The 142,484-nt window shown below is 52.5% G+C and overlaps 1 protein-coding gene and 1 pseudogene across 1 annotated transcript; one reads left to right on the top strand and one right to left on the bottom strand.

The window, feature by feature from the left end:
• Positions 1 to 20,571: 20,571 nt before the first annotated feature.
• On the bottom strand, positions 20,572 to 21,579 carry LOC136996042 (olfactory receptor 14A16-like; annotated as a pseudogene).
• Positions 21,580 to 51,169: 29,590 nt separating this feature from the next.
• On the top strand, positions 51,170 to 100,534 carry LOC136996041 (olfactory receptor 14A16-like; the record flags this gene model as incomplete). Its single annotated transcript, XM_067317038.1, has 3 exons — positions 51,170 to 51,339; positions 56,860 to 57,001; positions 100,049 to 100,534. Coding segments are annotated over exons 1-3 (798 nt in total), but the record flags the coding sequence as incomplete, so codon positions are not given.
• Positions 100,535 to 142,484: the final 41,950 nt, after the last annotated feature.

The following is a 142,484-nucleotide window of genomic DNA, read 5'->3' as shown; positions in this document are numbered from 1 at the left end:
GGAACGATTGGCCCTCCCGAAAAGGCAAAAGTCGAGAGAAAATGGTACATTACTGCATGCAAGTATGGGGTGGGAAGCAGATTAGAAGAGACCCCCTTTATTGGCCAGTATACGGGTCTTTTGAAAATTGGATATGTCAGGCCCTAAATATATATGTGAATTCAAAGGAGCCCTTTAGTTTAGAAGAAAGTGAGTATGCTAGTTTATGGATAAGACCAGATACTCGGACCATGATATTTACCCTGAAAGAGAAGGGTTCGAGGAAGAAAAGCAAAATATTGGAGGAACTTCCCGTTTCTCCTCCCCCCTATATTCCCTCAGCTCCAGCTCAAAACCCAATACCAGCCCCTCCTCATAGCCCCCCCCCCAACGACCCCGGACTGGGATCTAGACCCTCCTAGTTCCCCAGAAGAAACCCGAAGGGTCACGAGGAGTCAAACGAGGGGAGGTGGACGACCTGATCAGCTGTACCCCTTGCGAGAACTCCCCATGGGAGGACCACAACCAGGGATGGGTTTTGTGTCCATGCCCCTGAGTTCAGGGGACGTACGGGATTTCAAGAAAGAAATGGGGAATTTATTAGAAGACCCTTTAGGGGTAGCTGAAAAATTAGATCAGTTCTTAGGTCCTAGCCTTTATACATGGGAGGAATTACAATCCATCCTGAGCATATTATTTACAGTGGAAGAAAGGGAAATGATCCGTAGGGCCGGGATGCGGATTTGGGATCAACAGCACCAACAAGGTCCCACAGCAGATATCAAATGGCCCACCCAACGGCCGGACTGGGACAATCAGAATGCTGAGCATCGGACACATATGTCCGATCTAAGAACCGTAATAGTTCAGGGAATCAGGGAATCTGTTCCCAGGGGGCAAATTATTAATAAGGCCTTCATGGAACAACAAAAAAGGGACGAGACACCAACAGAATGGCTCGAGAGACTTAGGAAAAACCTGCAACTTTATTCCAGGGTAGACCCCAGTACCCCTGTGGGACAGGCTCTATTGAAAACACAGTTTGTAGCAAAGGCCTTTCCAGATATCAGAAGGAAGTTAGAGAAGTTAGATGATTGGCAAGATAGAGGACTGGATGAATTGCTGAGGGAAGCTCAGAAAGTGCATGTGCGAAGGGAAGAGGAAACTCATCGGCGACAGGCAAAGATTCTGGTGGCAGCAGTCCGAGAAGGACAGAGAGAGATCCAGGCGCAACCTCCTAGGTCGTATAACGGACCTAAAAGAAAGCCACCTCACCAAGAAGGACAATCCAGAGAAGTCGTGATGAGGGACTTGAGGCAGGTTGAGTGTTTTATTGCCAGAAGAAAGGGCATCTGAAGAGGAATTGCAGGAAGCGAATGCAGGATGAGCAAATGTTCCAAGAAGATTAGGGGGGTCAGGGGCTCTATCTGCTGGGGACTCATAAAGGAACCGAGCCCTTGATAAAATTGAAATTGGGTCCCCAGTGACAAGAAGTAGAATTCCTTGTGGATTCTGGGGCAGAAAGATCTACTGTCCAAACGGTACCCTGGGGGTGTAAACCATCCCCAGAGAAACTACAAGTGATAGGAGCTAAGGGAGAACCCTTTAAGGTCCCAGTAATTAAAAATGTGAAAATAGAATCAGACTCTCGATTAAGTGTGGGATCCTTTTTATTAGTTCCCGAAGCTGAATATAATTTACTGGGCCGAGATATGATGGTTAGTTAATAGAATCAGGGCCCCTAGACAAAACTTGGTCGGCCCAGGCTTGTGAATTGTATGCGGTTTTTAGAGCCTTAGAAAATTTAAAAGGCAAAATAGGGACTATATACACCGACTCTAAATACGCTTATGGAGTAGTACATACATTTGGGAAAATATGGGAAGAAAGAGGACTGATTAATTCGCAAGGGAAGAATTTAGTGCACGAAAAATTAATTAGAAAAACTTTAGAAGCTCTGCGGGGACCTCGGAGAATAGCGGTAGTACACGTTAGGGGCCATCAAAAGGGCACATCTTACCACATAAGGGGAAATAATCTGGCAGATGAAGAGGCAAGAAAGGCAGCTTTACACCTATTGTCTGAAGGAAAAGAGGGCCACGATAAGCTAGATACCAGAATGAGTTTTACTAAACAGGAAATAGATAAATTACGACAGATAGGAGCCCTAGAAAGAGAAGGTAAATGGGTGCTGCCCAATGATAGAGAAATTGTATCCAAAGGCGTAGCTCGGAGAATCATGAAAGAATTCCACCAACAGACTCATTGGGGAGTGCAAGCATTAGTAGACCAGTTTGGGACCAAGTATATGTGCATTGGAATATATGACATAGCAAAAAGACTAGTGGGAGAATGTTTGACCTGTCAGAAGGTTAACAAGCAGCATCTCAGAGAAAAGGTCCCAGGGGGACGATCCATAGCCAGGAGGCCGTTTGAGAAAATACAGGGTGACTTTACAGAACTCCCAAAAGTGGGCAGGTATAAACACCTATTAGTTATAGTAGATCATTTAACTTGCTTTGTAGAAGCCTTTCCCGTAGCCCGAGCAACTGCGAAATCGGTAGCCAAGATATTGTTAGAAAATATCATACCCCGGTATGGGAATGTATTGGTCATAGACTCAGACAGGGGGCCACATTTTACATCCAAAGTCATTAAAGAAACATTAGATCCTTTAGGAATCAGGTGGGAGTATCACACTCCTTGGCATCCTCAAAGTTTGGGAAAGGTAGAAAGGATGAATGGGGAAATAAAAAAACAGTTAATGAAGCTAATGATGGAAACCCAGATGAATTGGATCAAGTGTTTACCCTTAGCTTTGTTGAATATACGAACTCAGCCCAGAACTGACACAGGAGTCTCCCCTTTTGAAATGTTATATGGGATGCCATATGATTTAGAAATACCAAAAGAACATCCTAAAGTAGAAGAGAGATTATTACAGAAATATATTACAGAGCTTATGAAGAGAAGACAAGAACTGATAAAGAAAGGACTAATAGTACAGAGACCTCCACTAGATGTAGCTATTCACCGAGTTAACCCTGGAGACAAGGTTTTAATTAAAACCTGGAAAGACTCGTCCTTGACTCCCCACTGGGAGGGACCTTTTCTTGTCTTGCTTACCACAGACACTGCTATTCGCACCGCAGAGCGAGGATGGACACATGCCAGCAGAATTAAAGGACCGATTTCAGAATCATCGTGGGAAGCCTTTGGAAACCCGGACAATTTAAAAGTAACCTTTAAGAAGAAACCTGGAATCCTCGGTAAGTGAGACCACCTTTTGTAAAACCTAACATAGTATTTGTTATAACCCCACATTGTATTTGTTATCCCTTTGTGTGTTATGCATGTAGGGTTTGTAAAGGGAAGTAGTGGACTCATTGTTAGTACGGGTATCTCCCTGGCGGCATTTGCCGCCCTTGTTATGACAAAATTGACTTATTGGACATTAAAAGATCTTAAGAAAAGATCGGTAGAATGGTGGGAAGCCTTTGTTAAAGGAGTACAACCTGAGAAAGGTTGTACCCATGCCAACCACCCCGATCACATAAGGCTAAAATTAAAAACACCAATTGTAGCTGGACTGTGCCGTATGTTGGGTGTCTCTCTCGAAAAACTGGGAAGCCCTTCAAATCAGAAAGGCACATAAAGGAGGTTCCCCTGAAGAATACGGCTGCTGTCAAGAAGACGGTACACCCTGCTGCTCTGAGCAAAAGAGTAGGCAGAGGAGACAGAGACGTATAGAAACTGTGGGGATCGAGGCCGACAAGCCACCTCCTAAGCAGGAATACCTAAAGTTATAAGACCCAGACTCTTTAAAGTCCCAGAGACACCTGGCATCACGGATCGCCCCTCCAAGGCATTAAGGGTTTGTAAAGTATCCATTAACCAAGCCATGGGTCCACTACTCCTCTGGAAGATGATTGTGCTGGGCTTATTAGGAAGACGAATCAAAGGGGAACATAACGTACACCAACCCTTTGAATGGTAGAAAAATCCATCACCTCCTTAGAAAAGTCGTTAACATCGCTATCAGAAGTAGGGTTACAGAACAGAAGAGGGATGGACCTCTTATTTTTGCAACAGGGAGGATTGTGTGCAGCCCTAGGAGAAGAATGTTGCTTTTATGCAGATCATACAGGAGTTGTCAGGGATACTATGGTGAAATTGAGAGAAGGCCTTGAAAAACGTAAAAAGGAAAGAGAAGCCCAGCAAGGGTGGTATGAATCATGGTTCAGTCGTTCTCCCTGGCTAACAACCTTATTGTCTACAATAGCGGGTCCATTAGCTTTACTAGTACTTGTGTTGACCTTTGGGCCGTGTATAGTAAATAAAATAATTAACTTAGCAAAAAGCAGACTCGAAGCTGCCCACCTACTGTTGATAAGAAGTCAATATGAACAACTGAATGAAGATGAGAGTAAGCATAACCCTATGCTCTCCCTGGCACAGGAGGCTGTTGTTCGATCTGATGAACAAATTAGAAGGGACCAAAACAAAAAGGGGGGTATTGTGATATGTGCTAATTTGTTGCATCAAAGTGAGAAACAGCCTTGGGAACATCTTGTATTGTGGTATGTACTAATTTGTTACATCAGCGAGAAACAGCCTTGGGAACATCTGTGGGAACATCCTACAGCCTGTGGTGGGGGGCATGTACCCCGCCTGGGAAAATTGAGCTGAGCTAGCGAAGCGGCAATGTTAGTTTAGATAGCCTAATATGGCACACAATGCAGAGGAAGACTCCAGCCTTCATCCCCACGACCACCAGAGGGCTGAAGAAGACCCCCTAGCAACAGCCGTCGCAACCGCAGAAGTTACAGGAGGTGCCCCGTATACCCGGAACTGGAATCGCATATAAGGAGACTGTGAGGGGGGGGTGGTGCGCGCCATTGGTGGAGCAGGAGACTCCCCCCAGCTGCCCAGCGCTGTTTTGCTTACTTGTGACTTGCTCAATTATTTTATAAATTGGAATTTATGCAACCCGGCCCGAGTGGTTGTCAATTTGTCACGTTTACCTATAACAGCAGGGCAGGGCCCTGTTGCCCCTGGGGCCCCAGCCCCCTGCCCACGGCAGCCCTCACACTGCGTCCGGCAGGGCTGGGCCACGGCCAGGCAGAGGCTGCTCTCTGCGGGCTGGGCTGGGTCCCAGCGCATCGAGGCAGAGGGCTGAGGAGCCCCAGGGGCACAGGGCAGCCAGGGGCAGAGCAGCTCTGGGCCTGCTGGTGCTGGGCAGCAGAGGTGTGTGTCCGGGAGCGAGCTGGGGCAGATGGCCCTGCTGGACTGCCCCCAGCACTGCCCCCCATGGCTCAGAGAAAAATGCTTGGTGTCAGCAGGGACTTGTGGGGTGGCCATGGCACCCCCACCTGTTTGCAAGCTGCTCTCCCCAACAGGCTGTCTTTTGGGTGCAGAGGTCTGACCCCCATGTGCAGGAGGACAGGCCCAAAACATGCTCTGCCAAGTTGGAAGCATAAAAGGATCCGGGGGGAAGGAGCAGAGGTTCTCCCAAAGGAGCAGACACCTTGGGGTTATCACAAGGTGAAGGATCCATTTCTTCTGTGGGCCTTTCCAGCAGGCTCTTGAGAGCCCCACGGGAGCTGCAGGACACCCCAGGTGCAGGATGCAGGATCCCTTTTGTGCCAGAGCCAGATGCCAAAGAGGGACCCACTCCCAGGGCAACCTGGCCATGGATTGCCCCCACCCTCCACAAGGGGATGGAGGCAGCCCCACAGGATCCTTGGTGCTCAGGGCATCCCCATCGCCAGGATTCAGGAGTCCTGGCTGCCACCTTGTCCCCCGACCCAGATGGGACCCTCAGGCAGGGTTCTAGTGGCAGCTCCCAGCCCTGTCCAGCCACCTTCACAGCCTGGGATCCACAGTAATTTTTGCACTCAACAGTCGCTGTGCGACACCTCAGCAAGGAGCTCCTAAAGCCCTTACCTCAGGAGAGAACTGCAGGAGTGCTGGGAAAAAGCAACTGCAGTGCAGGCTGATGGTCTTGGTCTGGCAGGTCTCGCTTGGCCTTTTGCTATCGGATTGTCTCTCCAGCAGGGGAGGAGGGATGGTCTTCCCGTCTCATCACCCAAAAGACCTTATCAATGTGCCCCTTCCTCTCTGCCTGTTGGTGAGGGGCCCCAACGTGGCCGTGATGCCTCCTGTCCCCCATCCTTGCCATGCAGCAGCTCTGAAGAGCAGCAGCGGGGAGCTCGTGAACAGTGCTCAGCAGCTCCCGGGCCTCCCAGGGAAGTGAGGGCACTGCCACAGCACTGGGGAGACCTCCCTGTGATGTGGCACATCCCACTGTGACCTCAGCTGGTGTCAACTGAGGGCCCAGTAGGTCACCGCCATGGAGATGGCACAGCCAGGGAGAGAGCTGAGAGATTTCCCCTCATGTTCTGGAAAGCAGTCACCTCCCGTCACCCCAGTTATTTACCAAAACTTGCTGACAAATCCTTCAGGAACATCTCCAGATGGTGCCAAAGGCTGTGAGATATGAAAAAGGGAGCCCTGAAGAGGACACGTCTGCGCCCCTGCACTGTCAGGTCTCTGCACTGGGCAGACCTGTGTGGGAATGTAGGGCTTTGGGGTTGCTTTGGGGTTTGGCGTTTTTCAAAGAGAGGATCAAAGTCATGTGGGATGAAACAGCACAAAGTGTGGCCACAGGCTGAGATCCTTTGGTGAGTCTCAAAACTGGTTTCTCCTGTGGGTCGCTCTTTTTGTAGAAGCAGGATGTAGGACAATCTGGGACAGGACGCAGCCTTCCTCCTTGAGGCACCAAAGCAGGCTCTTTGTTGACAGAAGTCCTCAGCAAGGTTTCTCGGTCTGTGGTGCTTAAGATAGAGATGATAGGCCAGAAAAGAGCAAATGTGCCCTTAACACACATCATCCAGAGGGCTTTATCTGGGACCCTGGTCCCTGCCATGCTTCATAGCCATGGTTACTGTAGTGCATGAACATGGTGCTGCCAATTATTAAGAAAGAAAACATATTTGGCAATGGTAAAAACTGTGTGAAGTTTTGGAAAGGAGGATTTTTGTCAATTATTGCATTGAGTTATTTTTTGAGAAGATTTCAGCTTATGACTAGAATCTGCTTTTGGGGCTTGATTCATTTGAGCACACAGAGAGGCTGTTGCTGCCTGAGATGTCCCGGGGTGCCTGTGTTCCCATGTGGTGCTGTAAATTTTGGAGGTGGCTCCTATGGGACCTTAGCTTGTCATTAGGAAATGTATCTGAAAACAACTCAGTTGAGGGAACCTATTTCTCTCCATTGACTAGAAAATGAAGCCCAGAGAGCTGGGTTAGCCAGAGACATCTGCACTGATGGGGTCTGGCATGGGATGAGATCAGCCTTGTCCCTGTTGTCCCCGAAAATAAAGTTGCACTTCATTGACTGTGGAGGGAATGAAAAGGGAGTGTGGCTAGATGTTTTAGGGACTCCTTTAAAATGTCGTGGTAACAGAGGTATGTTGAGATTTGTGCAAATTTGGCCACCCAAATACAGACGAAGCTGGTCACCCTGCTTTCCTCACCAGTCGAGAGATCCTGACACCTCAGAGTGCGACATGCTCTGTGCAAAGAGTGAGGAGGGGCATGGACAGCCCTGGGCTGCGGGTGGTCTTCTGACACCAGGCTCTGTGTGAGACACAGCAATATCCTGTTTAGTGGTGTAGCCCTGATTATAACAGAAAAGTTTAGAAAAGGACATTAAAAAATGAAACAAAAAAGAAATTAAGACAAAGGTTGAAAGCAAAGAAATGTTTTGTTATACCTTCCAGATTTTCATTTTCTTTGTTTGTTCTTATTGTCTTTCCTGTTTTGTTCTGTTTCAGTACACTGGTCTTATGGGGAGATTATGCATTATCTTTCTGTCTGAAAAGGAAAGTGATTTTCAGAAGTGGGGTGGGATGCAGTCACAGGGTCATGGAGGGCTGGTGCCATTGCAGGTGCCCTGGTCCCCTCTGCCCAGCCTCCCTCTGCAGCTCCGAGGGGCTCTGGTCTCCCGCAGGTCCCCTGTGAGAGCTGCCAGGCCCAGGCAGGTGCCTCAGAGACACCGGGGCCTCTCCAAGTGCCACTGGATGTTTATGGTTAGATACGTGAGCTCTGCCTGGAAAGGTGAAGAGCTGTTTTCAACATTAAAGAAAATATGAGCCCACTTTCATCAGCTGAAAGGACTGAATAATTCTAATAAAATGCCAGTGTTTTCCCATGATGACATAATGAAAATTTTGAGGAAGGGATGAATCTCAGCAGAAGAAATCTTGATCTGCCCCTTGTGTTAGCACTGCTCTGTCTGTTACGCTGTGGATTTAACCTCACTAATCTCTCACATATTTCCACATGCCCTGATTAAACTGAACATTTCTAACGTGAACTTTGTATCAGACGGTGTGGACATATGCACTTTCCATAATTTTCCAGTCTTCCTCCTCTCCTTACTCTTTACAGTTCAGATATTCTCAACTCTCTAGTTGCTGCTTTGAGCTTCAGGGAGTCTGAAGCTTGCCTCATCTTTCAGTAGTCTAATTCTCTCTTCAACCAATTTCTTTACTGTGTGTTTATCCAGCCTTTCCTATCTATTTCTGAAGAACATTTCAAGGAAGGTTATTCCTTGTAGACCATGGACCTCACTGGTGGCACCTTGGACTTGACATACAGTTGAGGAGTGTATTTTATTTCTTATGACACTGGATCAAGCTTATTTTTGTTTGATCGCAATTAAGACAAATCCTTCTGTGCCTGTTTGCAGCTAGTTCTTTAAGGAAAGCAGGTGGGAATTGGTGCACATGAGCTGTAACATTCAGCTGCAGCGTTGAGTGGAAAAAGGTTCGATTTGAACAAGAGTGATCTAAGTCCCTAGAGGGCTGGAGAGGTGGGGAGGAAGGTTGTCCATACAATCTCTGACCTCCAGGATGGTGCTTTTCCTCCATGTCCAGACTTCATTAGGAGACACAGTTGATCAATATCATTTGGAGAAGGTGGATATCACTCTAGTTTGTAAGCTGAAAAATAAGGAAAACTTTGAAAGCAGAAATCCCCCCCCCTTTTTTTTTGATGCTCATTGAAATCTTCTTCTTGTAAATACACTACTGAAACCTCTCCAATTAGCCACAGCACAAGAATTGAAGAGATGAAGAAAATTATGGAGAGAGGCATGGCTCCTTAGGGGTTTTTGCATTTTAATGTCCCCTTGGGTGTCTTTGGTTCTGAGCCCATGAACCTCAGATGCTGAGAGGAGACTGAAGCAACCTCTCAAGATGTTTACATCAGAAGCAAATCCCCAAGTTTCTTGGAGCGTTAACGGGTCCCACTGAGGGCCATTATCAACAAAAGCTCCCTGGTGGCTGATTAGAGCAGAAAGTTGGAGGCCCTGATTGCAGGTAGGCAAAGGCAATGTGAGGGTGGCTCTGACGCCAAGTCAACCCTTGATGTGTGTTATCAAGCAGAATGGCCAAGACCCACAGCCAACCCCTGGGTAGGGTGATCCTTTCCCTCACATGTTGCTCAGGTCTCTTCCTGGGGGCAGTGTCAGGGTGGGGGTGTGTGCGATGTTCCCTGGATGTGAGGAGGCAGCAAGACCACAGTGCTGTAAGGAAACCTCATCTTCTTGTAGGCCTTGATAGCAGAGACACCAGCTATAGCAAAAGGGACAAAGACCTCAGTTCTGTTGGAGGCTTTCAGCCTTGGCATTGCCCTCGGTCATCTCCACCACAGGCTGTCCTATGCTGTCCCAAAGCTGCACCTGTTTCCCTGCAGCCTGTAGACACCCAACCTGCTTCCCCACCTTGCTCTCACTGCAGGATCTCCCCACCTTTACTGACATCCCGCTGTCCTTCCTGGCTGCTCCTTGAATCACAAAGCTAGGGGTTGATCACGGAGTCCCTCTGGGTGTCCTGTTGCACCACAGCACTACCCTACAAGTGACATTCTTGTTACGTGAAGTCCACTCTGAACCTCTGAAGATGCTCTTTGTGGCTCTTTCCCCTTCTCATGCTGCTTCCCACTACAAAGAAAAGCTTCACCATCTCTGAAACCACCCTCTCACAGGTTACTACTGTATTGGCCTTAGCTTCCACTTCGCCAGGCTAAAGAAGCCCCGGTCTCTCAGCAACTCCATACATGCCATGTGCTTCAGGCCCCCAACCCCATCTTGGCAGACCTCCTCTGGACCCTCTCCAGTTGTTTCCCATTCCTCCAGCACTGGGCGTACCATACTGGCACACACTGTTGCAGACATGTGGCCACAGCAGTGCTGAGTGGAGGGGGATAAGAACTGCCCTTGCCTGGGTGGCCACGCTCTTCCTAATGCAGTCCTGTATTTGGCTGGCCTCATTTGTGGTGAGCATGCACCACTGGCTCATATGGCACCCTTCATAATGTCCAGGGCCTTCTTCCTGGGGTCACTCCTCTACCAGTCAGGTCTCTGCCTGTCCTGATGCACGTGTTGTTCTGCCCTGCTGAGGAGCCTTTCAAAGAGGACAGGATGCGGGGTATACCCCTGCATACCCCACCTTTCCCTGGCTTCCTGGTCAAGCATGACCCATTCATGAAACACCTCTGAGCTCCATCATCCAGCTATCTTTTTGCCCATTTGGATGTCTCCTGGATATCCACTACTCTCCTCTCCTCCACAAGTACAGCTCTTTCATCACTGAAGGCAATCAGGTGGGTCAGGAATGATTTACCTTCAGTAACTCCATGTTGACTGTTCCCAGGCACATTCTTCATGATGTGCCCAGAAAGGTGATCTGAGAGGACTGGCTCCATGACACACCCCTCAGCAACATGAGGCTGAATGGCCTGCAGCTCCCCAGGTTGTCCTTGTGGCCCTTTTTGAAGATGAGCACAACATATTTCTTCTTCTGGTCATTGGGACCTCCCCTGATCTCCACAACATTTCAAAGATGGAAGAGAGCAGCCTTGCTGTCACAGCAGCCAGCTCTCTGCATGTCCATGAATGCCAGCCATCCAGGCCCATAGATTTGTATGGGTTGGGTTCTAGAGACTTAGGCACCATGGACTGTTTTTCTCCTCAGGAGTCCTGCCTCTAGGCACAACAGCTGAGGAGACCTTGTGGGTGAAGACTGAAGCCAGGAAGGACTTGACTTCCCCAGACCTATCTACATCCACTTTTGCTAGAATCCCTTCCCCATTCACCCATTCAGCAGTGAGCCCACATTTCCTTGTTTATTCCTTTACTGTCACTGAAGCAGTAGCAGCTCTTATTCCTGTCCTTCATATCCCCTGCAAGTGTCTCTATGCCAGGGGAGCTTTGGCTTCCTTAACACCATCCTGACTTTGCTGGACAATATTTCTAAATTCCTCCTTTGCAGCCTCGGCCTTCTTCCCCTTTCCATGTCCTGCCTGATTGCCCTGGAGCTTACGTGGGAGTTCCCTGTTTAGCCAAGTTGGGGTCCAGAGATGGCTACTGATTTTGCACACTGTTCTTTACGGAGCATTCTTGTGCTTGATGGGTGCTATCCTTAATGACCTGCGGGCTTTCCTGAGCTCCTCTGCCCTTCAGAGCTGCCTCCCTTGGTCCATGCCATGGAAGAGCTCCATACATGCAAGCTACCCCTTCACACATAGGACATCCCCCTCCTCATCTTGCCTGATGGTCTCTCCTGAAGAACTTGTACCCTGCCATTGAAGGACTCCATCGTGTGACTGATCCCAGCAAATGTCAGTTATTCCAACCATGTGGCACTCCTGCATATGTTTGCATATATTTTGGCTTCAGCATCTCAGCTGTGGCGCCGACCGAAGACTTGTCCCAGGGAAACATGTTACGAAGGACCTCATGTATGCACAGGCTTTGATTGCAAGTGATGATGTGCTGGCATGGATAGCAGGTGGCAATGTGATGGTGAAAGGAGGTTCCCACTAAGAGAGCAAACTCTGCAGTGCCCAAGGCCAGGGAGAAACAGAGCTGGGCCTTGCAGGAATGGCAGGAGAGGGGTTGGTGGCCCGAGCTGACTCTGCAGCTCCTTGGGGTCTGTGACAGATGTGAGCCGAACTCCAGGCAGGACAAGGCGTCACTGAAGAAGTCCCTGGGCCTGGGCAGCCTATGATCCGACCACCCTGAGGTCATCATTAGCCTAGTCCCTGTTCATATCATCTGCCAGGGTGAGAAGAGGTTCAGAGGGTGAAGAGCTAAGAAGGGTTTGAGAATACTGAGACTAGAGTGGAGACCTTGGTGTGATGTGCCTCCCATTTATGCAGCACACATAGATGTAGACAGGATGGACTTTCCCTAAAGGCAGTGGTGGGATTCATTTGTTTGGGCACAGGTAGGAAACCCAAGATGTCCTGCAGCACTTGCACAGTGCCACTGCAAAGGGCGATTGTTTTCCTGTAGGTTCCATGCTGTATCTACAAGACACATGTGGTTTTGCTGGACACCCCAGGCACGTGAAAAGGCCCTGCCAGCCTATTTTATGTCATTAAATCAAGTGTCTGCACTGAATTGCATTAGCTCTTTGTAACATTGGGATCTTCATCTGTCTCAGCTTCCGCGTGAGTGGAACGTTAGTTGTAGTAGGCATCTAGTGTCATTTCAGATGGCCAAAGAAATTCTCCGCCTGGCCCCTAGCTGGTGCTCCATAAAGATGTGTGTCTCCCAGTTGCTCCATCAGAGCAAGCAGACACTGGCACATGCCTGGGACCACTGCTGTCTCTTCAAATGTCCCCAGGTGTTTGCATGTGAGCAACTGACTCCCACCCTCCAGCTCCAGGGATTATAACCAGAGCTTAGACAAGGAGCTCGAGTGCAGACATCTCTGTTGTGCCCACTTCAGCTTGGGCAAGGGGAATCCCACCTCCTGTGTGTATGTGGAGTTCATGAGAGTTAGCTGAATCCCACTGCATGCCAGGGGCTTCTAAATGGGCATGAGATGCCCAAACTGACCCATCTGAATCAGCATCCAAACCATGGGAAAATGAGATTCCTTCTTGGCCCTTTCTAGGTGTCCTGCCTAGTTAAGATGTGTGAATATGGATTTCCAAAGTGAGACGTTTCCACCTCTTGTAGATAACCATCCTCTGATGAAACAAGTGACAATGCTGTAATTGGTCTCTCTGCGTTATTTAGAGAGGGAGCAAAAGTGATTATTTTGGTATACCGCAGTGAACATTTCCCAGGAGGATGGAGCGCATGGGACAGAAAAATTCATGCCTTCAGCTGAGCCACTGTTGCCGAGCGGGGCCAGGCTCCTGGGATGGTAGGAGCTCATGGCAACCTGGCAGCACTGCCCAGAGACAGCTGTGTGCAGGAGCAGCTCCTCTGCAAAGAGCAGCAGGGCTCCGGGCACTGCCTGCTGCTGCTGACATGAGATGAGACACGACAGCAAGAAGTGAAAGGCAGTGTGGAGTGGGAGGACGGCTGACAGTGCATTGTGGGAGAAATCATGACAGCCCTTGTCACGGTAAATCTCTGGCTGCAGGGCAATTCTACCGAGGTTCCTGGAGGGGTCTGCTAAAGCCAACACATCCCATTCCACATCTGTTTTTTAAGGTTGTCTCTCCCAGTTTTTCCTTTGCAGAGGAGAAAGGGGTGCATCAGAGCAGGGATCTGCCTCCACACTGTCACAGGGACAGGGCATCCTGCTCCTTTTTCTTGGGGACAGCTGCAGGGGTGTGGAACCGGGGTTTGCACACTTGTCTGCATGGACTGTACCTCAGAGCAGTGTCGCTGCGACCCAGGGTGCTGTGTGCCCGGGGCAGTGACTCTGCTGCCTGCAAGGGTCAGCACTCAGCCTGCCTGGGGAGCTCCCCACAGCACTGCGGGGAGAAGCTCTGGGTGGAAGCAGAGACCCCCATCAGGGCAAGTTCATTCTGCTGCTGAAAGGGTGCAGCATGGGTCAGGGCTGCCCAGATCTGCAGCTCACTCCCAGAACATTTCTGGAGGGGCCTTTCCAAAAAGAAAGGTCAAGGTAGGGGATACATGAAAGGGAAGGAGCTGTCATGAGCCTGTGCTTTCGGTTATTTTCTGTTTGGGTGGGGTGAAATGGGATTGGATCTGTCAGGTTTAGACAGGGGACTGAGACATTGACACTGAGAGAGGAGCAGTTCTGGGAGCGACCTAGCAAATGCCTCCATCCACCCCTCAGCCTAAGGACAGAGCCAGCATCACCTTTCCAGCCTCAGCAAGGTTTCTCTCACCTGCTCTGTAGCACCTGCAAACACGGAGGTGCCCTGGGCAGAGCCCTTCACCCAGGAGGTTTCTGCAGGGCAGAGCTGAGCACCCGGCGGGTGGGATGGGGTCTGTGAGCACTGAGAGGGGAGAGACGTAGGGAGAGAGAAACAGCTCCCTGCAGGGACGGCTCCAGGCAGCAGAGTCATGCTCAAAGTGTGAGAGGAAACTATCAGCTCCAACGCCTCCTCTCCTCTCCCAGCCAGCACAGCCCTCTGCTCTCAAGGCTGTGGGGTGCAGGGCAGGAGTCGTTTCCTCAGCAGCCAGACATGCAGGAGAGGAGACACTCCTGAGTGCCCCTCTGTCCCTCCCTGTCCCTGCCTCCCTCACCACAAATATCATGGTATTGCTCCATGTTTCCCACCTGCCCATGCTGCCCTTGTGCTTCCCCTTGGACTCTCTGGGCAGGGGGGGTTTCTGATGCAGTTCAGACACCGACCCTGCAGCTCCTGCCATGCAGACATGTCCTTGACAGTGAAGTGCCCCTCTAACCTGTGGGGCTCTGGGCAATGAAGTGTGGGGTGTGGGAATGAGCCAACTCTCCTGTCAGGACACTCCATCCTTAGGACATTCAGCTGTTTCCCTGGGGTGTCTGGCTGGGCTGCAAGCTGCCCTCCACAAGGACACAGCTCTCCCGTTGCAGTTGTGTGTTATCTAGGTGCCCCAAGGAGAAGCCACCTAGATACTGAGGCCACGCTGAGACTTGCTGCTGGGTAGCTGGATGTGGGCAGCTGGAAGGAGCCTGATGTGTTCCTGGCTAGAAGGGGAGGGCTGAGACCTGCCTCCCATCCCCTCAGAAAGAGTGCTGATGGGCACTTTGCAAGTGCATTCCTCTGCTCTCTGCAGTGTTGTTTCTTTTTCGGGTAACACAAGTGCAACTGTCCTTTCACCTCCGCAGTGCGAGCACAGGGCAGCTGGGAACAAGGCAGATGGACAGGCCAGCTCTGCTCCCTCTGCACTCAAGCCAGAGTGAATCCTTTTGCCTCTGCAGAATCACAGCTGCTCGCTCTGAGTGCAGCAGCAATGCTGGGGATTTCTACCTCCAGGAATCCTCCTCAGGGGTGACAGGGTCAACTAAAGAAAACCAAAGAAGCCTTAAAATTATTCATGAACCCACATTATTTAAAGTGGGTGTGAAGATGCTGAAAATGCCTTCAGCATGATGAGTGGATGAAATCTGACTGGAACTGGGAATATAACAGTGTAGTCACCTCTGTTCCCATGTCTGCAGTGCTGTAGGTCAGGGCTGACTCCTCCGGAGCCCACGGGCAGAGGTCCCTGCTCCTCACAGCAAACTCAGCCAGCACAAACCAGAGGTCAAGCCACAGAGCTCAATGACAGTGCTGCTGAGATGGGGAGAAGTAGTGTGTGTGTTTGGGGGGAGCCTAAGAGAAATTTTTGCTCAGAGAAGTCTGTCCTAACTTGTCAGTGTCTCCTCTTCCTTGACAGTTCCCTGTGTGCCGCAAAGGAGCAAATGTCCAACATCAGCTCCCTCAATGAGTTCCTCCTCCTGCCGTTTGCGGACACATGGGAGCTGCAGCTCTTGTACTTCTCGCTATTCCTGGGCATCTACCTGGCTGCCCTCCTGGGCAACGGCCTCATCATCACAGCTGTAGCCTCTGACCACCACCTCCACACCCCCATGTACTTCTTCCTCCTCAACCTCTCCCTCCTCGACCTTGGCACCATCTCTGTCATTGTCCCCAAATCCATGGCCAATTCCCTGAGGGACACCAGGGCCATTTCCTACTCAGGATGTGCTGCCCAGGTCTTCCTCATTTCCTTCTTGTTAGGAGGAGAGTATTATCTCCTCACAGTCATGTCCTATGACCGCTTTGTTGCCATCTCCAAGCCGCTGCACTATGGGACCATCATGGGCACAAGAGCTTGTGCCAAAATGGCAGCAGCTGCCTGGGCCAGTGGTTTTCTCAATGCTGTGCTGCACACTGGGAACACATTTTCACTACCACTCTGCAAAGGCAATGTTGTGGAGCAGTTCTTCTGTGATGTTCCCGAGATCCTCAAGCTCTCCTGCTCAGACTCCTACCTCAGGGTGGTTTGGGCACTTGTGATTACGCTTTGTTTAGCCTTTGGGTGCTTTGTTTTCATTGTGCTGTCCTATGTGCAGATCTTCACTGCTGTGCTGAGGATCCCCTCTGAGCAGGGATGGCACAAAGCCTTTTCCATGTGCCTGCCTCACCTGGCCGTGGTCTCCCTGTTTCTCAGTACTGGCATCTTTGCCTGCCTGAAGCCCCCTTCCCTCTCCTTCCCAGCTCTGGATCTGGTCGTGGCTGTTCTGTACGCAGTGGTGCCTCCAGCAATGAACCCCCTCATCTACAGCATGAGGAACAAGGAGCTCAAATGATGCACTGAGGAAACTGGTTCAGTAGGTACAATGTCAGCACCAGTAACTCTCCCATGTGCATCTACTCCTCATTCCCAGAGTATTTGGCAACATAGCTAGGTGTTGCTCATGTCTGTCTTTCTTACTTACTTTTCTCTGTCACATTCTCCTAAAAGAAATAAATATTTTGCTTCGTGCCACTTGTCCTCGGGAATCTCTCATTTGAATCTGATCGAGAGACCGTGTTGAAGCAGGAAGCCAGGCTTCCGCCTTCATCAGCAGAGATGGGAGAACCTCCGAGCCCGCTAGTCTGAGCTCCTTGGATGCCTTCAGTGCAATGAGGAGAGTTTCCCTTTGCAGTGTGTCTTTTGGTGCAGACACCAAGGGAGCTCAGGGGCACAGAGTCAGGCTCCGACGAGTACAGGCGTGACCTAGACCATGGGTCCCGTGTCCCTTAAGAGAGCTCAGCTCCTGTGGCCACAGTCAGGGTATGATCTCACACCCCTCTCCTGTGAGGGTGGCAGCCGGCTGTCACCATGGCCTGATGCCTTCCCTCTACAGCGTTCCAACACTCCAAGCAGAGCAACAGTGGAAAGAAGGAGAGTCTGGATGAAGTCTGTGGGGACAGATCCTCTGCTCCTCAGGACCATTCCCCCACTGCCACAGCAGGCATTTCCTCACTGCAGCCTTTGCGTGGGACCTTCAGCTTTCTTGGAGACACGTCCACCAACAGCAGCAGGACTTTTTTTTCCAGGGATTTTCTCCTTATTTCCACACTGTCCTCTGTGGTCTGATATGTGTATATGGCCCCAGTGCTCTTGTAACGTGCTGGTGGTAGGTTTGTGCTTCCCTGTGCATTCCTGTGAGCTCAGGCAGGACCAGGCATTGGGTGCATTTAGGCCAGACCTGGCCTGCACAAGAACACTGCTATAATAAAAGGGGATCCCCTCCATTACGTGCCTGAAGTCTGGCCTTTCTTCAGAAGCCAGAGTCAAAAATACGCCCAAAGACATTGCACGATAGAAGGGCCTGCTGCTCTGCTTGTGACCTCCATGGGATGTGGGGGAGGACAAGCTCAGAGTCTCCGTGTGATGTGTTAGGGACTGAGGACTGGATCCTGGGTTCATCTGTTGGTGACCAGTGTCAGTGAAGCTGGTGAATGGTCTCTGAATTTCCTGCCTGAGGCTGTCCCACAGGTGACAGTGCTGATGAGAGATGCCCATCCTTCTGGAGGGGAATCTGAGCCCCCAGGAAAGCTCAGGGGATCTCCAGGGACAGCATGTGCCCGGTGTGGGCAGTGAGTGGAGCCTCACAAAGTGAGGGACGGTCTCGGGTGCAGTAACGAGAAGGTAGAGCACTAAATGCAGGTATGCATGGGGAAACGAGGGCTCTGCAGTCTCAGGAAAGGCAGTGGGGAGCTGGGAGGCGCAGGGAAGGGGCACTGGAGAGTGATTGCTGCACCCTCAGGGAAGAATCACAGGCTGGAGCCTTGCCTGAGTTATGCTGAGGACATGCCTGTGCCTGGCCCTGCACCTCTCACGTACGGACCTGTTCCTGTCCCCATCCTGCTGAACTGACTCCCATCTGGACCTCAAATCTGCCTCCACACTACAGTCAAGAAAGCCTTAGAAAGGGATGCTGGGACCTGAGCAGCACCCAGAGAGGGTTTTAGGTGCAGAAGATGACCATATATCCATAGCAATGCTTGCCTGACAGCCAATGTAAAGGTGTAAGGAGAGCTTCAGATCTGGACCCCTACTCAGCTAACACTGTATGCAGAATCTTAGCTGGACGAAAAAGTGAGGGCAGCCACTTGGGTCAGATTTTATGGTGCACAGTTAGGAGAGGCAGCTCCAGCTCCCTTGAGAGCTGCACTGGAGCCTTTCAGGAGTGGGCTGAGGTGGGGCTGTCACTGCCAGGGTGAGTGGGGGGAGGGCAGCTCTGCTCTGCCACGCTGGGTCTGGGTCTGAGGCTGGGTCCGGGCATAGCTTTTCCCTGGGGAACTCCCTGAGGAGCCACTCTGGGTTATCCTCCACCTCTGCCCTGGCAGCAGCACCAGCAATCAAGGTGCCAGGCAGGGAGTGCACAAGGGTGGAAGGGGGACGGACTGCACGGGGGAGCGTTGAGACCTTTTCCGTGCACGCAGGGATGGAGTGAGGAAAGGCAGAGCTCAGCTGGAGCTGGCATCAGAGACCTTGGATATGAAAAGGGCTGGGGTATTAAATGTCTTCTTTGCCTCAGCTTTCCAGGGGAAGCTCTGCCTAAGGCCTCCCAGTTACGGGGGTGTTAGCAGACATCCGTGCTGTGGGATGTGCTGGGGTGTGGTGCAGAAGAGAGACCGTGCAAGGCTGGCATTTTCTCCTGTGTCCGGATATGGAGACCTGCAGGAGAATGGAGCTGGCCATGGACAACCCCACAGCTGGGGTGAGCAGCCAGTGCTGGAAAGGGGTGATGTGAGGGGCTGGTCTGGAACGATGGCCCTGGGGCAGCTTCCCCAGTGTCTCCATGCAACACAGGGAACAACCTGGGCTCTTCTCTCCTGCACCCGCCATGTCCTGGTGCCTTTCCCAGGAAACCTGCATTTGACATGCAAGCACACAGCCATGTGCTCCCACACTGCCGTTCACACGCAGGAGCTGCCTGCTGGCATTTTTCCTCTCCTGGGTCCTTTCCAGCCCAGCCCAGACCCTCCCTGCATCACCCCACCTCCCCTGCCCTCTCCCCACACCACCCAGCAGAGCAGCCCAGGGTGGCGCTGGCCCCGCAGCAGTGCCCACCGCAGGGGGCTGCAGAGCTCTGGGCACTCACCCCACAGCCCCAGCACCTCTGAAGGGCACAGCAGGTCGTGGGGTGCAGAGAGGGGTGTCAGCCTCCCCATCAGCCCCCGGGGGGCTGGGGGCCAGCAATGGCACAAGGAAATGGAGACCACTCACTCCGTGTCTCCACTGCTCTCATGACCAGGACATCCTTAACCCTGGCTGCCTGCAGCCCCTCTGGGCAGCCCCTCTGCCCAGCACAGAACACGAGTCCTGGCCCCGGGGATCCTCAGACAGCTCCAGTGACCCAGCAGCCTGCCCCGAGCTGACACACACAGAAACAGGTTTTCATTTATTCCCCCCACAAGCACACAGTTGCTCCTTTGCTCTTCTCTGGAGGTGTCCCTGCTCCCCAGAGAGACTTTTCCAAGGTCGGTGTGTCTGTGCTGGCCTCTCTGGCCGTTCCTGCACCTCTTCTGCACCTGTGCTCCCCACAGGGTCCCAAGCTGGCGGTGCTGCTCTGCAGGGCGAGCGGGCTGTGGGGCCCCAGGGTGACTCGGCACTGGCCCTGCTGTCAGGGCAGGCCCAGCTGGACCAGCATTATTGCACCTGACAACGCCCTCCCCAGGGTCTGTGGCTGTGGAGGATGCTTGGAGCAATCACAGGGCATTTCCAAAGGCTCAGGGGTGTCACAGACCCAGCCCACTGCCTCTCCTGAGACTGCAGAGCCCTGATTTGGTGCATTCCTTGGTTTAGCCCTTTGCTTTGGGTGACTCCACTTGGTTTTGGGACACTCCACTCACTGCCCGTCCCAGGGATGTGCTGTCCCTGGAGATCCCCTCTGCTCTTCTGGTGGCTCAGTACTCCTTTCCAGAAGGATGGGCACCCATCACTAGCCCTCTAATAGGTGGGACAGTCCCTGGCAGAGACCTCTTGACCACTCACCCTCTCCAGGGGCACTGGACACCCACAAGTGACAGCTGAATCCAGCCCTCATTCCCTCACACATCCCCCAAAAGAGCTGATGCCCCTTAGCCCATGGAAATCCCAGGCACGGCAACAGGGCCTTTTGGGGGGCAATTCCCTGAGCTCTTTCTTGGCTCCAGCTCAGGAAGAAGAGCCCAACCTTCAGGCACAGTACTAAGAAGATCCCCTTTTATTACAGCGGTGCTACTTGGGAGGTCAGCTCTGACACAGTGATCAGCAGCTTTACAGAAGGTCTCTGGTTCAGACGGATGGGCTTTGTGCCTCTGGAGAAGTGGGAGGAATTCAAACATTTGTGTACAAACATGACTTTCACAGACAGAATGCGCAACGCACGAGAGGTGCCTGAGATAACCTGGGAGTTGCTTGTGAGGAGAGATGGGCAGCTCCTTGCTGCTGAACTAGTACTGGCTGAATCAGCTTCCTCACTGCCTCCTGGAGCTCCTTGTTCCTCATGCTGTAGATGAGAGGGTTCACTGTTGGGGGCACCACCGAATACAGAACGGACAGCACAAGATCCAGAGCTGTGGAGATGGAAGGGGGCTTCAGGTAGGCAAACATGACAGTGCTGACAAGCAAGGAAACTACAGGCAGGTGAGGGAGGCACATGGAAAAGGCTTTGTGCCTGCCCTACTCAGAGGGGATCCTCATCACAGCCATGAAGATCTGCACATAGGACATCACAACGAAAACAAAGCACCTGGAGACTAAACAGGCAGCAACCACAGTAACCCCAACTTCCCTGAGGTAGGATTCTGAGCAGGAGAGCTTGAGGATCTGGGGAATTTCACAGAAGAACTGGTCCACGACATTACCTTGGCAGAGAGGTATTGAAAAGGTGTTATCAGTGTGCAGGAGAGCATAGAGAAAACCACTGGCCCAGGCAGCTGCTGCCATTTTGGCACAAGCTCTGCTGCCCATGATGGTCCCGTAGTGCAGGGGTTTGCAGATGGCAACGTAGTGATCGTAGGCCGTGACTGTGAGAAGAGCATATTCTGCTGAAAATGAGACGAGAAGCAGAAAGATATGGGCAGCACATCCTGAGTAGGAAATGGCCCTGGTGTTCCAGAGGGAATTGGCCATGGATCTGGGGACAATGACAGAGATGGTGCCAAGGTCAAGGAGGGAGAGGTTGAGGAGGAAGAAGTACATGGGGGTGTGCAGGCGGTGGTCACAGGCTATGGCTGTGATGATGAGGCCGTTGCCCAGGAGGGCAGCCAGGTAGATGCCCAGGAAGAGCGAGAAGTGCAAGAATTGGAGCTCCTGTGTGTCCGCAAATGCCAGGAGGAGGAACTCGGTGAAGGAGCTACCGCTGGACATTTGCTCCCTCTCGGCTTTGGGGGAACAACAGTGGCTAGTTACAGCAGTCTTCTCTGAGCCAAACCCATTGCACTTGTAATAGAAATCCCCACATCTCTCTGTGCTTTACATTCATTCAGCGCTCTGTCTGGAGCTCTGGTGCATGCTGACTGAACGTGACATGCAGCGCAGGCGCCCCTGCCCATGGTCTCCAGAGGAGTCAGTTTTGCTCTGTCAGAGGGTGTAAATGGAGGTGTCAATCAGCCCCACGTATTTGGTGGGATACCAGAAAATGGTCGCCATGATGTGCAGAAAGGGGTCTTGTGTCCAATGACACAATGGGAATATTCTCTATTTACCAGAATGACAGATGAATACAGCACTCATGTCAGCTCTCTCTGAAAGAGAAGACCCTTGAGAGGGAGTCATCTCTCCCAGCCTTGCCCTCTTGAACAGAGGTGTCTGTATCTGGATCAGTCATGCCAGATCCTGATCGAGCAAGGCAGAGAAACAGTCAAGTGAAGGCAGGGGCTGACCTGACCCTTTCTAGATGTCTCTGTCCCAATGAGATGGACCCTCTCCTCACATCAATTCACCATCTGTGCTCTATCTCCAGGAGCTGTAGTGGGAGTGGGAAGTGACTGCCTCTGATGCACACATCCTGCAGCAGATTATGTCCACCCCTTATGTGGAAGGGCTGTTCCACTTTTAGACACCTATTTTTTTTACAAAAAAATGACCTGCAGCAGAGATCTGGTCATTGATTTCGTTTTTAGATACCTCCATCACACCGTGGGAGCATTCTTGGACAGGGTAGGAATCTTTGGCATTTCAATTGCTCTCAGCATGAGCACTTGTGCATCCCAAGGGGAAAAAAGGGCTCGCTGTGACTTTGTACAGAGTCAGGGGATCTGGTCTGTCAATGAGTCTTGCCCCTCACTGACCTGTGCTTGCACCTCTCTCAACCAAATGACAATCACACTCAGACGTTCCCCTCAGAAAGAAACTGGACTGAGCTGAGAGTGGAGGACTTCAGGTTTTAAGGGAAGATTTTCAATTTCTTGTCTCTCAGGCCAGATATGGAGACCATGATGAAGAGCATGGTAAGATTAGCTCATTTCCCAGCCCCACAGGGTGCGTTTGCTGGAGCTGCACAGGTTTCAAGGTGGCTGGGGACAGCTCACTCCCATGCAGACCCCTCTGTTGCACAACTCGCAGGGTAGGTGTCTGAACTGCAGCTGAAACCCCCCAACCCCAGATGGCCTGAGAGAGGAAGGGGAGCATCCTGGACAGGAGGGGAAACAAGGAGCAATGCCATGATCCTGCTGCCAAGGGAGGCAAGGAGAGAGAGACAGAGGGGCACTCAGGAAAGCCTTCCCCTTGCCCAGCTGGGCATGCCGCCTTGCAGACGGCAACATCACAAGGCAGTTGCTCTAGGCCCCTTTGTCGGGCACCATGAAATGGGCCCATGGCAGGAGAGATGCCCCTCTCCTCTTCCAGAGGTCTGGCTGCAGAGGAGGTGGCTCAAGCCCTGGGCTCCATGCCTTTCAGGATAGAGGCTCTGCTGGACTTCCCTGCCCATCTCTGCTGCCTGGAGCTGTCCCTGCCAGCAGCTCTGTCACAAGATCCCGTCCTGCTCTGTGTGTGCTCAGTTCTGCCTTACAGAATCCTCCCAGGCCAGGGGCATGGCTGTGCTCAAAAGTCCCAAGGAGCAGGTCACATAAATGCTGATAATGCCATAAAGGTGATGCTGATGCTGTTTGTAGGCTGGGTGAGGATGAAGGTGCTTGCTGAGCTTTTTCACAGACCTATTGATCTTTGAGAGTGAAGGTTTAGGAGTCCCAGTTCTTTGTCAGACCAGAAAACTCTTTCCTCTTGTCTCCCTGCCAAAATTAGGGAACTGAAAGCACCTAGCCTAAAAGGAAAGCTCCTTCCATTTCAAGGAGCCCTTGTCCTGAGCTCCCTCTTGAAAAGTCCCCTCAGGAATGTGCTCAGGGTGAGCTGGAGCTGTGAGCAACCGTGACCCTGACCCACACAGCACCTTCTCTATGGGAGAATGAACCTGTCCTGCTGAGGGTCTCTCCTCTCACCCAGAGCTTCCCCCGACAGGGAGAAACTCTGCTTCCTCTCAGGCAGCAGAGTCACTGCCCCAGGCACGCGGCGCCCTTGGCCACAGGGACACTACTCTGAATTACAGCTCTGGGCAGCCCTGGGTGCATTCCCTGGCTTCACAACCCCAGAAGCCATCCCCGGGATAAGGTAGCAGCATGCCCTGTCCCTATGATGGTGTAGCAGGAATCCTGCTCTGAAGCATCTTCTCCTGCTCTGCACAGGAGAATTCAGGAGAGTGATCCTTAAGAATCCAATCATGGGATGGGCTGGGTTCAGGAGACCCCCTCCAGGAACCTCAGTAGCATTGCCTGGCAGCCAGAGACTTACCGTGTTGTGAAGATTCCTCCCACAATGAGCTCTCCTCTGTCATCCCACTCCACACTGCCTTTCACTTCTCATCTCCTGTCAGCAGCAGCAGGCAGGGCCCGGAGCCCTGCTGCTCTTTGCAGAGGAGCTGCTCCTGCACACAGCTGTCTCTGGGCAGTGCTACCAGGTTGCCAGGAGCTTCCTCTGTCCCAGGAGTCTGGCCCAGTTCAGGAGCAGAGGCCCAGCTGAAGGTGTGAATTTTTCTATCCCTTGTGCTCCCTCCTCCTGTGAAATGTTAATTGAAAGAGACTAAAATAGTCACCAGTGGTCCCTCTCTAAGCACTGAAGGAAGACTGATTCCAGCATTTCAATTTGTCTCATCAGAGAATGGTTATCTGCAAGAGGCGGAAATGTCCCACTCTGGAAGCCCCTATTCCCATCTCTTAACTAGGCAGGACACCTGGAAAGGGGCAAGAAGGGAGTTCATTACTCATGATTCATGTTTTGATTCAGGTGAGTCACTCTGGGCATCACATGCCTGCTGGAGTGGGATTCAGATCCCTCCCATGAACTCCACAAACATAAAGTCGGGGGATTCCCCTCCGCCTAAGGTGAAGTGAGCACAGCAGAGGTGTCTGCATGGGAACTCTTTGTCTAAGCTCCCATTGTAATCACCTGAGATGGACGGTGGGAGTCAGTTGCCTGCTGACACCTGGTGACATTTGAAGAGACAGAGGTGGTCCAAGGCATGTGCCAGCTTCTGCTTGCTCTGATGGAGCACCTGTGACATCCCCATCCTTCTAGAGCATGAGGTGGGGGTCAGGTGGAAAATTTCCTTGGCCATCCAAAATGGCACTAGATGCCTTCTGCTACTACTAGAGCTCCATTGATTATGAAGCTGGGACACATGGAGATCCCTGCAGTGCAAACTGCTAAAGCAGTTCAGGGCAGACACTTCATTTAATGACATAAAAGTAGTCTGGCAGGTCCATGTCAGGTGCATGGGGTTCCTAGCGCAACTGTGTGGAACCTACAGGAAAACCATGCCCTTTTGGAGTGGTTGCTGGGCAAACATGCCAGGGAATATCAGTTTTCCTACCTGTGCCCACATAATTGAATCCCACCTCTGTCTTTTGGGGAAGTCCATTCCATCTGCATTCAAGCATGCTGCATAAATGGGAGGCACATCACAGCAAGGTCTCTGCTCCACTCTCTCTGTGCTCTCAAACCCTTCTAGCTCTCCTCCTCCTGAACCTCTTCTCACCCCTGGACGATATGACCACAGACTGTCATGCCACCTTGATGTCCACAGGGTGCCTGGATCACAGGCTGCTCAGGCCCAGGACTTCTTCAGTGGCACCTTGTCCTTCCTGAAGATCGGTTCACCTCTGTCACAGGCCCCAAGGTGCCACAAATCAGCTCAGGCAGCAAACACCTCTCCTTCCATTTCTGCATAGGCCAGCTCTGTTCCTCCCTGCCCTCGGGAACTGCAGGGTTTTCTCTCCTAGTGGGAACCTCCTTTCACCATAACATTGCCACCTGCTTTGTATGCCAGCATGGCTCTGCACTGAAGTGGGGCCATAGCACACACAGTGTCCTTGGCTCTTGCTAACAGGTTTCACCATGACCAGCCTGCTCTCTCTGCTGAGGCTCTGCACCCCAAATGTATGCAAATGCATGCAGCCTGGGGCACAGAGAGGAGCAGATGGAGATGTACAAGCTGCCACAGGACTGAAACATCATTGGAATGATTTAGATGTGTTGGGATCACTCACATGACTGGGGGGATGTGCTGGTAGGGTACAAGTTCTTCAGGAGAGACTGTCAGGGAAGATAAGGAGAGTCCAAGCACATTCCTGCTGCTTGCCTATCAGGTGCTCAGGCAGAAGTGGCCTCACAATACATTTCACAGCCATCTTCCTGCTGTAGGCCCATAAGCTTCTCATATTGGAATGACATCCCAGCCACTTTGCTGACCCTGTGCCTGCCAGTGGCCTATCATTTCTTCAGGCATCAGTGACCTCACAAGCTCACTGCTGCTTCAGGACCTGATATGCCAAAAGTGGGACATGGTTCTGATGCTGAGAGTGAGGTCACGTCCTTCTCTATAGATTGCATGCCGTCAGCAGGCCCTTGCTTGCTGTCGGTTCATGTGAAGTCACCTCTGTCTGCTGCTGGTAGGCCAGAAGCAGGTTTATGGCTTGAGTGTAGGCTGTGAGGTCACTTCTGCCTGAGTCCCGGACAGGCCAGCAGCAAGGAAGGGCATCAGCAAAGCAGCTGTGAGGTCACTTCAGCCTGAGCAGCTGAGCAGCAGCAACAGGGCTGTGAAATGGCTGGTGAGGCCACTTCTGTCTCTGGAGACGACAGGCCAGAAAGGCGCTGGCCTTGCAGGGCTGTTCCCTGCTGGGCTGGGGCTCTCCAGGGAGGCCTGAGCCGCTCCCAGGCTGCGCTGGGCAGGGGGGGCTTGTGCTGGGATCCCACTGCCATGGATCCAGCAGGGTGCCTGGAGCGCGTGGAATAGACTCATCACCGACTTCATGCAAGCAGGGATTTGATTGGCTTCTTCGGGACTTTTTGGACACTGGAAGAAAGAGCCTGCTGTTGCATTTAGAAAGAAACACTTATCAGCTGGTAGAAATGAAGCGCACACAGCACAGAGCTACGAAACCACAGTTCCTGCAGTTTTGTGGGGAGTCTGTTGTTCTACACAAGTGCTCTGTCATGAAATATATATATATATAATCAATACACACACATATATACACACATATATGTGGATATACATAAATACATATCACAGAAATATATATAAATCATAAATATGTGTGTGTGAGTGTGTGTGTGTGTGTGTGTGTGTGTGTGTATATATATATATTCTTTACGTGTCTAGGAACTACAGAAGGCATTCCTGAGCATCATCCTTTTTTTTTTTTTTTTTTTTTTTTTTTTTAATTGGGAGAATAGGTGTTTTCACCACTGGAGAAAGACATTTAGCCAAATCAGGATATTCAGGAGAGCTTTGCACAGACTTGTAGAGTCTCCTGTGCTGTGTGGTAGGAGGCAGACTTAAGAATATAACGTGTTCCCATCAAATCACAAAATGCAAGGGAATGTGTTTCATTACTAATTTGGAAGCTGTACCAGTGCGAGTGAGGGATACGGACTATTCAGGGAAGTTAAACAACATCTCTTGTCTTTCAGGTGGTATTAATCACCTTTTAAAAGAGGATGCAATGTACAGTGATGAGGAATCAGCTTCAGGGTTCTGAGGCTGAATTGTCTCATCAAATGCCTACTAGACAAGAGGAAACATTCCTTAACTGCAACAAGTAAATGTCTGTGTCCCTTGGATTCAAACTGTTGGGTCTTTGTAAACAGTCTTGGCTGTTTTAAGAGTGAGGGGTGGGAGAACAAAAAGTAGAGAAAGCTGGTTGGGAAGGGAAGGTTATATCAATACATGGAAGAAGTAAGCATGGAGCTGAAACTCGGTACTGGAGTTCCAAATAAAGTACATTGTTATTACTGACCAAAAGGAAGGACCGAGCCTCCACCAGAAAGATCCACAGACTCTTAGTCATGTTGACTTAAAACACAGTATTCCTGAAGTGACTCAAAACCAAGGAAATGTGTTGTCCATCCTTTTAGGTATATAAATAAATAAATAAATAAAATATGGGTTTGTGTAGCCAAAGAGCTGGAGAGCCAGGCTAGAGGCAAAGGTCTCCCCTGGAGCCTGCAGGAATAGGTGCTCTGGAGAAGTTGGCAGCTCCTACCCTGGGCCTGTCTGCTCTGTTTGCTAGCACCACCTCCCCTGAAGAAAGATGCACTCTGGCACCTTTTCGCTTCTTTAATCGCCTAGGATTCATTGACTCAAGTGAGGTAGGTGTCACTCATGGTAAGGAGATGGCCTGGTTTTAATGTGCTTCCTATCATTTCTGCCTGAAAATCCACATTTCTTTTAGACTGAAGGACATCAAATGATGCTGTTGTGCATGACTGTTTTTTCCATTCCAAACTGAACAGTCAGGAGGTTGCTGTCAGCTCAGGGAGCTGGAAGACGCTCTTCATAAACTTTTCTCCATGGCAAGAGCTCCTGCTGACCTCAGTGGGATTCAGACTGTGGTTTTCGTCTCCTCATAAGACTCTGTAGCTCCCAGGAGGTGGTTCTGCATCAGCCTGAGTGCAGCTCATGCCCTTCTCCTAGCCTCCTTTCTTGTAACGCTGCCTTTTTTTTTTGGGGGGGGGGGGAAGAAATGTGTTTCCTTTCTTTCATTGTACTTAAGAGGAACAGTTATTGTACACTTGTTAATTAGTGTAAACATTTTCTTTAGTTGCGTACAGTTACCAAATATGAACAATGCTGCAGCCTGAAATGCCCCATTGGAGGCACTAAAAGCATTTCAGCACTTCTATTTGTACATCTATGCCTTTTTCTCAAGAAGAAAGTTATAGCATAAATAGACTTGGTGCTGATGTGTTCCTTTTTACTTCTGGGCAGGAAATGTATTCTGTTCTTTGGCATCCCTGTATTACAGCATCTGGACCTTTAGTGGAAGCGCTTGAGAGCCATTAAAGCATGGACAGACATGTTACATGGTTGGATGTTCATCTGCCACATAAGAGGATTATCTCCCTTTGGGTTGTGTGATGGCTGCCTCTGTGGTCATCTACCAGTAATGTCTAGTCAGTGCCCACACCTACTGCTAGCACTTTCCTCCTGGGGACCAGAACTGCCTAAGTGTTGCTCATCTGATCAGACACACAGAGAAATGCATCCTGGGAAAGGATGCTTGCTGCTTTAGTCATGGGGTAGAGGCTTATCTGCTTATGTGCTTGAGGTACCACCTGCAGGCAATGGCCTTTGATCTTCCTGAGCAAGGAACCTGGTTGGAAGGAGCCTCTGGAAATGAGACAGCAGCTGTGAGCTGGGGAGCTCTTCAGACAGGTTGAAGGTTGTCACTTCTTATAAAATGAACTTTGAAATTATGACTCAAAACCACGCTGCTTTGACAGTGCCTGCCCTCAGCTTTCCTGCCTGTGTCATGCTGCTTGTGTTCAATGCTGACTTGGACACCAGCATCCCGGAAGCCCAAAGGACAGCACCAACTATCATTTATATTCCACATGTCCGTGTACAGTGGGAGGCTGTTGGACTCTCATTGAAAGCTGCATTTACTACACTGTTACAGAAGGGTCCAGCATAGGCACCAGTTTGGTAGCTTGCAACACCAGCTGGATGCCATGCAAATGTCCCCAAAGAGCTCTTCCTATCAGTAGCTTTCCTTTTTCGGTTTCCTGTTCAGTTATGTATCTTGAAGCACCTGAATGCTGTGCTTTCCCAAGCAAAAGGATACAGCCATCATGAGGGCACCCTACCTGAATCTTCTAGAATTTTCTGTGGCAGCAAACAGCACTGAAAACATTTGTCCAGAGTGTTTTCTGAGTCCAGAGATTCACCCAGACCCAGCCTTCCCCCCATTCCCACACACACAGGCTTCTTAGACAGATGTTTAATTTTGCCTAGGAGAATAATTCTGGCAATTTCAAGATAGTTATTTATATCCTGAATCAAACGTATGCAATGTTTGCAAAGTGCAAGGCAATCAAGATCTGTTTGCCAATAGCATGCCTTCTAACAGTCTGCCTTTGCAAAAGATAGGTGTCACAGTGTTCGTAATAGGAGTGGATTTAGCATTTGAATGCCTTAACTACAATATCAGTTCTTTCTTCATAAGGGCCAAATCTCTACAAATTAGGAATCTGAATTCCATATTGTGTTTTGGTCTCTTTGGGAGGACCACTACACCGATTTCCATCAGCAGACTTCAGTAGGAGTGCATCCTCCACTTTATAGACTTCTGGGAGTTGGCGTTGAAGGAAGGTGTTTACAAGATGAAGCAGGTTACTCTTCTGATCACAGAATCACAGAATCACTGAGGTTGGAAGGGACCTCTGGAGATCATCTAGTCCAACCCCCCTGCTCAAGCAGGGTCACCTAGAGCACATTGCACAGGATTGCATCCAGGCGCGTTTTGAATATCTCCAGAGAAGGAGACTCCACCACCTCTCGGGGCAACCTGTTCCAGTGCTCTGTCATCCTCACAGTGAAAAAGTTTTTCCTCATGTTCAGATGGAAGTGTCTGTGTTTCAGTTTGTGCCCATTGCCTCGTGTCCTGTCGCTCGGCACCACTGAAAAGAGTCTGGCCCCATCCTCTCGACACCCTCCCTTCAGATACTTGTACACATTGATAAGATCTCCTCTCAGCCTTCTCTTCTCCAAGCTAAACAGGCCAAGCTCTCTCAGCCTTTCCTCATAAGAGAGATGCTCCAGTCCCCTAATCATCTTTGTGGCCCTTCGCTGGACTTGCTCCAGTAGTGCCACATCCCTCTTGTACTGGGGAGCCCAGAACTGGACGCAGTACTCCACATGTGGCCTCACCAGGGCTGAGGAGAGGGGCAGAATCACCTCCCTCGACCTGCTGGCAACACTCTTCCTGATGCACCCCAGGATACCATTGGCCTTCTTGGCCACAAGGGCACATTGCTGCCTCATACTTAACCTGGTGTCCACCAGCACTCCCAGGTCCTTCTCTTCAGAACTGCTTTCCAGCAGGTCAACCCCCAACCTGTACTGCTGCATGGGGTTATTCCTCCCCAGGTGCAGGACCCTGCACTTCCCTTTGTTGAATTTCATGAGGTTCCTCTCTGCCCACCTCTCCAGCCTGTCCAAGCCTCTGAATGGCAGCACAGCCCTCTGGTGTATCGGCCACTCCTCCCAGTTTTGTATCATCAGCAAACTTGCTGAGGGTGCACTCTGTGCCTACATCCAGGTCATAAATGATGACTGATGATGATGATTTCCTGAATACAGAAACACAAATCTTAACTGGATGTGTTTATCCTGCATCCTTTTCTGCAGAGATGCTGCCCAGCTGGGCACTGCCCAGCCTGTATCACTGCAGGGTGTTGGTCTGCCCTGGGGGCAGGACCTGGCGTTTGATTTTTGAATTTAATAAAGTTCATGGCAACCCATTCCCCCCATCTGCTGAGGTCCATCTGGATGGCAGCCCTCAAGCTTATGATAGTTCTCTTGGTGAGGTGCCATCTGCAAATATGATGAGAGTTGTGTTCTCCAGGTCGCTGATGAATGTCTTAGACAGGACAGGTCCCAGTACAGACCCCTGTGTGCTCCACCTGTCACTGGCTTCCAGGTAAAGCACCACTCAGTCACAAAAAAACTCTGAGCTCAATCATCCAACCAGCTTTTAACCCATCCGGTTGTCTGCCCAGCCTGTCATAATTCCCTATTTGTATACAAGAATATTCTTGGAGACAGTGTCAAACTCCTTGCTAAAATCATCGTAAATGACACCTACTCTCCTCTCCTCACCAAGTACAGATCTTTTATCACAGAAGGCAATCAGGTTGGTCAGGAATCATTTCTCTGCACTAAATCCATGCTGGCTTCTTCTCCTTCAGGTGCCCAGAAATGTGATGCAAGATGATTCACCCCATGAAACACTCCTCACCAAAGTGAGGCTGAACAGCCTGCAGCCCCCTGGGTTGTCCTTGTGGCCTTTTCTGATGATGGGCACAACATACCCCTTCTCCTGGTCATTGGGGCCTCCCCTGATCTCCACAACCTTTCAAAGATGATAGAGACTAGCCTTGTTGTGAGAGCGGCCAGCCCTCTCAATGTCCTCAGGTGCAGCCCATCCAGTCCCATAGACGTGTATGGGTTGAGTTCTTGCGAGTCATCCCTCCCTCAGTCATCACCCAGCATTGGTTGCTTTTTTTCCCCCCTCTGGACTCCTGACCAGGCACAACAGCCTAGGAGACCTTCTTGGTGAAGAGTGAAGCCAAGAAGGCCTTGAGCTCCTCACACCTATCTGCATCTGCTGATAATAGATTCCTTGCCTGATCCAGCAGGGAGCCAACATTTTCCTTTTTACTCTTTTCCTGTAACTGAAGCTGTAGCAGTTCTTCTTCATGCTCTTGATGTTCCCTGCAATGGGCAATCCTAGGGGAGCTTTGGCTTCCCTAACACCATCCCTTCTCACTGGACAATATTTCTAAATACCATCTTGCAGCCTTGCCTTCCTTCTGCTTCCTTATTGCCCTGGAGCTCAGTCCTGAGTTCCCAGTGTAGCCACGCCGATCTCCCAAGATGTCTGCTAGTTTTACTGAGAACCACTATGGACTATTTTTGTGCTTGGTGGGTGCTGTCCTTACAGACCTGCTGGCTTTCCTGAGCTGCTGGGCCCTTCAGAACTGCCTCCCATGGGATCCCCCACCAGTCCCCTCAACAGGCCCAAGTCTGCCCCTCTGAAGTCCAGGATCTGTGCTCCACTACTATCCTTCCTCACTCCACTCGGGATCTGGAACTCTACATTTCCTTCATCACTGGAGGCAAGGCAGACACTGACTGTACCATCCCTGATCAGTTCCTCCCTGTTTGAAATTTTCAGAGACAAAGAAGCATCACAAATTGTGCATTTGTGCTCAGAAGCTGTCCCTGATGTCCTCCAGAAGCCTCCTGGCCTGCTTGCACTCTGCTGTTTGGCCTTCCAGTTCATGTGAGGGGGATTAAAATCCCCCCCTGACAAGAACCAGGGTCTGTGATCCACAGACTTACTCACACTGCTTAAAGGAGACTGCGTCCACCTCCTCACCCTGATTGGGTGGTCTGTACCTCCCATTGCGATGTCACCCTTGTCACCCACAAGCTCGCACCCAAAGCCTTGCCTTAACGTGTTAGGAGCTCCACATGTCTGAGCTGTCCCTTCACACAAAGGACATCCCCTTTCCTCATCTTCCCTGTTGGTCTCTCCTGAAGGGTTTGTACCCTACCATCAGGGCTCCCGTATCGTGCAAGTGATCCCACCACATCTCAGTACTCTAGCAATGTTTCAGTCAGATTGGTCATGGTGCAACCTGTTACCAGGGGCCAAGGACACTGTATGTGTGATGGCCCCACTTCAGAGCAGAGCAGAGCCATGCTGGTATACAGAGCAGGTGGCAATGTCATGGTGAATGGAGGTTCCCACTAAGAGAGCAAAGCCTGCAGTGCCCAAGGCCAGGCAGAAACAGAGCTGGGCTGTTCCAAAAATGGCAGGAAAGGAGTTTGCTGCTTGAGCTGACTCTGCAGCACCTTGGGGCCTGTGACAGAGGTGAACCAATGTCCAGGCAGGATGAGGTGCCACTGAAGAAGTCCCTGGCCTGGACAGCCTGCGATCCAGTGACCCTGTGGACCTCATTAGCACAGTCCCTGCTTATGTCATCTGGGGGCGAAAAGAGGGTCAGGGAGAAGAGAACTAGAAAGTTTTTAAGAGTGCAGGGACATGAGTGGAGACCTTGGTGTGATGTGCCTCCCATCAATGCAGCACGCTTGGATGTGGGCAGTACAGACTGTGCCCGAAGGCAGAGGTAGGATTCATTTGTTTGGGCACAGGGAGGAAACGCAAGATGCCCTGGGGCACTTGCCCAGCACCACTCCAAACAGGCAGGGCTTTCCTGTAGGGGCCATACTGTATGTGCTAGAAACTTGCAGTTGTGCTGGACACCCCAGACATCTGACATGGCCCTGCCAGTCTATTTTTATGTCATTACACGCAGTGTCTGCACTGGATTACATCAGGATTTTCACTGTAGGGATCTGCTTGTGTCACAGCTTCATAGTGAGTGGTGCTCTAGCAGTATTAGGCATCTGGGGTCATTTGAGATGGCCAAGGAAATTCCCCACCTGGCCCCCACCTCATGCTCCAGAAGGATGCAGGTCTCATAGTTGCTCCATAAGAGCAAGCAGACACTGACACATGACTTGGACCAAATCTGTCTCCTCAACTGTTCCCAGGTGTTTGTGTGGGAGCAATTGACTCCCACCCTCCATCCCAGGTGATTATAACGTGAGCTTAGACAGGGATCTCACATGCAGACATCTATTTTGTGTTTACTTTGACTTAGGCAAGGAGAATCCCACCTCCTGCTTTTTTTTGTGGAGTTGGTGGGAGAGAGCTGAATCTCACTGCATCCCAGGGTCTTCTAAATGGGCATGTGATGCCCAGACTGACTCATCTGAATCAAAACCTGAACCATGGGTAGATGACCTCCCTTCTTGTCCTCAAGTAGCTTCCTGCCTAGTTAGGAGTGAGACATTTCCATCTCTTGCAGATAACCATCCTGTGATGAGACAAATTGTAGTGCTGGAATCAGTTTCCCTTCAGTGTTGAGAAAGAGACTAATGGTGATGATTTTAGTCTACTTCAGGGAACATTTCCCAGGAGGATGGAGCACAAGCAACAGAGGAAGTAAGGACTTCAGCTGGGCCCCTGCTCCTGGGCAGGGCCAGGCTCCTGCAATGGAAGGAGCTGATGGCAACCTGACAGCACTGCTGAGACAGCTGTGTGCAGGAGCAGCTCCTCTGCAAAGAGCAGCAGGTCTAGGGGCTGTGCCTGCTGCTGCTGCCATGAGATGAGACAAGGCAGGGAGAAGTGAAAGGCAGTGTGGAGTGGGAGGGCAGAGGAGACCTCATTGTGGGAGGAATCTTCACAGCTCCTGACACAGTAAGTCTCTGGCTGCAGGGCAATGCTCCTGAGGTTCCTGGAGGGATCTTCTAAACCCATCCCATCCTATGACTGATAGATTCAGTCATGAATTCAGTGACCTCTGGTCTTTGAGAAACTTCTGGAAACCCCTTCAACCCCACCTCAGCCTGCAAAACGCACTGGCGGCACCTTGACTGCTTTATAAGAGTTTAAGAGTATAAGAGTATAAGAGATACCTGTGCCCAGTGCCCTGTCCTGGGTGGTTTCTTTAGGGCAGAATGGAGCCCACAAAGGGTGGATGGGGTCTGTGAGCACCGGCAAGGAAAAGATGCTGGGACAGAGTAAGAGCTGGCAGCAGGGACAGTGCGAGGTGGCAGAGATGGGCAGGGAATGAGAGGGAACTGTGAACAGAATCGTCCTGGGAGAATGGATTTGAGCAAGTCTTGCTCAGTCTCTCCAATGCAGACAGCTTCTTCCGAACAAACCACCCATGTCTCTTCTGCACCCAGCAGAGCCTCTGCCCTGACAGCCATGGAGTCCAGGGGCTGAGAGAGACTTCCCTGCATTGTCACCGTCTGTGAGGCAGCATGCCCAGCTGGGTAAGGTGAGGGCTTTCCCGAGTGCCCATCTGCCCCTCTCTTCTTGCTTCCCTTGGCAGCAGGATCGTGGTGTTGCTCCTTGTTTCCCCTCCCCTCCATGCTGCCCCTGTTCTTCTCTCGGGCTCCTTGGGGTTGGTGGGTTTTCAGTTGCAGTTCAGACACCTGCACTGTGACTTGTGCAACACAGGGATCTTCTTGGGAGTGAGGTGTCGGCAGCCCCTCTCTAACCTGTGTGGCTGCAGGAAATGCAGTCTGTGCAGCTGGGAAATGAGCTGACTCTCCCTTAGGGAGAGCCCATCTTCAGTCCTAACAGTCCTTTGACTGTTTCCCTGTGGTGTCCTGGCAGACTTTGAGCTGCCCTCCAAAAGGGCACTGCTGTCTCATAGCATCTCTGTGATGTCCAAGAGAACCGTGAGGAATCTGCAGAGATGCTGAGAGTATGGAAATGGTGTTGGGAAACTGTATATGGGCATCTGAAAAGAGCCCTGTGTGTCCTTGGCTAGAAAGGGAGTGTGGAGACCTCCCTCTGGTGCCCTGAGAAAGGGAGAGATGGTTGGAGAGCTGCGGTTTTGAAACTAGACTCGTCTGCTCTCAGCAGTGGCTGGTTTCTTTTTAAGGCAACATATGGGAGTGATCATCCCCCAGCTCCAAGAGGTGCGAGGAAATGACAGCTGGGAACAAGGCTAATAGACAGACAAGCTGTCCTCACTCTGCACCAAGCGACAGGGAATCCATTTTTCTCAGGATTCACAGGAGAAATGCTGAGAATTGCTGCCTTTGAGGATCACTCCCCAGGGGTGACAGGGGCATCTCAAAGAAAATAAACATTCTTAAAAAATCCTGTGAACTCTGTTCCTCAACCCTCATTCTTTAGAAGTGGTGGTGCAGATGCTGAAAAGCCCTTCCACATGCCCAGTGGATTTCACCTGACAGGAACTGTGACTGTCCGAGCTAGTGACCCCCATTCCCATGTATCCCACCACTATACAGCCGGACTGACTCCTGTGGAGCTCATGGGCAGAAGTCCCTGCTCCTCGTAACACACTCTGCCAGTGCAAAGTGGAGTTCAAGCAAGGGAGCTGCGCACAGATCTTCTCAGGAAAGAGAGAGGCAAAGTGGGGGATTGCATGAGAACTGCAACATTTGGGGGATTTTTTACTTGCAAAGTCTCTCCTAACTTCTCAATGTCTTTTCTTCTTTGCACAGTCCCCCATGCACGTATATAGCAAAATGTCCAATGGCAGCTCCCTCAGCGAGTTCCTCCTCCTGCCATTTGCAGACACACGGGAGCTGCAGCTCTTGCACTTCTCGCTCCTTCTGGGCATCTACCTGGCTGCCCTCCTGGGCAACGGCCTCATCATCACAGCCATAGCCTGTGACCACCGCCTGCACACCCCCATGTACTTCTTCCTCCTCAACCTCTCCCTCCTTGACCTTGGCTCCATCTCCACCACCATCCCCAAATCCATGGTCAATTCCCTCTGGGACACAAAAGCTATTTCCTACTCAGGATGTGCTGCTCAAGTCTTACTGGTTGTTGTCTTCTTTGGAGGAGAGTATACTCTTCTTACACTCATGGCCTATGACCGCTATGTTGCCATCTGCAAACCCCTGCACTACGGGACCATCATGGGCAGCAGAGCCTGTGTCAAAATGGCAGCAGCTGCCTGGGCCAGTGGTTTTCTGTATTCTTTGCTGCACACTGCTACTACATTTTCCATACCACTCTGCCAAGGCAATGCAGTGGACCAGTTCTTCTGTGAAATTCCCCAGATCCTCAAGCTTTCCTGCTCAGACTCCTACCTCAGGGAAGTTGGGTTTATTGTGTTTAGTGCCTGTTTATTCTCTGGGTGTTTCATTTTCATTGTGCTGTCCTAGGTGCAGATCTTCACTGTTGTGCTGAGGATCCCCTCTGAGCAGGGACGACACAAAGCCTTTTCCATGTGCCTCCCTCACCTGGCCGTGGTCTCCCTGTACATCAGCACTGCGTTTTTTGCCTACCTGAAGCCCCCCTCCCTCTCCTCCCCAGCTCTGGATCTGCTAGTGGCTGTTCTGTACGCGGTGGTGCCTTCAACAGTGAACCCCCTCATCTACAGCATGAGGAACAAGGAGCTCAAAGATGCCCTGAGGAAAGTGATTTTGTGGACATTTTTCAGCAGTGGGAAAATTGCCTTTGCTCTCCACAATTGAATCCCAGGGCATCACAACAAGCCTTGAACTTTGTTTGTTCACTTTATTTTTATTATTACTATTGTTACTATTATTAGTAGTATTATTATTTGTTATCATGTTACTACACAAATATTTGGATTCATTCCACCTTTACTGAGACTGCTCTATCTCACCTGGTACCCACATAAAATTGTGTCTAATGCTGCATCAGAACTGACTCCTGTGCAGTATCTTTGTAATAAAGTAAGTTCTGCACAGTGCAGTGCCTGAAGGCTGGGCTTTTCTTCCCAAGCTGGTGTCAAGAAGAGGCCTAAGGAATTGCATGTCAAAAGGGCCTGCTGGGCAGCATTGTCCATGGGTTTAGAAGCAAAAAGCTCCTAATCATGTAATGATCTCTTAGAGACCAAGGGCTGGATTTAGGACTCGCCCATCACTGTCCAGTAACAGTGGAGATGAACAATTGTCAGTGATGATGTACAAACTCAGGGCCATTCCACATGTTAAAGCACAGTGTCAGATGCCCGTCCTCCTGGAGGGGAAGCCAGAGGTGCCAGAAGAGCTCTGGGAATCTCCCGGGACAGTGTGTGCCTGGGGTGGGCAGTGAGTGGAGCCTCACAAAGGGAGAGGTCCTCCAAGATGGAGTCACCTAAAGGTAAAGTGTTAAACCCAGGTATCCATGGGCAAAGCAGGACTCTGCCATCCCAGCAGAGGCAGTGGGGACCCACCTGGCTTGGGGAAGGGAGACTGGAGAGCGATTCATGTCGTCAATGTGATACCAGGGGAAAGGTGTAGAGGCACACCTGGACTCAACTAGCACCTTTGCAAATGCTCCCTAGTCCCTCCAAGCACCTGCCACATGCACAGTCCCTGGAGGGATGAGAGGCCGTGATCCCCATTTGGTTGGGTCTGCTTCCCACCCTGACCAGCATGGCCAGTGCAGAGTCACCCTGTGGCCCCACAGCCCACTCACTCTGCAGAGCAGCACCATCAGCTCGGGGCCCTGCGGGAGAAGAGGGGAGGGGGTGTGGGAACGGCCAATGAGATCAGAGGAGGGATTGGGAGAGATGAGAAGGAAGTGGAACTGGGCTTGAAATTGCCGACCTTTAATGCAAGACAATGTTCAGAGTGTGGGCACACTGAAGTGAGCTCCCAGTGCGGAGCCAGAAGTCCTTCCTCTGCTGGCCTTCCTCACGGCCTGGGAAGTGCCTGAAGAAGGATTAACACTCCCCACCCTCCCAGCTCCTTGTGCCATCATCCATCCTGATGGGTGGCACCAAAAAGAAGGCTGGGAGCCCTCGTGGGAGCTTGTGTTGAAGGAAGCAGCACCCAGGAACCATATCAGCTTGCTGCTGTCCCTCAGGCCCTGTCCCCAGCATATCTCCTTCAGACAATCTCCCCCACACCGTGTTTTTTGGTCCATACCCAAATGTCTCCCCCAGACAAGGCTCCATGCCCAGCTGAAGGACTTGGCATCCAGCTGTGAGCCCTGGGAGGACGAGCCCTCTCCTGGGTCCTCTGCAGGGCTGGCAGGGAGCATGCAGAGGAGGTCCTGAGGCCATCTACTGATCCTGTCGACCATCCTCCTCCCATGGGGGCCCTCAAGCAGGGTGCCTCAGTACAAAAATCCAGCCCAGCTTGTTGCATGAACAGAGAGCAGAAACTGCCCCAGGAAACTCCTCCCAGACCCTTGTTCCAGCGATTTCCAGCACTGGCCTTTCCCCATGGTGCTGGTGAGGGGTGATCTTGGAATGTGACCAGCTCCGTCTGCCTGCTGTCTCAGCACCTGTATGGGGGAATGGCCATCCTTCCTGGCCTATCTCCTGGGGCCCAGGCACCAGCAGACCCCAGAGCATGGCCTTCTGCTAACCCCGGGGGGACAGGATCAGGACTGGGCAGGGGCTGGTAAGGCTGGTGGGAGGCTGCCGGGCAGGAGGTCCCAGCAGGACAGGGCACTGAGGATTCTCATAGTGACCATGCTGAGGGGGGGGGGGGTTTCCTCACCCCGAACGCACCCTGTCCTGTGTGGTGCCTGCACAGTGGGGCCGTGGGGCCACATACAGGGCAGCAGGGCTGGGTCAGCACAGGGATGGGGCGCAGATGTAAGCCATGACACTCCAGAAGGTCCCGATGGTTGTGGAGGGGACTCACTGCTGCTAGACACATCGGGGATATCTCGGGGGATGCGGCCAGCAGCACTGCCTGCCAGGACCCCGAGATCCAGGATAGATGGTCGGTGTCAAGCACCACAGTTCACACTGCCCCCAGTCCTGTGTCAACGTCCTCTCTCAGGAGCACTGCTGGGTGTGTCATTCCCTGCCAGTGTGTGGAGAGGAGCTGCTGGAGTTCTTCTCTCCTCATGTCTGCTGATCCTGGCTCTGCCCTGGTGTCAGCCCACAGGCTCTGCCCTGGGTCATGTTATGTCCCCATATGCTCTCCTCTGACACCATGTAGGGACCTGCAGCATGTATGTCTGCTTAGAGCGGGCCACCACTGCCCACCTGCATGGTCCCAGGAGATCCCAGCAAGGCTGTGCTTGGAGGTGAGGCTGTGATTGTCCTCGGTCAATGTAGATGGGATGGTGTGGCTGGGGGCCAAGGGGAGGAAAGCACAAGAGACAACAAGGAGAAGATGCAGGAAGGGAAATTTCAAAGGAGCTTAATGAAAAAATAAAGAAAAGAAAACGATAGATGAGCAGCGCTGGGGCAGGGGCCAGGAGATCTTTAAAAACACTCCTGGAGAAAGCACTTACCAACCTGATCTAACTGTACAGTTAGCCCTGCCCAGTGCAGATTGTGGTCCTGCAGATCTCTGGTGGTACCTCTTAACCCAAATCCTCTAGGAGGAAGGGGCTGGAAAGTGGAGTCCTGGGCAGGGGACACTGTTGTGGGGTTGAGGCCTTGCTGGCATTTGTACTGTCTGGTCAAGCCTGTCCTCAGAGTCACACAGTGAGTGAGTTCATCCTCCAAAGGAGTCTCTGCTCCATGGGCAACAGGAGTCAAACCAGTGCTGGGAGACTGCAGAAAAGTTCTCAGGAACACACCAGGCATTCAGCCCCTTCGACTGCTGAGGTGTCCCCACACCGGTGCTTTGCCTCCTGGGTCTGAAGGGCTGAGAAATCTTTGAAGCCAGAGCAGATGGGTGTCCCACCTCCTGGACTCATGGGTTACAGGGCATCAGCAGGGCTGTACTGGCTGCAGGGAGGGAATCAGTGCCTGAGGCATGAGCAGATCCCCCTCTGCCCTCCCCTCTCTCTTCACACCCCAGAACAGAGATCCTGTTTCCCATGTTGGCCCTCCCTGCCGGGCTGTATTCCCAGCCATGGGGGATGCAGGCTTCACCCTGGGGAAATGTAGGAGAGCCCAGTCTCATCTAGAGGAGCAGGGTCCCACCACAGCTGCTGGGTGGCCAGGGCTGCAGGCTGCACACCCCACTCTGTTCCCCAGACACCTCCTGCGTGGGGCTGGAGGGTGCCCAGCAAGAAGGCAGGCATGCCTGGGGGTCTGGTGCCATTGGGGTGGTGTCCTTTGCACCAGCCTCTGTCTGTAAGGGACTCAGGAGCTTCTCCACCTCCATGTTAGTGGCAAAGTTAGTGTCCCAGGTTCTTCCCTGTGGAGAGCTGAGGATTTAATTCTCTGGAGAAAGCAAAACAGGAAAGCCTTTTGTCCATGGGACTTACACCACCCTGTAAACCCTCTGCTGTCTTCTCCTGCTCTATCACCCCAGAAATCCTTTGGCAGGGGCATTTTTTGATTTCTGACGCTGCTTTGAGCAACAGGTTGCACTACACGCCTCCTGTGGTCCCTTTAGCCTAAACTATCCTAAAATTACCCTAAATTATCCTAAAAGTCTATGATCTCAGGCCCCATTTCACAGACAGAGCAAATGTCTCTGGGACAGGAGTCATTTGTGCTTTATGCAACCATTACGTGACGTTACCCCAGAAAATTCTTTGCATCCACCTTTAACCACAAGTCCATTGCCTGGATCCCCTCAGTGGTGAGGGGAGAAATGCAGGCTTTTCTGCAGGGTGAGTTCTCTACCTCTGTAGTTGCACCTCTAGGTAGATAGTGTCGTCCTGCCCTTTCTTTCTTGCCTGAAGCTCAGCCTGGATGGGGATGCAGATGTGGAGGTTGGCTGTCACTGTGATGACCATGAGATGGTGGAGAGGTAGGAAGAATAACAGAGTCACTGTCCTGGGCTGCAGCAGAGAGGATTTCATCTTGTTCAGGATCTGTTTGTCAGGATCCCACAGGTGACTGCCCTGGAGGGCAGAGGAGCCATGCAGCCCTCTTGCATTAACAGGGACAATGTCCTTGAAGCACAGGAACACAGGAAAGTCTTCAGGAAAGTCCATCAGGTCCTGGCCTGAGGCTGGCGCAGATGAGCAGGGACTTTGTGATTTAGGACTTGAAAAGGCAGAAGGAAGTGCACAGAGGGTTGGAAGGGCAATGGGCTATCTAGGAAGAAGACACAGACATTGCCTGTGGTGGGAGGGATGGAGCTGCACAAGCCAAGGCTCAGTTGGAGCTGGAGCTGGGCCTTCAACTGGGAAGGGATGGGGAGGGCAATCAGAAGGGCTTCTGTATGTACATGGGCAGCACAAGGCAGGCAGCCAGACAAGGAGAACATGGTCTCCCTGCTCAGTGGGGCAGGGGACGTAGTGACGAAGACAGAGGAAAGGCTGAGGAGCTCATTGCCTCTTTTACCTTGCCTTTTACTGGTCTTGTCTACTGCCAGGCCTCCCTGGCCCCCAAGTCCTTCGACAGCTTCTGTGTTAGCAAAGCCTCACCCATGGCAGAGGAAGATGCAGCTGGAGAAGACTTTTGCCCAGTGGGCACACGCAAATCCTTGGGACTAGACAGGAAGCACCCCAGGGTGCAGGAGAGAGATGGCTGGAGTCATTCCAACGCTGCTGTTGGTCATCTTTTAAAGGTCAGGGTAATCAGGGAGGTTCCTGATGACTGGGAAAAGGCAGACATTGCACCCATTTTTCAGAAGGGCAAGAGGGAGGAGCTGGGCAACAACAGGCTGGTCTTTTTCATCTCATTCCCTGGGAAGGGGATGGAGCAAATCCTCCTGGAAACCATCTCCAAGCATATGAAGGACAAGGCCTGGAAGAGGCAGCATGGGTTGACCAAGGGGAAATGGAAACCATGCCTGACCAACCTGATTGCCTTCTGCCATCAGATGAATGGCTTTGTGCACAAGGGGAAAGCAGGGGATTTTGTGAACCTTCTCTTTAGCAAGGCCTTTCACACAGTCTCAAGTGCTGTGATTCAGTGAATGGTCCCCTAGAGAGCTCTGTAAGGAGAGTAGAGGCAGAGCAAGAAGAAAGGAGAGAGAGGCAGAAGAAGAGATCTGAAACATGTCCATTTAAGTAAAGTAGTTCCTCAGAACAAAGATTCTCCATTCAGAGTACAGCCAGCAAATGTATTTTGATGAATGATTTATCTTGGTCTATATATGTTTACACTCGCATAGACAGACTAATTACTCTAGTGCATGAACATGGTGCTGCCAATTGATAAGAAAAAAAAAATTTGGCACTGGAAAAAACTGTGTGAAGTTTTGGAAATGAGGATTTTTTGTCACTTATTGCACTGAAGATGTTTTAGAGACTCCTTTAAAATATTGCTTTAACATGGGTATGTTGAAATTTGTGCAAATTTGACCACCCAAAAATAGAGCATTTCCTTGAAGCTGGTCACCCTGCTTTCCTCACCAGCCAAGAGATCCCGACACCTCAGAGTGTGACATTCTCTGTGCAAAGAGTGAGGGGTTGCATGGGCAATCATGGGCAGGGTGTGGTCTTCTGAGCACCAGGCTCTGTGTGAGACACAACAATATCCTGTTTAGTGGTGTAGGCCTGATTATAACAGAAAAGATTAGAAAAGGACATTAAAGATGAAACAAGAAAGGAATTAAGACAAAGATTTAAAGAAAAAAATGCTTTTATATACTTTCCACCTTTTCTTTTTTTTTTTGTTATCATTATCTCACTTGATTTATTCTGTTTTAGTACACTAATCTTCTGGGGAGATTCTGCATTATCTTTCTGCCTGAAAAGGAAAGAGATTTTCAGAGCTGGGGTGGGATGCAGTCACAGGGTCATGGATGGCTAGTGCCATTGCAGGTGCCCTGGTCCCCTCTGCCCAGCCTCCATCTGTGGCTCCGAGGGGCTCCAGTCTCCCACAGGTCCCCTGTGAGAGCTGCCAGGCCCAGGCAAGTGCCTCAGAGACACCAGGGCCTCTCAGAGTGCCACTGAATGTTTATGGTTAGACACGTGAGCTCTGCCTGGAAAGGTGAAGAACTGTTCTCAACATTAAAAAATAAATAAATGAGAACATTTTCATCAACTGAAATGACTGAATAATTTTTGAAAAATGTCAGTGTTTTTGAAAATTTGGAGGAAGGGCATGAATCTCAGGAGAAGAAATGTTGATCTGCTCATTAACATGCGTTACCCCTGCTCTGTCTGTTATGCTGTGGATTTAGTATCAGTGATCTCTCACATATTTCCACATCCCTGATTAAACTGATCATTTCTAAAGTCAACTGTTTGTCAGGCTATCTGGGCACATGCACTTTCCATAGTTTTCCAGCCCTCCTCCTCCCCTTACTCTTTATCGTTCAGATACCTCCCAACTCTCCAGTTGCTGCTTTAAGCTTCAGAGAGCCTGAAGCTTGCCTTGTCTTTCAGCAGTCTAATTGTCTCTTCAACCAACTCCTTCACTGTGTGTCTATCCAGCCTTTCCTATCTATTTGTGAAGAACATGTCGAGGAAGGTTATTTCTTGTAGACCGTGGACCTCACTGGAGGCAACTTGGACTTGACATACAGTTGAGGAGAGTATTTTACTTCTTACGACACTGGATCAAGTTTATTTGTGTTTGATGGCAATTAAGACAAATCCTTCTGTGTCTCTTTGCAGCTAGTTGTCTAAGGAAAGCAGGTGGGAATTGGTGCACATGAGCTGTAACATTCAGCTGCAGCCTTGAGTGGCAAAAGGTTTGATTTGAACAAGAGTGATCTAAGTCCCCAGTGGCTGATGAGGGAAATGGTAGGGCTGGGGAGGTGGGGAGGAATATTTTGCATGGATGTCTGACCTCCAGGATGGTGCTTTTCCTCCATGTCCAGACTTCATTAGGAGCCACTCTGGATCAATATCAGTTGGAGAAGGTGGATATCACTCTAGGTTGTAAGCTGAAAAATAAGGAAACCTTTAAAAGCAGAAATCCCTTTTTTTTTTTTTTTTTTTTTGATGCTCATTGAAATCTTCCTCTTGTAAATACACTGCTGAAACCTCTGCAATTAGCCACAGCACAGGAATTGAAGAGCTGAAGAAAATTATGGGGAGAGGCATGGCTCCTTAGGGGTTTTTGCATTTTAATGACCCCTTGGGTGTCTTTGGTGCTGAGTCCATGAACCGCCGGTGCTGAGAGGATACTGAAGCAACCTCTCAAGAAGTTTATGTCAGAAGCAAATTGCCAAGTTTCTTGGAGTGTTAACAGGTCCCACTGAGGGCCATTACCGACAAAGTCTCCCCAGGGGCTGATTAGAGCCGAAAGTTGGAGGCCCTGATTGCAGGTAGGCAAAGGCAATGTGAGGGTGGCTGTGATGCCCAGTCAGCCTTGCTGTGTCTTATCAAGCAGGATGACCAAGAACCACAGCCAGCCCCTGCGTTGGGAGATCCTTCTCCTCACACTTTACTCTGGACTCTTCCTGGGGGCAGTGTCAGGCTGGGGGGGAGCACAATGTCAAGTGCAGGACAACAATACAGCACCTCCTGGTCTCCGTGGAGGTGAGGAGGCAGCAAGGCCACAGTGCTGTAAGGAAACATTATCTTGTCTTAGGCCTCGGTGGCAGAGACACTAGCCATAGCAAATGGGACAAAGACCTCAGTTCTGTTGGAGGCTTTCAGCCTTGGCATTGCCCTCGGTCGTCTCCACCACACTGTGCTATGCTGTCCCAAAGCTGCACCTGTTTCCCTGCAGCCTGTAGACACCCAACCTGCTTTCCGCCTTGCTCTCACTGAAGGATCTCCCCACCTTTACTGACATCCCGCTGTCCTTGCTGGCTGCACCTTGAAACAAAAGGCAAGGGGCTGATCATGGAGTCCCTCTGGGTGACCTGCTGCACCACAGCACTACCCTGGGGGTGACATTCTTGTTACGTGAAGTCCAGTGTGAACCTCTCAAGATGCACTTTGTGCCTCTTTCCCCTTCTCATGCTGCTTCCCACTACCAAGAAAAGCTCCATCATCTCTGAAACCACCCTGTCACAGGCAGTCACAGGTGACTACTGTACTGGCCTTAGCCTCCACTTCAGCAAGATAAGAAGCCCAGGTCCCTCAGCCTCTCCATACAGGCCATGTGCTTCAGACCCCCAACCTCATCTTGTCAGACCTCCTCTGCACGCTCTCCAGTTCTTCCCCATTCCTCCAGCACTGGGCATACCACACTGGGACACACTGTTCCAGACATGTGGCCACAGCAGTGCTGAGTGGAGGGGGATAAGAACTGTCCTTTCCTGGGTTGCCATGCTCTTCCTAATGCAGTCCTGTATTTGGCTGGCCTCATTTGTGGTGAGCACACATCACTGGCTCATATGGCACCCCACGTAATGTCCAGGGCCTTCTCCTCAGGGTCACTCCTCTGCCGGTCAGGTCTCTGCTTGTCCTTGAGCATGTGTTGTTCTGTCTCGCTGAGGAGCCTTTCAAAGAGGACAGGATGTGGGGTAGACCCCTGCATACCCCACCTTTCTCTGGCTTCCTGGTCAAGCACGACCCATTCATGAAAACCCTCTGAGATCCATCATCTAGCCAGCTTTTTGCCCATCTGGATGTCTACTGGACATCCACTACTCTCCTCTCCTCCACAAGTGCAGGCCTTATACCACAGAAGGCAATCAGTTGGGTCAGGAATGATTTACCTTCAGTAAATCCATGCTGACTGTTCCCAGGCACCTTCTTCATGTGCCCAGAAAGGTGATCACAGAGGATTGGCTCCATGACACTCTCCTCACCAACATGAGGCTGAACAGCCTGCAGCTCCCTGCTTTGTCCTTGTGGCCTTTTTTGAAGATGGGCACAACATATTCCTTCTTCTGCTCATTGGGACCTCCCCTGATCTCCATAACCTTTCAAAGATGACACAGAGCAGTCTTGCTGTCACAGCAGCCTGCTCTCTCCATGTCCATGGATGCCAGCCATCCAGGCCCATAGACTTCTATGGGTTGAATTCTAGAGACTTAGGCACTGCGGGCTGGTTTTCTCCTCAGGAGTCCTGACTCTAGGCAAAACATCTCAGGAGACCTTGTGGGTGAAGATGGAAGCCAGGAAGGACTTGACTTCTCCAGACCTCTCTACATCCACTTTTGCTAGAATCCCTATCCCATTCAGCTGTGACCCCACATTTCCTTGTTTATTCCTTTACTGCCACTGAAGCAGTAGCAGCTCTTCTTCCTGTCCTTCACATCCCCTGCAAGTGTCTCTATGCCAGGGGAGCTTTGGCTTCCTTAACACCATCCTGACTTTGCTGGACAATGTTTCTAAATTCCTCCTTTGCAGCCTCGCCCTTCTTCCCCTTTCCGTATGCTGCCTGATTGCTCTGGAGCTCACGTGGGAGTTCCCTGTTTAGCCAAGCTGGTGTCCAGAGATGTCTACTGATTTTACAAACTGTTCGTTATGGAGCATTCTTGTGCTTGATGGGTGCTGTCCTTAAAGGCCTGCAGGCTTTCCTGAGCTCCTCTGCCCTTCAGAGCTGCCTCCCTTGGTCCATGCCATGGAAGAGCTCCATACATCCAAGCTACACCTTCTCACACAGGTTATTCCCCTCCTCATCTTGCCTGGTGGTGTCTCCTGAAGAACTTGCACCCTGTCATTGAAGGACTCCATCATGTGAGTGATCCCACCACACCTCAGTTATTCCAACCATGTGGCACTCCTGTGACAGGCTGCATATGTTTGCATTTATTTTGTCTTCAGCATCTCAGCTGTGGCGTCGACTGAAGAATTGTACTGGGGAAACCTTACGAAGGACCTCATGTATGCAAAGGCTTCCATTGCAAGTGTTGATGTGCTGTCATGGATAGCAGGTGGCAATGTGATGGTGAAAGAAGGTTCCCGATAAGAGAGCCAACCCTACAGTGCCCAAGGCCAGGGAGAAACAGAGCTGGGCCATGCAGGAATGCCAGGAGAGGGGTTGGTGGCCTGATCTGACTCTGCAGCTCCTTGGGGTCTGTTCCAGATATGAGCCAAACTCCAGGCAGGACAAGGTGGCAGTGAAGAAATCCCTGAGCCTGCGCAGCCTGTGATCCGGCCACCATGAGGTCATCATTAGCCTGGTCCCTGTTCATATCATCTGGTGGAATGAGAAGAGGTTCAGGAGGACGAGAGTGAGAAGGGTTTGAGAGTGCAGAGTCTAGAGCAGAGACGTTGGTGTGATGTGCCTCCCATTTATGCAGCACACATGGATGTAGACAGGATGGACTTTGCCTAAAGGCAGTGGTGGGATTCAGTTATTTGGGCACAGGTAGGAAATCCAAGATGCCCTGGGGCACTTGCCCAGCAATCACTCCAAAGGGGCATGGTTTTCCGTTAAGTCCCATGCTGTATCTGCTAGACACGTGGTTTTGCTGGACACCCCAGGCACGTGAAAAGGCCCTGCCAGCCTATTTTATGTCATTAAATCAAGTGTCTGTGCTGAATTACATTAGCTGTTTCTAACAGTGGGATCTTCATATGCCTCAGCTTCTGAGTGAGCGGAACACTTAGTTGCAGTGGGCATCTAGTGTCATTTCAGATGGCCAAAGAAATTCTGCAGCTGGCCCCTAGCTAATGCTCCAGAAGGATTCGGGTCTCACACTTGCTCCATCAGAGCAAGCAGACACTGGCACATGCCTGGGACCACCGCTGTCTCTTCAACTGTCCCCAGGTGTTTGCATGTGAGCAACTGACTCCCACCCTCCAGCTCCAGGGATTATAACCAGAGCTTAGACAAGGATGTGCAGACATCTGTGTTGTGCACACTTCAGCTTGGGCAAGGGGAATCCCACCTCCTGTGTGTCTGTGGAGTTCATGAGAGTTAGCTGAATCCCACTGCATGCCAGGGTCTTCTAAATGGGTATGAAATGCCCAAACTGACTCATCTGAATTAGCATCCAAACCATGGGAAAATGAGGTTCCTTCTTGGCCCTTTCTAGGTGTCCTGCCTAGTTAAGATGTGTGAATATGTATTTCCAAAGTGAGACGTTTCCACCTCTTGTAGATAACCACCCTCTGATGAAAGAAGTGACAATGCTGTAATTGGTCTCTCTGCGTTATTTAGAGAGGGAGTAATGGTGATTATTTTGGTTTACCGCAGTGAACATTTCCCAGGAGGAAGCAGCCCAAGGGACAGAGAAATTCATGCCTTCAGCTGGGCCACTGTTGCTGAGCGGGGCCAGGCTCCTGGGATGGTAGGAGCTCATGGCAACCTGGCAGCACTGTTGAGAGACAGCTGTGTGCAGGAGCAGCTCCTCTGCAAAGAGCAGCAGGGCTCCGGGCACTGCCTGCTACTGCCGCCAGGAGACGAGACAAGGCAGAGAGAAGTGAAAGGCAGTGTGGAGTGGGAGGACGGCTGACAGTTCATTGTGGGAGGAATCTTCACAGCCCTTGACACGGTAAATCTCTGGCTGCAGGGCAATGCTACTGAGGTTCCTGGAGGGGTCTGCTAAAGCCAACACATCCCATCCCACATCTGTTTTTTAAGGATGTCTCTCCCAGTTTTTCCTTTGCAGAGGAGAAAGAGGTGCATCAGAACAGGGATCTGCCTCCACACCGTCACAGGGAGAGGGCATCCTGCTCCTTTTTCTTGGGGTCAGATGCAGGGGTATGAAGCTGGGGTGTGCACACTTGTCTGCATGGACTGTACTTCAGAGCAGTGTCCCTGTGCCCCAGGGTGCTGTGTGCCCGGGGCAGTGACTCTTCCATGTGCTAGGGTCAGCACTCATCCTGCCTGCGGAGCTCCCCACAGCACTGTGGGGAGAAGCTCTGGGTGGGAAGAGAGACCCCCAGCAGGGCAGGTTCATTCTCCTGATGAGAGGGTGCTGCATTGGTCAGGGCTGCCCCCACCTCCAGCTCACTCCCAGGACATTTCTGGAGGGGCCTTTTCAAAAGGAAAGTCAAAGTGGGGGATAAATGAAAGGGAAGGAGCTGTCATGAGTCTGTGCTTTCAGTTATTTTCTGTCTGGGTGGAGTGAAATGGGATTGGATCTGTCAGGTTTAGACAGGGGACGGAGGCTCGAAAACAGTGACACTGAGAGAGGAGAAGTTCAGGGAGGGACTCAGGAAATGCCTCCATCCACCCCTCAGCCTAAGGACAGAACCAGCATCACCTTTCCAGCCTCAGCAAGGTGTTGTTGTGCCATGTCCTGCCTCTGGGAGGTTTCTTCAGGGCAGAGCTGAGCGCCCAGCGGGTGGGATGGGGTCTGTGAGCACTGACAGGGGAGAGACGTGGGGAGAGAGAAACAGCTCCCCACAGGGACGGCTCCAGGCAGCAGAGTCATGGTCAGAGTGTGAGAGGAAACTATCAACTCCAAGGCCTCCTCTCCTCTCCCAGCCAGCACAGCCCTCTGCTCTCAAGGCTGGGGGGGTGCAGGGCAGGAGTTGTTTCCTCGGCAGCCAGACATGCAGGAGAGGAGACACTTGTGAGTGCCCCTCTGTCCCTCCCTGTCCCTGCCTCCCTGGGCACAAATGCCATGGTATTGCTCCATGTTTCCCACCTGTCCATGCTGCCCTTGTGCTTCCCCTTGGACTCTCTGGGCAGGGGGGCTTCTGATGCAGTTCAGACACTGATCCTGCGGGTCCTGCCATGCAGACGTGTCCTTGACAGTGAGGTGCCCAAGTGCCCCTCTAAGCTATGGGTCTCCAGGCAATGCACTGTGGGGGTCTGGGAATGAGCCAACTCTCCTGTCAGGACACTCCATCCTTAGGACATTCAGCCATTTCCCTGGGGTGTCTGGCTGGGCTGCAAGCTGCCCTCCACAAGGACACAGCTCTCCCATTGCAGCTGTGTGTTATCTAGGTGCCCCAGGGAGAAGCCACCTAGATCCTGAGGCCACACTGAGACATGCTGCTGGGTGGCTGGATGTGGGCACCTGGAAGGAGCCTGATGTGTTGCTGGCTAGAAGGAGACAGCTGAGAGCTGCCTCACGTAACCTCAGAAAGAGTGCTGATGGGCACTTTGCAAGTGCATTCCTCTGCTCTCTGCGGTGTCGTTTCTCTTTTGGGTAACATGAGCGCAACTGTCCTCCACCTCCACGGTGCGAGCACAGGGCAGCTGGGAACAAGGAGGATGGACAGGCCAGCTCTGCTCCCTCTGCACTAAAGCCAGAGTGAATCCTTTTGCCTCTCCAGAATCACAGCTGCTCACTCTGAGTACAGCAGCAATGCTGAGGATTTCTACCTCCAAGAATCCTTCTCCAGTGTGACAGGGTCAGCTAAAGAAAAGCAAAGAAGCCTTAAAACTATTCATGACCCCACATTATGTGGAACTGGGAGTGAAGATGCTGAAAATGCCTTCAACATTATGTGTGGATGAAATCTGACTGGAAATGGGAATATAACAGTGTAGTCACCCTTGTTCCCATGTCCACAGTGCTGTAGGTCAGCACTGACTCCTCTGGAGCCCACGGGAAGAGGTCCTTGCTCCTCGTGACACTCTCAGCCAGCAGAAACCAGAGGTCAAGCCATGGAGCTCAATGACACTGCTGCTGAGATGGGGAGAAGTAATGTGTGTGTGTTTGGGGGAAGCTATGAAAAGTGTTTGCTCAGAGAAGTCTGACCTAACTTGTCAATGTGTCTTCCTCAGACAATCCCCGTGTGCCGCAAAGGAGCAAATGCCCAACGGCAGCTCCCTCAACGAGTTCCTCCTCCTGCCATTTGCGGACACACGGGAGCTGCAGCTCTTGCACTTCTCGCTCTTCCTGGGCATCTACCTGGCTGCCCTCCTGGGCAACGGCCTCATCCTCACAGCCGCAGCCTGTGACCACCGCCTGCACACCCCCATGTACTTCTTCCTCCTCAACCTCTCCCTCCTCGACCTTGGCACCATCTCCGTCATTGTCCCCAAATCCATGGCCAATTCTCTGTGGGATACCAGGGCCATTTCCTACTCGGGATGCGTTGTCCAGCTCTTTCTCATTCTCTTTTTCTTTTTGGCTGAGTTTTCTCTTCTCACTGTCATGGCCTATGACCGCTACGTTGCCATCTGCAAGCCCCTGCACTACGGGACCATCATGGGCAGCAGAGCTTGCGTCAAAATGGCAGCAGCTGCCTGGGCCAGTGGTTTTCTCAATGCTGTGTTGCACATTGCTAAAACATTTTCACTACCACTCTGCAAAGGCAATGCTGTGCAGCAGTTCTTCTGTGAACTTCCACAGATCCTCAAGCTCTCCTGCTCAGACTCCTACCTCAAGGTGGTTTGGGCACTTCTGATTAGTGTTTTTTTATTCCTTGGGTGCTTTGTTTTCATTGTGGTGTCATATGTGCAGATCTTCACTGCTGTGCTGAGGATCCCCTCTGAGCAGGGACGACACAAAGCCTTCTCCATGTGCCTGCCTCACCTGGCCGTGGTCTCCCTGTGTGTCAGCACTGTCAGCATTGTCTGCCTGAAGCCCCCTTCCCTCTCCTCCCCAGCTCTGGATCTGGTGGTGGCTGTTTTGTATGCGGTGGTGCCTCCAACAGTGAACCCTCTCATCTACAGCATGAGGAACAAGGAGCTCAAAGACGCACTGAGAAAATTGGTTCAGCAGGTACAATGTCAGCACCAATAACTCTCCCATGTGCATCTGCTCCTCATTCCCAGGGTATTTGGCAACAGAGCTAGGTGTTGCTCATGTCTGTCTTTCTTACTTACTTTTCTCTGTCACATTCTCCTAAAAGAAATAAATATTTTGCTTTGTGCCACTTGTCCTCAGGAATCTCTCATTTGAATCTGATCGAGAGACCGTTTTGAAGCTGGAAGCCAGGCTTCCGCCTTCATCAGCAGAGATGGGAGAACCTCCGAGCCCGCTAGTCTGAGCTGCTTGGCTGCCTTCAGTGCAATGAGGAGAGTTTCCCTTTGCAGTGTGTCTTTTGGTGCAGACACCAAGGGAGCTCAGGGGCACAGAGTCAGGCTCAGATGAGTACAGGCGTCACCAGACCATGGGTCCCATAGCCACTAGGAGAGCTCAGCACCCCTGGCCACAGTCAAGGTATTATCTCACACCCCTCTTCGGAGAGGGTAGCAGGCCGCTGTCACTTTGACTGATCCCTTCCCTCTACAGAGCTCCAATGCACACAGTGGAGCAGGAGTGGAGGGGAGGAGAGTCTGGACACAACCTGTGGGGACAGACCCTCTGCTCCTCAGGACCATACCTGCGCTACCACAGCAGGCATTTCCTCACTGCAGCCTTCACTTGGGGGCTGCAACTTTCCTGGAGACTTGTCCACCAACAGCAGCAGGACTTTCTCTTTTCAGGGCTGCTTTCCTCACTTCCACACTGTCCTGCTGTGCTCTCAGGTGTGTATATGGCCTCAGTGCTTGTAACATGGTGCTTCCTTTTGCATTCCTGTGAGCTCAGGCAGGATCAGGCAATGGGCACCTTATGCCAGACCTGGCCTCAAGAACAACATTTCCATAATAAAAAGGGATCTCCCTGTGACATGCCTGAAGTCTGTCCTTTCTTCAGAAGATGGAGTCAAAACTATGCCCAAGGGATTGCCTGCTCTTCTGCTTGTGAACTCCGTGGGATCTAGGGGATGAGCTCAGAGTCCCCAGGTGATCTGTTAGGGACTGAGGGCTGGATTCAGGGCTCACCAGTCAGTGACTGGTGCAGATGGTGAATGGTCTCTGAATTTCCTGCCTGAGGCTGTCGCATAGGTGACAGTGTTGATGACAGATGCCCGTCCTTCTGGAGGAGAATCTGAGACCCCAGGAAAGCTCAGGGGTTCTCCAGGGACAGCATGTTCCTGGGGTGGGTAGTGAGTGGAGCCTCACAAAGTGAGGGATGGTCCACGGTGGAGTGACCAGAAGGTAGAGCGCTAAATGCAGGTACGCACAGGAAAACGAGGGCTCTGCAATCCCCAGAGAAGCAGTGGGGACCCAGGAGGTGCAGGGAAGGGGCACTGGAGAGTGATTCCTGCACCCTCCGTGAAATACCACAGGCTGGAGCTAGTGCACACCCAAACACGTCTCCTGCCATTGCAAATGCCCTGGGGTCACCCTGAGCACTGCCCATGAGCACAGACATGCACCAGCAGTATCAGTGGTGTTTTGCCATGTCTAGCTGGATCTGCTTCCTGCTGTGACCAGCATGGGCAGGGCCGAGTCAGGAGTCACCCCACGGCCTCATGACCCTGCAGCCACTCACTCTGCAGAGCAGCACTGCCAGTGGAAGGTACTGTGGGGAGCACAGGGCAGGGGTGCAGGAACAGAAAGGCTTTCTGGGGAGCAGGGATGTCCCAGGAGAAAAGCAGGGCAGCATTCAGAGATAGGAAATGAGAAGGAGAACCAGGTTTCCTTGTGCACCAGCTGGGGCAGGCAGCTCTGTCCCTGGGGCAGCAGGAGCTGCCGGAGGGGCTGCAGGGCCAGGGCTCTTGTGCTGTGCTGGGCAGCGGGGTGGGCATGGAGGGGCTGCAGGCAGACAGGGAGGGGGATGTGCTGGGCACAAGAGCAGGGGAGAAGAGAATGACTGGTGTCATAACAGGGCTTTGTCCCCCTTGCCGGGGAGCTGCTGCCCTTGTCCTTGGGTCGTGCCTGAGTTACAATGTGGACATGGTTGTGCCTGGCCATGCACCTCTTGGGTGCTGACCTGACCCTGTCCCCGTCCTGCTGACCTGACTCCCCGTCTCTGCCTTGGACCTGCCTCTGCACTACAGTCAAGAAAGCCTTGTCAAGGGAAGCTGGGACTGAGCAGATCCCAGAGAAGGCTGTAGGTACAAAAGGTGACCCCATATCCATAGCAGCAGCTCTTGCCTAACAGCCAATTTAAAGGTGTAAGGGGAGCGTTGGATTTGGACCCTTACCCAGGTAACAGTGCACAGAAAGTCTTAACTGGATTAAAAAAGCAAGGACAGCCACCTGGAGTATGATTTTATGATACATAGTTATGACAACAGGTGTTTCCGTGTCACAGAAACACTTGAGTGTTTATGCACCATTTGTGGTGGGGTTCCTGCTACAAAGAGGGTGTTGTCGGGATCAGCAAAAGCAGGGCTGCTTGGTGCAGGAAGCTGAGCTGGGAGCCAAGGGTGCTGGGAAGGCAGGCAGGGAAGCACACCACTGACGAGAGGTCCCATCCTGCAGTGCCCAGACAAGAGGAGTGGAGCAGGTTTGGGGATGGTAACTGGGGTCAGGCACAGTCCAGAGATGGCCAGACAAGACTGGAGGGCTCCAACCAGCCCTGCTTTGTGCGGGAGGTTGGACTGGAGACCTCCGGAGGTCCCTTCCCACCAACACTCCTCTGTGATTCCATGAATTCTTGCTCCTCAGCCTCTGCTCTGGCATAGCTGGCGTAGGGACGAGAGCACCTAGGGCAGGGCAGAACGAGCCCGGATGGGAGAGCATCTGGGGGAAGATCCAAAGATCATCCCTGGCTGAGACCTGGGCTTTGGAAAACTCCCTCATGCACCCCGAGAGTCTCTGTCTGCCTCTTCTACCCTGCCCTGTGCTCCCCTCCCATCAGCCAAAGCAGAGTCCAGCATCTCCTGGGGACTCTTTTCCCCATGGGGAGGGGAAGAAGGGCCTTCACCAGCCCCACACTGCCTTTTCCACCCACAGCCTTTGCAGTTGCATGTGCCTGGCTCTGCCCTCTTGCCTTCCCCACAGTCACAGCTGCACTGAAGCCCATGAAAATCCCAGTGCTCCTACCCTCGAGCTGACATCCACCCCGAACCTGGAGCCTGGTTGGCCACACAGGCATCTCCCATCCAGTGCCCCGGCTGTGCAGCTGAGGGCAGGGGTCTTTGCCCCAATTTCCCTGCTCCTTCCCCTGCTCCCGGCAACAATGCTACTGTGCCCATGTCAAACCCTCCTGCTGCCAGACTGCCCTGGGACCTGAGGCAGCTCCAGCTTCTTCCAGGGCTGTGCTGGAGCCTTTCAGGAGTGAGCTGAGGTGGGGCTGGCACCAGAAACCTCAGACATGAAAAGGGCTGGGGTATCATTAAATGACTATAAAATGATCCCCCAGAGTCTGGAGGATCTGAGCACCCAGCCCCTGCCCAGCCCAGGCTGAGCCCCACGTGGGTTTTAGTGGACACCATGCTCTGGGATCTGCCAGGGTGTGGTGCAGAAGAGAGACCGTGCAAGGCTGGCCTTTTCCCCTCCATCAGGATGCAGAAATATGCAGGACGGAGCTGGCCATCGACCACTCAACAGCTGGGGTGAGCAGCCAGTGCTGGAAAGGGGTGATCTGAGGGGCTGGTCTGGGACGATGGCCATGGGGCAGCTTCCCCAGTGTGTCCATGCAACACAGGGAACAACCTGGGCTCTTCTTTCCTGCACCCTCCATGTCCTGGTGCCCTTCCCAGGAGACCTGCATTTGCCCCGCAAGCACACGGCCATGTGCTCCCACACTGCCGTTCACACCGAGTAGCTGAATGGCAGCATTTTTCCTCTCCCACGGCCATGTGTGCCTGTGCCAGGCTCAGGTATTTGGTGTGCGTCTCCCAGGGGAAGGTAGCAGGTGGGGGAGGCTGCAAGAGGTTTTGAGGATCCAAAGCAGTGGGTTCTGGAGTTGGGGGGATTATCTGCACCTGAGGAGGACCTCAGTGAGGCCATCATTTATAAATACCATCTGACGGGCGAGTAAAGAGTTAACAGGACTGAAGAAGTTTGCCAACTGATATGCGCAAGGCTGTGGAATAGAAGAGTTAACAGGATTAAAGAAGTCTGCCACCTGATAAGGCTGTGGAATCAAAACTGCACGGACCCCCAGGGAGGGAGGAAGCTATACGGCGGTGTTGCGGTCTTGCCTCACTAGCAGGGTCCTCCCAAGCAGACAAACAGTCCTGTGATTGTGAAACTCGCAGAGGTCAGCAAAAGCAGTGTTTGCCCAGAGCCCGAGCCGCATAAAGAGAGACTTGGCAGCTGTGAGAGTTTGAGCAGGGATAGGAACGTGACCTGACCATCCTCTCCAGCTGGACCATGAGTATCCCCCCCCCTCCCCTTTTCTTGGGATGCTGGGTTAAGGTAACTCCTCGAGGTTGAGAGTCGTCTCACTAGGAGAGTGAACAAGCTAGCTTTCAAGTCAGGATAAGCAGTGCTTCCAATTACTAGTGCAGTAATCGACAGTTTGGGGTTATCCTTTCTAAATTAGTAATCACATTATTTTAATGGATGTTACTAATCCAAGAGCTTGCGTGAGAAAATAAACATGTTTTTAATTATGTTACTGTCTCAGTCATTACTATTGAACCTTCATAGCGTGACAGTGCTGTCCTACGTGCAGATCTTCATAGTTGTGCTGAGGATCCCCTCTCAGCAGAGCTGGCACAAAGCCTTTTCCATGTGCCTGCCTCACCTGGCCATGGTCTCCCTGTTTATCAGCACTGTCATCTTTGCCTACCTGAAGCCCCCCTCCCTCTCCTCCCCAGCTCTGGATCTGGTGGTGGCTATTCTGTACACGGTGCTGCCTCCAACAGTGAACCCTCTCATCTACAGCATGAGGAACAAGGAGCTCCAGGATGCAGTGAGGAAACTGTTTCAGCTGGTACTAGTTCAGCAGCAACGATCTGCCCATCTCTCCTCACAAGCAATTCCCAGTTTATCTCAGGCAACTCTTGTACTTTGGGCGTCTTCCCTGTGATAGCCATGTTTGTACACAAATGTTTGAATTCCTCCCACTTCTCCAGAGGCACAAAGCCGATCCGTCTGACCCAGGGACCTTCTGTAAATCTGCTGATCACTGTGTCAGAGCTGACCTCCCAAGTAGCACCACTGTAATAAAAGGGGATCTCCTTAGTACTGTGCCTGAAGGTTGGGCTCTTCTTCCCAAACTGGAGCCAAGAATGTGCTCAGGGAATTGTCCCCAAAAAGGCCCTGTTGCCATGCCTGGGATTTCCATGGGCTAAGGGGCATCAGCTGTTTTGGGTGATGTGCTGGGGAATGAGGGCTGGATTCAGCTGTCACTTGTGGGTGACCAGTGCCCCTGCAGAGGGTGAGTGGTCAAGAAGTGTCTGCTGGGCACTGTCGCACCTATTAGAGAGCTGGTGATGGATGCCCATCCTTCTGGAAGGGAGTATGGAGCCACCAGAAGAGCACAGGGGATCTCCAGGGACAGCACATTCCTGGGATGGGCAGTGAGTGGAGTCTCCCAAAACCAAGTGGAGCCACCCAAAGCAAAGGGCTAAACCAAAGAATGCACCAAATCAGGGCTCTGCAATCTCAGGAGAGGCAGTGGGCTGGGTCTATGCCACCCCTGAGCCATTGCAAATGCCCTGTGATTGCTCCAAGCATCCTCCACAGCCACAGACCCTGGGGAAGGCGTTGTCAGGTGCAATGATGCTCGTCCAGCCGAGCCTGCCCTGACCAGCATGGCTGGTGTGGAGTCACCACACAGCTCGCTCACCCTGCAGAGCATCACCACCAGCCCAGGACCCTGTGGGGAACACAGGGGAGGGTGCAGGAATGGCTGAACAGACTGGCATGGACACACTGACCTGGGGAAAGGCCCTCTGGGGAGCAGGGATGTCTCCGGAGAAGAGGAAAAGGAGTAACTCTGTGCTTGTGGGAAGGCATAAATGAAAACCTGTTTCTATGTTTGTCAGCTCAGGGCAGGCTGCTCTGTCACTGGAGCTGCCTGAGGAGCCCCAGGGCCAGGACTCTTGTTCTGTGCTGGGGAGAGGGGCTGCCCAGAGGGGCTGCAGGCAGCCAGGGTTAAGGATCTGCTGGTCATGAGAGCAGTGGAGACATGGAGTGAGTGGCCTCCATTTCCTTGTGCCATTGCTGGCCCCCAGCCCCCCGGGGGCTGATGGGGAGGCTGACACCCCTCTCTGCACCCCACGACCTGCTGTGCCCTTCAGAGGGGCTGGGGCTGTGGGGTGAGTGCCCAGAGCTCTGCAGCCCCCTGCGGCAGGCACTGCTGTGGGGCCATCCCAGCATGGGCTGCTCTGCTGAGTGGGCTGGGGAGAGGGCAGGGGAGGTGGGAAGAGCCAGAGAGGGGCTGGGCTGGGCTGGAAAGGACCCAGGAGAGGAAAAATGCCAGCAGGCAGCTACTGGGTGTGAACGGCAGTGTGGGAGCACATGGCCGTGTGCTTGCAGGGCAAATGCAGGTCTCCTGGGAAAGGCACCAGGACATGGAGGGTGCAGGAGAGAAGAGCCCAGGTTGTTCCCTGTGTTGCAAGGACACACTGGGGAAGTTGCGCCAGGGCCATCGTCCCAAACCAGCCCCTCTCATCACCCCCTTCCAGTGGTGGCTGCTCACCCCAGCTGTGGTGCATGGGGTGCATGGCCAGCTCTATCCTCCACCAGGTCTCTCTATCCGGACACAGGGGAGAAGACCAGCTTTGCACGGCCTCTCTTCCGCACCAGACCCCAGCGCATCCCAGAGCACGGCTGTCTGCTACCTCCTACGTGTGGCACAGCCTTGGCTGAGCAGGGTCCAGGTGCTCAGACCCCTCAGACACTGGGGGATCATTTAAGAGTAATTTAATAACATCCCAGCCCTTTCCATGTCCAAGGTCTCTGGCGCCAGCTCCAGCTGAGCTCTGCCTTTCCTCTCTCCATTCCTGCGTGCATGGACAAGGTCTCGATGCTCCCCCTGGGCAGCCTGTCCCCCTCCTCCCTTCTGTGCACGACCCATCCAGCACGCTGAGCGCTGGTGCTGCTGCCAGGACAGAGGTGGAGGATCCCCCAGAGCAGCTCCTCAGGGAGCTGCCCAGGGAAAACCTGTGCCCAGACCCAGCATGGCAGAGGGGAGCTGCCCTGTCCGCAGCAACCCTGGTGGTGCCAGCCCCACCTCAGCCCCCTCCTGAAAGGCTCCAGCGCAGCTCTCAAGGGAGCTGGAGCTGCCTCTCCTGACTGTGCATCGTAAAACCTGACCCAAGTGGCTGCCCTCACTTTTTCGTCCAGCTAAGTCTCTGCGTGAAGCATTAGCTGAGCAGGGCTCCAAAGCTGAATCTCTCCTTACACCTTTACATTGGCTGTCAGGCAAGTGTTGCTGTGGATATATGGTCACCTTTTGCACCTAAAACCCTCTCTGGGTGCTGCTCGGGTCCCAGCATCCCTTTCTAAGGCTTTCTTGACTGTAGTGCGGAGGCAGGTCCAAGGTCGAGACAGGGAGTCAGGTCAGCAGGCTGGGGACAGGGACAGGTCCGGACGTGAGAGGTGCAGGGCCAGGCACAGGCATGTCCACAGCATAACTCAGGCAAGGCTCCAGGCTGTGATTCTTCCCTGAGGGTGCAGGAATCACTCTCCAGTATCCCTTCCCTGCACCTCCTGGCTCCCCACTGCCTTTCCTGAGACTGCAGAGCCCTCATTTCCCCATGCATACCTGCATTTAGTACCCTACTTTCTGGTTACTCCACCGTGCACCATCCCTCCCTTTGTGAGGCTCCACTCACTGCCCACACCAGGCACACGCTGTCCCTGGAGATCTCCTGAGCTTTCCTAGGGGCTCAGATTCCCCTCCAGAAGGATGGACGTCTCTCATCAGCACTGTCACCTGTGGGACAGCCTCAGGCAGGAAATTCAGAGACCATTCACCAGCTCCACTGGCACTGGTCACCAACAGATGAATCCTGGATCCAGCCCTCAGTCCCTAACACATCACATGTACACTCTGAGCTTGTCCCCCACCTCCCATGGAGGTCACAAGCAGAGCAGCAGGCCCTTCTATCGTGCAATGTCTTTGGGCGTATTTTTGACTGCAGCTTCTGAAGAAAGGCCAGACTTCAGGCACATGATGGAGGGGATCCCCTTTTATTACAGCAATGTTCTTGTGCAGGCCAGGTCTGGCCTAAATGCACCCAATGCCTGGTCCTGCCTGAGGTCACAGGAATGCACAGGGAAGCACAAACCTACCACCACCACATTACAAGAGCACTGGGGCCATATACACATATCAGACCACAGAGGACAGTGTGCATATGAGGAGAAAAGCCCTGAAAAGAGAAAGTCCTGCTGCTGTTGGTGGACATGTCTCCAAGAAAGCTGTAGCCCCCAAGTGAAGGCTGCAGGGAGGAAATGCCTGCTGTGGCAGTGGGGGAATGGTTCTGAGGAACGGAGGGTCTGTTCCCACAGACTTCATCCAGACTCTCCTCCTTTCCACTCTCACTCTGCTTGGAGTGTTGGAACGCTGTGGAGGGAAGGGACCAGTCCATGGTGACAGCTGGCTGCCACCCTCACAGGAGAGGGGTGTGAGATCATACCTTGACTGTGGCCACAGGAGCTGAGCTCTCTTAAGGCACATGGGACCCATGGTCTGTGCACGCCTGTACTCATCAGAGCCTGACTCTGTGCCCCTGAGCTCCCTTGGTGTCTGCACCAAAAGACACACTGCAAAGGGAAACTCTCCTCATTGCACTGAAGGCATCCAGGGAGCTCAGACTAGCGGGCTCGGAGGTTCCCCCATCTCTGCTGATGAAGGGGAAAGCCTGGCTTCCTGCTTCAACACAGTCTCTCAATCAGATTCAAATGAGAGATTCCTGAGGACAAGTGGCCCAAAGCAAAATATTTATTTCTTTTAGTAGAATGTAACAGAGAAAAATAAGAAAGAAAGACATGAAGAAAACATAGCTATGTTGCCAAATATCCTGGGAATGAGGAGCAGATGCACATGGGAGAGTTATTGGTGCTGACATTGCACCTCCTGAACCAGTTTCCTCAGTGCGTCTTTGAGCTCCTTGTTCCTCATGCTGTAGATGAGGGGGTTCAGTGTTGGAGGCACCACTGCGTACAGAACAGCCACGACCAGATCCAGAGCTGGGGAAGAGAGGGAAGGGGGCTTCAGGGAGGCAAAGATGACAGTGCTGACAAACAGGGAGACCACAGCCAGGTGAGGCAGGCACATGGAAAAGGCTTTGTGTCGCCCCTGCTCAGAGGGGATCCTCAGCACAGCAGTGAAGATCTGCACGTAGGACAGCACAATGAAAACAAAGCACCCAAAGGCTAAAGAAACAGTAATCACAAGTGCCCAAACCATCCTGACATAGGAGTCTGAGCAGGCGAGCTTGAGGATCTCAGGAACTTCACAGAAGAACTGGTCCACTGTGTTGCCTTGGCAGAGTGGTACTGAAAATGTGTTAGCAGTGTGCAGGAGAGCATTGAGAAAACCACTGGCCCAGGCAGCTGCGGCCTTTCTGATGCAAGCTCTGCCACCCATGATGGTCCCATAGTGCAGGGGTCTGCAGATGGCAACAAAGCGGTCGTAGGCCATGACAGTGAGAAGAGAATATTCTGTTCCAACTGAAAAGACAAACAGGAACACCTGTGCAGCACATCCCAAGTAGGAAATGGCCCTGGTATCCCACAGAGAATTGGTGATGGATTTGGGGACAATGATGGAGACGGTGCCAATGTCGAGGAGGGAGAGGTTGAGGAGGAAGAAGTACATGGGGGTGTGGAGGTGGTGGTCGCAGGCTACGGCTGTGATGATGAGGCCGTTGCCCAGGAGGGCAGCCAGGTAGATGCCCAGGAAGAGCGAGAAGTGCAAGAGCTGCAGCTCCTGCGTGTCCGCGAATGCCAGGAGGAGGAACTCATTGAGGGAGCTGATGTTGGACATTTGCTCCTTTGCGGCACAGGGGAACTTTCTGAGGAAGAAGAGACATTGACAAGTTAGGGCAGACTTCTCTGAGCAAAAATTTCTCATAGCTTCCCTCTAACACACACACGTTACTTCTCCCCATCTCAGCAGCAGTGTCATTGAGCTCTGTGGCTTGACCTCTGGTTTGCGCTGGCTGAGTTTGAGATGAGGAGCAGGGGCCTCTGCCCGTGGGCTCCAGAGGAGTCAGTCCTGACCTACAGCACTGCCGACATGGGAACAGGGGTGACTACACTGTTATATTCCCAGTTCTAGTCAGATTTCATCCATCCATAATGCTGAGGGATTTTCAGCATCTTCACTCCCAGTTCCACATAATGTGGGTTCATGAATAGTTTTAAGGGTTTTTTCGTTTTCTTTAGCTGACCCTGTCACACTGGAGGAGGATTCTTGGAGGTAGAAACCCTCAGCATTGCTGCTGCACTCAGAGTGAGCAGCTGTGATTCTGCAGAGGCAAAAGGATTCGCTCTGGCTTTAGTGCAGAGGGAGCAGAGCTGGCCTGTCCAGCTGCCTTCTTCCCAGCTGCCCTGTCCTCACACCTCAGAGGTGGAGGACAGTTGCACTCGTGTTACCTGAAAAAGAAACGACACCGCGGAGAGCAGAGGAATGCACTTGCAAAGTGCCCATCAGCACTCTTTCTGAGGTTACGTGAGGCAGCTCTCAGCTGTCTCCTTCTAGCCAGCAACACATCAGGCTCCTTCCAGGTGCCCACATCCAGCCACCCAGCAGCATGTCTCAGTGTGGCCTCAGGATCTAGGTGGCTTCTCCCTGGGGCACCTAGATAACACACAGCTGCAATGGGAGAGCTGTGTCCTTGTGGAGGGCAGCTTGCAGCCCAGCCAGACACCCCAGGGAAATGGCAGAATATCCTAAGGATGGGGTGTCCTGACGAGAGAGTTGGCTCATTCCCACACTCCCACAGTGCATTGCCTGGAGACCCACAGATTAGAGGGGTGCTTGGGCACCTCACTGTCAAGGACACCTCTGCATGGCGGGATCCACAAATTCGGTGTCTGAACTGCATCAGAAGCCCCCCTGCCCAGAGAGTCCAAGGAGGAGGATAAGGGCAGCACAGACAGGTGGGAAACATGAAGGTATACAATGATACTTGTGCCGGGGGAGGCAGGGCCAGGGAGGGAGAGAGGGGCACTCAGGAGTGTGTCCTCTCCTGCATGTCCGGCTGCTGAGGAAACGACTCCTGCCCTGCACCCCACAGCCTTGAGAGCAGAGGGCTGTGCTGGCTGGGAGAAGAGAGGAGGCCTTGGAGTTGGCAGTTTCCTCTCACACTCTGACCATGACTCTGCTGCCTGGAGCCGTCCCTGCAGGGAGCTGTTTCTCTCTCCCCACATCTCTCCCCTCTCAGTGCTCACAGACCCCATCCCACCTGCTGGGTGCTCAGCTCTGCCCTACAGAAACCTCCTGGGCAAAGGGCTCTGCCCAGGGGCATCTCTGTGTTTTCAGGTGCTATGAAGCAGGTGAGAGAAACCTTGCTGAGGCTGGAAAGGTGATGCTGGCTCTGTCCTTCAGCTGAGGGGTGGATGAAGGCATTTGCTGAGTCCCTCCCAGAACTGATCCTCTCTCTGTGTCACTGTTTTGGAGCCTCCGTCCCCTGTCTAAACCTGACAGATCCAATCCCATTTCACTCCACCCAGACAGAATAAAACTGAAAGCACAGGCTCATGACAGCGCCTTCCCTTTCATGTATCCCCTGCTTTGACCTTCCTTTTGAAAAGGCCCCTCCAGAAATGTCCTGGGAGTGAGCTGGAGCTCTGGGCAGCCCTAACCAACGCAGCACCCTCTCAGAAGTAGAATGAACCTGCCCTGCTGGGGGTCTCTCCTCCCACCCAGAGCTTCTCCCCACAGTGCTGTGGGGAGCTCCGCAGGCAGGCTGAGTGCTGCCCCTCGCAGGTGGCAGAGTCACTGCCCCAGGCACACAGCACCCTGGGGCACAGGGACACTGCTCTGAAGTACAGTCCATGCAGACAAGTGTGCACACCCCAGCTTCATACCCCTGCATCTGACCCCAAGAAAAAGGAGTAGGATGCCCTGTCCCTGTGGCGGTGTGGAGGCAGATCCCTGTTCTGATGCACCCCTTTCTCCTCTGCAAAGGAAAAACTGGGAGAGACATCCTTAAAAAACAGATGTGGGATGGGATGTGTTGGCTTTAGCAGACCCCTCCAGGAACCTCAGTAGCATTGCCCTGCAGCCAGAGATTTACCGTGTCAAGGGCTGTGATGATTTCTCCCACAAAGCACTGTCAGCCGTCCTCCCACTCCACACTGCCTTTCACTTCTCTCTGCCTTGTCTCGTCTCCTGGCGGCAGCAGCAGCAGGCAGTACCCAGAGCCCTGCTGCTCTTTGCAGAGGAGCTGCTCCTGCACACAGCTGTCTCTGGGCAGTGCTGCCAGGTTGCCATGAGCTCCCTCCATCCCATGAGCCTGGCCCTGCTCGGCAACAGTGGCCCAGCTGAAGGCATGAATTTCTCTGTCCCGTGCGCTCCATCCTCCAGGGAAATGTTCACTGCGGTATACCAAAATAATCACCATTGCTCGCTCTCTAAATAACGCAGAGAGACCAATTACAGCATTGTCACTTGTTTCAGCAGAGCAGGGTTATCTACGAGAGGTAGAAACGTCCCACTTTGGAAATCCATACTCACACGTCTCAGGCAGGACACCTAGAAAGGGCCAAGAAGGAACCTCATTTTCCCATGGTTTGGATGCTGATTCAGACGGGTCAGTTTGGGCATCTCATGCCCATTTAGAAGCCCCTGGCATGCAGTGGGATTCAGCTAACTCTCATGAACTCCACAGACACACAGGAGGTGGGATTCCCCTTGCCCAAGCTGAAGTGGGCACAACAGAGATGTCTGCACTCGAGCTCCTTGTCTAAGCTCTGGTTATAATCCCTGGAGCTGGAGGGTGGGAGTCAGTTGCTCACATGCAAACACCTCGGGACATTTGAAGAGACAGCGGTGGTCCCAGGCATGTGCCAGTGTCTGCTTGCTCTGATGGAGCAACTGGGAGACACACATCTTTATGGAGCACCAGCTAGGGGCCAGGCGGAGAACTTCTTTGGCCATCTGAAATGACACTAGATGCCTACTACAACTAGTGTTCCACTCACGCGGAAGCTGAGACAGATGAAGATCCCAATGTTACAAAGAGCTAATGCAATTCAGCACAGACACTTGATTTAAAGACATCGAAATAGGCCTGCAGGGCCATTTCAGATGCCTGGGGTGTCCAGCACAACCACCTGCCTCTAGCAGATACAGCATGGGACCTACAGGAAAATAATCGCCCTTTGCAGTGGCGATGGACAAGTGCCGCAGGGCATCTTGGATTTCCTACCTGTGCCCAAACAAATGAATCCCACCACTGCCTTTAGGGAAAGTCCATCCCGTCTACATCCATGTGTGCTGCATAAATGGGAGGCACATCACACCAAGGTCTCCGCTCTAGTCCCTGCACTCTCAAACCCTTCTTGCTCTCTGCCCTCTGAACCTCTTCTCACCCATGCAGATGATGTGAACAGGGACTGTGCTAATGATGTCCTCGGGGTGGCTGGATCACAGGCTGCCCAGGCCCACAGACTTCTTCACTGGCACCTTGTCCTGCCTGGAGATCAGCTCGCATCCGTCACAGACCCCAAGGTGCTGCAGAGTCAGCTCAGGCAGCCAACCCCTCTCCTGGCATTCCTGCAAGGCCCAGCTGTGTTTCTCCCTGGCCTTGGGCACTGCAGGCTTTGCTCTCTTAGTGGGAACCCCCTTTCACCGTTACATTGCCACCTGCTATCTATGCCACCACTTGCAATCAAAGCCTTTGCATACATGAGGTCCTTGGTAACATGTTTTCCTGTGACAAATCTTCAGTCGGCGCCACAGTTGAGGTGATGAAGCCAAAATGTATGCAAACATATGCAGCTTGGGGTGCAGGAGCAAATGGAGATGCACAAGCTGCCTGTCACAGGAGTGCCACATGGTTGGAATAACTGAGATGTGCTGGGATCACTCACATGATGGAGTCCTACAATGGCAGGGTGCAAGTTCTTCAGCAGAGACCACCAGGCAAGATGAGGAGGGGCATGCCCTATGTGTGAAGGGGTAGCTTACATGTATGGAGATCTTCCTTGGGATGGACCAAGGGAGGCAGCTCTGAAGGGCAGAGGAGCTCAGGAAAGCCAGCAGGTCATTAAGGACAGCACCCGTCAAGCACAAGAATGCTCCATAACAAACAGTGTTGCAAACTAGCAGACATCTTGGGAGATCGGCTTGGCTACACTGGGAACTCAGGACTGAGCTCCAGGGCAATAAGGAAGCAGAAGGAAGGAGAGGCTGCAAGATGGTATTTAGAAATATTGTCCAGTGAGAAGGGATGGTGTTAGGGAAGCCAAAGCTCCCCTAGGATTGCCCATTGCAGGGAACATCAAGAGCAGGAAGAAGAGCTGCTACAGCTTCAGTTTCAGGAAAAGAGTAAAAAGGAAAATGTTGGCTCCCTGCAGGATCAGGCAAGGAATCTATTAACAGCAGATGCAAACAGGTGTGAGGAGCTCAATGCCTTCTTGGCTTCACTCTTCACCAAGAAGGTCTCCTAGGCTGTTGTGCCTAGTCAGGAGTCCAGACGGGGGAAAAAAAAGTAATCAATGTTGGGTGATGACTGAGGGATGACTTGCAAGAACTCAACCCTTACAAGTCTCTGGGACTGGATGGACTGCACCTGAGGACATTGAGAGGGCTGGCCGCTCTCACAACAAGTCTAGTCTCTATCCTCTTTGAAAGGTTGTGGAGATCAGGGGAGGCCCCAATGACCAGAAGAAGGAGTATGTTGTGCCCATCATCAGAAAAGGCCACAAGGACAACCCAGGGAGCTGCAGGCTGTTCAGCCTCACTTTGGTGAGGAGTGTTTCATGGAGTGAATCGTCTTGCATCACATTTCTGGGCACCTGAAGAAGAAGCCAGCATGGTTTTAGTGCAGAGAAATGATTCCTGACCAATCTGATTGCCTTCTGTGATAAAAGATCTGTATTGGTGAGGAGAGGAGAGTAGGTGTCATTTACGATGATTTTAGCGAGGAGTTTGACACTGTCTCCAAGAATATTCTTGTATACAAATAGGGCATTATGATAGGCTGCACAGACAACCGGATGGGTTAAAAGCTGGTTGGATGATCTAGCTCGGAGTGTTTTTGTGACTGAGTTGTGCTTTATCTTGAGTCCAGTGACAGGTGGAGTACGCAGGGGTCTATACTGGGACCTGTCCTGTCTAACACGTTTGTCAGTGACCTGCAGAACACAACTCTCATCATATTTACAAATGGCACTTAATCAGGAGAACAGTACTAAACTCAAGGGCTGCCATCCAGATGGACCTCAGTAGGCAGGAGGAATGGGTGGCCAAGAACTTTGTGTAATTCAAAACTAAACAAACAGCAGGGCCTGCCCCTGGGGCAGACCAACACCCTGCAGTGATACAGGCTGGGCAGTGCCCAGCTGGGCAGCAGCTCTGCAGAAAAGGATGCAGAATAAACACATCTGGTTAAGATTTGTGTTTCTGTATTCACGAAAACATCATCACTGAAGAATAACCTGCTTCATCTTGTAAACACCTTCCTTCAATGCCAACTCTCAGAAGTCTAGAAAGTGGAGGATGTACTCCTTCTGAAGTCTGCTGATGGAAATCAGTATGGTTGTCTTCCCAAAGCTGCTGAAACACAAGATGTAATTCAGATTCCTAATTTGTAAAGATTTGGCCCTTATGAAGAAAGAACCGATATTGTAGTTAAGGCATTCAAATGCTAAAGCCATTTCTACTACGAACACTGTGACACCTATCTTTTGCAATGGCAGACTGTCAGAAAACATGCTGTTGGTCAACAGATCTTGATTGCCTGCACTGTGCAAACATTGCATACATTTGATTCAGGATATAAATAACTATCTTGAAATTGCCAGAATTATTCTCCCAGGCAAAATTAAACATCTGTCTAAGAAGCCTGTGTGTGTGGGAATGGGAGGAAGGCTGGGTCTGAGTGAATCTCTGGACTCAGAAAATATTCTGCACAAATGTTTTCAGTGCTGTTTGCTGCCGCTGGAAATTCTAGAAGATTCAGGTAGGGTGCTCGTGTGATGACGGTATCCATTTCCTTGGGAAAGCACAGCATTCAGGTGCTTCAAGATACATAACTGAACAGGAGCCTAAAGAAGGAAAGCTACTGATAGGAAGAGCTCTTTGGGGAGATTTGCATGGCATCCAGCTGGTGTTGCAAGCTACCAAACTGGTGCCTATGCTGGACTGTTCTGGAACAGTGTAGTAAATGTAGCTTTCAGTGAGAGTCCAAGAGCTTCCCACTGTGCATGGACATGTGGAATGTAAATGATAGTTGGTGCTGTCCTTTGGGCTTCCGGGATGCTGGTGTCCAAGTCAGCGTCGAGCACAAGCAGCACAGCGCAGGCAGGAAAGCTGAGGGCAGGCACTGTCAAAGGAGCCTGGCTATGAATCATAATTTCAAAGTTCATTTTATAAGAGGTGACAACCTTCCGCCTGTCTGAAGAACTCCCCAGCTCACAGCTGCTGTCTCATTTCCAGAGGCTCCTTCCGACCAGGTTCTTTGCTTGGGAAGATCACACACCATTGCCTGCAGGTGGTACCTCAAGCACACAAGCAGACAAGCCTCTACCCCGTGAACAAAGCAGCAAGCATCCTTTCCCAGGATACATTTCACTGTGCGTCTGATCAGATGAGCAACACTCAGGCAGTTCTGGTCCCCAGGGGGAAAGTGCTAGCAGTAGATGGGGGCACTGACTAGACATTGCTGGTAGATGACCACAGAGGCAGCCATCACATAACCCAAAGGGAGATAATCCTCTTATGTGGCAGATGAGCATCCAACCATGTAACATGTCTGTCCATACTTTAAGAGCTCTCAAGTGCTTCCACTAAAGGTGCAGATGCTGTAATACAGGGATGTCAAAGAACAGAATACACTTCCTGCCTAAAAGTAAAAAGGAACGGAACAGCACCAAGTCTATTTATGCTATAACTTTCTTCTTAAGAAAAAGGCACAGATGTACAAATAGAAGTGCTGAAATGCTTTTAGTGCCTCCAATGGGGCATTGCAGGCTGCAGCATTGTTCATATTTGGTAACTGTACGCAACTAAAGAAAATGTTTACACTAATCAACAAGTGTACAATAACTGTTCCTCTTAAGTACAATGAAAGAAAGGAAACACATTTCTTCCCCCCACCTCCTGCAAAAAAAAAAAAAAAGGCAGCGTTACAAAAAAGGAGGCTAGGAGAAGGGCATGAGCTGCACTCAGGCTGATGCAGAACCACCTCCTGGGAGCTACAGAGTCTTACGAGGAGACAAAAACCACTGTCTGAATGAGACCAGCAGGAGCTCTTGCCATGGAGAGAAGATTAGGAGCAGCATCTTCCAGCTCCCTGAGCTGACAGGAACATCCTGACTGTTCAGTTTGGAATGAAAACGATGGTCATGCACAACAGCATCATTTGATGTCCTTCAATCTAAAAGAAATGTGCATTTTCAGGCAGAAATGATAGGAAGCACATTAAAACCAGGCCACCTCCTTACCAGGAGTTCCAAGCATCCTTTCCCAGGATGCATTTCTCTGTGTGTCTGACCAGTTGATCAGCGCTCTGGCAGTTCTGGTCCCCCTCCACACACACACTTGAATCAATGAATCCTATGTGTTTAAAGAAGTGAAAAGGTGCCGGTGTGCATCTTTCTTCAGGGGAGGTGGTGCTAGCAAACAGAGCGGACAGGTCCAGCGTAGGAGCTGCCAACTTCTCCAGAGCACCTATTCCTGCAGGCTCCAGGGGAGACCTTTGCCTGTAGCCTGGCTCTCCAGCTGTTTGGCTACACAAACCCATATTTTATTTATTTATTTATTTATTTATTTTACCTAAAAGGATGGACAACACATTTCCTTGGTTTTGAGTCACTTCAGGAATGCTGTGTTTTAAATCAACGTGACTACGAGTGTGTGGATCTTTCTGGTGGAGGCTCGGTCCTTCCTTTTGGACAGTAATAACAATGTACTTTATTGGAACTCCAGTACCGAGTTTCAGCTTCATGCTTACTTCTTCCATGTATTGATATAACCTTCCCTTCCCGACCAGCTTTTCTCTACTCTTTATTCTCCCATCCCCTCACTCTTAAAACAGCCAAGGCTGTTTGCAAAGACCCAGCAGTTTGAGTCCAAGGGACACAGACATTTACCTGTTGCAGTTAAGGAATGTTTCCTCTTGTCTAGTAGGCATTTGATGAGACAATTCAGCCTCAGAACCCTGAAGGTGATTCCTCATCTCTGTACATTGCATCCTCTTTTAAAATGTGATTAATACCACCTGAAAGACAAAAGACATTTGTTAACTTCCCTGAATATTCCATATCCCTCACTCACACTGGTACAGCTTCCAAATTAGTGCTGAAATACATTCTCTTGCATTTTGTGATTTAATGGGAACACGCTATATTCTTAAGTCTGCCTCCTACCACACAGCACAGGAGACGGTACAAGTCTCTGCAAAGCTCTCCTGAATATCCTGATTTGACTAAATGTCTTTCTCCAGTGGTGAAAACACCTATTCTCCCAAGAAAAAAAAAAAAAAGATGATGCTCAGGAATGCCTTCTGTAGTTCCTAGACACGTAAAGAATATATATACACACACACACACACACACACACACACACACTCACACACACATATTTATGATTTATATATATTTCTGTGATATGTATTTATGTATATCCACATATATGTGTGTATATATGTGTGTGTATTGATATATTTCATGACAGAGCACTTGTGTAGAACAACAGACTCCTCACACAACCGCAGGAACTGTGGTTTCGTAGCTCTGTGCTGCATGCGATTCATTTCTACCAGCTGATAAGTGTTTCTTTCTAAATGCAACAGCAGGCTCTTTCTTCCAGTGTCCAAAAAGTCCCAAAGAAGCCAGCCAAATCCCTCCTTGCATGAACTCGGTGATGAGTCTATTCCACGCACTCCAGGCACCCTGATGGATCCATGGCAGCGGGAGCCCGGCACAAGCCCCTCCTGCCCAGCGCAGCCTGGGGGCGGCTCAGGCCTCCCTGGAGAGCCCCAGCCCAGCAGGGAACAGCCCTGCAAGGCCAACGCGTTTCTGGCCTGTCGGCTTCAGAGACAGAAGTGGCCTCACCAGCCATTTCACAGCCCTGTTGCTGCTGCTCAGCTGCTCAGGCTGAAGTGACCTCACAGCTGCTTTGCTGATGCCCTTCCTGCTGCTGGCCTGTCCAGGACTCAGGCAGAAGTGACCTCACAGCCTACACTCAAGCCATAAACCTGCTTCTGGCCTACCAGCAGCAGACAGAGGTGACTTCACATGATCTGACAGCAACCAAGGGCCTGCTGACGGCATACGATCTATAGAGAAGGACGTGAGCTCACTCTCAGCATCACAACCATGTCCCACTTTTGGCAGATCAGGTACTGAAGCAGCAGTGACTTCACAGTCAACATCCCAAGCACCTTCCTGCTACTTGCCTATCAGGTGCTCAGGCAGAAGTGGCCTCACGATACATTTCACAGCCATCTTCCTGCTGTTGGTCTATAAGCTTCTCATATCGGAATGACATCACAGCCGCTTTGCTGACCCTGTGCCTGCCAGTGGCCTGTCATTTCTTCAGGCATCACTGACCTCACAGACAACAGTGAAGCCATTAACTGCTTCTGGCCTATCAGCAGCACAGGCAGAGGTGACTTCACAGGGACCTACCCCAGCCAAGAGCCTGCTGATGGCCTATCATCAGCTGCAGAGAAAGAAGTGACCTCACAGTCAGCATCGAAGCCATGTGCCTGGTTCTTGTCTATCAGGTACTGAAGTGGCACTGACCTTGCAGGCCCACATCTGAGTCATGTGGCTGGGCCTATCATTTCCTCAGGCAGACGTGACCCCCCACAAGCACAATCCCCAGCCATGTCCCTGCTGCTGGCCCGTCATGTTCTCACCCAGAAGTGACCCTGTCATTGACTCTCTGGAAGGTGGGGAAGGGTTTTTCCCCCAAGATTTGCTTGCTTCTGCAGTGGCATCCCAGGAGCTGGGAGAGAGCCGAGGAGGTAGCAGTGCCCTGGCCCCAGGTACCGTCAGCACCTTCCCCTTGTGATTCATGGGACCTGTCCCTCCTCCCTCCAGCCCTCTGACCAGCCAGCTGCTTTCCAACAGGGTGACAAGAGCCTGAGGTCTCCTTGCCAATCCTGAAGGCATGCTCCTGATGGACTCCCACAAGCACTGCTGGCTGCCCAAGTGCCTGGCCCAGGAAGTGTGAGCAGGGGTGTTATCACAGCTTCATGCTTGGGAGGGACAGGAAGGGCCAGGCCCCACCTGTGCCCATCCAGACAGCTGCAGCGAGTACCTTGGGGACTTGGTTTAGTTCAACACAATGAAAGTCTGTCTGGGTGTAGGGTGCTCCTACACCTAGGTGCACTCCCTGGTGCTGAGGGGCTAAAAAGAAAGTTTCAGGTTTAGGGAGAAAAGCAGAGAAATACTGCAGGTCTTGCTGAGGCCAGATGTTATGGGATCTGCTTCTGAGGGTGTTTCAAGGGTGGCTGTGATGTGACTCAGGTCCCTTGTGAGCCACACGTTGGAGGCATCCTGTAGTCTTCAGTCACTCAGGACTTTAAGGTTCCAGACTGAAATCTTTGCCTGAGTGCCCAGCAACTCCCCCTTGGCTGGAAGGGGTCTCTCCAATCCTGCTGCCCGTCATCCCATGAGGACTGTCAGGAAAAGACCCTCCTTCCCCCAGGTACTGCTGGTCATGGAAGAAACAGCCTTGCCAGGGAGGGGGTAAATCCACCCGTTTTTGGAGATGTTTACTGGTGGGACTCCTGGCCTGAATTCTCCCTCCTTTCACTCATTTCTACTTTCTTCCTCCACCTCTCTGACTGTGAGGTGTGTCATGAGCCCATGGCCTGAGCGATCAGAGGAGGCTGTACCCTGCCCCATGGCTCAGGGCTTGGGATCCTTGGCACCTCAGGAGGGTCACTGTCACTTGGTTTATCCAGGCCTTTGCTGTGAGGTCTCGTACACACATTTCCTTTCTCAAGGGGCTCCCCAGGCTGCCCAGATGATCAGCGTGGCCTTGCCCTGGACTCAGCTCTTTCTCCGCAGTCCTGATCTATTATGCAAGGGGTAAAATAGAGTTCAGGGTAGACTGAGGTGGGACCAGAGGAAGTATCACTGAAGAGCAGAGAAAGCATCAGTCTATAATCAGTCTCAGGACATTCAGTCCCAATCTTTTCTCTTTCAGACCAAATGCAGGCTGCATCCTGCACCTACTGAAGCCAATGAAAAGCCAATGCCCCCCACATTGGTGTCCTTGAGCATGAGCCCTAATGCTTTAGTTAAAAAGTTAGACTTGCAAAAACATGTTCTACCCCTGCATAATCATATTCTTGGCCATGCTATTAGAGGTAGAGTAAATCAGAAGTCCCCCTGGAGCTTTCCCCTCTGAGCAGGTCTGGGCTCATCTGGCTCCAGCCACTTGGCCACTGGCAGAAATTCCATTTTTTGGATTGTTTTAAAATATTTGCAGTCCCTGGGCACTCTGTTGATCATACTGCTCTCTCCAACGTGGGTAGTCTGCCAGTACTGCCTTTTCTTTATTTTGCTTCTCTTTGGTTGAGGCTGCTAGGATTTTTGTCTGTCCCACTGCGCTTGCCCTGCTGCCTGCACTCTTGCTAATACAACCCAGGATAACGGTGGCCATCTTTGCTACAAGAGCACCCTGCTGCTTTCTTGCCAACTTGATATCCACCACGACCCCCAGGTCCTTCCCCAGATCCTCTTTCTTGTCCTTCTTGAAGATGGATGTCATGTTTGAGGAGGAGCTGGGGAGGGCTGGGGGCCAGGCAGCAGCCGTGGAGCTGTGCCAGGTCCTGCTGCATCGCTGGTCCCCGCAATGTGGGGAGAGGGGATGGGAGATGGGGCAGCACAGGGGGTGGCAGCAGGTTAGCAGGGCAGGGGCAGGGAACAGTGGGGACTTCAGTGAGGGGTCATGGCTGGTATTTCTACAGGGCAGCGGCTGTCGCGTTCATCTCACATGCAGAAGTCCTGCACTGACCCCAGGCAGGAACAGGCCATTTCCCAGGTGCCCATTCCACCCTCCCAGCAGGACAGGGACAAACGAGGAGGGCGCTCTGCCATATCCCTGCTCTCCGGAGAGCATTGCCCTAGGTCAGTGTGTCTGTGCATCGGTGCTGGCCTGCTCGGACATTCCTGGACCCTCCCCTGTGATCCCCGTGGGGCCCCAAGCTGGCAGCGCGGCTCTGCAGAGCGAGTGGCTGTGGGGCAATGAGGCCATGGGGTGACTCCACGCTGGCTGTTGTGGTCAGGGTGGGAAGCAGACCCAGCTGGATGGGCATCATTGCACCTGACAACTCCCTACCAAAGGGTCTGTGGCCATGGACGATGCTCTGAGCAATCACAGGGCATTTCAAATGCTCAGGCTGTGTTCAGGGACGTCCCTAGAGCCAGCCCATGGTTTTTCATTGAAGGTGACACGAACCACTCTCCAGGCTCCCTTCTCTGTGCCTGCAGGGTCCACACTGCCTCCCATGGGATTGCAGAGCTCTCACTAGACTGGACATTCATTGGTTTATCCCTTTACCTTTGGGTGACTCCACTTGATCTTGTGACGCTCCATTCACTGCCCACCCCAAGGCACATGGTGCCCTTGGAGATGCCCTGTGCTCTCCTGGAGGAATCCATACTCCCTTTGAGAAGGACAGGCATCAGTCTCCAGCCCTTTCATATGGAAGATACCACATGACCATTCACCACCTCCAGGAGCACTGGGCACCCACAAGTGACAACTGAATCCAGTCCTGGTTCGCTAACAAATCACCCCTTGAGTTCATTGCCTTGAGCCCAGGAGATCCCCAGAAAAACAAGAGGCCCTTTCAGGGTGAAAGTCCTTGAGCACGTTTTTGACTCCAGCTTTGGAAGAAGAGCCCAACCTTCAAGCACGGAATTGAGGAAATCCTCTTTTATTAAAGAGACCACGTCTGCCACAGTGATAGACAAATTCCCAGAAGGCCTCTGGGTCAGAGAAACTGGGTTTGTGCTCCTAGAGAAGTGGAAGGAATTCAGACCTTTGTGGACTGACATGATTATCACAGGGAGAATGCGCAAAGCACAAGAGCTGTCTGAGAGAAATTAGAAACCCCTTGTGAAGAGGGATGGGCAGGTTATTTCTGCTGAACTAGTACCAGCTGAATCAGTTTCTTCAGTGCATCTTTGAGCTCCTTGTTCCTCATGCTGTAGATGAGGGGGTTCACTGTTGGTGGCACCACCGAGTACAGAACAGTCACCACCAGATTCAGAGCTGGGGAGGAGAGGGAGGGGGGCTTCAGGTAGGCAAACATGACAGTGCAGATAAACAGGGAGACCACAGCCAGGTGAGGCAGGCACATGGAAAAGGCTTTGTGCCGGCCCTGCTCAGAGGGGATCCTCAGCACAGCAGTGAAGATCTGCACGTAGGACAGCACAATGAAAATGAAACACCCAAAGATTAAACAGGCACTAAGCACAAGAAGCCCCACTTCCCTGAGGTAGGAGTCTGAGCAGGAGAGCTTGAGGATCTGGGGAATTTCACAGAAGAACTGGTCCACTGTTTTGTCTTGGCAGAATAGTATTGAAAATGTCTTTCCAGTGTGTAGCACAGCACGGCATTGAAGGGCATGACAGGGAGGTCTGCAAATTCCCCCCCTCCCACAGCATTTATGGTTCTAGTTTCCTCTCATTCAGGGATCATTTCTTCACTGCTCGGAGCTTTTCCTCCTGGGAGCTGTTTCTCTCTCCCATGGCTTTTCCCTGCCAGCACTCTGCAAACAGGAGGAAAATGAAAGCACCGACTCAGGAGAGCCCTTCTGTTTAAGGTAACCCCTGTCCCTGCCTTGACTGTCCTCTAGAAAAGGCCTCTTGGAAATATCGTGGGGGTGAGAGCAGCCCTGACCAACGCAGCACCCTCTCAGCAGGAGAATGAACCTGCCTTGCCAGGGGTGACTCCTTCCACCCAGAGCTTCTCCCTGCAGTGCTGTGGGGAGCTCTGTGGGCAGGCTGAGTGCTGACTCTAGCAGGCGACAGGGTCACTGCCCCAGGCACACAGCACCCTGGGGTGCAGGGATGCTGCTCTGAATTCCAGCCCTGGAGATTCCTGCTGAAGATCTCCAGCACCATGATCTGTTTTGAGATGGTCTAACTTTACAGTTAGATCAGGTTGGTAAGTGCTTTCTCCAGGAGAGTTTTTAAAGATCTCCTGACCCCTGACCCACTACTGCTCCACTATCATGGTGACTATATATATATTTTTTTTTCCTTAAACTTGTCCCTTGTGCTTTCCTCCCCTTGGCCCCCAGCCACACCATCCCATCTGCGTTGACCGAGGACAATCACAGCCTCACCTCCAAGCACAGCCTTGCTGGGATCTCCTGGGACAATGCAGGTGGGCCGTGGTGGCCAGCTCTAAGCAGACATACATGCTGCAGGTCCCTACATGGTCTCAGAGGAGAGCGTATGGAGATATAGCATGTCCCAGGGCAGAGCCTGTGGGCTGACACCAAGGCAGAGCTGGGGTCAGAAGCCATGAGAAGAGGAGCTCCAGCAGCTCCTTTCCACACCCAGGCAAGGAGTGATGCACCCAGCAGTGCTCCTGAGAGAGGATGGTGACACAAGAGACAGGGAGCACCGTAAACTATGGTACTGAGCACTGAGCATCTGTGCTGGGTCTGGGAGTCCTGGCAGACAGTGCTGATGGCTGCAGCCCCCAAGAGATCCCCAGCCCTGCTAACAGCAGTGAGTCCCCTCCACGGCTGTGGGGAGCTTCTGGAGTGTCGTGGCTCCCATCTGCACCTCATCCCTGCACTGGCCCAGCCCTTGGTGCCATGGCCACTACGGCCCTCCTGTTCAGCAGCCTCCCACCAGTCCCCAACCCTGCCCAGCCCTCATCCTGCCCCCCCGGGGTTGGCAGAAGGCCATGCTCTGGGGTCTGCTGGGGTCTGGGCCCAGGGAGAGAGGCCAGGCAGGATGGCCATCCCCCCATACAGGTGCTGAGCTCAGCAGGCAGATGGAGCTGGTCTCATTCCAAGATCATCCCTAACCAGGACCAGGGATAATGGCCAGTGCTGGAAATGGCTGGTATGAGGGGTTGTGTCTGGGAGGAGTTTCCTGGGGCAGTTTCTCCTCTCTGTTCATGCAACAAGCTGGGCTGCATCTTTATTCTGACAGACCCTGCTTGAGGGGACCCATGGGAGGAGGATAGTCTACAGTCGCAGTAGACAGCCCCAGGACCTCCTCTGCATGCTCCCTGCCAGCCCTGCAGAGGACCCAGGAGAGGGCTCATCCTGTCAGGACTCACAGTTCAATGCCCAGTCCTCCAGCTGGGCCTGGAGCCTTGTCTGGGGGTGACATTTGGGGTATGGACCAGCACACAGGGTGTCTGAAGACACACAGATTGTCTGAAGGAGATGTGCTGGGGACAGGGCCTGAGGGACAGCAGCAAACTGATATGGCTCCTGGGTGCTGCTTCCTTCAACACAAGCTCCCACAAGGGCTCCCAGCCTTCTTTTTGGTGCCACCCGTCAGGAAGGATGATGGCACAAGGAGCTGGGAGGGTGGGGAGCATTAATCCTTCTTCAGGCACTTCCCAGGCCATGTGGAGGGCCAGCAGAGCAAAGACTTCTGGCTCTGCACTGGGAGCTCACTTCAGTGTGCCCACACTCGGAACTGTCTTGCATTAAAGGTCGGCAATTTCAAGCCCAGTTCCACTTCCTTCTCATCTCTCCCAATCCCTCCTCTGATCTCATTGGCCATTCCAACACCCCCTCCCCTCTTCTGCTGCAGGGCCCTGAGCTGATGGTGCTGCTCTGCAGAGTGAGCGGGCTGTGGGGCCACAGGGCAACAGGGTTGACTCTGCACTGGCCATGCTGGTCAGGGTGGGAAGCAGACCCAACCAAATGGGGATCACGGCCTCTAATCCCTCCAGGGACTGTGGATGTGGCAGGTGCTTGGAGGGACTATGGAGCATTTCCAAGGGTGCTAGTTGTGTCCAGGTGCGCCTCTACATCTTGCCCCTGCTATCACATTGACAACATGAATCGATCTCCAGTCTCCCTTGCCCATGACAGATGGGTCCCCACTGCCTCTGCTGGGATGGCAGAGTCCTCCTTTGCCCATGGATACCTGGGTTTAGCACTTTACCTTTAGGTGACTCCACCTTGGAGGACCTCTCCCTTTGTGAGGCTCCACTCACTGCCCACCCCAGGCACACACTGGCCCAGGAGATTCCCAGAGCTCTCCTGGCACCTCCAGATTCCCCTCCAGAAGGATGGGCATCTGACACTGTGCTTTAACATGTGGAATGGCCCTGAGTTTGTACATCACCACTGACAATTCGTCATCTCCTGTTATTAGACCGTGATGGGCGAGTCCTAAATCCAGCCCTTGCTCTCTAAGAGATCATAACATGATTATGAGGTTTTTGCTTCTAAACCCATGGACAGCTCTGCCCAGCAGGCCCTTTTGACATGCAATTCTTTGGATCTATTCTTGACACCAGCTTTGGAAGAAAAGCCCAGCCTTCAGGTACTGCACTGGGTAGAACTTACTTTATTACAGAGATACTGCGAGGGAGTCAGCTCTGATGCAGCGTTAGACACAATTTGATGTGGGTACCAGGTGAGACAGAGCAGTCTCAGTAAAAGTGGAATGAATCCAAGCATTTGTGTAGCAACATGATAAAAAATAATATAATAATAGTAGTAATAATAAAAATAAAGTGAACAAAGAAAGCTCAGGGCTGGTTGTGATACACTGGGATTCAATTGTGGAGAGCAAAGGCAATTTTACCACTACTGAAAAATGTCCATGAAATCACTTTCCTCAGGGCATCTTTGAGCTCCTTGTTCCTCATGCTGTAGATGAGAGGGTTCATTGTTGGAGGCACCACTGCATACAGAACAGCCACCACCAGATCCATAGCTGGGGAGGAGATGGAGGGGGGCTTCAGGTAGGCAAAAAATGAAGTGTTGATGAACAGGGAGACCACGGCCAGGTGAGGGAGGCACATGGAAAAGGCTTGTGCCTGCCCTGCTCAGAGGGGATCCTCAGCACAGCTGTGAAGATCTGCACATAGGACAGCACAATGAAAACAAAACACCCAAAGACTAAACAGGCACCAATCACAATAAGCCCAACTTCCCTGAGGTAGGAGTCTGAGCAGGAGAGCTTGAGGATCTGGGGGATTTCACAGAAGAACTGGTCCACTGTGTTGCCTTGGCAGAGTGGTATTGAAAATGTGTTCCCAGTGTGCAGCAAAGAATACAGAAAACCACTGCCCCAGGCAGCTGTGGCCATTCTGGCACAAGCTCTACCACCCATGATGGTGCCATAGTGCAGGGGTCTACAGATGGCAACATAGCGGTCGTAGGCCATGACAGTGAGAAGAGAAAACTCTCCTGTAAACAAGAAGGCAACCAGGAAGAGCTGGGCCGCACATCCTGAATAGGAAATGGCCCTGGCGTTCCAGAGGGAATTGGCCATGGATTTGGGGACAGTGGTGGAGATGGCGCCAATGTCGAGGAGGGAGAGGTTGAGGAGGAAGAAGTACACAGGGGTGTGGAGGCAGTGGTCACAGGCTATGGCTGTGATGATGAGGCCGTTGCCCAGGAGGGCAGCCAGGTAGATGCCCAGGAAGAGCGAGAAGTGCAAGAGCTGCAGTTCCTGTGTGTCTGCAAATGTCAGGAGGAGGAACTCGCTGAGGGAGCTGCCATTGGACATTTTGCTATATCCATGCATGGGGGACTGTCCAAAGAAGAAAAGACATAGGGAAGTTAGGAGAGACTTTGCAAGTAAAAATCCCGCAAATGTTGCAGTTCTCATGCAACCCCCCACTTTGCCTCTCTCTTTACGGACAGGATCTGTGCGCAGCTCCCTTGCTTGAGCTACAATTTGCACTGGCGGAGTGTGTTATGAGGAGCAGGGACTTCTGCCCATGAGCTCCAGAGGAGTCAGTCTGGCTGTATAGTGGTGGGATGCATGGGAATGGGGGTCACTAGCTCTGACAGTCACAGTTCCTGTCAGGTGAAATCCACTGGACATGTGGAAGGGCTTTTCAGCATCTGCACCACCACTTCTAAAGAATGAGGGTGCAGGAACAGAGTTCACGGGATTTTTTTAATAGTTTTCATTTTCTTTGAGATGCCCCTGTCACCCCTGTGGAGTGATCCTCAAAGGCAGCAATTCTCAGTGTTTCTACGGTGAATCCTGAGAAAAATGGATTCCCTGTCGCTTGGTGCAGAGTGAGGACAGCTTGTCTGTCTATTAGCCTTGTTCCCAGCTGTCATTTGCTCACACCTCTTGGAGCTGGGGGATGATCACTCTCATATGTTGCCCTAAAAAGAAATTAGCCCCTGCTGAGAGCAGACAAGTCCAGTTTCAAAACCACAGCTCTCCAACCATCTCTCCCTTTCTCAGGGCACCAGAGGGAGGTCTCCACACTCCCCTTCTAGCCAAGGACACACTGGGCATTTTCAGCTGCAATATGCAGTTTCCCAACACCATTTCCACACTCTCAGCATCTCTGCAGATTCTTCACGGGTCTCCTGGACGTCACAGAGATGCTATGAGGCAGCAGTGCCCTTCTGGAGGGCAGCTCAAAGTCTGGCAGCACATGACAGGGAAATGGTCAAAGGACGTTACAGACTGAAGATGGTCTCTCCTTAAGGGAGAGTCAGCTCAATTCCCAACACCACAGACTGCATCTCCTGGAACCGCATGGGCTAGAAGGGGGCTGCAGACGCCTCATACCCAAGCAGACCCCTCTCATGCACAACTCACAGGGCAGGTGTCTGAACTGCAGCTGAAAACCCTGAACCCCAGGGAGCCCGAGAGAAGAAAAGGAGCAGCATGGAGAGGAGGGGAAACAAGGAGCAACACCATGATCCTGCTGCCAAGGGAGGCAAGGAGAGAGGGGCAGATGGGCACTCAGGAAACCCTCACCTCACCCACATGGGCATGCTGCCTCACAGACGGTGACAACACAGGGAAGTTGCTCTCAGCCCCTGGACTCCATGGCTGTCAGGGCAGAGGCTCTGCTGGGACAGAGAGGAGACATGGGGGGCTTGCTCGGAAGAAGCTGTCTGCATTGGAGGGACAGAGTAAGACTTGCTCAGATCCATTCTCCCAGGACGATTCTGTTCGCAGCTCCCTCTCATTCCCTGCCCATCTCTGCTGCCTGGAGCTGTCCCTGCTGACAGCTCTTACTCTGTCCCAACATCTTTTCCTTGCCGCTGCTCACAGACCCTCTCCCACCCTCTGTGGGCTCCATTCTGCCCCACAGAAAACACCCAGGACAGGGCACTGGGCACAGGCATCTCTGTTCTCACAGGTCCTAAGGAGCAGGTCAGGAAAACTCTTATAAAGCAGTCAAGGTGCTGCTGGTGCTGTTTGTAGGCTGAGGTGGGGTTGAAGGGGTTTGATGAAGATTCTCACAGACCAGAGGTCACTGAATTCATGACTGAATCTGTCAGTCATAGGATGGGATGGGTTTAGAAGATCCCTCCAGGAACCTCAGTAGCATTGCCCTGCAGCCAGAGACTTACCGTGTCAAGAGCTGTGAAGATTCCTCCCACAATGAGCTCTCCTCTGTCCTCCCACTCCACACTGCTTTTACTTCTCGCTGCCTTGTCTCATCTCATGTCAGCAGCAGCAGGCAGTGCCTGCAGCCCTGCTGCTCTTTGCAGAGGAGCTGCCTCTGGACACAGCTGTCTCTCAGCAATGCTGTCAGGTTGCCATCAGCTCCTTCCATTGCAGGAGCCTAGCCCTGCCCAGGAGCAGGGGCCTAGCTGAAGTCCTGACTTCCTCTGTCCCTTGTGCTCCCTCCTCCTGGGAAATGTTCCCTGAAGTAGACTAAAATAATCACCATTGGTCTCTTCCTCAACACTGAAGGGAAACTGATTCCAGCATTACAATTTGTCTCATCACAGGATGGTTATCTGCAAGAGGTGGAAATGTCTCACTCCTAACTAGGCAGGAAGCTACTCAAGGACAAGAAGGGAGATCAATTACCCATGGTTCAGGTTTTGATTCAGATGAGTCAATCTTGGCATCACATGCCCATTTAGAAGCCCCAAGGATGGGTGGGATTCAGCTCTCTCCCACGAACTCTACAAAAAAAAAGCAGGAGGTGGGATTCTCCTTGCCCAAGCCAAAGTGTACACAAAATAGATGTCTGCGTGTGAGATCCCTGTCTAAGCTCACATTATAATCACCTGAGATGGAGGGTGGGAGTCAGTTGCTCAAACACAAACACCTGGTGACAGTTGAGGAGACAGAGGTGGTCCAAGCATGTGCCAGTGTCTACTTGCTCTGATGGAGCGACTGTGAGACCCACATCCTTCTGGAGCATGAGGTGGGGGCCAGGTGGGGAATTTCCTTGGCCATCTCAAATGACCCCAGATGCCTAATACTGCTAGAGCACCACTCACTATGAAGCTGTGACACAAGCAGATCCCTACAGTGCAAAATCCTAATGTAATCCAGTGCAGACACTACATGTAGTGATATAAAAAAAGGCTGGCAGGGCCATGTCAGATGTCTGGGGTGTCCAGCACAACTGCATGTTTCTAGCACATACAGTATGGCACCTATAGGACAACCATGTCCTTTTTGAGTGGTGCTGGGCAAGTGCCCCAGGGCATCTTGCGTTTCCTCCCTGTGCCCAAACAAATGAATCCTGCCTCTGCCTTCGGGCACAGTCTGTACTGCCCACATCTAAGTGTGCTGCATTAATGGGAGGCACATCACACCAAGGTATCCACTCATGTCCCTGCGCTCTTGAAACCTTCTAGTTCTCTTCTCCCTGACCCTCTTTTCGCCCCCAGATGACATAAACAGGGACTGTGCTAATAAGGTCCACAGGGTCACTGGATCGCAGGCTGTCCAGGCCAGGGACTTCTTCAGTGGCACCTTATCCTGCCTGGATATTGGTTCACTTCTGTCACAGGCCCCAAGGTGCTGCAGAGTCAACTCAGGCTGCAAACCTCTTTCCTGCCATTCCTGCACAGCCCAGCTCTCTTTCTCCCTGGCCTTGGGCACTGCAGGCTTTGCTCTCTTAGTGGGAACCTCCTTCCACCATGACATTGCCACCTGCTTTATATACCAGCATGGTTCTGCTCTGAAGTGGGGCCATCGCACACACAGTGTCCTTGGCCCCCAGTAACAGGTTTCACCATGACCAATCTGACGGAAACATTGGTAGAGTACTGAGATGTGGTGGGATCACTTGCACGATAGGAGAGCCCTGATGGTAGGATACAAACTCTTCAGGAGAGACCAATGGGGAAGATGAGGAAAGGGGATGCCCTTTGTGTGAAGGGACAGCTCAGACGTGTGGAGCTCTTCACACATTAAGGCAAGGCTTTGGGTAAGAGCTTGTGGGTGACAAGGGTGACATTGCAAAGGGAGTTACAGACCACCCAATCAGGGTGAGGAGGTGGACACAGTCTCCTTTAAGCAATGTGAGAAATTCTGTGGATCACAGACCCTGGTTCTTATCGGGGGGACTTTAATCCCCCTGACATGAACTGGAAGGCCAAACAGCAGAGTGCAAGCAGGCCAGGAGGTTTCTGGAGGGCATCAGGGACAGCTTCTCAGCACAAATGCACGATTTGTGATGCTTCTTTGTCTCTGAAAATTTCAAACAGGGAGGAACTGATCAGGGATGGTACAGTCAGTGTCTGCCTTGCCTGCAGTGATGAAGAAAAAGTAGAGTTCCAGATCCTGAGTGGAGTGAGGAAGGATAGTAGAGGAGCACAGACGCTGGACTTCAGAGGGGCAGACTTGGGCCTGTTGAGAGGGCTGGTGGGGGATCCCATGGGAGGCAGTTCTGAAGGGTCCAGCAGCTCAGGAAAGCCAGCAGGTCTTTGAGGACAGCACCCAGCAAGCACAAAAATAGTCCATAGTGGTACTCACTAGAACTAGCAGACATCTTGGGAGATCGGCTTGGCTACACTGGGAACTCAGGACTGAGCTCCAGGGCAATAAGGAAGCAGAAGAAAGGAGAGGTTGTGAAGGAGAAATATATCTGTTTTATGTATATACTTATATCCACATATATGTGTGTATATATGTGTGTGTATTGGTTATATATATATATTTCATGACCGAGAACTTATGTAGAACAACAGACTCCCCACACAATGGCAGGAACTGTGGTTTCATAGATCTGTGCTGCATGCGGTTCATTTCTTCCAGCTGATAAGTGTTTCTTTCTAAATGCAACAGCAGTCTCCTCCTTTCAGTGTCCAAAAAGTCCTGAAGAAGCCAACCAAATCTCTGCTGGCATGAACTCGGTGATGAGTCTATTCCACGCACTCCAGGCACTCTGCTGGATCCATGGCAGTGGGAGCCTGGCACAAGCCCCCCTGCCCAGCGCAGCCTGGGGGCTGCTCAGGCCTCCCTGGAGAGCCCCAGCCCAGCAGGGAACAGCCCTGCAAGGCCAGCGCCTTTCTGGCCTGTCATCTCCAGAGGCAGAAGTGGCCTCACCAGCCATTTCACAGCCCTGTTGCTGCTGCTCAGCTGCTCAGGCTGAAGTGACCTCACAGCTGCTTTGCTGATGCCCTTCCTGCTGCTGGCCTGTCTGGGACTCAGGCAGAAGTGACCTCACAGCCTACACTCAAGCCATAAATCTGCTTCTGGCCTACCAGCAGCAGACAGAGATGACTTCACATGAACCGACAGCAAGCAAGGGCCTGCTGATGGCACACAATCTATAGAGAAGGACGTGAGCTCACTCTCAGCATCAGAACCATGTCCCACTTCTGGCAGATCAGGTACTGAAGCAGCAGTGACTTCACAGTCAACGTCCCAAGCACCTTCCTGCTACTTGCCTATCAGGTGCTCAGGCAGAAGTGGCCTCACAGTACATTTCACAGCCATGTTCCTGCTGTTGGTCTATAAGCTTCTCACATTGGAATGACATCACAGCCACTTTGCTGACCCTGTGCCTGCTGGTGGCCTGTCATTTCTTCAGGCATCAGTGACCTCACAGACAACAGTGAAGCCATTAACCTGCTTCTGGCCCAACAGCAGCACAGGCAGAGGTGACTTCACAGGAACCTACCCCAGCCAAGAGCCTGCTGATGGCCCATCAGGTACTGAGGCAGAAGTGACCTCACAGTCAGAATTGAAGCCATGTGCCTGGTTCTTGTCTATCAGGTACTGAAGTGGCACTGACCTTACAAGCCCACATCTGAGTCATGTGCCCGCTGCTGGGCAGTCATTTTCTCACACACAAGTGACCCTGTGATTCACTCCCAGGAACATGGGGAAGGTTGTTCTCCAGGATTTTCTTGCTCCTGCAGTGGCTTCCCAGGAGCTGGCAGAGGGCCTAGGAGGTAGCAGTGCCCTGGCCCCAGGCACCCGTCAGCACCTTCACCTCAGGAGCCATGGGACATGTCACTCCTCTCCCCAGTCCTCTGAGTGACCAGCTGCTCTCCTACAGGGTGACGAGAGCTCCTGATGGACTGAGCGCAGCTAACAGAGGCAGCGAACAGACGCAGCAGTTTGCGCAGCAGTGGTTGGGCTCTGACTAGAACTTTAGGATCTTGTTGGAAGTTGTGGGCTTTCTGAGGACCCCCGAGGACCTAGCAGGTGATTGCTGTGAACAGGAAAGGGGAAGCTAGGCAAGGACAACTGCAGGAGGCCTTGACTTCTCCTGGGAAAAGCTCGTGGGAAAAGCTCCAGCTAGGAGTGGCTGCTGCTAACGAGCTCTCTGGGTTGCCCCTGACCAGAGGGGGTTGGGGCCTTTGATCCCAGTGGCCCTTGATTGGGCGGTCAAGCACCCTGTGAGTCAGTGCTAGGGAGAGGCCTATATAAGAGCCAGGCCTAGAGCGCAGCGAACAGATGCAGCAGTTTGCGCAGCAGTTTGCGTGAAGGGACCTTTGCTTCTGTTCCCTGTGGTGTAGGTTTCCTCAAGTATGGTCGTGACACGCCGCACAGCGCGTTCCCCAGCAGCTGTTGGAGTTGCTGTGTCAGAGGCTTGGACCCAGACTGACCCTCTGACAGTAGATGCAGCCCTACAGGTCTCAGGCTGCAGGGAGTGCTTGGGCCTCTCCGGGAGGCCTGGGCTGGCAGCCAGCTCTCCTGCAGGAGGTGTGCTGCTGTTGACGAGTTGTGTCATCAGGTAAGGGAGTTACGGGAGGAAGTCAGTAGGCTGCGCAGCATCCGAGAAGCAGAGCAAGAGATAGACAGGGTATTCTCGGAGACTGTGCAGCTCCAGGAGTCCCAACCCCCTGCAGCAGTGGAGTTGCCAGAGGGCTCTGTGCCATGTGAAACGGTACATCATAACACTGTAGAAGGTGGCTGGAATCTGGTCACTGCTTGTGGGAAGAGAAAGGCTCCTACTCCTCCCGAAGACTTGCAGCTGAAGAACAGGTTTAGTGCCCTCCAGGATGAGGAGGAGCTGGGCATGGCTGCAAGGGAAGTACCTGGGACAACAGACCCTGTGCCCTGCCGGAACACCCAGAAGAAGCGGCGGGTGATTGTTGTGGGGGACTCCCTGCTGCAGGGGACGGAGGCATCTATCTGTCGACCTGACCTCTTGTCTAGAGAGGTTTGTGGCCTGCCGGGGGCTCGTGTGAGAGATGTCATGGAAAGACTGCCAAGGCTCATCCATGCTTCAGACTATTACCCACTGCTGCTCTTCCATGTGGGCGCCAATGACACCAAGGGCAAACTGGAGACCAGCAAGCAGGATTTCAGAGCTCTGGGGATGGTGGTCAAGGGTCTGGGAGCCCAGGTCATCTTCTCCTCAATCCTGCCAGTGACGGGGATGGATGAGAGGAGGAGGAGACGGACTTTCCAGGTTAACGACTGGCTGCGCCGCTGGTGTTGGCAACAGGGTTTTGGTTTCTACGACCATGGGACCCTGTTTGAAGATCGACAACTGATGGCGAGAGATGGGATCCACCTCACGAGGCGGGGCATGCGGGTCTTTGCCAACAGGTTGGCCAACCTGGTAAGGAGGGCTTTAAACTAGGAAAGATGGGGGAAGGGGAGAGTTATAGTGACAGGGTAGTTGGCAAAAGACTGCTCAAGTCAGGACACCTCCAGCAGGTGAATACAACCAGGGAAGTGCGCATGGGATGTGGCTATGGAGGATCCTCTTGTATCCCTCCTGGGAAACCTGCATGCTCGATCACCTCCCTGAAATGCCTGTACACCAATGCACGCAGCTTGGGGAACAAACAGGAAGAACTAGAGATGTGTGTGCGGTCGCAGGGCCATGATCTCATTGCCATTACAGAGACATGGTGGGATAGCTCGCATGACTGGAGTGCTGTCATGGATGGCTACGTGCTTTTTAGGAAAGACAGGCCAGGAAAGCGAGGTGGTGGAGTTGCTCTTTATGTGAGAGAGCAACTGGATTGTATTGAGCTGTGCCTAGGGGTGGATGAAGAGCGAGTCGAGAGCTTATGGGTAAGGATGAAAGGGCAGGCTAGCATGGGTGACACTGTTGTGGGTGTTTACTACAGGCCACCTGATCAGGATGAGGAAGTCGATGAGGCCTTCTACAGACAGCTGGAAGTAGCCTCACAATCACAGGCCCTGGTTCTCATGGGGGACTTCAACCACCCTGATATCTGCTGGAAAGACAACACAGCTAGGCACAAACAGTCCTGGAGGTTCCTGCAGAGCATTGGTGACAACTTCTTGACACAGGTGGTGGAGGAGCCAACAAGGAGAGGTGTGCTGCTGGACCTCGTACTAACAAACAAAGAAGGACTGGTTGAAGATGTGAAGGTCGGGGGCTGCCTTGGCTGCAGTGACCATGAGATGGTGGAGTTCAGGATCCTGCGAGGAGGCAGCAGGGCACCAAGTAGGATCGCAACCCTGGACTTCAGGAGAGCAAACTTTGGCCTCTTCAGGGACCTACTTGGAGGAATCCCATGGGTGAGGGCCCTAGAAGGAAGGGGTGTTCAGGAGAGCTGGTTAATATTCAAACATCACTTCCTCCAGGCTCAAGAGCGGTGCATCCCTATGAGTAGGAAGTCAAGCAAAGGAGGCAGGAGACCTGCATGGATGAGCAAGGAGCTCCTGGCAAAACTCAACCAGAAGAAGGAAGTATACAGAAAGTGGAAAGGGGGACAGGCCACTTGGGAGGAATATAGGAACGTTGTCAGAGTATGCAGGGATGCGACGAGGAAGGCTAAGGCCCATTTGGAATTAAATCTGGCTAGAGATGTCAAGGACAGCAAGAAGGGCTTCTTCAAATACATCAGCAGCAAGAGGAAGACTAGGGAAAATGTGGGCCCTTTGCTGAATGGGGTGGGTGCCCTGGTGACGAAGGATGCAGAGAAGGCAGAGTTACTGAATGCCTTCTTTGCTTCAGTCTTTACTGCTCAGGCCAGCCCTCAGGAACCCCAGATCCTGGAGGCAAGAGAGAAAGGCTGGAGGAAGGAAGACTTTCCCTTGGTGGAGGAGGAGTGGGTTAGAGACCATTTAAGCAAACTTGACACCCACAAATCCATGGGCCCTGATGGGATGCACCCACGAGTGCTGAGGGAGCTGGCGGACATTATTGCTAAGCCACTCTCCATCATCTTTGAAAGGTCATGGAGGACAGGAGAGGTGCCTGAGGACTGGAAGAAAGCCAATGTCACCCCAGTCTTCAAAAAGGGAACCACGGAACTACAGGCCAGTCAGCCTCACCTGCATCCCTGCAAAGGTGATGGAGCAGCTCATCCTGGAAGCCATCTCCACGCATGTGGAGGAAAAGAAGGTGATCAGGAGTAGTCAGCATGGCTTCACCAAGGGGAAATCATGCCTAACCAATCTGATAGCCTTCTATGATGGAATGACTGCCTGGGTAGATGAGGGGAGAGCAGTGGATGTTGTCTACCTAGACTTCAGCAAGGCTTTTGACACTGTCTCCCATAGCATCCTCATAGACAAGCTCAGGAAGTGTGGGTTAGATGAGTGGACAGTGAGGTGGATTGAGAACTGGCTGAATGGCAGAGCTCAGAGAGTTGTGATCAGTGGCACAGAGTCTAGTTGGAGGCCTGTAGCTAGCGGTGTCCCCCAGGGGTCAGTCCTGGGTCCAGTCTTGTTCAACTTCTTCATCAATGACCTGGATGAAGGGACAGAGTGCACCCTCAGCAAGTTTGCTGACGATACAAAACTGGGAGGAGTGGCTGATACTCCAGAGGGCTGTGCTGCCATTCAGAGAGACCTGGCCAGGCTGGAGAGGTGGGCAGAGAGGAACCTCCTGAAGTTCAACAAAGGGAAGTGCAGGGTCCTGCACCTGGGGAGGAATAACCCCATGCAGCAGTACAGGTTGGGGGTTGACCTGCTGGAAAGCAGCTCTGCGGAGAAGGACCTGGGAGTGCTGGTGGACACCAAGTTAAGCATGAGGCAGCAATGTGCCCTTGTGGCCAAGAAGGCCAATGGTATCCTGGGGTGCATCAGGAAGAGTGTTGCCAGCAGGTCGAGGGAGGTGATTGTCCCCCTCTACTCAGCCCTGGTGAGGCCACATCTGGAGTGCTGTGTCCAGTTCTGGGCTCCCCAGTCCAAGAGGGATGTGGCACTACTGGAGCAAGTCCAGCGGAGGGCTACAAAGATGATGAGGGGACTGGAGCATCTCTCTTATGAGGAAAGGCTGAGAGACCTGGGCCTGTTCAGCCTGGAGAAGAGAAGGCTGAGAGGAGATCTTATCAACGTGTACAAGTATCTGAAGGGAGGGTGTCAAGAGGACGGGACCAGACTCTTTTCAGTGGTGCCCAGTGACAGGACGCGAGGCAACGGGCACAAACTGAAACACAGACAATTCCATCTGAACATGAGGAAATACTTTTTCACTGTGAGGGTGACAGAGCACTGGAACAGGTTGCCCAGAGAGGTTGTGGAGTCTCCTTCTCTGGAAATATTCAAAACCCACCTGGATGCAATCCTGTGCAATATGCTCCAGGTGACCCTGCTTGAGCAGGGGGGTTGGACTAGATGATCTCCAGAGGTCCCTTCAAACCTCAGTGATTCTGTGATTCTGTAATTCTGTGACTGGCCTAGCACTGGCCTATCAGGCACTGAGCCGCAAGTGACCTCACAACCACAAACAGCTGAAAAGCCCTTCCACATGCTGAATGGATTTCACCTGACAGAACCTGTGAATGTCAGAGCTAGTCATCCCCATTCCCCTGTGCCCACTGCTTTACAGAAGGACTGACTCCTCTGGAACTCGTGGGCAGAGCTCCCTGCTCCTCACAGCACACTCAGCGAGCACAAACTGGAGCTCAAGCAAGGGAGCTGCACAAAGATCCTCTCCATAAAGAGTGAGGCAATGTGGGCGGTTGTAGGGGAACTGGATGATTTGGCGGCTTTTTTGCTTGAAATGTCTCTCCTAACTTCTCAATGTCTTTTCTTCTTTGCACAGTCCCCCATGCCTGGAGATAGCAAAATGTCCAACAGCAGCTCCCTCAACGAGTTCCTCCTCCTGGCATTTGCAGACACACGGGAGCTGCAGCTCTTGCACTTCTCGCTCTTCCTGGGCATCTACCTGGCTGCCCTCCTGGGCAATGGCCTCATCATCACAGCTGTAGCCTGTGACCACCGCCTCCACACCCCCATGTACTTCTTCCTCCTCAACCTCTCCCTCCTCGACCTTGGCACCATCTCCACCATTGTCCCCAAATCCATGGCCAATTCCCTGTGGGACACTAGGGCCATTTCCTACTCAGGATGTGCTGCACAGGTTTTTCTGGTTGTCTTCTTGTTTACAGGAGAGTATTATCTCCTCACTGTCATGTCCTATGACTGCTACGTTGCCATCTGCAAGCCCCTGCACTATGGGACCCTCATGGGCAACAGAGCTTGTGCTAAGATGGCAGCAGCTGCCTCGGCCAGTGGTTTTCTCAATGCTGTGCTACACACTGGGAACACATTTTCAATTCCACTCTGCCAAGGCAACACAGTGGACCGGTTCTTCTGTGAGGTTCCTGAGATCCTCAAGCTTTCCTGCTCAGACTCCTACCTCAGGGAAGCTGGGCTTCTTGTGGTTAGTGCTGTTCAGACTTTGGGTGTTTTGTTTTCACTGTGCTGTCCTACGTGGAGATCTTCACTGCTGTGCTGAGGATCCCCTCTGAGCAGGGCCAGCACAAAGCCTTTTCCATGTGCCTGCCTCACCTGGCTGTGGTCTCCCTATTTCTCAGCACTGTCGTCTTTGCCTACCTGAAACCCCCCTGCATCTCCTTCCCAGCTCTGGATCTAGTCCCGGCTGTTCTGTGTGCGGTGGTGCCTCCAGCAGTGAACCCTCTCATCTACAGCATGAGGAACAAGGAGCTCAAAGATGCACTGAAGAAACTGATTCAGCTGGTACTAATTCAGCAGAAATAAGCTGCCCATCCCTCTTCACAGCTGGTTTCTAATTTCTCTCAAAACAATTCCTATGCTTTGGGCATTCTGTCTGTGATAATCATGTTTGTACAGAAGTATTTGAATCCCACTTCTCCAGAGGCATGAACCCAGTCTGTCTGACTGAGATGCCTGCTGTAAATGTGTCTGTCACTGTGTGAGACCTGGCTTCACTCTAATAAAAGGGGATTTCCTCAGTGCAGTGCTTGAAGGTTGGGCTCTCCTTCCAAAGCTGGAGTCAAAAGTATGCTCAAGGACTTTACACCCTGAAAAACCCTGTTGCTTTTCCAGCACTCTGCATGGGCTCAAGGCCATGAGCTCCTAGGTGATGTGTTAGGGAATGAGGGTGGGTGGGTGCCCAGTGCTCCTGGAGGTGGTGAACGGTCAAGCGGTATCTCCCAGATGACAGGGCTGGAGACTGATGCCTGTCCTTCTCAAAGGGAGTATGGAGCCCCCAGGAGAGCACGGGGCATCTCCAAGGGCACCATGTGCTTAGGGGTGGACAGTGAATGGAGCTTCAAAGAATGGAGTGGAGTCACCCAAAGGTAAAGGTCAAAAGCAATGAATGTCCAGGCTAGTGAGAGCTCTGCAATGCCGTGGGAGGCAGTATGGACCCTGCAGGCACAGGGAAGGGAACTCAGAGAGTTGTTCATGTCACCTTCAATGAAAAACCATGAGCTGGATCCAGGGACACATTTGAACACAGCCTGAGGCATTTGAAAGGCCCTGTGATTGCTCAGAGCATCATCCATGGCCACAGACCCCTTGGTAGGGTTTGCCAGGTGCAATGATGCCTGTCTGGATGGGTCTTCTTCCCACCCTGACCACCACGGCCAGTGCGGAGTCACCCCAAACCCCATTGCCCCACAGCCACTCGCTCTGCAGAGCAGCACTGCCAGCTTGGGGCCCTATGGGGAGGATGGAGGAGGGTCCAGGAATGGCCAGGCAGGCCAACATTGATGCACCCACCTGGGGAAAGGCCCTTGGGGGAGCAAGGCTGCACCTAGAGAAGAGGAAAGGAGCAAGTGTGTGCTGGCAAGGAGGAGTAAATGAGAAAGAGAAATCTGTTTCTCTGCATGTCAAGTAAGGGCAGGCTGCTGTGTGCCTGGGGCAGCAGGAGCTGCTGGAGGAGCCCCAGGACAGGGACTCTTGTGCTGTCCTGGAGAGAGGGGCTGGCACTGGGGGTCTGCAGGCAGCCTGGAGGTAGGGAATCTCCTGGACAGCAGAACAAGGGACACAGAGTGCCATTGTGCTCTGTGTCCTTGTGCCACTGGGGCCAGTTCCAGCTTGGAGGCCGATGGGATGGCTGACACACACACCCCTGTCCCCCCCCAGAACTGCTGTGCCCACCGGGGGGCTGTGGCTGTGGAGTGAGTGCCCAGAGCTCTGCAGCCCCCTGCGGTGGTCACTGCTGCGGGACCACCACCATCCTGGGCTGCTCTGCTGGGTGAGCCGGGGAGAAGGCAGGGGAGGTGGGGAGAGGCAGGGAGGGTCTGGTCTGGAAAGGGCCTAGGAGAGGAAAGCGCCAACGTCAGCTCAGCTGTGTGAACGGGCAGGGTGAGGACACACACTGGGGGTTTGTGGTGCAGAGCCAGGTCTCGTGGAGGGGAACCAAGACATGCCAGGTGCAGAAGAGAGGAGGCTTCTCTGTGCCCTTGCTTGCAGGGACCAACCACGGAGGTGCCCCCGGGCATTCGTCACAGACCAACCTCCCACATCAACCGTTTCCAGCCCTGGCTGCGCACCCCAGGTTTCTGCATTTTGCTGCATGTCCAGCTCCTTCCTGCTGGGCTCAGTGCCTGTATTGAGGAGAACGGCCAGCGCTGCTGGGCATCATTCCCGGTCCAGACCCCGGCACAACCCAGGGGATGGCTGTGTGCTAACCCCCATGTGGGACACAGCTAGGGAAGGGCTCGGGCTGGGTGCTTGGGGAGGCTGGGAAAGCAGGAGGGCTGTGGGTGTACGGGGCATCAAGGGATGTCATGAGGACCATGCCAGGGGGTCATTTCCCCATCCCTGAATGCACCCTGCCCTGTGTGATGCCTGCACAGCGGGACCATGGGGATGTGTGCAGGCGCAGGGACAGGGCACAGATGGAAGCCGCGATGCTCCTCACCGCTCCACTGCAAAAGAGAAACTCCCAGGAGAGCTCTCCCAGCCCTGCCCCATGAGCTCTTGTCCCTGCTCCAGCCAGGCCAGAGCAGAGGCCGAGGACCAAGAGGTCCCTCAGGCAAAATGGGGACCAGCCTTGTGGAGCTGGCCCTGAGCACCTCAGGACAGGCAGAGTGCCCTCCTCCTATGTCCCCGTCCTGCTGGGAGGGTGCCACAGGCACCATGGAAATGGCCTGTTTCTGCCTGGGGTCAGTGCGGGACTATTACATGTGGGATGAACGCAACAGCCGCTGCCCTGTGTGAATACCAGCCACAGCCCCTCGCTGAAGTCCCCACCATTCCCTGCCCTGCTAACCTGCCACCACCCCCTGTGCTGCCCCATCTTCCATCCCCTCTCCCCACGCTGCTGTGACCAGCGATGCAGCAGGACCTGGCACAGCCCCGCAGCCACTGCCTGGCCCTCCCCAGCTCCTCCTCAAACATGACATCCATCTTCAAAAAGGACAAGAAAGAAGATCTGGGGAAGGACCTGGGGGTCATGGTGGATATCAAGTTGACAAGAAGTCGGCAAGGTGCTCTTGTAGCAAAGATGGCCACCGTTACCCTGGCTTGTATTAGCAAGAGTGCAGGCACCAGGGCAAGTGCAGTGGGACACTGGAAATATCCTGGCAGCCTCGACCGAAAAGGAGCAAAATAAAGAAAAGTCAGAACTGGCAGACTACCCACGTTGGAGACAGTGGAAAGATTAACCTAGGTACTGCAGACATTTTAAAACACCCCCCCAAAAATGGCATTTCTGCCAGTGGCCAAGTGGCTGGAGCCAGATGTGCCCAGACTTGGTCACAAGGGAGAGCTCCAGGTGGACTTCTGATTTACTCTACCTCTAATAGCATGGCCAAGAATATGATTATGCAGGGGTAGAACATGTTTTTGCTAGTCCAAATTTTTAATTAAAGCATTAGGGCTCATGCTCAAGGACACCAATGTGGGGGACATTGGCTTTTCATTGGCTTCAGTAGCTGCAGGATGAAGCCTGCATATGGTCTGAAAGAGAAAAGATTGGGACTGAATGTCCTGAGGGTGATTATAGACTGATGCTTTCTCTGCTCTTCAGTGATACTTCCTCTGGTCCCACCTCAGTCTACCCTGAACTCTATTTTTCTCCTTGCATAATAGATCAGGACTGTGGAGATAGAGCTGAGTCCAGGGCAATGCCACGCTGATAATCTGGGCAGCCTGGGGAGCCCCCTGAGAAAGGAAATGTGTGTACGAGACCTCACAGCAAAGGCCTGGATAAACCAAGTGACAGTGACCCTCCTGAGGTGCCAAGGATCCCAAGCCCTGAGCCACAGGGCTTCATACGGCCTCCTCTGCTCATGCCATGGGCTCATGACACATCTCACAGAGTAGGATAAATGTGTGTGGGAGAGGTGGAGAAAGAAAGCAGAAATGAATCAAAAGAGGGAGAATTCAGGCCAGGAGTCCCACCAGTAAACATCTCCAAAGACAGGTGGATTTACCCCCTCTCTGGCAAGGCCGTTTCTTCCATGACCAGCAGTACCTGGTGGAAGGAGGGTTTTTTCCTGACATCCCTTCATGGGATGGAGGGCAGCATGATTTGGGAGACCCTGTCCATCCAAGAGGGAGTTGTTGGGCACTCAGGCAAAGATTTCAGCCTGGGACCTTCAAGTCCAGGGTGGCTGAAGACTATGAGATGCCTCCAGTATGAGGCTCACAAAGGACCTGAGTCACATCACAGCCACCATTGGAACACCCTCAGAAGCAGATCCCATAACCTCTACCCTGAATGAGACCTGCAGTATTTCCCTAGCTTTCTCTGGGCACCTAAAACTTCCTTTTTAGCTCCTCAGCCCCGGGGAGCACTCTCAGCTCCTGGAGTGGTGGGGAAGGCACCAGTGACTGCCAGCCCTGCCACTACACCCAGAATTTCTTTGTATTGAACTAAACCAAGTCCCCAGGGTGCTCCCTGCAGCCAACTGGATGGGCACAGATGGGACCTGGCCATTGCTGTTCCTCCAAAGCATGTTGCTTGAGGAAGTGCTGGAAGAAGAAGCTTGGTGAGATCCTCATGGCCCTGCACTGCCGGGGCTGTGATAACCCCCTGCAGTTCGTAGGCCAGGCACTTGGGACAAGCAGGCAGCAGTGCTTATGGGAGTCCATCAGGAGCATGCCCTCAGGATGGGCAGGGAGACCTCAGGCTCTTGTCAGGCTGTAGGAGAGCAGCTGGTCACTGAGAGGACTGGGTGGAGGAGGGACAGGTCCCATGGCTCATGAGGTGAAGGTGCTGAGGTGTGCCTGTGGCCAGGGCACTGCTACCTCCTAGGCCCTCTGCCAGCTCCTGGGAAGCCACTGCAGAAGCAAGCCAGTCCCAGAGAACAATCTTCCCCACGTTCCTGGGAGCCAATGGCAGGGTCACTTCTGTGTGAGAACATGACCAGGAGCAGGGCCATGGCTGGGGTTTGTGCTTGTCAGGTCACTTCTGCCTGAGTGCTGATAGGCCAGCAGCAGGCACATGGCTTCGATTCCGGTTGTGAGGTCACTTATTTCCCTGGAGCTGACAGGCCAACAGGAGGCTCTTGGCTCATGTAGGTTCTTGTGATGCCACCAGAGTCTCTGGTGGTGATAGGCCAGAGACAGGCACATGGCTGGTATGTTCATTGTGAGGTCGCTGCTGCCTGGGTACCTGATAGGCCAAAAGTGGGGACATGGCTCTGATGCTGACTGTGAGGTCACTTTCTTCTCTTCTAATTATGTGTCATCAGCAGGCTCTCCGTTGCTGTATGTTCATGTAAAGTCACCTCTGTCTCTGCTGCTGATAGGCCAGAATCGCCTTTATGGCTTCAGTGTAGATCGTGAGGTCACTTCTGCCTGAGTCCCAGATAGGCCAGCAGCAGTTTCTATTTTTATGTCATTGCATCAAGTGTCTGCACTGAATTACAACAGCTATTTGTAACATCGGGACCTTCATCTGTCTCAGCTTCCTAGTGAGTGGGGCTCTAGTTGTAGTGGGCATCTAGTGTCCTTTCAGCTAGCCAAGGAAATATCCCACTTGGCCCCCACCTGATGCTTCAGAAGGATGTGGGTCTCACAGTCGCTCCATCAGAGCAAGAAGACACTGGCACATGCCTGGGACCACCTCTGTCTCTTCAACTGTCACCAGGTGTTTGCGTGTGAGCAACCGGCTCCACATCTTCCATCTCCAGTGATTATAATTTGAGTTTAGACAAGGTGTTCGCGTCCAGACACCTATGTTGTGCTCACTTCAGTTTTGGCAAGGGGAATCCCACCTCCTGTGTGTTTGTGGAGTTCATGGGAGGGATCTGCATCCCACTGCATCCCAGGGGCTTCTGAACGGGCACGAGATGCCCAAATTGACCCATCTGAATCAACACCTGAACCATGGGAAAATGAGCTTCCTTCTTGTCCTCTTCTAGGTGTCCTGCCTAGTTAAGACATGGGAATATGGCTTTCCAGGGTGGGACTTTTCCACCTCTCGTAGATAACCATCCTCTGATGAAACAAGTGACAGTGCTGTAACTGGTCTCTGCATTGTTTAGAGAGGGACCAAAGGTGATTATTTTGGTTTACCCCAGTGAATGTCTCCCAGGAGGAGGCAGCACAAGGGACAGAGAAATTCATGCCTTCAGCTAGGCCACTATTGCTGAGCAGGGCCAGGCTCCTGGGATGGTAGGAGGTCATGGCAACCTGACAGCACTGCCTTTGTCCAGGAGCAGCTCCTCTGCCAAGAGCAGCAGGGCTCTGGGCACTGCCTGCTTCTGCTGACGTGAGATGAGAGAAAGCAGAGAGAAGTGCAAGGCAGTGTGGAGTGGGAGGATGTCTGACAGTTCATTGTGGAAGAAATCTTCACAGCCCTGAACACGGTAAGTCTCTGGCTGTGGGGCAATGCTACTGAGGTTCCTGGAGGGCTCTTCTCAACCTATTCCATCCCATCACTCATAAGTTTTCTATGGATCGTTCTCCCAGCCTCTCCAGTGTGGAGGAGGAGGAGATGCTTCAGAGCAGGGATTCCCTGCCACACCGTCACAGGGACAGGGCATGCTGCTACCTTCTCCCAAGGACAGCTGCAGGGCTGTGAAGCTGGGACGTGCACACAGGTCTGCCCAGGGCTGTGATTCAGAGCCGTGTCCTTGCAGCACAGAGGAAGGTGAAAAAAAGGGTACTTGAAAGGGAAGGAGTTTTCCTTGCAGGGCTTTCAGTTTCCTAATTTGGGCAGGGAGGAAAAAGGAAAGAGTTTGCTGGTTTGTCAAGGGACTGGGACTCACAAACCTTCACTCTCAGAGCTCAATAGGTCTGTGAGAAAGCTCAGCAAACCCATTCAACCCCACCTCCACCTACAGCAACACCAGCATCACCTTCATGGCTTGCTCAGGGTTTATGTGACCTGCTCCTTAGGACCTGCAAGCACAGATATGCCCCTGCCCAGGTCTCAGTCCCGGAAGGTTTCTGTAGGACAGAAGTGAGCACACGGAGGGTGGGAAAGGGTCTGTGAGCACCGACAGGGAAATGATTTTGGGACAGAGAAAGCTGCAGGCAGCAGGGACAGCTCCAGGTAGGAAAACTGGGCAGGGAAGGAGAGGGAATTGCTAACAGAAAAATCATGGGATGATGGATTTGGGCAAGTCATGGTCAGTCCCTGCAATGCAGGCACCTTCCTCTGAGCAAGCCCACTGTGTCTCCCCTCCCACTCAGCAGAGCCTCTGCCCTGACAGCCATGGAGTCCAGGGCATGAGCTGCCTTCTCTGCCGGGCAAGGCGGCATGCCCATCTGGGTAAGGTGAGGGCTTTCCTGAGCGCCCATCTGCCTCTCTCTCCTTGCCTCCCTTGGCAGCAGGATCATGGTGTTGCTCCTTGTTTCCCCTCCTCTCCATGATGCCCCTGTTCTCTCGGGCTCCCTTGTTTTGGTGGGTTTTCAGCTGCAGTTCAGACACCGACACTGCAAGTTGTGGAACAGAGGGGTCTGCTTGGGAATGAGATTTCCACAGCCCCCTTCTAAGCTGTGCAGCTGCAGGAAATGCTGTTTGTGGGGTTCAAAATGAGCTGACTCTGCCTTAAGGAGAGCCCATCTTCAGTCCTAAAAGTCCTTTGACTGTTTCCCTGTGGTGTCCTGCCAGGCTGCGAGCTGCCCTCCAGAAAGGCACTGCTGTCTCATAGCACCTCTGCGATATCTGAGAGACAAATGAAGAAGGTGCAGAGATGCTGAGAGTATGGAGCTGGTGGTGGGAGGCTGTATATGGGCATCTGAAAAGAGCCCTGTGTGTCCTTGACTGGAAGGGGAGTGTGGAGACCTCCTTCTGGTGCCCTGAGAAAGGGTGAGAAATTTAGAGATCTGCACTTTGAAACTGAACTCGTCTGCTCTCAGCAGGGGCTTGTTTCTTTTTAGGGCAACATATGAATGAGATCATACTCCAGCTCAAAGAGATGCAAGGACAGGACAGCTGGGAATGAGACTAATAGTCAGACAAGCTGTCCTCACTCTGCAACAAGGGACTGTGAATCCATTTTTCTCAGGATTTACAGTAGAAATGCTGAGAATTGCTGCCCTTGAGGTTCACTCCCCAGGGGTGACAGGGGTACCTCAAAGAAAATTAAAAAAATCACTGAAACTCTGTTCCTCAAACTGCATTCTTTAGAATTGGGAGTGAAGATGCTGAAAAGCCCTTTCACAAGGCGAGTGGATTTCACCTGAGAGGAACTGTGACTGTCCGAGCTAGTCACCCCCATTCCCCTGTGCCCAATGCTTTACAGTCAGACTGACTCCTCTGGAGCCCATGGGCAGAGGTCCCTGCTCCTCACAGCACACTCCGGCAGAGCAAATAGGAGTTCAAGCAAGGGAGCTGCACGAAGATCCTCTCAGTAAAGAGAGAGGCAGTGTGGGGGGTTGTATGAGAACTGGAACATTTGGGGCATTTTTACTTGAAAAGTCTCTCCTAACTTCTCAATGTCTTTTCTTCTTTGCACAGTCCCCGATTCCCAGAGATAGCAAAATGTCCAACAGCAGCTCCCTCAACGAGTTCCTCCTCCTGGCATTTGCAAGCACACGGGAGCTGCAGCTCTTGCACTTCTCACTCTTCCTGGGCATCTACCTGGCTGCCCTCCTCGGCAACGGCCTCATCATCACAGCCATAGCCTGCGACCACCACCTCCACACCCCCATGTACTTCTTCCTCCTCAACCTCTCTGTTCTGGACCTTGGATCCATCTCCATCACTGTCCCCAAATCCATGGCCAATTCCCTGTGGGACACCAGGGCCATGTCCTACTCAGGATGTGCTGCCCAGGTCTTCCTGGTTTTCTTCTTGTTTACAGGAGAGTACTGTCTTCTCACAGTCATGGCCTATGACCGCTATGTTGCCATCTGCAGACCCCTGCACTACGGGACCATCATGGGCAGCAGAGCTTGTATCAAAATGGCAGCAGCTGCCTGGGGCAGTGGTTTTCTCAATGCTGTGCTACACACTGCTAACACATTTTCACTACCACTCTGCCAAGGCAACACGGTGGACCAGTTCTTCTGTGAAATTCCCCAGATCCTCAAGCTCTCCTGCGCAGACTCCTACCTCAGGGAAGTTGGGCTTCTTGTGGTTACTGCCTGTTTAGACTTTGGGTGTTTTGTTTTCATTGTGCTGTCCTACGTGCAGATCTTCACTGCTGTGCTGAGGATCCCCTCTGAGCAGGGACGACACAAAGCCTTTTCCATGTGCCTGCCTCACCTGGCTGTGGTCTCCCTGTTTGTCAGCACTGGCATGTTTGCCTACCTGAAGCCCCCTTCCCTCTCCTCCTCAGCTCTGAATCTGGTGGTGACTGTTCTGTACTCAGTGGTGCCTCCAGCAGTGAACCCCCTCATCTACAGCATGAGGAACAAGGAGCTCAAAGATGCCCTGAGGAAAGTGATTTCATGGACATTTTTCAGCAGTGGTAAAATTGCCTTTGCTCTCCACAAATGACTCCCGCTGTGTCCCGTACCAGGACTGAGTGTTGTTTGTTCTCTTTATTTTCATTATTACTATTATTACTGTTGTTATTGTCATTTGTTACCATGTTGCTACAGAATTGCCTGGATACATTCCACTTTTCCTGGGACTGCTCGTTCTCACCAGGTGCCCATATAAAATTGTATCTAACACTGGGTCAGAGCTGACTCCCTCACAGTATCTCTGTAATAAAGTCGGTTCTTCCTGGTGCAGTGCCTGAAGGCTGGACTATTCCTCCAAAGCTCCTGGCCTGAGGTCCTGTCCCCAGCACATGTCCTTGAGACAATTGCTCCCACACCCTGCATACTGGTCCTTACCCCAAATGTCACCCCCAAACAAGGCCCAGCTGGAGGACTGGGCATCCAGCTGTGAGCCCTGGGAGTATGAGCCCTCTCCTGGGTCCTCTGCAAGGCCGGCAGGGAGCATGCAGAGGAGGTCCTGGGACTATCTACTGGGCCTGTAGACCGTTCTCCTTCCATGCGGGGCCTCATACAGGGTCTGTCAGAACAAAGATCCAGCCCAGCTTGTTGTTGCATGAACAGAGAGGAGAAGCTGCCCCAGGAAACTCCTCCCACACCCAGCTCCTCATACCAGCCATTTCCAGCACTGGCCATTCCCCATGGTGCTGGTGAGGGGTGATCTTGGAATGTGACCAGCTCCATCTGCCTGCTGGGCTCAGCAGCTGTATGGGGGGAATGTGCAGCCCTGCCTGGCCTCTCTTTGGGCCCAGACCCCAGCAGACCCCAGAGCATGGCCTTCTGCTAAACCCAGGGGCACAGGGACCCTGTTGGGCAGGGGCTGGGCACTGGTGGGAGGCTGCCAGGGAGGAGGGCATTTGGGAGACGGGGCACCAACGACTGTCATGGTGACCATGCTAGGGGAGTGTTTCCCCACTCCTGAATGCCTCCTGCCCTGTGTGGTGCCTGTACAATGGGGTTGTGAGGCCACGTGCAGGGCAGCAGGGCTGGGCCAGCGCAGGGATGGGGCGCAGATGTGAGCCACGACACTCCAGAAGCTCACAACGGCTGTGGAGGGGACTCACTGCTGCTAGCGGGGCTGGGGGTCTCACGGGGGCTGCAGCCACCGGCATCGCCTGCCAGGCCTCCCAGACCCAGGACAGAGGGTTGGTGCCCTGCACTGCAGCTCACAGTGCCCCTCTCCTGTGTCACAGTCCTCTCTCAGGAGCACCGCCAGGTGCATCAATCCTTGCCCAAGTATGCAGAGGAGCTGCTGGAGGTCTCCTCTTCTCACGCCTGCTGAATCCAGCTCTGCCCTGATGTTGGCCCACAGACTCTGCCCTTTGCCATGTTATGTCTCCATACGCTCTCCTCTGAGACCATGTAGGGACCTTGAGCACACATCTCTGCTTGGAGCTGGCCACCACAGCTTGCCTGAGTGGTCCAGGAGATCCCAGCAAGGCTGTGCTTGGAGGTGAGGCTGTGATTGTCCTCGGTCAAAGTAGTTGGGATGGTGTGGCTGGGGGCCAAGGGGAGGAAAGGACAAGACACAACAAGGAGAAGATGCAGCAAAGCAAATTTCAAATGAGTTTAAGGAAAAAATAAAGAAACAACCATGGTAGCACTGGGGCAGGGGCCAGGAGATTCTAAAAAAACTATCCAGGAGAAAGCACTTACCAACCTGATCTGACTGTAAAGTTAGCCCTGCCCAGAGCTGATCGTGGTCCTGCAGATCTCTGGTGGTCCCTTCCAAGCCAAATCCTCTAGGAGGAAGGGGCTGGAAAGTGGAGTCCTGGGCAGGGGACACTGTTGTGGGGTTGAGGCCTTGCTGGCATTTGTACTCCCTGGTCAAGCCTGACCTCAGAGTCACACAGTGAGTGAGTTCATCCTACAAAGGAGTCTCTGCTCCATGGGCAACAGGAGTCAAACCAGTGCTGGGAGACTGCAGAAGAGTTCTCAGGAACACACCAGGCATTCAGGCCCTTCGACTGCTGAGGTGTCCCCAGAATGGTGCTTTGCCTCCTGGGTCTGAAGGGCTGAGAAATCTTTGGAGCCAGAGCAGATCAGAGTCCCATCTCCTGGACTCACAGGTTACAGGGCATCAGCAGGGCTGTACTGGCTGCAGGGAGGGAATCACTGCCCAGGGCATGAGCAGATCCCCCTCTGCCCTCCCCTCTCTCTTCACTCCCCAGAACAGAAATCATGTTTCCCATGTTGGCCCTATCTGTTGGGCTGTATTCCCAGCCAGAGGGGATGCAGGCTTCCCACTGGGGAAATGCAGAAGAGCCCAGTGTCATCTAGAGGAGTAGGGTCCCACCACACCTGCTGGGTGGCCAGGGCTGCAGGCTGCAGACCCCACTCTGTTCCCCGCACACCTCCTGCCTGGAGCAGAGTGTGCCCAGCAAGAAGGCAGGCATGCCTGGGGGGGGTCTGGTGCCATTGGGGTGGTGGCCTTTGGACCAGCCTCTCTCTGTAAGGGACTCACGAACTTCTCCGCCTCCATGTTAGTGGCAAAGTTACCGACCCAGCTTGTTCCCTCTGGAGAGCTGAGGATTTAATTCTCAGGAGAAGGGGAGAAAGGAAAGCCGTTTGTCCATAGGACTTATACTATGCTGTCAATCCTCTACTGCCTTATCCTGCTCTATCACCCCAGAAGTCCTTTGGAAGGGGCATTTTTTTGGTTTCTCACCCTCCATCTGACCCTGCTGTGAGCAGCAGGTTGCACTACAGGCCTCCCATGGTCCCTTCAGCCTGAATTATCCTAAAAGTCTATGATCTCAGGCCCCATTTCAAGCACAGGGCAAATGTCTCTGGGACAGGAGTCACTTGCACTTTCTGGACCATTTAAAAGAAGGCAGGTGAACATCTCCTCCTCCTTCCTTGTTGACTGTAAGCGCAGCCTGGGAGGCACTGCCTCAGGCATATCTACATTACCCCTGAAGTTCTTTGCATCCACCTTTAACCACATACAAGTCCATTGCCTGGATCCTCTCAGTGGTGAGGGGAGAAATGCAGGCTTTTCTGCAGGGTGAGTTCTCTATCTTTGTGGCGGTGCATCTAAGTAGATGGTGCCATCCTGCCCTTTCTTTCTTGCCTGAAGCTCAGGCTGGATGGGGATGTGAATGTGGAGGTTGTCTGTCACTGCAGTGACCTTGTGATGGTGGAGAGGTAAGAGTAATAAGAGAATCACCACCCTGGACTGCAGGAGAGAGGATTTCGTCTTGTTCAGAATCTGCTTGTCAGGATCCCACAGGTGACTGTGCTGGAGGGCAGAGGAGCCATGCAGCCCTCTTGGATCATCAGGGACAATGTCCTTAAAGCACAGGAACAGTTTAGTCTGCAGGAAAGTCCATCAGGGCCTGGCCTGGGGCTGTCGTGGATGAGCAGGGACTTTGAGATTTAGGACTTGAAAAGGCAGAAAGAAGTGGACAGAGGGCTGGAATGGCAATGGGCTACCCAGGAAGAAGACACAGCCATTGCATGTGGTGGAAGGGATGGAGTTAGGCAAGCCAAAGCTCAGCAGGAGCTGGAGGTGGAGCTAGCAAGAGATGGGGAGGGCAACCAGAAGGGCTTCTGTAAGTACATGGGAAGCACAAGGCAGGCAGCCAAGGAAAGTGTTGTCTCCCTGCTCAGTGGGGCAGGGGACGTAGTGACAAAGACAGGGGAAAGGCTGAGGAGCTCATTGCCTCTTTTACCTTGTCTTTTACTGGTATTGCCTACTGCCAGGCCTCCCTGGCCTCCGAGTCCTTTGGCAGCATCTGTGTTAGCAAAGCCTCACCCATGGCAGAAGAAGATGCAGCTGGGGAGGACTTTTGTCAACTGGGCACACACAAGCCCATGGAACCATCATGGTCAGCAGAGCTTGTGTCAAAATGGCAGCAGCTCACTGGGCCAGTGGTTTTCTCAATGCTGTGATGCGCACTGCTAACACATTTTCAATACCACTCTGCAAAGGCAATGTCGTGGAGCAGTTCTTCTGTGAAATTCCCCAGATCCTCAAGCTCTCCTGCTCAGAATCCTACCTCAGGGAAGTTGGGCTTACTGTGGTTATTTCCTGTTTAATGTTTGGGCGTTACATTTTCATTGTGCTGTCCTATGTGCAGATCTTCACTGCTGTGCTGAGGATCCCCTCTGAGCAGGGACGACACAAAGCCTTTTCCATGTGCCTGCCTCACCTGGATGTAGTCTCCTTGCTTGTCACCACCGTCATGTTTGCCTACCTGAAGCCCCCCTCCCTCTCCTCCCCAGCTGTGGATCTGGTGGTGGCTATTCTGTACACAGTGGTGCCTCCAGCAGTGAACCCTCTCATCTACAGCATGAGGAACAAGGAGCTCCAGGAGGCAGTGAGGAAACTGATTCAGCTGGTACTAGTTCAGCAGCAATGAGCTGCCCATCTCTCCTCACAAGCAATTCCAAGTTTATCTCAGGCAACTCTTGTACTTTGTGTGTCCTCCCTGTGACAGTCATGATTGTACACAAGTGTTTGAATTCCTCCCACTTCTCCAGAGGCGCAAAGCCCATCCGTCTGACCCAGAGGCCTTCTGTAAAGCTGCTGATCACTGTGTCAGAGCTGGCCTCCCAAGTAGCACCACTGTAATAAAAGGGGATCTCCTTAGTACTGTGCCTGAAGGTTGGGCTCTTCTTCCCAAGCTGGAGCCAAGAATGTGCTCAGGGAATTGCTGCAAAAAAAGGCCCTGTTGCTGTGCCTGTGTTTTCCATGGGCTAAGGGGCATCAGCTCTTTTGGGTGATGTGTGAGGGAAAGAGGGCTGCATTCAGCTGTCACTTGTGGGTGCCCAGTGCCCCTGCAGAGGGTGAGCGGTCAGAGGTCTGTGCCAGGGACTGTCCCACCTATTAGAGGTCTGGTGATGGATACCCATCCTTCTGGAAGGGACTGTGTGACACCAGAAGAGCACAGGGACCTCCAGGGACAGCACATTCCTGGGACAGGCAGTGAGTTGGGTCTCACAAAACCACGTGGAGTGACCCAATGGTAAAGGGCCAAATGGAGGAATGCACCAAATCAGGGCTCTGCAATCTCAGGAGAGGCAGTGGGCTGGGTCTAAGACACCCCTGAGCCCTTGGAAATGCCCTGTGATTGCTCCAAGCATCCTCCACAGCCACAGACTCTGGGGAGGGCGTTGTCAGGTGCAGTGATGCTGGTCCAGCTGGGCCTGCCCTGACCAGCATGGCCAGTGCAGAGTCACCCCAAAGCCCGCTCACCATGCAGAGCAGCACTGCCAGCCCAGGACCTTGTGGAGAGCACAGGGGAGGGTTGCAGGAATGGCCATCGAGGCCAGCATGGACACACTGATCTGGGGAAAGGCCCTCTGGGGAGCAGGGACGCCTCCAGAGAAGAGCAAAGGAGCAATTACGTGTTTGTGGGGGGAATAAATGAAAACCTGTTTCTGTGTGTGTCACCTCGGGGCAGGCTGCTCTGTCACTGGAGCTGCCTGAGGAGCCCCGGGGCCAGGACTCTTGTGCTGTGCTGGGCAGAGGGGCTGCCCAGAGGGGCTGCAGGCAGCCAGGGTTAAGGATCTCCTGCTCATGAGAGCAGTGGAGGCATGGAGTGAGTGGCCTGCATTTCCTTGTGCCATTGCTGGCCCCCAGCCCACCCGGGGGCTGATGGGGAGGCTGACACCCCTCTCTGCACCCCACGACCTGCTGTGCCCTTCAGAGGGGCTGGGGCTGTGGGGTGAGTGCCCAGAGCTCTGCAGCCCCCTGTGGTGGGCACTGCTGCGGGGCCACCCCCAGTGTGGGCTGCTCTGCTGGGTGGGCTGGGGAGAGGGCAGGGGAAGTGGGGGGAGCTGGGGAGAGGCTGGGCTGAGCTGGAAAGGACCCAGGAGAGGAAAAATGCCAGCAGGCAGCTACTGTGTGTGAACGGCAGTGTGGGAGCACATGGCCATGTGCTTGCAGGGCAAATGCAGGTCTCCTGGGAAAGGCACCAGGACACGGAGGGTGCAGGAGAGAAGAGCCCAGGTTGTTCCCTGTGTTGCATGGACACACTGGGGAAGCTGCGCCAGGGCCATCATCCCAAACCAGCCCCTCACATCACCCCCTTCCAGTGGTGGCTGCTCCCCCCAGCTGTGGGGTGCTCCATGGCCAGCTCTGTCCTCCTGAAGGTCTCCATATCCAGACACAGGAGAAAAGGCCAGCCTTGCACGGCCTCTCTTCTGCACCACACCCCAGCACATCCCAGAGAATGGCTGTCTGCTCACACCCCTGTAACTGGGAGGCCTCAGGCAGAGCTTTCCCTGGAAAGCTGAGGCAAAAAAGACATTTAATACCCCAGCCCTTTCCATGTCCAAGGTCTCTAGTGTCAGCTCCAGCTGAGCTCTGCCTTTCTTCACTCCATCCCTGCATGCAGAGACAAGGTCTCAATGCCCCCCCCGTGCAGCCCGTCCCCCTTCCACCCTTGCGTACTTCCCGCCTGGCACCCTGAGCGCTGGTGCTGCTGCCAGAACAGAGGGGGAGGACCCCCCAGAGTGGCTCCTCCGGGAGCTCTACAGGGAAAAGCTGTGCCCAGACGCAGCCTCAGTACCAGACCTAGCGTGACAGAGGTGAGCTGCCCTCTCCCCACCAACCCTGGTGGTGCCAGCCCCACCTCAGCCAACTCCTGAATGGCTCCAGCACAGCCCTTGAGGGAGCTGGAGCTGCCTCTCCTAACTGTGCATCGTAAAGTCTGACCCAAGTGGCTGCCCTCACTTTTTTGTCCAGCTAAGACTCTGCGTGCAGCGTTAGCTGAGTAGGGATCCAAAGCTGAAGCTCTCCTTACACCCTTACATGGGCTGTCAGGCAAGTGTTGCTGTGGATATATGGTCATCTTTTGCACCTAAAAGCCTCTCTGGGTGCTGCTCGGGTCCCAGCATCCCTTTTAAGGCTTTCTTGACTGTTGTGCAGAGGCAGGTCCAAGGTCGAGACGGGGAGTCAGGTCAGCAGGATGGGGAGAGGGACAGGTCCAGACGTGAGAGGTGCAGGGCCAGGCACAGGCATGTCCACAGCATAACTCAGGCAAGGCTCCAGCCTGTGATTCTTCCCTGAGGGTGCAGGAATAAGTCTCCAGCACCCCTTCCCTGCGCCTCCTGGGTCCCCACTGCCTTTCCTGAGACTGCAGAGCCCTCCTTTCCCCATGCATACCTGCATTTAGTACCCCACTTTCTGGTTACTCCACCGTGGACCGTCCCTCACTTTGTGAGGCTCCACTCACTACCCACACCAGGCACATGCTGTCCCTGGAGATCCCCTGAGCTCTCCTGGGGGCTCAGATTCCCCTCCGCAAGGATGGGCATCTCTCATCAGCACTGTCACCTCTGGGACAACCCCAGGCAGGAAATTCAGAAACCATTCACCAGCTCCACTGGCATTGGTCACCAACAGATGAACCCTGCATCCAGCCCTCAGTCCCTAACAGATCACATGGAGACTCTGAGCTTGTCCCCTGCATCCCATGGAGGTCACAAGCAGAGCAGCAGGCCCTTCTATGGTGCCATTGCTTTGGGCGTAGTTTTGACTGCAGCTTCTGAAGAAAGGCCCGACTTCAGGCACATGATGGAGGGGATCCCCTTTTATTATAGCAATGTTCTTGTGCAGGCCAGGTCTGGCCTAAAGGCACCCAGTGCCTGGTCCTGCCTGAGCTCACAGGAATGCACAGGGAAGCACAAACCTTCCACCAGCACGTTACAAGAGCACTGAGGCCATACAGACGCATCAGAGCAGGGCAGGGCAGTGTGGAAATGAGGAGAAAAGCCCTGAGAAGAGAAAATCCTGCTGCTGTTGGTAGACGTGTCTCCAAGAAAGCTGCAGGCCCCATGCAAAGGCTGCAGTGAGGAAATGCCTGCTGTGGCAGTGGGGGAACGGTCCTGAGGAGCAGAGGGTCTGTCCCCACAGGCTGCATCCAGACTCTCCTCCTTTCCACTCTCGCTCTGCTTGGAGTTTTGGAGTGCTGTGGAGGGAAGGGACCAGGTCATGGTGACAGCCGGCTGCCAACCTCAAAGGTGAGGGGTGTGACATCATACCCCGACTGTGGCCACAGGAGCTGAGCTCTCTTAGTGGACACGGGACCCATGGTCTAGGTCACGCCTGTACTCGTCTGAGCCTGACTCTGTGCCCCTGAGCTCCCCTGGTGTCAGCACCAAAAGACACACTGCAAACGGAAACTCTCCTCATTGCACTGAAGGCATCCAAGGAGCTCAGACTAGTGGGCTCGGAGGTTCTCCCATCTCTGCTGATGAAGGTGGAAGCCTGGCTTCCTGCTTCAGCATGGTCTCTCAATCAGATTCAAATGAGAGATTCCTGAGGACAAATGGCACAAAGCAAAATATTTATTTCTGTTAGGAGAATGTAACAGAGAAAAGTAAAGAAAGACATGAGCAACACCTAGCTATGTTGTCAAATACCCTGGGAATGAGGAGCAGATGCACATGGGACAGTTATTGGTGCTGACATTGTACCTACTGAACCAGTTTCCTCAGTGCGTCTTTGAGGTCCTTGTTCCTCATGCTGTAGATGAGAGGGTTCACTGCTGGAGGCACCACTGCGTACAGAAAAGCCAACACCAGATCCAGAGCTGGGAAGGAGATGGAGGGGGGCTTCAGGCAGACAAAAATTACAGTGCTGACAAACAGGGAGACCACAGCCAGGTGAGGCAGGCACATGGAAAAGGCTTTGTGTTGTCCCTGCTCAGAGGGGATCCTCAGCACAGCAGTGAAGATCTGCACGTAGGACAGCACAATGAAAATGAAACACCCAAAGCCTAAACAAATACTAATCACGAGTGTCCAAACCAACCCGAGGAAGGATTCTGAGCAGGAGAGCTTGAGGATCTGGGGAACTTCACAGAAGAACTGGTCCACAACATTGCCTTTGCAGAGTGGTATTGAAAATGTTTTAGCAGTGTGCATCACAGAATTGAGAAAACCACTGGCCCAGGCAGATGCTGCCATTTTGACACAAGCTCTTGTGCCCATGATGGTCCCATAGTGCAGGGGCTTGCAGATGGCGACAAAACGGTCGTAGGCCATGACTGTGAGAAGAGAATACTCAGCCAAAAGGAAAAAGACATAGAAAAAGACCTGGGCAGCACATCCCAAGTAGGAAATGGCCCTGGTGTCCCACAGGGAATTGGCCATGGATTTGGGGATGGTGGTGGAGATGGTGCCAAGGTCAAGGAGGGAGAGGCTGAGGAGGAAGAAGTACATGGGGGTGTGGAGGCGGTGGTCGCAGGCTACAGTTGTGATGATGAGGCCATTGCCCAGGAGGGCAGCCAGGTAGATGCCCAGGAAGAGCGAGAAGTGCAAGAGCTGCAGCTCCCGCGTGTCCCCTAATGCCAGGAGGAGGAACTCGTTGAAGGAGCTGCTGTTGGACATTTGATCCTTTGCGGCACAGGGGGACTGTCTGATGAAGAAGAGACTTTGACAAGTTAGGACAGACTTCTCTCAGCAAAAATTTCTCACAGCCTCCCCCAAACACACACACCTTACTTCTCCCCATCTCAGCAGCACCGTCCTTGAGCTCCATGGCTTGAGCTCTGCTTTGTGCTGGCTGAGTTTGCTGTGAGGAGCAGGGGCCTCTGCCCATGGGCTCCAGAGGAGTCAGCCCTGACCTACAGCACTGCAGACATGGGAACAGGGGTGACTACACTGTGATATTCCCAGTTCCAGTCAGAGTTAATCCACTCATAATGTTGAAGGCATTTTCAGCACCTTCCATTCCACTTGTAAATATTGTGGGTTCATGAATAGTTTTAAGGCTTCTTTTGTTTTCTTTAACTGACCCTGTCACACCTGAGGAGGATTCTTGGCAGTAGAAACCCTCAGCATTGCTGCTGCACTCAGATTCAAATCACAGCACCTGTGATTCTGGAGAGGCAAAAGGATTCACTCTGGCTTTAGTGCAGAGGGAGCAGAGCTGGCCTGTCCATCTGCCTTCTTCCCAGCTGCCCTGTGCTCGCACCGCGGAGGTGGAGGACAGTTGCACTCGTGCTACCCAAAAAAGAATCCACACCGTGGAGAGCAGAGGAATCCATTTCCAAAGTGCCCATCAGCACCCTTTCTGAGGGAATGTGAGGGAGGTATCTAGGGCACCTATATATCACGCAGCTGCAATGGGAGAGCTGTTTCCTTGTGGAGGGCAGCTTGCAGCCCAGCCAGACACCCCAGGGAAATGGCTGAACGTCCTAAGGATGGGGTGTCCTGACGAGAGATTGGTTCATTCCCACACCCCCACACTGCATTGCCCACAGGTTGGGGGGAACTTGGACACTTCACTGTCTAGGACTTGTCTTCATGGCAGGACCCAAGGGGGAAGGGCATCAACCCTGTCCTGCCCAGAGAGTCCAAGGGGAAGCACAAGGGCAGCATGGACAGGTGGGAAACATGGAGCAATACCATGATATTTGTGGTGAGGGAGGCAGGGACAGGGAGGGACAGAGGGGCACTCAGGAGTGTCTCCTCTCCTGCATGTCTGGCTGCTGAGGAAACAACTCCTGCCCTGCACCCCACAGCCTTGAGAGCAGAGGGCTGTGCTGGCTGGGAGAGGAGAGGAGGCATTGCAGTTGATGGTTTCCTCTCACACTTTGAGCATGACTCTGCTGCCTGGAGCCGTCCCTGCTGGGAGCTGATTCTCTCTCACCACATCTCTCCCCTCTCAGTGCTCACAGACCCCATCCACCCACTGGGTGCTCAGCTCTGCCCTGCAAAAGCCTCCTGGGTGAACGACACTGCCCAAGAGCACCTTCTTTTTTGCAGGTGCTTTGGAGCAGGTGAGAGAAACCTTGCTGAGGCTGGAGAGGTGATGCTGGCTCTGTCCTTAGGCTGAGGGGTGGATGAAGGCATTTGCTGAGTCCCTCCCAGAACTTCTCCTCTCTCAGTGTCACTGTTTTGGAGCCTCCGTCCCCTGTCTAAACCTGACAGATCCAATCCCATTTCACCCCACCCAAACAGAAAAGAACTGAAAGCACAGACTCATGACAGCTCCTTCTCTTCCAGGTATCCCCTGCTTTGACCTTCCTTTTGAAAAGGCCCCTCCAGAAATGTCCTCGGAGTGAGCTGGAGATGGGGGCAGCCCTGACCCATGCAACACCCTCTCAGCAGCAGAATGAACCTGCCCTGATGGGGGTCTCTCCTCCCACCCAGAGCTTCTCCCCACAGCGCTGTGGTGAGCTCCCTGGGCAGGCTGAGTGCTGACCCTCACAGGTGGAAGAGTCACTGCCCTGGGCACACAGCACCCGGGGCACAGGGACACTGCTCTGAATTACAGTCCATGCAGACAAGTGTGCACACCCCAGCTTCACACCCCTGCAGCTGTCCCCAAGAAAAAGGAGCAGGATGCCCTGTCCCTGTGATGGTGTGGAAGCAGATCCCTGCTCTGATGCTCCTCTTTCTCCTCTGCAAAGGAAAAACTGGGAGAGACATCCTTAAAAAACAAATGTGGGATGGCAGGTTTTGGGTTTAGCAGACTCCTCCAGGAACCTCAGTAGCATTGCCCTGCAGCCAGAGATTTACCGTGACAAGGGCTGTGAAGATTTCTCCCACAAAGCACTGTCAGCCGTCCTCCCACTCCACACTGCCTTTCACTTCTCGCTGTCGTGTCTCATCTCATGTCAACAGCAGCAGGCAGTGCCCAGAGCCCTGCTGCTCTTTGCAGAGGAGCTGCTCCTGCACACAGCTGTCTCTGGGCAGTGCTGCCAGGTTGCCATGAGCTCCCTCCATCCCATGAGCCTGGCCCTGCTCGGCAACAGTGGCCCAGCTGAAGGCATGAATTTTTCTGTCCCGTGTGCTGCATCCTCCAGGGAAATGTTCACTGCGGTAAACCAAAATAATCACTTTTGCTCCCTCTCTAAATAACGCAGAGAGACCAATTACAGCACTGTCACTTGTTTCATCAGAGCAGGGTTATCTACGAGAGGTGGAAACATCCCACTTTGGAAATCCATATTCCAATGTCTTAACTAGGCAGGACACCTAGAAAGGGCCAAGAAGGAACCTCATTTTCCCATGGTTTGGATGCTGATTCAGATGGGTCAGTTTGGGCATCTCACGACCATTTAGAAGCCCCTGGCATGCAGTGGGATTCAGCTAACTCTCATGAACTCCACAAACTGACAGGAGGTGGGATTCCCCTTGCCCAAGCTGAACTGGGCACAACACAGATGTCTGCACGTGCGCTCCTTGTCTAAGCTCCGGTTATAACACCTGGAGATAGAGGGTGGGAGTCAGTTGCTCACATGCAAACACCTGGGGACATTTGAAGAGACAGCGGTGGTCCAAGGCATGTGCCAGTGTCTGCTTGCTCTGATGGAGCGACTGTGAGACCTGCATTCTCCTAGAGCATCAGGCAGGGAGCAGGTTGGAAATTTCCTTGGCCATCTGAAATGACACTAGATGCCTACTACAACTAGTGTTCCACTCACTCGGAAGCTGAGACAGATGAAGATCCCAATGTTACAAAGAACTAATGCAATTCAGTGCAGACACTTGATTTAATGACATAAAATAGGCTGGCAGGACCATGTCAGATGCCTGGGGTGTCCAGCAAAACCACATGTCTCTAGCAGATACAGCATGGAACCTACAGGAAAACAATCACCCTTTGCAGTGGCACTGCGCAAGTGCTGCAGGGCATCTTGGGTTTCCTACCTGTGCCCAAACAAATGAATCCAACCACTTCCTTCAGGGAAAGTCCATCCCATCTACATCCATGTGTGCTGCATAAATGGGAGGCACATCACACCAAGGTCTCTACTCTAGTCTCTGCACTCTCAAACCCTTCTTGCTCTTCACCCTCTGAAACTCTTCTCACCCTGACAGATGATATGAACAGGGACTAGGCTAATGATGACCTCAGGGTGGCCAGATCACAGGCTGCCCAGGCCCAGGGTCTTCTTCACTGCCACCTTGTCCTGCCTGGAGTTCAGCTCACATCCGTCACAGACCCCAAGGAGCTGCAGAGTCAGCTCAGGCCACCAACCCCTCTCCTGCCAGTCCTGCATGGCCCAGCTCTGTTTCTCCCTGGCCTTGGGCACTGCAGGCTTTGCTCTATTAGTGGGAACCCCCTTTCACCGTTACATTGCCACCTGCTATCTATGCCAGCACATCATCACTTGCAATCAAAGCCTTTGCTTACATGAGGTCCTTCGTAACATGTTTCCCTGGGACAAATCTTCAGTCGGCGCCACAGCTGAGATGCTGAAGCCAAAATATATGCAAACATATGCAGCCTGTCACAGGAGTGCCACATGGTTGGAATAACTGAGATGTGCTGGGATCACTCACATGATGGAGTCCTTCAATGGCACAGTGCAAGTTCGTCAGGAGAGACCACCAGGCAAGATGAGGAGGGGCATGCCCTATGTGTGAAGGGGTAGCTTGCATGTACGGAGCTCTTCCATGGCATGGACCAAGGGAGGCAGCTCTGAAGGGCAGAGGAGCTCAGGAAAGCCCGCAGGCCATTAAGGACAGCACCCATCAAGCACAAGAATGCTCCATAACAAACAGTTTGTAAAATCAGTAGCCATCTCTGGACACCACCTTGGCTAAACAGGGAACTCCCACGTGAGCTCCAGGGCAATCAGGCAGCATATGGATAGGGGAAGAGGGCAGAGGCTGCAAAGGAGGAATTTAGAAATATTGTCCAGCAAAGTCGGGATGGTGTTAAGGATGCCAAAGGTCCCCTGGCATAGAGACACTTGCAGGGGATGTGAAGGACAGGAAGAAGAGCTGCTACTGCTTCAGTGACAGTAAAAGAATAAACAAGGAAATGTGGGCTCACTACAGAAAGGGGCGGGGATTCTAGCAAAAGTGGATGTAGGTTGGTCTGGGGAAGTCAAGTCCTTCCTGGCTTCAGTCTTCACCAACAAGGTCTCCTCAGCTGTTGTGCCTAGAGTCAGGACTCCTGAGGAGAAAACCAGCCCATGGTGCCTAAGTCTCTAGAACCCAACCCATACAAGTCTATGGGCCTGGATGGCTGGCATTCATGGACATGCAGAGAGCTTGCTGCTCTGACTGCAAGGCTGTTCTGTGTGATTTTTGAAAGGTTGTGGAGATTAGGGGAGGTCCCAATGAGCAGCCGAAGAAATATGTTGTGCTCATCTTCAAAAAGGGCCACAAGGACAACCTGGGGAGCTGCAGGCCATTCAGCCTCATGTTGCTGAGGAGTGCGTCATGGAGCCAGTCCTCTCCAATCACCTTTCTGGGCACATCCTGAAGCATATGCCTGGGAATAGTCAGCATGGATTTACTGAAGATAAATCATTCCTGACCCACCTGATTGTCTTCTGTGATGAAAGAGCTGTACTTGTGGAGGAGAGGAGAGTAGTGGATGTCCTTTAGACATCCAGATGGGCAAAAAGATAGCTGGATGATGGAGCTCAGAGGTGTTTCATGAATGCATCATGCTTGACCAGGAAGCCAGGGAAAGGTGGGGTATGCAGTGGTATACCCCGCATCCTGTCCTCTTTGAAAGGCTCCTCAGCAGGGCAGAACAACCTGTGCATCAGGTCAAACATAGACCTGACCGGTAGAGGAGTGACCCTGAGGAGAAGGCCTGGACATTACGTGGGGTGCCATATGAGCCAGTGGTGCATGCTCACCACAAAGGAGGCCAGCTGCATGCAGGACTGCATTAGGAAGAGTGTGGCCAGGGCAAGGGCAGTTCTTATCCCCCTCCACTCAGCACTGCTGTGGCCACGCCTGGAACAGTGTGTCCCAGTGTGGTACGCCCAGTGCTGCAGCAATGTGGAGCAACTGGAGAGGGTGCAGAGGAGGTCTGCCAAGATGGGGTTGGGGGCCTGAATCACATGACCTGTATGGAGAGCCTGAGGGACCTGAGCATCTTTACCCTGCTGAAGTGGAGGCTAAGGCCACTACAGTAGATTCCCATGACTGCCTGTGACAGGGTGGTTTCAGAGATGATGGAGCTTTTCTTGGTAGTGGGAAGCAGCATGACAAGGGGAAACAACCACAAAGTGCATCTTGAGAGGTTCGGACTGCACTTCAGGTAACAAGAATGTCACTCATAGGGTAGTGCTGTGGTGCAACAGGACACCCAGAGGGACTCCGTGATCAGCCCCTTGCCTTTTGTTTCAAGGAGCAGGTAGCAAGGACAGAGGGATGTCAGTAAAGGTGGGGAGATCCTGCAGTGAGAGCAAGGTGGGGAAGCAGGTTGGGTGTCTGCAGGCTGCAGGGAAACAGGTGCAGGGTTGGGATAGCGTAGGACAGCCTGTGATGGAGATGACAGAGGGCAATGCCAAGACTGAAAGCCTCCAACAGAACTGAGGTCTCTGTCCTCTTGGCTATGGCTGGTGTCTCTGCCACTGAGGCCTACGACAAGATGATGTTTCCTTACAGCACTGTGGCCTTGCTGCCTCCTCACACCCAGGGAGCATTGCACACTCCCCCACCCTGACACTGCCCCCAGGAAGAGACCTGAAAAACATGTGAGGGAAAGGATCACCCTACCCAGGGGCTGGCTGTGGAGCTTGGCCATTCTGCTTGATAACACACATCAAGGGTTGACTTGGCGTCAGAGCCACCCTCACACTGCCTTTGCCTACCTGCAATCAGGGCCTCCAACTTTCGGCTCTAATCAGCCCCTGGGGAGACTTTGTTGATAATGGCCCTCAGTGGGACATGTTAACACTCCAGGAAACTTGGGGATTTGCTTCTGACGTAAACTTCTTGAGAGGTTGCTTCAGTCTCCTCTCAGCATCGGAGGTTCATGGGCTCAGCACCAAAGACACACAAGGGGTCATTAAAATGCAAAAACCCCTAAGGAGCCATGCCTCTCCCCATAATTTTCTTCAGCTCTTCAATTCTTGTGCTGTGGCTAATTGGAGAGGTTTCAGCAGTGTATTTACAAGAGGAAGATTTCAATGAGCATCAAAAAAAAAAAAGGGGGGGGATTTCTGCTTTCAGTTTTCTTTATTTTTCAGCCTACAAACTAGCCTGATATCCATCTTCTCCAACTGATATGGATCCAGAGTGTCTCCTAATGAAGTCTGGACATGTAGGAAAAGCAGCATCCTCGAGGTCAGACATCCATGGAAAATATTGCTCCCCACCTCCCCAGCCCTGCCACTTCTCTCATCAGCCACTGGGGACTTAGATCATTCTTGTGAAAATCGAACCTTTTGCCACTCAAGGCTGCAGCTGAATGTTACAGCTCATGTGCACCAATTCCCACCTGCTTTCCTTAGACAACTAGCTGCAAACAGGCACACAAGAATTTGTCTTCATTGTGATCAAAGAAAAATTAACATGATTCAGTGTCATAAGAAATAAAATACACTCCTCAACTGTATGTGAAGTCCAAGTTGCCTCTTGGCAACTTGTGAGGTCCATGGTCTACAAGGAAGAACCTTCCTTGAAATACAGAGGAAAGGCTGGATAGACACACGGTGAAGGAGTTGATTGAAGACACAATTAAACTGCTGAAATATGAGGCAAGTTTTCGACTCTCAGGATCTCAGAGCAGCAACTGGAGAGTTGAGAGGTCTCTGAATGATAAAGAGTAAGAGGTGGAGAAAAACAGGGAAACAAGGGAAATGCATATTTCCAGATACTATGACACAGAGTTGACTTTAGAAATGATCAATTTAATGAGGACATGTGGAAATATGTGAGAGATTCTTGAGATTACATCCACAGCATGATAGCCAGAGCACTGGTAACACATGTTAAGGGGCAGATCAACATTTCTTCTCCTGAGATTCATGCCCTTCCTCAAAATTTCCATTACAACATCATGGGAAAACACTGACATTTGATCAACATTAATCAATCCTTTCAGCTGATGAAACTGTCCTCACTTTTTTTTTTTAACGTTGAAAACAGTTCTTCACCTTTGCAGGCAGAATTCAAGTGTCTAATCGTAAACAGCACTTGGAGAGGTCCCAGTGTCCATGAGACACCTGCCTGGGCCTGGCAGCTCTCACAGGGGACCTGCAGGAGATCAGAGCCCCTCAGAGCTGCAGATGGATGCTGGGCAGAGGGGACCAGGGCACCTGCAATGGCACCAGCTGTCCATGATCCTTTGACTGCATCCGACCCCAGTTCCAAAAATCACTTTCCTTTTCAGGCAAAACGATAATGCATAATCTCCCCAGGAGACTAGTGTACTAAAACAGAACAAGTCAAGTGAGATAATGATAACAAAAAAAAGAAAAGGTGGAAAGTTTAACAAAGCATTTTTTTCCTTAAATCGTCTTAATTTCTTTCTTGTTTCATTTTTAATGTCATTTTCTAAACTCTTCTGTTATAATCAGGCCTACACCACTAAACAGGATATTTCTGTGTCTCACACAGAGCCCAGTGCTCAGAAGACCACCCCCCACAGAGGGCTGTCCGTGACACCCCTCACTCTTTGCACAGAGCATGTCGCACTCTGAAGGTGTTGGGCTCTCTCTACTGGTGAGGAAAGCAGGGTGACCAGCTTCAAGGAAATGCTCTAATTTTCCGTGGCCAAATTTGCACAAATCTCAACATACCCGTGTTTAAGCAATGTTTTAAAGGGGTCTCTAAAACAACTTCAGTGCAATAATTGACCAAAAAATCCTCATTTCCAAAACTTCACACAGTTTTTACCATTGCCAAATATTTTTTTTCTTTCTTATTCATTGGCAACACCATGTTCATGCACTACAGGAATTAGTCTGTCTATGTGAGTGTAAACATACATATAGAGAGAGATACATTCTTCATCAAAATACATTTGCTGGCAATCCTCTGCATGGAGAAGCTTTGTTCTGAGGAACTACTTCATTTAAATGGACATGTTTCAGATCTCTTCTTCTGCCTCTCTCTCCTTTCTTCTTCCTTGGCCTCTTCTCTCTTTACAGAGCTCTCCAGGGAACGGTTCACTGAATCACAGCACTTAGGGTGGACGAGACCTCTGGATGTCATCTAGTCCCAACCTTCAATGCAGAGGGAACTAGATGAGGTTGCCCAGGGGCTCCCCCCAGTCATGCATTGGCCACAAAGGTGCTGAGAGTGCGCTCCATCCACTGTGCAGGCCATTCGTCAAGATGTTAAACAGTCCTGCCCCACATGGTGATCACTGAGGGATGCCGCTAGTAACCAGCTGACACTTGGAACTTGTACCACTGATCACAGCGTTTCAGCCTGATGGTCCAGCCAATCCCCCACCTGCCTCATGGTCCATTGATCCAGGGCAGATCTGGACAATTTGCCTCTAAGGAGACTCTGGGGGACTGTGTCCAAGGCCTTGCTAAAGTGAAGGTTCACAAAATCCCCTGCTTTCCCCTTGTGCACAAAGCCATTCATCTGATGGCAGAAGGCAATCAGGTTGGTCAGGCATGGTTTCCATTTCCCCTTGGTCAACGCATGCTGCCTCTTCCAGGCCTTGTCCTTCATAGGCTTGGAGATGGTTTCCAGGAGGATTTGCTCCATCACCTTCCCAGGGACTGAGATGAAGAGGACCAGCCTGTTGTTCCCCAGATCCTCCCTCTTGCCCTTCTGGAAAATGGGTACAATGTCTGCCTTTTCCCAGTCATCAGGAACCTCCCTGATTACCCTGACCTTTAAAAGACGATCAACAGCAGCGTTGCACTGACTCAAGCTACCTCTCCCTGCACCCTGGGGTGCTTCCTTTCTGGTCCCATGGACTTGTGTGTGCCAACTGGGCAAAAGTCCTCCCCAGCTGCATCTTCCTCTGCCATGGGTGAGGCTTTGCTAACACAGATGCTGCTGAAAGACTTGTGGGCCAGGGAGGCCTGGCAGTAGACAAGACCAGTAAATACAAGGTAAAAGAGGCAATGAGCTCCTCAGCCTTTCCCCTGTCTTTGTCACTACGTCCCCTGCCCCACTGAGCAGGGAAACCACATTTTCCTTGGCTGCCTGCCTTCCTTGTCCTGCCCATGTACTTACAGAAGCCCTTCTGGTTGCCCTCCCCATATCTTCCTAGTTCCTGCTCCAGCTCCAGCTGAGCTTTGGCTTGCCTAACTCCATCCCTTCCACCACACACAATGGCTGTGTCTTCTTCCTGGGTAGCCCATTCCTGTTTCAACCCTCTGTGCACTTCCTTCTGCCTTTTCAAGTCCTAATTCACAAAGCCCCTGCTCATCTGTGCCAGCCTCACCTCAGGCCCTGATGGACTCTCCGGCCTTTTCCATCGCTCTTCTGCCCTCCAGGGCTGTCACCTGTGGTATCTTGACAAGCAGATCACGAACAAGATGAAATCCTCTCTGCTGCACTCCAGGACAGTGACTCTGTTATTCCTCCTACCTCTCCACCATCACAAGGTCACCTCAGTAACAGGCAACCTCCACATTCACATCCCCATCCAGCCTGAGCTTCAGGCAAGAAAGAAAGGGCAGGATGGTACCATCTACCTAGAGGTGCAACTACAGAGGTAGAGAACTCACACCACAGAAAAGCCTGCATTTCTCCCCTCACCACTGAGAGGATCCAGGCAATGGACTTGAATGTGGTTAAAGGTGGATGCAAAGAACTTCAGGGGTAATGTAGATATGCCTGAGGCAGTGCCTCCCAGGCTGCCCTTATAGTCAACAAGGAAGGAGGAGGAGGTGTTCACCTGCCTTCTTTTAGATGGTCCATAAAGCACAAATGACTCCTGTCCCAGAGACATTTGCTCTGTGCTTGAAATGGGGCTTGAGATCATAGGCTTTTAGGATAATTTGGAATAATTTTAGGATTATTTAGGCTGAAGGGACCACAGGAGGCCTGTAGAGCAACCTGCTGCTCAAAACAGGGTCAGAAACCAAAAAACGTCCCTGCCAAAGAATTTCTGGGGTGATAGAGCAGGAGAAGACAGTAGAGGGTTTACAGGGTGGTATAAGTCCCATGGATGAAAGGCTTTCCTTTTTTGCTTTCTGCCAAGAATTAAATCCTCAGCTCTGCAGAGAGAACAAGCTGGGACACTAACTTTGCCACTAACATGAAGACGGAGAAGCTCCTGAGTCCCTTACAGACAGAGGCTGGTCCAAAGGACACCACCCCAATGGCACCAGACCCCTAGGCATGCCTGTCTTGTTGCTGGGAACCCCAGGCTGGAGGTGTGCAGGGAACAGAGTGGTGTCTGCAGCCTGCAGCCCTGGCCACCCAGCAGGTGTGGTGGGACCCTGCTCCTCTAGGTTAAACTGGGCTCTCCTGCATTTCCCCAGTGGGAAGCCTGTGTCCCCTCTGGCTGGGAATACAGCCCAGCAGGAAGGGCCAACACGGGAAACAGGATCTCTGTTCTGGGCTGTGAAGAGAGAGGGGAGGGCAGAGGGGGATCTGCTCATGCCCTGCCCAGTGATTCCCTCCCTGCAGCCGGTACAGCCCTGCTGATGCCCTGTAACCCATGAGCCCAGGAGATGGGACTCCAGTCTGCTCTGGCTCCAACGATTTCTCAGCCCTTCAGACCCAGGAGGCAAAGCACTGGTCTGGGGACACCTCAGCAGCCGAAGGGCCTGAATGGCTGGTGTGTTCCTGAGAGCTTTTCTGCAGTCTCCTGGACTGCTTTGACTCCTGTTGCCCATGCAGCAGAGACTCCTTTGGAGGATGAACTCACTCACTGTGTGACTCTGAGGACAGGGTTAACCAGGGAGTGCAAATGGCAGCAAGGCCTCAACCCCACAACAGTGTCCCCTGCCCAGGACTCCACTTTCCAGCCCCTTCCTCCTAGAGGATTTGGGTTGCAAGGGACTGCTGGAGATCTCCAGGACCACAGTCTGCTCTAAGGGCAAACTTTACAGTTAGATCAGTTTGGTAAGTGCTTTCTCCAGGAGAGTTTTTAAAGATCTCCTGGCCCCTGTCCCAGTGCTGTTCAACTATCATGGTTATTTCTTTATTTTTTTCGTAAACTCATTTGAAATTTCCCTTCCTGCAACTTCTCCTTATTGTCTCTTGTCTTTTCCTTCCTTTGGCCCCCGGCCAGACCATCCCATCTACTTTGACCAAGGACAATCACAGCCTCACCTCCAAGCACAGCCTTCCTGGCATCTCCTGGGACCATGCAGGTGAGCCATGCTGGCCAGCTCTAAGCAGAGCTATGCACTGTGGGTCCCTACATGGTCTCAGAGGAGAGCGTATGGAGACAACATGACCCAGGGCAGAGTCTGTGGGTCAACACCAGGACAGAGCCATGATCAGCAGGTGTGAGAAGAGAAGACCTCCAGCAACTCCTCTCCATACCCTGGCAGGGAGTGACACACCCAGCAGTGCTCCTGAGAGAGGATGATGACACAGGACAGGGGACACTGTGAGCTGTGGTGCAGGGCACTGACCATCTGTGCTGGGAGTCCTGGCAGGTGATGTCGGTGACTGCAGCCCCCAAGAGACCCCCCCAGCCGCAATAATAACAGTGAGTCCCCTCCACAAGCATCAGGAGCAGCCCTGGCTGCAGAGGGACTGCTGGGAGCACTGTGGCTGCACTCTCCACCCTCCACCTCCCACCCAGGATGCCCCTTGGACTCCCTGCAGCCACAACAGAGGAAAGTCCGATCTCGCTGGCATTTGGGCACATTTGTGGGATTCCAGCAGTGTGGGAGTGTCGTGACTCCTCTCTGCATCCCATTGCTGCGCTGGCCCAGCCCTGCTGCCCTGCATGTGGCCCCACGCAGCCAGGATAGGCTGCCTTCAGGGATGGGGAAACATCTCCCCAGCATGGTCCCCATGACAGACCTCAGTGCCCTGACCCCATGGCCCTCCTCCCCAGTAGAATCCCACCAGTCCACAGCCCTGCCCAGCCCTGTCCCTGTCCCCCTGGGTTTAGCAGAACACCATGTGCTGGGGTCTGGGCCCAGAGAGGCCAGTCAGGGCTGGACATTCCCCCCACCCAGGGGCAGAGCCCAACAGACAGACGGAGCTGGTCACATTCCAAGATCACCCCTCACCAGCACCATGGGGAATGGCCAGTGCTGGAAACGGCTGGTAAGAGGGGCTGGGTCTGTGAGGAGTTTCCTGGGGCAGTTTCTCCTCTCTGTTCATGCAACAACAAGCTTGGCTGCATCTTTACACTGAGGAACTCTGCTTGAGGGCTCCCACGGAGGAGGATGGTCTACAGGCCCAGTAGACAGCCCCAGGACCTCCTCTGCATGTTCCCTGCTAGCCCAGCAGAAAACCCAGGAGAGGACTCATCCTCCCAGGGCTCACAGATGGATGCCCAGTCCTCCAGCTGGACATGGAGCCTTGTCTAGGGGTTTCTTTTGGGGTAAGGACCAGCATGCGGGGTGGGAGAGATTGTCTCAAGGACATGTGCTGGGGACAGGGTGTGAGGGACAGCAGCTTTGGAGGAAGAGTCCAGCCTTCAGGCACTGCACCAGGAAGAACCGACTTTATTACAGAGATACTGTGAGGGAGTCAGCTCTGACCCAGTGTTAGACACAACTTTATATGGGCACCAGGTGAGACAGAGCAGTCCCAGTTAGAGTGGAATGAATCCAAGCATTTGTGTAGCAACGGGGTGACAAATAATAACAACAACAGTAATAACAGTAATAATAAAAATAAAATGAACAAACAAAGCTCACTCCTGGTACGCGACATAGGGGGAGTCATTTGTGGAGAGCAAAGACAATGTTACCACTGCTGAAAAATGTCCATGAAATCACTTTCCTCAAGGCATCTTTCAGCTCCTTGTTCCTCATGCTGTAGATGAGGGGGTTCACTGCTGGAGGCACCACTGAGTACAGAACAGCCACCACCAGATCCAGAGCTGAGGAGGACAGGGAAAGGGGCTTCAGGGAGGCAAACATGGCCGTGCTGATAAACAGGGAGACCACGGCCAGGTGAGGCAGGCACATGGAAAAGGCTTTGTGTTGTCCCTGCTCAGAGGGGATCCTCAGCACAGCAGTGAAGATCTGCACGTAGGACAGCACAATGAAAATGAGACACCCAAACATTAAAGAGCCACCAATCACAGTAATCCCAGCTTCCCTGAGGTGCGAGTCTGAGCAGGAGAGCTTGAGGATCTGTGGAACTTCACAGAAGAACTGCTCCACTGTGTTGCCTTGGCAGAGTGGCATTGAAAATGTGTTAGCAGTGTGCAGCACAGCACTGAGAAAACAACTGGCCCAGGCAGCTGCTGCCATTTTGACACAAGCCCTGCTACTCATGAGTGTGCCATAGTGCAGGGGTTTGCAGATGGCAACATGGCGGTCATAGGCCATGACTGTGAGAAGATAATACTCTCCTCCTAACAAGAAGACAAACAGAAAGACCTGGGCAGCACATCCGAAGTAGGAAATGGCCCTGGTGTTCCAGAGGGAATTGGCCATGGATTTGGGGACAGTGGCGGAGATGGAGCCAAGGTCGAGGAAGGAGAGGTTGAGGAGGAAGGAGTACATGGGGGTGTGGAGGTGGTGGTCACAGGCTACAGCTGCGATGATGAGGCCATTGCCCAGGAGGGCAGCCAGGTAGATGCCCAGGAAGAGCGAGAAGTGCAAGAGCTGCAGCTCCCGCGTGTCCGCAAATGCCAGGAGGAGAAACTCATTGAGTGAGCTGCTGTTGGGCATTTGCTCCCTCTGGGCACAGGTGGACTGTTCAGGGAGGAAAAGACAGGGGCAAGTTAGGACAGACTTCTCTGAGAAAAACTTCCTATTTTTCAAAGAAATCCTCCCTCCCCCCCCCCCCCCAAATACAAATGCATTTCCTTTCTCCTTCTTGGGAAGACCTTTGTTCAGGTCCCCAGTTTCAGCTCCAGCTGCATGTGCTGGGAGGAGCAGGGGTTTGTCCTGCTTTACACCACTGGGTACTTGGCAACTAGTCTGTGACATCCACATCTCTGATGTCAGAGGACAACCACCTTTAATGGAAAAGGTCTGCTAATATAAGCACACATAATTCTAAATAGTGTGGCCTCCAGCAGAGAGGTTTAGCAATTTGGGGGTTTTGTTTTTTTGAGATTTTTGCGATCTGCCATCACATCTGGTGAGTGTATTGCTGCAAGAATGAACCTTATAAAGACCAGAGAGGCCAACGGCTTCTCAGTGGCTTGGTGCAGAATCAGGAGTGCTGCTGGGTCCATCCATCTTGTTCCCAGCTGCCATGCGCTTGCACTTGTGTTACCCAGTGGATGATTTCACCCACAAGTTATTCTAAAAAAGACACTGGACTCTGATGAGATCAGAGGAGGCTGGTTTCAAAGCACAGATCTAACTCTGCTCTCTTTCTCAACTCCGGGTGGAGATGTGATGGAGAGAACAGGACTTTCCTCCTGACATACATGATCACACCAAGGACTCTGTGAGGTGAGTGCCGATAGCTGAGGAAATTCTCAACACTCCCATTCTGGCTGAAGAAATGCCAGGTTCACTTCAGCTGCACATGTACAAAACCACTCAGGAGCATTTTGTGGCCTTAGCATCTCCTGAACTTCTTGAAATGGCTCTCCAGTGCTGCTAAGATACAATGGGAGAGCTGTGCCCTTCTGGAGGGCAGCTCGCAAACGCAGCAGGGCACCGGAAGGAGATGATAGTCATGTGTCCTGAAAACGAGGTCTCCTAAAGGGAGAGTCAACTCCTTGCCAGCCCCTCCGACTGCATTTCTCAGCACCCTGGGGTGAGAACAGGCCTTGGGCACCTCGCCCCTATGCAGACACCTCCATGGCAGGACCTCAGGGTGGGTGTCTGAATTTGTAGCTGAACCCCCAGCTGAGCACAAGTAAAAGAGCAGAAAGGAGAGGTAGGGAAACAAGGAGAAACGCTGTGACACTGCTGCCAAAGAAAGAGATAGAGAGACAGGGACACCTTCCCCAGATTCCACATCCTAGACAGCGTGTCCTCCCAGGGCAGTTGTTCTCAGCCTCTTTGCCTTTCAGGGGGAAATGGGCATGTGGCAGGAGAGAGGCAGCTGTGCTTTTCTGGAAATCTGACTGCAGAGGAGGTGAAAGATGCCCTAGAGCCCTTCACCTTCAGAGCAGAGGCAGGGCTCTGGTGGGTGGGAGAGGAGAAAAGAAAGCGTGGCTTGCTCAGAGGAAGACATCTCCAAGGAAGGAGCACAAGAGAGTTGCCTGAAGCCAGCCTGCCACAGTGTTTCTGTGGGTACTTTCCTAGCACTCCCTGAGCACCTCTCAGCTGCCTGGAGCTGTCCCCAGTGGGAGCTCTTTCTCTGTCCCCACATCTCTCCCCTGTCACTGCTCACAGACCCCATGCCACCATCTGGGTGTTTGGCTCTGCCCTACGGAAACCTTGTGGCCAAAGGGCACTGCCCAGGGGCATCTCTGTGTTTGCAGGACCTAAGGAGCAGGTGAGATTAAGCATGATGAGACTGATGAGAGCTGCAAAGGTGCTATTGGTGCTGCCTGCAGGTAAAAGGATGGCTGAGGGGACTTTCTGGGATCCTTGCAGACCTATTGATCCCTCCCACTAACACTGCAGAACTCTCCTTCAGTCGTCTAAGCCTAAAACATCCTTTTTGATTTGTTCCCTGCCAAAGATATAAAACAAAATCAGAGCCTCAGGGGAGTGCCTTCCCTTTCAGGTAAGCCTGCAGTGAGTGTTTCCTTGAAAACACCCCTCTAGACATGTTCTGAGGGTGAGCTAGAGCTGTGAGCAGCCCTGACCCATGCAGAACCCTCTCAACAGGAAAATGAACCTGTCCTGCTGGGGGTCTCTCACCCCACCCAGAACTTCTCCCTGCAGTGCTGTCGGGAGTTCCCTGCGAAGGCTGAGTGCTGACCTTGCAGGTAGCAGAGTCACTGCCCCAGGCACACAGCACTCTGGGGCACAGGGAAGCTGCTCTGAACAACAGCCCTGGGCAGGCATGTGTGCACACCATGGCTTCGCTCCCCTGCACCAGTCGTGGAAGGACGTAGCCGTGATGCACTGTCCTTGTGACAGTGTGGCAGGGAATCCCTGCTCTGAAGCATCTCCCCATGCTCCTCATTGGAGAAGTCGGGAGAACGAACGTTAAAAAACTTATCAGTCATGGGGTGGGATGGGTTTAGAAGACTCCTCCAGGAAGTTCAGTAGTATTGCCCTGCAGCCAGAGACTTACTGTGTAAAGGGCTGTAAAGATTTATCCCACAAGGAGCTCTCCTCTGCCCTCCCACTCCACACTGCCTTTCACTCTCGCTGTCTTCTCTCATCTCATGGCAGCAGCAGCAGGCAGAGCCCAGAGCCCTGCTGCTCTTTGCAGAGGAGCTGCTCCTGCACACAGCTGTCTTTGGGCAGTGCTGTCAGGTTGCCATGAGCTCTCCCTCTCCCAGGAGCGTGGTCCCGCTCAGGAGCAGGGGCCGAACTGAAGACGTGAATTTCTCTGTCCCTTCTGCTCCCTCCTCCTGGGAAATGTCCCCTGAAGTAGACTGAAATAATCACCTATTGTCCTTTCCTAAAGAGTGCAGAGAGACTGATTCCAACATTGCAGTTTATTTCATCAGAGGATGGCTATCTATGAAAGGTGGAAATGTCCCACTCTGGAAGCCACTATGTCCATCTCTTAACTAGGCAGGACACGCAGATGTGGACAAGAAGGGAGCTCATTTACCCACGGTTCAGGTATTGATACAGATGAGTCAATCTGGGTATCTCATGCTGGCCCAGCTCCCTGGGCTGGAGTGGGTTTCAGATCCGTCCCATGGACTCCACAAACACACAGCACGTGGGATTCTGCTTGCCCAACCCGAAGTGAGCACAACACAGAGGTCTGCATGGGAGCTCCCTGTCTAAGCTCCCATTGCAATCACTGGAGACGGAGGGTGGGAGTCAGTTCCTCACACACAAACACCTGGGGACAGTTGAAGAGACAGATGTGGTCCAAGGCATGTGCCAGTGTCTGCTTGCTCTGACGGAGCCACTATGAGACCCACATCCTTTTGGAGCATCAGGTGGGGACCAGGTGGGGAATTTCCTTGGCCATCTGAAATGACACTAGATTCCTACTACAACTAGAGCTCCACTCACTAAGAATCTGAGACATATGAAGATCCCTGTGTTAAAAACAGCTAATGTAATTCAGTGCAGACACTTGATTTAATGACATGGAAATAGACTGGCAGGGCCATTTCAGGTGCCTGGGGTGTCCAGCACAAACACATGTCTCTACCAGATACAGCATGGGACCTGCAGGAAAACCAAGCCCCTTCATAGTATTTGTTGTGCAAGTGCCCCAGGGCATCTTGGGTTTCCTGCCTGTGCCCAAGCAAATGAATCCCAACGCTGCCTTTAGGGAAAGTCTGTACTGTCTGCATCCGAACATGCTTCATAAATGCGTGGCACATCACAGCAACGTCTCTGCTCTAGTCTCTGCACACTCAAACCCTTCTAGCTCTCACCCTCCTGAACCTCTTCTCACCCCCCAATATGATATGAACAGGGACTAGGCTAATGATGTCCTCAGGGTAGCTGGATCACAGGCTGCCCAGGCCCAGAGACTTTTTCTGTGTTGCCTTGTCCTTCCTGGAGACTGGTTCAAGAAGTCTGTCACAGGTGAAACGGTGCTGCAAAGTCAGCTCGGGCAGCCAACTCCTCTCCTGCCATTCCTGTAAGTCCCAGCTCTGTTCCTCCCTGGCCTTGGGCACTGCAGGGTTTGCTCTCTTAGTGGGAACCTCCTTTCACCATTACATGGCCATCTGCTATCCATGACAGACTGTCACCATGTGCTAACAAAGACTATGCATAGGTAAGGTCTTGGTAACAGGTTTCCCTGTGACAAATCTTCAGTTGAGGCCACAGCTGAGGTTCTGTTATCAAAATGTATGCAAATATATGCAGCCTGGGGTACAGGAGCAAATGGAGATGCACAAGCTGTCTGTGACAGGAGTGCCACATGGTTGGAATAACTGAGATGTGCTGGGATCACTCGCATGACTGGGGTCCTTCAATGGCAGGGTGCAAGTTCTTCAGGAGAGACCACCAGGCAAGATGAGGAGGGGCATGCCCTATGTGTGAAGGGGTACCTTGCATGTATGGAGCTCTTCCATGGCATGGACCAAGGGAGGCAGCTCTGAAGGGCAGAGGAGCTCAGGAAAGCTAGCAGGTCACTAAGGACAGCACCCATCAAGCACAAGAATGCACCATAACAAACAGTTTGTAAATTTAGTAGACATCTCTGGACCCCAGCTTGGCTAAACAGGGAACTCCCATGTGAGCTCCAGGACAATCAGGCAGCATATGGAAAGGGGAAGAAGGCCGAGGCTGCAAAGGAGGAATTTAGAAATATTGTCCAGCAAAGTCGGGATGGTGTAAGGAAGCCAAAGCTCCCCTGGCATAGAGACACTTGCAGGGGATGTGAAGGACAGGAAGAAGAGCTGCTACTGCTTCAGTGACAGTAAAGGAATAAAAAGGGAAATCAGGGCTCACAGCTGAATGGGGCAGGGATTCTAGCAAAAGTAGATGTAGGTTGGTCTGGGGAAGTCAAGTCCTTCCTGGCTTCAGTCTTCACCCACAAGGTCTCCTCAGCTGTTGTGCCTAGAGTCAGGACTCCTGAGGAGAAAACCAATCCACAGTACCTTGAGTCTCTAGAACGAAATTCATATAGGTCTATGGGATTGGATGGCTGGCATCCAAGGACATGGAGAGAGCTGCCTGCTCTGACAGCAAGGCTGCTCTCTTTCATCTTTGAAAGGCTGTGGAGATCAGGGGAGGTCCCAATGAGCAGAAGAAGGAATATGCTGTTCCTAACTCTAGAAAAGACCCCAAGGACAAAGCAGGGAGCTGCAGGCCATTCATCTTCACTTTAGTGAGGAATCTGTCATTGAGTGAATCCTCTCCGATCACCTTTCTGGGCACATGAAGAAGGTGCCTGGGAACAGTCAGCATGGATTTACCCAAGGTAAATCATTCCTGACCCACCTGACTGCCTTCTGTGATAAAAGGCCTGCACTTGTGGAGGAGAAGAGAGTAGTGGATGTCCAGTAGACATGCAGATGGGCAGAAAGCTGGTTGGATGATAGAGCTCAGAGGGGTTTTCATGAATGGGTCATGCTTTACTGGAAAGCCAGGTAAAGGTGGGGTATGCAGGGGTCTACCCCACATCCTGTCCTCTTTCAAAAGCTCTTCAGCAGGGCAGAACAACACATGTATCAGGACAGGCAGAGACCTGACCGGCAGAGGAGTGACCCTGAGGAGGCGGCCATGGACATTACGAGGGGTGCCATATGAGCCAGTGGTGCATGCTCACCACAAAGGAGGCCAGCTGCATACAGGACTGCATTAGGAAGAGCATGGCCACCCAGGCAAGGGCAGTTCTTATCCCCCTCCACTCAGCACTGCTGTGGCCACATGTCTGGAACAGTGTGTCCCAGTGTGGGCTGCCCAATGCTGGAGGAATGGGGAGCAACTGGAGAGGGTCCAGAGGAGGTCTGCCAAGATGGTGATGGGGGCCTGAAGCACGTGGTCTGTATGGAGAGCCTGAGGGACCGGGACTTCTTCAGACTGGTGAAGTAGAGGCTAAGGCCAGTACAGTAATCACCTGTGACTGCCTGTGACAGGGTGGTTTTAGCGATGATGGAGCTTTTCTTGGTAGTGGGAAGCAGCATGACAAGGGGAAAGAGGCACAAAGTGCATCTTGAGAGGTTCAGACTGCACTTCATGTAACAAGAATGTCACTCATAGGGTAGTGCTGTGGTGCAACAGGACACCCAGAGGGACTCTGTGATCAGCCCCTTGCCTTTTATTTCAAGGAACCAGCAGCAAGGACAGCGGGATGTCAGTAAAGGTGGGGAGATGCTGCAGTGGGAGCAAGGTGGGGAAGCACGTTGGGTGTCTACAGGCTGCAGGGAAACAGGTGCAGTTTTGGGACAGCATAGGACAGCCTGTGGTGGAGATGACTGAGGGCAATGCCAAGGCTGAAAGCCTCCAACAGAACTAAGGTCTTTGTCCCATTTGCTATGGCTGGTGTCTCTGCCACCAAGGCGTATGAGAAGATGAGGTTTCCTTACAGCACTGTCACCTTGCTGCCTCCTCACCTCCACGGAGCCCAGGAGGTGCTGTACTGTTGTCCTGCACGTGGCATTGCGCAGCCCCCCACCCTGACACTGCCCCCAGGAAGAGACCTGAGCAACACGTGAGGGAAAGGATCGCCCTACCCAGGGGTTGGCTGTCAGTGCCTGGTCACTCCGCTTGATAACACACATCCAGGTTAACTTGGCATCACAGCCACCTGCACATTGCCTTTGCCTACCTGCAATCAGCGCCTCCAACTTTCGGCTCTAATCAGCCCCTGGAGAGCCTTTCTTGGTAATGGCCCTCAGTGGGACCCATTAACACGCCAAGAAATTTGGGGATTTCTTTCTGACGTAAACTTCTTGAGAGGTTTCTTCAGTCTCCTCTCAGCATTGGAGGTTCATGGACTCAGCACCAAAGACACCCGAGGGGTCATTAAGATGCAAAAACCCCTAAGGAGCCATGCCTCTCCCCATGATTTTCTTCAGTTTGTCCATCCTTGTGTGGCTAATTGGAGAGGTTTCAGCACTGTATTTACAAGAGGAAGATTTCAATGGGCATCAAAAAAAGAAAAAAAGAAGGATTTCTGCTTTTAAAGGTTTCCTTATTTTTCCTCTTACAACCTAGAGTGATATCCACCTTCTCCAACTGATATTGATCCAGAGTGTCTCCTAAAGAGGTCAGGACATGTAGGAAAATCAGCATCCTGGAGGTCAGACATCCATGGAAAATATTGCTCCCCACCTCCCCAGCCCTGACAGTTCCCTCATCAGCCACTGGAGACTTAGATCACTCTTGTTCAAATCTAACCTTTTGCCACTCAAGGCTGCAGCTGAATGTTACAGCTCGTGCACCAATTCCCACCCGCTTTCCCTAGACAACTAGCTGCGAAAAGACCCAGAAGGATTTGTCTTAATTGCGATCAAACACAGATAAACTTGATCCGGTGTCATAAGAAGTAAAATACTCTCCTCAACTATATGTCAAGTCCAAGTTGCCTCCAGTGAGGTCCAGAGTCTATAAGGAAAAACCTTCCTTGAAATGTTCTTGACAAATAGATAGGAAAGGCTGGATAAACATACAGTGAAGGAGTTGGTTGAAGAGACAGTTAGACTGCTGAAGGATGAGGCAAGCTTCAGACTCCCTCAAGCTCAAAGCAGCAACTAGAGAGTTGAGAAGTATCTAAATCTTAAAGGGCAAGGGGAGGAGGAGGACTGGAAAACTATGGAAAGTGCATATGTCCGGATTGTCTGACGCAAAGTTCACATTAGAAATGATCAGTTTAATCAGGTCATGTGGAACCATGCGAAAGATCAGTGAGGTTAAAACTACAGCATAACAGACAGAGCCGCGGTAACACAAGTTAAGGGGCAGATCAACATTTCTTCTCCTGAGATTCAGGCCCTTCCTCAAAATTTCCATTACGTCATCATGGGAAACACTGACATTTTATTGACATTATTCAGTCATTTCAGCTGAGGAAAGTGGGCTCATATATATATATTTACTTTTAACATTAAAAACAGTTCTTCACCTTTCCAGGCAGAGCTCAGGTCTCCAACCACAAGCACCCAGTGGCACTTGGAGAGGCCCCGGTGTCTCCGAGGCACCTGCCTGGGCCTGGCAGCTCTCACAGGGGACCTGCGGGAGACCAGAGCCCCTCGGAGATGCAGATGGAGGCTGGGCAGAGGGGACCAGGGCACCTCCCATGGCACCAGCCACCCATGACCCTGTGACTGCATCCCACCCCAGTTCTGAAAATCACCTTCCTTTTCAGACAAAAAGATAATGCGGCATCACCCCGAAAAACCAGTATACTGAAACAGAACAAATCAAGTGAGACAATAAGAGCACACACACACACACAAAAGCTGGAAAGTATAACAAAACATTTCCTTGCTTTAAATCTTTTTCTTAATTTCCTTCTAGTTTCAGTTTTAATGTCATTTCTAAACATTTCTGTTATAATCAGGCCTGCACCAAGATATTTTTGTGTCTCACACAGAGCCAGCACTCAGAAAACCACACCTTGCCCAGGGCTGTCCGTGCCACTCTTCACTCTTTGCACAGAGCACGTCACTCTGAAGTGTCGGGCTCTCTCGACTGGTGAGGAAAGCAGGGGGACCAGCTTCATCTATTTTTGCATGGCCAAATTTTCACAAATCTCAACATACCCAAGTTAAAGCAATGTTTTAAAGGAGTCCGTAAAATATCTAGCTACACTCCCTTTTCATTCACTGCATGGTCAATGAAGTGCAACTTCATTTTGGGGGACAACAGGGAGGAGGCTGATCTCACCCCATGCCAGACCCAGTTGTCTGGGCTTCCCTTTCTACTCAGTGGAGAGAAGTTGTCTCAACCGAGTTGTTTTCAGATACATTTCCTAATGACAAGCTAAGGTCTCGTAGGAGCCACCCCCAAAATTGCCAGCATCACATGGGAACACAGCCACCCCAGGGCATCTCAGGCAGCAACAGCCTCACTACATCATCAAATGAATCAAGCCCCAAAAGGAGATTCTAGTCCTAAGTTGAAATCTTCTCAAAAAATAACTCCATGCAATAATTGACAAAAATCCTCCTTTCCAAAACTTCACACATTTTTTACCATTGCCAAATATGTTTTTGTTCTTAATAATTGGCAGCACCATGTTCGTGCACTACAGTAACCATGGCTATGAAGCATGGCAGGGACCAGGGTCCCAAAGAAAGTTCTCCAGATGATGTGTATTAAGGGCACATTTGCTCTTTTCTGGCATATCTGCCCTATCTTAAGCACCACAGATCGAGAAACCTTGCTGAGGACTTTGAAAACCAAAGAGCCTGCTTTGGTGCCTCAAGGAGGAAGGCTGCGTCCTGTCCCAGATTGTCCTACATCCCGCCTCTACAAAAAGAGCGACTCACAGGAGAATCCAGTTTTGGTTCTCAACCTGTGGCTGCACTTTGTGCTGTTTCATCCCACATGACTTTGATCCTGTCTTTAAAAAAATGCCAAATCCCAAGCCAACTCCAAAGGCCTAGATTCCCACACAGGTTTTCCCAGTGCAGAGACCTCACAGTGCAGGGGCACAGATATGTCCTCTCCAGGGCTCCCTTCTTCATATTCACAGCCTCTGGCACCATCTGGGGATTATCCTGAAGGATTTGTCAGGAAGATTTGGTAAATAACTGGGGCAATGGGAGGTGTCTGCTTTCCAGAACATGAGGGGAAATCTCTCAGCTCTCTCCCTGGCTGTGCCATCTCCATGGCAGTGACCTACTGGGCCCTCAGATGACACCAGCTGAGGTCACAGTGGGATGTGCACATCACAGGGAGGTCTCCCCGGTGCCATGGTGGTGCCCTCACTTCCCTGCGAGGCCCAGGAGCTGCTGAGCACTGTTCACACGCTCCCCACTGCTGCTCTTCAGAGCCGCTCCAAGGTAAGGATGGCGGACAAGAGGCAGTGGGGCCACATTGCGGCCCCTTGCTGATAGGCAGGGGAGAAGGGACACATTGGAGAGGAGTTTTGGGTGACAAGATGGGAAGACCGTCCCCCCCCTCCCCAGCTGTAGAGGCAATTTGAGTGCAAGGGGGTAAGAGAGATGGAGAACTGCTGGACCAAGACCATCAGCCTGCACCGCAGTTCCTTGTTCCCAACACTCCTGCAGCTCTCCACCATGGTTAAGGGCTTTAAGACTTCCTTCCTGAGGTGTTGCACAGAGACAGTTAACTGCAAAAATGGCTGTGGATCCTGAGCTGGGAGGATGACAGGACAGGGCTGGGGGCTGCCACAAGAGACCTGCCTGAAGGTCCCATGTGGCTCAGGGGACAGTGTGGCAGCCAGGACTCCTGGGTCCTGGCGCTGGAGCTGCCCTGAGCCCCAAGAATCCTGTGGGACTGGCTCCATCCCCTTGTGGAGGGTAGGGGGCAATCCATGGCCAGGCTGCCCTGGGAATGGGTCCCCCTTCGGCATCTGGCTCTGGCACAAAAGGGGTCCTGCGTCCTGCAGCTGGGGTGTCCTGCAGCTCCCGTGGGGCTCTCAAGAGCCTGCTGGAAATGTCCATATGGGAAATGAAACCTTCACCTTGTAATGACCCCAAGGTGTCTGCTCCTTTGGGAGAACCTCTGTGCCTTCTCCCTGGATCCTTTTATGCTTCTAACTTGGCAGAACATGGTTTGGGCTCAGAGATCTTGTCCTCAGATGGCCACCGCCCCTGTCCTCCTGCTAATGGGGGTCAGACCTCTGCACCCAAAAGACAGCCTGTTTGAGAGAGCAGCTTGGAAACAGGTGGGGGTGCCATCGACACCCCACAAGTCCCTGCTGACCCCAAGCATTTTTCTCTGAGCCGTGGGGGGCAATGCTGGGGGGAGTCCAGCAGGGCCATCTCCCACAGCCCCCTCCCGGACGCACACCTCTGCTGCCCAGAACCGGCAGGCCCACAGTTGCTCTGCCCCTGGCTGCCCTGTGCCCCTGGGGCTCCTCAGCCCTGCGGAGCGACGCACCAGGGCCCAGCCCGGCCCCACAGAGAGCAGCCCCTGCCTGGCTGCGACCCAGCCCTGCTGCCCACAAAATGGCACCCACCACAGAGGGCGGGGGAGGGGGCAGAGCTGGGCGCCAGGGCAGGAGGCCACAATGTCTCCATGGCAATGCCCCTGGTGCTGCCCTCCTATTGGCTGGCAAGAGGAGGGCAGGGATGAGTTCGACTGACAGCTCTGTCAGGCAATCGGAGTGCAGCAAGCGGAAAAAAGCCGTGAAAGTGGAGTGGGAGCAAAGCTGAAGCGAGGGAGTGGGTGAGAGCAGGTGTGAGTGGGGTTGGCGGGGCTGCAGGCGCCTCCAGCTGCTGGCAGGTGCCCTCCTGCCGGGGCGGGGGCAGCAGTGCTGGCGCCGGGGCTGCTTTCCTGCAGGAGCTGCAGCAGGGGCTGGTGGGGCCGTGAGCGCAGCACAGAGCGACCGGGGACAGAGTGGGCAGCTGCCCTGCAGTCAGACGTGGCAGCCTGCCCCGAGCAGCTGGGCCGGGGCGGCTGGTGGGGTTGGGGGGCAGGAAGCTTTGCCCCTGCCAGGGGTCGGAGACCCATTTGGAAGCGTTTCCCTGAGCTGCTGCTGCCACCGCAGCCCCAGGTGCTGCTCAGAGCTGCGTTTGGGAGCTGCTGGGCAAAGTGTGAGCAGGCTGCTGGTGTCCTTGCGAGGGGCCCTTCCCAATGGCCTCGTTTGTTCTGAAAACGGCATTTCCGAGTGGCTCTGAGAGAGGCTGTCCCTGCATGTCACGCTGTGCCTTAGCTGTTGTTTTTGCTCCCTGCCTCTTGCTTTGCCCCGAGACCTGTGACCCTGGCAGCAGCCTGGGGGGTGTTTCCAGAGCAGCTCTGTAAGTGGGAGCTGTTTTGCTTGTCAAGGGCCTTGAAAGTGGTTGAACGGCCAGTGCTCCCACTTGCCGTTGTTCTTTCCATGCTCCTAGGTCAGGGTGAAGAGTTGCTGACTTGTGGCTCTGCTGGTTTCACCAGCTGAGATGCCCTGGCCTGAGTCCTTCCGCGTGTCTCCAATTATCAGGGCATAAAAGAGGAGAATGCTGGTTTTCCTGGATGTGTAGAAGATCTGTTGGGTTTGTCCAGCATTGGGGAAGGAACCAGACTTGTGAGTTGCGGGAAGGCTTCTCCCTCTGCCTGGGACATGAGGCCCTGCTGTCTTGCTACATGTAGAGACTACCTGGGCAAAAGCTAATCTTCTTTTGGGGCAGTAACTGGTCCGTAATGGGTGTTTTGCTACACTCTGAGCATTGTGAAGCCACGAGGTGAATCAGGGAGGCCATTCAGGAGCTGGCTGAGCCTTGGGGGAGGCAGGGGGAGCTGCAGGTGGCCACAGCCTCCTGGTCAGGTTGTGGGCAGTGAGGTCACTAGTGACTAAGAGAGCTATGCCAGAAAATCACCAGTGTCAAAGCAATTCTTTGCAAGGAGCTGACAGGCCAGCAGGAGGCACATGGCTCAGCTGTTGGTTCTGAGGTCACTTCTGAGTGATGAACTGATTGGGTAGCAGCAGAGATGTGGCTGGAAAGGTGCTTGTGAGGTCCTTTCTACCTGAGCAGATGACAGGTCAGGAGAGAACCCATGGCTTGGATATTGGTGGTGAGGTCACTTCTGGGTTTGTTGCGTGTGCTCAGAGGAGGGATTGACCCCTGCAGAGCTCCACAGCAATACGGAAACGCAACTCCTTAATCAAGCAGAAGTAGATGTTCCCCATCATCTGACACACATTTTATTCCACTCCTTCATCATGAGTTACCACTGCTACATTTCAAATGCGGATGATGTTCTGTGGTGAACATGGACATGGAGTTTGCCTTTCCACTTGTTGCTAAGTAGAAGCTTGCAGCCTCCTCCCGGTCATCTAGGGAGTCCAAGTAGACTTTTGAGGCTGCTAAATGAATCTAGTGGTGGTGTGAGCAGTGGTGTTAGTAATCTCTTATTGCCAGGGTGTGTGTGCTTTAGAAATTGCCCCTGTCAAAACAGCAGTGAGCTTGTGAGATTTTCCTGCCAGGTCTGAATGCTGTCTCTGTCTTCCAGGTGTCCACCTGCTTTTATGACACATTTGGAACTGTAACACGTTAGAGGTCTCTGATTTTCTGTCCACGTATGCAGTCATTGGGGAATGGGTGCAAAGGCTGTTGGAGGAGACAGAAGGAATGTCACCCCCCAAAAAGGTATGGGCCACATTTTCAAAGAGATTTCTTGTTCAGAGAAGTTGAGGCACAAGCAAGAGGCAGGAGCTGGCCTGACCAGCCCCTGTGAGAGTACTTCTTCTCTGTGTCCTGGAGGTGGGAAGTGAGCAGGCTCAGGGCTGTGAGTGGATGTTCAGAGGCTGTGCCTGTTGCAAGGTCTTGGAGGCCTAGAAAGGAATGGAAGGGCTGGAGAGTTGGGCTTTGTGTGTTGTGAGGCGCTTGGGGGTGCCCTGTGTGCTGCCATGTGTGGTGCTGTGGCCTGTGTGTCACTGAGGCAGAGGCGCGTGTTGGCTGCCAACCCTCTGTGAGGTGCGGGGGTAGTGGTGTGTCACAGTGTGGGGTGCCCTGTGGTGGAGCCGGGTGGTGGCCCCAGTGTTTGCTGCTGAGCCTGGGAGGAGGTGTCTGGAGAGAGCAGTGCTCTGCTCCCCGAGCCCAGCCTGCCATCACGGTGTCCTTCTGGGAGAGCTGGGTGAGGACTGTTGGTGACTGTGTTGCCTCCTTGGAGCATCGTGGTGCGAGCCAGGGCTGCTGGCAGTTTGGTGGTTTCTGTCAGCTGAGGTTCAGGCTTGCAGTTTCTGAAGGTCTTGGTGCTTCCTTGAGTCTTTGGGATTTTACTGACTCCCCAGGAGAAAGTCCTCTTCTCCCTCCTTAAAGGCTTTCTGTTGCATCTGGACCCTCATTGCATCTTCCCATCCCAGACCCTAATCCATTGCGATCCCTCAGAGAGATGGGTAGTTAATCAAAGCAGTCAGAGCCCTTTCTCCACTTTGTGCCTATGCAGACCCTTGCAGAGAGGGGAGATGCCACCTCACAAAAAGTCAGGCCTCTCAGGGCGATGGGTGGCTCTGAGACACCTGTCCTTGGTGAGCGGTGGAGGCAGTATCTCCAAAGCCACTGGTGCCTTTGGGAAGAGTCTCAGAATACCAGATTCCTTGAGGCTGCAATGGGGGAGACATGTGGAGGTAGGGATGCAACGCCCTGCTCCAGGCAGGTCCCAGTAGAGGAGGTATCTTGGGGCCTTTTCCAGTGAAGTTTTGATCAGGCTCTCACCAATATAGCTCAGCATGGAGGGGAGACATTTGCCCCTGCCTGTTGAGACTCTGTAAGGCCAGCAGAACTGACAGTAACACTCCGATTCTTTCTTTCTAGGTTGCTCCACTCCTGGAGGTTCCCAGTGCAGTCCTAGAGCCCCTGAGGGTGGAGGCAGGATGCCAGGGTGTGTCCCTGTGCCTGTCAACGTCTTTGCCAGCATCATGAGCCCTCTGTGAAAGCAGCTGCAAGTGAATGAGAAGAGGCTACGTATGGATGCGAAGGCTTCCATAAATGCGCCTGGCTTCCCTGGGTGACTTGGGGTGTGGGTTCACCTCCTGGTACCTCTGCTGTGCTGCAAATTCCACATCCCACAACTGCTGTTACTGCCAGCCTGCTCGGCAAATGCTATTGTGTCCCCTCCTTTTCCTAGAAGGTTGTGGTGCCATATAGGCCGAGTCCAACACACTTATAATAAATGCCCACGTGTCTTGAGTGCCTTTGTGTGAGTGCCCCAAAGCCTCCATAGCTTGACCTGAGGAAGTGTCACAGCTCTTGGGCTCCTGGCTCTGCGAGGGGTGAAGATGTGCCCAGGGCCAGGTTGCCCGTGGCACCCAGCCCTCAGCACTCTGTGAATGCAGCTGTGGAGCCCAGACTGCTGCTGCAGAGCCTGCGCAGCCAGGACAGCTGGCATTTCAGCAGCCGTCCAGTCTGGGGCTGTGTCCTTGCTTGGGCCTCATGTCAAAGCCTCTGCACCCTTTTTCCCTTCCGCGGGGCTCCTTCTCCAAGTAACTAAAGGAAAGGAACCAAGGTTACTCTGGGCTCAGGAGGCCTTCAGGACTCCCGACTGTTTTTCCATTGTATCTGTAGCCTTTGTTTTACTAAACAAAATCCCCATCCCTCCATCCCGAGCTGGAGGTTCCTGAGGGGATGGAGGTGGAAAGCAGCAGCCTGCTCTACCCAAAGAAAGCAGCATCCTTCCCTCTGAAAAGAGCAGCATCGCCCCGGGAGCCAGCCCTGTGCCTGATTTTGTGCTGCTCATTTGCACAGGCCTTGTGAGCCTAGAGTGCCTTGGTCACCTTGTGGTGTCACTGCAAGAGCTTCGCTGTGTGTCTGGGTTGAGGAGCCAAAAGAAGGCAGCGAGCGGAGCAGTGGCTGGGGAGTGTGCAAGTGGTGAGTGTCCTGCATCCATCTCTTCTTGCTGGTACCTGGTTGTATCTAGCAGAAGGTGCAGCTGTGTGGGGCAGAGACAGTGTGTTTGTAGACTAGGTGGCAGAGCAGAGGTCTGGCGTCAGGTTGATGCCTGGTGCAGTGCACCTGGTAGAGCAGCAGTATGGTGATTAGTGCTGTTTGTGCTTCTGGGGATGGTGTGCCTCAGTCCCTGCTAGGCCAGCAGTAGGCACATGGCTTCAGTGCAGACTGTGAGGTCACTTTTGTTTCAGTATTGAGAGGCCAGTGGTGGACACATGGCTGCTGTTTGTGGTTGTGAGGTCATTCTTGCCTTCCTATATAATAGGCCAGAAGATGGCGCGTGGCTTTGCTGAAGCCTGTGAAGTCACTACTTCCTCGGAATGGGATAGGCAAACAGCACGCAACTTCCTTTGATACACACTGTTGGGCCAGTTCTGCATCTATAAATGACAGGAAAAAAGGAAACACGATATCCCTGTTTGTGGTTGTGAGGTCAGTGGTGGCTCAGTGCCTGCTAGGCCAGTGCTAGGCCCATGGCTGCTGTTTGTGGTTGTGAGGTCACTTGTGGCTCAGTGCCTGCTAGGCCAGTGCTAGGCCCATGGCACCTGTTTGTGGTTGTGAGGTCAGTGGTGGCTCAGTGCCTGCTAGGCCAGTGCTAGGCCCATGGCTGCTGTTTGTGGTTGTGAGGTCACTTGTGGCTCAGTGCCTGATAGGCCAGTGCTAGTTGCCTGGGTTCTGTTTGTGGTTGTGAGGTCACTTGTGGCTGAGTGCCTGATAGGCCAGTGCTCGTTCATTCTTTGGACTATTACCCACTGCTGCTCTTCCATGTGGGCGCCAATGACACCAAGGGCAAACTGGAGACCAGCAAGCAGGATTTCAGAGCTCTGGGGATGGTGGTCAAGGGTCTGGGAGCCCAGGTCATCTTCTCCTCAATCCTGCCAGTGAGGGGGATGGATGAGAGGAGGAGGAGACGGGCTTTCCAGGTTAACGACTGGCTGCGCCGCTGGTGTTGGCAACAGGGTTTTGGTTTCTATGACCATGGGACCCTGTTTGAAGATCGACAACTGATGGCGAGAGATGGGATCCACCTCACGAGGCGGGGCATGCGGGTCTTTGCCAACAGGTTGGCCAACCTGGTAAGGAGGGCTTTAAACCAGGAAAGATGGGGGAAGGGGAGAGTTATAGTGACAGGGTAGCTGGCAAAAGACTGCTTAAGTCAGGATGCCTCCAACAGGTGAATGCAGCCAGGGAAGTGCGCATGGGATGTGGCTATGGAGGATCCTCTTTTACTCCTCCTGGGAAAGCTGCATGCTCGATCACCTCTCTGAAATGCCTGTACACCAATGCACGCAGCATGGGGAACAAACAGGAAGAACTAGAGATGTGTGTGCGGTCGCAGGGCCATGATCTCATTGCCATTACAGAGACATGGTGGGATAGCTCACATGACTGGAGTGCTGTCATGGATGGCTACGTGCTTTTTAGGAAAGACAGGCCAGGAAAGCGAGGTGGTGGAGTTGCTCTTTATGTGAGAGAGCAACTGGATTGTATTGAGCTGTGCCTAGGGGTGGATGAAGAGCGAGTCGAGAGCTTATGGGTAAGGATGAAAGGGCAGGCTAGCATGGGTGACACTGTTGTGGGTGTTTACTTCAGGCCACCTGATCAGGATGAGGAAGTCGATGAGGCCTTCTACAGACAGCTGGAAGTAGCCTCACAATCACAGGCCCTGGTTCTCATGGGGGACTTCAACCACCCTGATATCTGCTGGAAAGACAACACAGCTAGGCACAAACAGTCCTGGAGGTTCCTGCAGAGCATTGGTGACAACTTCTTGACACAGGTGGTGGAGGAGCCAACAAGGAGAGGTGTGCTGCTGGACCTCGTACTAACAAACAAAGAAGGACTGGTGGAAGATGTGAAGGTCGGGGGCTGCCTTGGCTGCAGTGACCATGAGATGGTGGAGTTCAGGATCCTGTGAGGAGGCAGCAGGGCACCAAGTAGGATCGCAACCCTGGACTTCAGGAGAGCAAACTTTGGCCTCTTCAGGGACCTACTTGGAGGAATCCCATGGGTGAGGGCCCTGGAAGGAAGGAGTGTTCAAGAGAGTTGGTTAATATTCAAACATCACTTCCTCCAGGCTCAAGAGCGGTGCATCCCTATGAGTAGGAAGTCAAGCAAAGGAGGTAGGAGACCTGCATGGATGAGCAAGGAGCTCCTGGCAAAACTCAACCAGAAGAAGGAAGTATACAGAAAGTGGAAAGGGAGACAGGCCACTTGGGAGGAATATAGGAATGTTGTCAGAGTATGCAGGGATGTGACGAGGAAGGCTAAGGCCCGTTTGGAATTAAATCTGGCTAGAGATGTCAAGGACAACAAGAAGGGCTTCTTCAAATACATCAGCAGCAAGAGGAAGACTAGGGAAAATGTGGGCCCTTTGCTGAATGGAGTGGGTGCCCTGGTGACGAAGGATGCAGAGAAGGCAGAGTTACTGAATGCCTTCTTTGCTTCAGTCTTTACTGGTCAGGCCAGCCCTCAGGAACCCCAGATCCTGGAGGCAAGAGAGAAAGGCTGGAGAGAGGAAGACTTTCCCTTGGTGGAGGAGGAGTGGGTTAGAGATCATTTAAGCAAACTTGACACCCACAAATCCATGGGCCCTGATGGGATGCACCCACGAGTGCTGAGGGAGCTGGCGGATGTCATTGCTAAGCCACTCTCCATCATCTTTGAAAGGTCATGGAGAACAGGAGAGGTGCCCGAGGACTGGAAGAAAGCCAATGTCACCCCAGTCTTTAAAAAGGGCAAGAAGGAGGACCCAGGGAACTACAGGCCAGTCAGCCTCACCTCCATCCCTGGAAAGGTGATGGAGCAGCTCATCCTGGAAGCCATCTCCACGCATGTGGAGGAAAAGAAGGTGATCAGGAGTAGTCAGCATGGTTTCACCAAGGGGAAATCATGCCTAACCAATCTGATAGCCTTCTATGATGGAATGACTGCCTGGGTAGATGAGGGGAGAGCAGTGGATGTTGTCTACCTAGACTTCAGCAAGGCTTTTGACACTGTCTCCCATAGCATCCTCATAGACAAGCTCAGGAAGTGTGGGTTAGATGAGTGGACAGTGAGG

This window comes from Apteryx mantelli, unplaced genomic scaffold, assembly GCF_036417845.1.
Source record: "Apteryx mantelli isolate bAptMan1 unplaced genomic scaffold, bAptMan1.hap1 HAP1_SCAFFOLD_20, whole genome shotgun sequence".
In the NCBI taxonomy this organism is placed as follows: Eukaryota; Metazoa; Chordata; class Aves; order Apterygiformes; family Apterygidae; genus Apteryx; species Apteryx mantelli.
Note: the sequence above shows the minus strand (reverse complement) of the source record. Positions and strands in the feature narration are given on the sequence as shown.